The sequence below is a fragment of the Macaca mulatta genome, chromosome 19, assembly GCF_049350105.2.
Source record: "Macaca mulatta isolate MMU2019108-1 chromosome 19, T2T-MMU8v2.0, whole genome shotgun sequence".
Taxonomy (NCBI): domain Eukaryota; kingdom Metazoa; phylum Chordata; class Mammalia; order Primates; family Cercopithecidae; genus Macaca; species Macaca mulatta.
In genome coordinates, this window is record NC_133424.1 from 16,390,896 (window position 1) to 16,534,146 (window position 143,251).

The window sequence follows — 143,251 nt, forward strand, 5'->3', positions numbered from 1 at the left end:
ATTTGTCAAAATTTGGAATGATATAAATAGAATGAATAACTTTGAACTTAACCGTTTCTATCTTATTTGTTCCAGGAGCACATAAAATGACTAATCGGGATTATAAAACATGCTCACACTACGTAAGTAATATGTAAACATTTATGGAGCAACAACTGTGTGCCTGGCACCAAGGTACAAAGATAAATGAAGCTGGATACCTTCTCCTATGGAGTACACAGTGGCAGGAAAGAAACAAATATTAAAGTTAAAATTATGTCACAGTGGCCGGGCACAGTGGCTCATGCCTGTAATCCCAGCATTTTGGGAGGCCGAGGTGGGTGGATCATGGGGTCAGGAGTTCGAGACCAGCCTGGCCAAGATGGTGAAACCCCATTTCTACTAAAAATACAAAAGTTAGCTGGGCACAGTGGTGGGCGCCTGTAATCCCAGCTACCTGGGAGGCTAAGGCAGAAGAATCGCTTGAACCCAGGAGGCAGAGGTTGCAGTGAGCCAAGATCGTCCCACCGCACTCTATCCTGGGTAACAGAGTGAGACTTCATCTCAAAAAAAAAAAAAAAAATGTCACGGTGTGATCGATGCTGAGCTAGCACGGAGGGGTGGCAGGACCAGGAAAAGTCCATCAAAGTTGGTGATGGGAATCATAAGGATGATTAAACTTCAACCAGTCAGAAGATCAGAGTAAAGATGCTACAGGTAGACAGAACAAGAGCCTTGAAGATGGCTTCAGAGGGATGTGGTGGAATGAGCCTGAATGAAGTCTTGTAAGCCAGGGACATGAGGCAGGGAGAGGAAAAAGATGGAAGAGGGTCTGGAGAGGTGGCCAGGACAGCTTAAGAAGCCTTGGAGGGTGGTCAAAGGAGCTGTGGCTTCCTCTTGATGTCTGGCAAGTCACCAGAGGGTTTAAATCCTTGTAATCCCAGCATTTTGGGAGGCCGAGGCAGGAGGATTACTTGAGGCCAGGAGTTCGAGACCAGCCTGGGAAACATAATGAGATCCCCCCCCCATCTCTACCAACAATTATTTACAAATTAAAAATAAATAAATCAATCCTACGAGTGACATGTTCAGCCACCTGGGGGAGGATGCGACGGGGAGGAGTGATGACTTTACAGCTTCAACAAACTCAGAAGAGCCAGTTGTCAACGTCTGAAAAATTTTGCAACCTCGTTGTTAAACACAGCTCTGATTAAAAGTAAATTGTATGAAATTACAAGGAAATAAATTAAGGGAATCTAGGACTGAGCTCTGTCTTCTCACTTCTGTCATAATTGAAAAGGTTCATCTATGATCCTTAGCATTATTTTCAGCACCTATCAATAGATAACAGGTCTTCTGTAAATACAGATTATAAGGAGATTGATTCTTCTATCTGAAAGTCTCAGAAGTTGTTAGAGGCAATAAATTTCTTAAAGATTAAGCAGGTGAGAAAGTGATACACTCTAGAAGCTTGAAATGGTAATAACTGCTTAAAATGTATCACTTCTCAATTATTGCGTATATATTTTACCATTGTCTGTGCTTTTGAGTTTATGACTATTGCATGGGTACTGTGGAAATACTCCATATTCTGCACATCAGCAGGCTTCAGCCTTTTTGGCACCAGGGACCAGTTTCATGGAAGACAATTTTTCCATGGACTGGGGTTGGGGGTGGTTTCGGGATGATTCAGGTGCATCACATTTATTGTGCATTTTATTTCTATTATTATTACATTGTAATACATAATGAGGTAATGATACAACTCACCATGTAGAATCAGTGGGAGCCCTGAGCTTGTTTTCCTGCAACTAGACTGTCCCATCTGAGGGTAATGGGAGACAGTAATAGATCATCAGGCATGAGATTCTCATAAGGAGCACCCAACCCAGATCCCATGTAATGTTTGCATATTACTTACGTAGTGTGAGCATATTTTATAATCCCGATTAGTCCTTTAAATTACCTTAAATTTCTCCCAGTTCACAATAAGGTTCACACTCCTATAGGAATCTAATGCCAGCGTGCCACCATTGATCCATCTGACAGGAGGTGGAGCTCAAGTGGTAATGCTCACCCCGCCCCACCCCTTCCGCCACTCTCCTGCTGTGTGGCCCAGATCTAACAGGCCACACACCGGTACTAGCTGGGGGTTGGGGAATCCCTGTCTTATGGGACACAACAAAACCAGTGCTGAAGAAGAAATATAACCTTGGCGTCTTCTTCAGTTGTGAGACTATTGCGACCGTGTCTGTGGGTGGCTGAGCTGTTACGTAGCTGCAGGGACTGGAGTAACTGAGGTCACTCACACTCATGACCTGGGTTCCACCACTGGGTGACAGAATGAGACTTAGTCTCAAAAAACAAACAAACAAACAAAAAAACAGGTTCAAATAAAAGGCCAGGTGCAGTGGTTCACACCTGTAATCCCAGCACTTTGGGAGTTTGAGGCAGGAAGATCGCTTGAGCCCAGGAGTTTGAGATCAGCCTGGGCAATGTAGTGAGAACCTGACTCTATTATAAATAAGTAAGTAAGTAAAAAAAAAAAAAAACCTTTTCAAGGTGACAGACCCAGAGACGGGTCCCAAACCTGTGCTGCTCACTTATATACTCAGTGACCACCCTCCAAGAAGACACTGCATTGTGTGTGTTTCAGCTTTTTGCACCATCTCGGTAAGCGTGGTTTTCCTGTCCTTAGCCATCGTTTTCTCCCTTCACTAGGCTAAGAGGATTCAAAGGACAGGGATCATTCCAGTCTTCTCCCTTCAATAGCAGCATCTGAGTGGCTGACCAGACAGGTATTTCCAAGAAGTGAGAACTGGGCTTGGGGTGAGAAAAGCTAAATGTCCTAAGGGGTTTCCTTTTAGATGATGGTGGGAGATACCAAGAGACTCCTCCCTCCTGGGCGGTGGGGGGAGGGGGTGCACGCAGCAGCTCCCCTGAGAGGTCCCACAGGCACATCTCAGGCTGTCCTCTGGGAAGGGATGACCCAGGAGCTGATATTTATGACCCTCCAAGATACCCGGCAGCTTGTGGGCATCTTAGATCAGCCCCAGGCAGTTCTGAAACCCAGGACCAGGAAAAGATAAGAGGGTGAGGTCACATCACCCTGCAACGTTTCCAAAAGGGAACTGTAGGGCCTCTGAGCCAAAGCTCTGTCATTGTAACCCCTGTGACGGGCACATGTATGTCCAGATGGCCGGCAGGAGCCAAGAAGTCTGCAGCAGCCGAAAAACCACAAAGAAGTGAAACAGCCAGTTCCTGCCTTAACTAATTAACCCACCTTACCACATTCTACCATTATGACTTGGTCCTGCCCTGCCCCAACTGATCGATCGACGCTGTGAGATTCTTCTCCTGGACAATGAGTCCCATCATCTCTCCCCCATGCACCTTGTGACCCCCTCCTCTGCTGACAATAGATAACCACCTTTAACTAACTTTCCACGGCCTACCCCAGCCCTAGAAAGCTGCCCCTCTCCTATCTCCCTTCGCTGACTCTGTTCAGACTCAGCCCACTTGCACCCAAGTGAACAAACAGCCTTGTTGCTCACACAAAGCCTGTTTAGGTGGACTTCTATATGGACATGCGTGACACTTGGTGCTGAAACCGGGGACAGGGGGACTCCTTCCAGAGACCGGTCCCCTGTCCTCGCCCTCACTCCGTGAGGAGATCCACCTACAACTTCGAGTCCTCAGACCAGCCCAAGGAACATCTCACCAATTTCAAATCGGGTTAGCGGTCTCTTCACTCTTTTCTCCAGCCTCTCTCGCTACCCTCCAATCTCCCTGTCTAGTCTTTTTCCTGTCTAGTAGAGATAAAGGAAACACATTTAGGCTGGGCGCGGTGGCTCAAGCCTGTAATCCTAGCACTTTGGGAGGCCGAGACGGGCGGATCACGAGGTCAGGAGATCGAGACCATCCTGGCTAACACGGTGAAACCTCGTCTCTACTAAAAATACAAGAAAATTAGCCGGGCGAGGTGGCAGGCGCCTGTAGTCCCAGCTACTCGGGAGGCTGAGGCAGGAGAATGGCGTGAACCCGGGGGGGCGGAGCTTGCAGTGAGCCGAGATCGCGCCACTGCACTCCAGCCTGGGGCACAGAGCAAGACTCCGTCTCAAAAAAAAAAAAAAAAAAAAAAGGAAACACATTTTATCCATGGACCCAAAACTCCGGCGCTGGTCACAGACTCGGGAAGACAGTCTTCCCTTGGTGTCTAATCACTGCGGGGATGCCTGCCTGATTATCCACCCACATTCCATTGGTGTCTGATCACTGCGGGGATGCCTGCCTTGGTCATTCACCCACATTCCCATGGTGTCAAGTCAATTGCGGGGACGCCTGCTTTGACTGCTCACCTCCGCTCTTTTCTGTGTCTCTACTTTTCTCTTTAAACTTACCTCCTTTACTATGGGCAACCTTCCACCCTCCATTCCTCCCTCTTCTCCCTTAGCCTGTGTACTTAAAAACTTAAAACCTCTTAAACACCTGATCTAAAACCCAAACGTCTTATTTTCTTCTACAATACTGCTTGGCCCCAATATAAACTTGACAATGCTTCCAAATGGCCAGAAAACAGCACTTTCGATTTCTCCATCCTACAAGACCTAGATAATTTTTGTCAAAATATGGCAAATGGTCTGAGGTGTCTTACGTCCAGGCATTTTTTTATACTTCGCTCCCTCCCTAGCCTCTGGTCCCAGTGTGACTCACCCTAAATCTTTCTTTGTTCTTAATGCCTCACAAGCCCAGTCTATTCTCTCTTCCTTTCATGACCACTTCCATGTAGGATATAAGCCTCTGGCTGGCCTCCTACAGCCCCTCATTTCCTTCCCATCACGGAAACCCATCCTTAAAACCATCACCTCTCAATGCTCTGTCTGCCATGCCACCAATCCCCAAGATTTTCTCAGGCCTCCTCCTTTTCCTACGCATCAGGCTCATGGATTTACTCCAACACAAGATTGGCAAATTGACTTTATTCACATGCCCCTGTGTCTGTAAATTTCAGTATCTCCTGGTTTGGGTCAATACCTTCACCGGATGGGTCGAGGCCTTTCCCTCTAGCTCTGAAAAGGCTACTACAGTCATTTTTTCCTTCTGACAGACATAATTCCCCGATTTGGCCTCCCTACTTCCACAGTTTCTCAGGCTATTGGTATTCAGTGGAAACTTCATACCCCCTACTGCCCTCAATCTTCAGTAAAGGTAGAACAGATGAATGGTCTTTTAAAAACATACCTCACCAAACTCAGCCTCCAACTTAAAAAGGACTGGACAGTACTTTTACCACTTGCCGTCCTCAGAATTAGGGCCTGTCCTCGAGATGCCACAGGGTACAGTCCATTTGAACTTTTATATGGACACACCTTCTTACTCGCCCCAACCTTGTTCCAGACACCAGCCCCCTGGGTGACTATCTTCCAGTCCTCCAGCAGGCTAGACAGGAAATTCACCAGGCTGCTAATCTTCTCTTACCTACTCCAGATTCCCAGCCACATGAAGACACCCTAGCTGGATGATCAGTCCTTGTCAAAAGTGTGACCCCTCAAACTCTACAGCCCCAATGGACCAGACCCTACCTGGTCATCTATAGCACCCCAACTGCTGTCCATCTGCAGGACTCTCTCCATTGGGTTCACCACTCCAGAATAAAGCTGTGCCCGTCAGACAGCCAGCCTGATCTCTCCTCTTCCTCCTGGAAGTTGCAAGATTAGGCCAAGAGCCGACCAGACAAACAACCTACAACCCTTAAGCTCCTGGCAGCGCTCAGTCAAGGCCATGCTTCCATGCAACATTCCTTCCAAACGGCCATCCAAGCATGCTTCCAAGCAGGCTTCATCCATTCCTCTGGACCCTAATCTCTTAGGACCTGCCGCCTATAAAAAGGATATCTTGAAACCCTATCCTCTAACATTTTTTCCACACCCAGGACAAAAAATCTCTGGGTCAAAAGTCTAAAACGCTTAGGCTGGCAACCATCAGATCCTTGCCCATGGTGTCCTCAAGCCTACTCTTAAAGAAATGGACAATAGTACGCGTATACGGGGCCAGTTCCACATATTTGGCAACCAGACCAGCACCCAGGACAGCACAAAGTATGCCATTGTTAGAGGGCTTGGGACATTTCTCTCTTCACCAGCCTCAGCTTAATCCAGGAGACAAAGATTATTTTCCTTATGATCTCTCCTGCTTAGGATCTGCACTCAGAACTATTGAACTTCTCCATTCAGAACACCACTCACACCTATGGGAAAGGGTAATATAATAGATCATTGGCTTAACAACGGGAATCCTATTCATATGATGGAAAATGGGGACAAAAGGCTTTGATACATAAAACATTGTTCCTTCCTTGGCCTAAAAACGCATCGCCACCTACATTAACACTAATATGCCTGATTACTGTTTTTAGAGAACTTATTTTATTAGGGCAGTTCCAAGCTCAAAAATATGCTACCTGGCACCTTGTTAGCTACATAAAAATGCAATCTAGACCTGAAACTTATTGGACTAACTCATTATAAAATGTTATTTAAGGTGTCCACACAGTCCCTGGTCACGCTTGAAGCAGTCCTGAGAAACATCGCCCCTACCCCAACAATCCCTAGAAGGAATTGACATTTTATCTTTTAACTTTATATTTTATAAATAAAAAGACAAAAATGCCAGGCCTCTGAGCTGAAGCTCAGCCATTGTAACCCCTGTGACCTGCACATATATGTCCAGATGGCTTATAGGAGCCAAGAAGTCTGGAGCAGCCGAAAAACCACCAAGTGAAACAGCCAGTTCCTGCCTTAACTAATTAACCCACCTTATGTCATTCCACCATTATGACTTGGTCCTGCCCTGCCCCAACTAATCAATCGATGCTGTGACATTCTTCTCCTGTATGATCTCTCCCCCATGCACCTTGTGACCCCTCCTCTGCTGACAATAGATAACCACCTTTAACTGTAACTTTCCACGGCCTACCCCAGCACTATACAGCTGCCCCTCTCCTATCTCCCTTCGCTGACTCTGTTTTCGGACTCAGCCCACTCGCACCCAAGTGAATAAACAGCCTTGTTGTTCACACAAAGCCTGATTAGGTGGTCTTCTATACGGACACGCGGGACAGGAACCTCAACGCAAAGGCAGTCTGATGAGGTGTCTAAGAAAAAAGGAGCGGCACTAAGGCTTTTTTAAGCAGAGGCGTTTCATGTGGTTTTCCTCTCCTTTCCTTGTATGTGAAAAGGTCGCAGATAGAAAACAAATCTTCCTAAAAGAATCAGCCACTGCTCTGTGGAAAAAACGATCATTTAAATGCCAAGGTGGTTTGAAACGCACAACAAAGGGACTAACAGTTGAGAAGCATGTGGATTGCAGTGGAGGCGCTGGCGTTAGGGAATGTGGGGAGGGAAACGTTTCTTACAAGATTTACCGCCAGCCCAAGGGGGAGCGAGGCTGGGGGACCGGGTCGCGGAGACCCGGCTTTGCACACCTTTTGGAAGACTCGGGGAGAAGCGGGGGCCGCCTACGGGAGAAAGGCGGGACTGGGGAGCCCACAGGCCACGGCTCCTCCCACAAGGATCCCACGCCAGAGGCGGGATCCCCTCATGACCCTCCCGTGGTCTCCGCGCAATCTGGGGAGACACGGGGCTGCGGGCGCGGGGCTGCCCAGAGAGGGCTCCGGGGCGACAGTCACCGCGCAGGGACGGAACAGGACGCCCGGAGTCCCAGCTGCCCGCCCAGCCCTACCCTGCGGCCGAGGAGACCGAGGGCCGAGCTGCTCCAGGGGGACTCGGGTCCCAGACCCCGGAGTCACAGCGGACAGGTCCGGGTCCCGCCACAGCCAGATCCGGCGGGTTCCACCAGCCCCTCCTCAGGTCTCGGGACGTCCGGCCCCCGCACACTCAGCATTTCCGGCTTCCGGGTGTCCCGGCGTCCTCCCCCGGGGCTGCTCTCTTCACAGAGGGGCGGCGACGGGGATTGCCGGGGGGCCTGTGCGAGCAGCAAAGACGCCAAACCCAGCGTGGCGGGAGCGAAAAAACAAAGAAACCGCCAGAAGCTGAAGCACCCACCGCCCGCCACGTCCCCCGCCGGCTACGGCTAGGCTCCTGATTGTACAGTTAGCACGGCCCCCCCAGTGCCCCTGATTGGATACCGCATCGGGTCCCCCTCCCACGCCCCCGGGGTTAGAATGACAGGAGACAGGAGAAAACACTTGGCTGCGCGGAGCCCAAATGGGCGGTTCTTGGTCCCTGGGCCTGTGCCTTCCTCGTGTCCGGATGTAAAAAGAAAAGTAGAGGTTCTTCTTCAAAGACTTCCTTCTTCATCTAATTAAGAATAAATAGTGTTTGAAATGCTTGTTTTCTGGTGCCCTAAAGAAATAGCAACTTGAACATTAATTTATTTAGCAAGGCCATTTTTACTTCCTGCAGAAAGGGTACGCTCGCCAGCAGTTTTGCCACGAGAGTATACCGAACAAAGGAGATGGTCATTTATAACCTGAGGCGTCCACCCTACTACTGTGTCCAGTTTCCACAGGCAGGCAGATCACTTGAGGCCAGGAGCTCAAGATCAGCCTGGGCACCATGGCGAAACCCCATCTCTACTAAAAATACAAAACTTAGGCAGGCATGGTGGTGCACGCCTCCCAGCTACTTGGGAGGCTTAGGCACGAGAATCGCTTGCGTCCAGGAGGCTGAGGTTGCAATGAGCCAAGATCACGCCACTGCACTCCAGCCTGGGTGACAGAGCAAGACTCTGTCTCTAAATGAATGAATGAATGAATGAATGAATGAATAAATAAATAAATAAATAAATAAAATATCCACGTGGCTAGCCAGTTAACCCAGTGCCATTTATCGAATATGCCAACTTAAAAAAGAGTATCTGCCAGATTTCATGTGTTTGGGATCAGATACATGAAATAAGTGTATTTTATTGGAAATAAATATATATATTTATTTATTTGTACATATTTATGCTGCACATCACAGCATTTGGATATATGTATACATAGTGGAATGGCTCCATCAAGCCAGTTAATATATGCATACCTCACACATTTATCATTTCTTTTTGTGATGAGAATGCTTAAAATCTACTCTCAATAATTTTCAAATATACAATAGATTGTTATAACTATAGTCACCATGATGTACAGTAGATCTCTTGGTCCTCCTGCCTAACTGAATTTGTGTGTACTTGGCAACATCAAAAAGATGAAAGATAACAAGTGTTGGCAAAGTGAAGAGATCATGTTAAAACCCTCAACAAATAAGGCATTAAAGGAATATACCTGGAAATAATAAGAGCCATCTATGGTCAACCCACAGCCAACATCATACTGAATGAGCAAAAGCTGGAAGTATTCCCTTTGAGAACCAGAATAAGACAAGGAAACCCACTCTTATCACTCCTATTCAACATAGTACTAAAAGTCATAGCCAGAGGAATCAGGCAAGAAAAAGAAATGAAAGACATCCAAATAGGAAGAGAGGAAGTCAAACTATCGCTGTTTGCAGATGACATGATTTTATACTTAGAAAACTCCATAGTCTTTGCCCAAAAGCTCCTCAATCTGATAAACAACTTCAGCAGAGTTTCAGAATAAAAACCAATGTGCAAAAAATCAATAGGATTTCTACACATCAACAATGTCCGAGCTGAGTGCCGAATCAAGAACACCATCTCATTCACAATAGCCACACAAAAATAAAATACCGAGAAACACAGCTAACAAGGAAGGTGAAATATCTGCCTGTTGTCCCAGCTACTTGGGAGGCTGAGGCAGGAGGATCACTTGAGCTTGGGAAGTCAAGGCTGCAATAAGCTGTGATTGTGCCACCGCACTCCAGGCTGGGAACGGACTGAGAGCTTGTCTCTAATCTTTTCTTTTTTTGAGATGGAGTTTCTCTCTTGTTGCCCAGGCTGGAGTACAATGGCTCAATCTCGATTCACTGCAACCCCCACCTCCCGAGTTCAAGTGATTCTCCTGCCTCAGCCTCTCGAGTAGCTGGGATTACAGTCGCACATGACCATGCCCGGCTAATTTTTTGTATTTTTAGTAGAAACGGAGTCTCACCATGTTGGCCAGGCTGGTCTCGAACTCCTGACCTCAGGTGATACACCCACTTCAGCCTCCCAAAGTGCTAGGATTACAGGCATAAGGCATGAGCCATTGTGCCCGGCCTCTAAATTTTTTTTTTTAAGTTATAAAAAGTCCTGGCACGGCGGTTCACACCCATAATCCCAGCACTTTGAGAGGCCAAGATGGGAGGATTACTTAAGTTCAGGAGTTCGAGACCCACCTGGGCAACATGATGAGACCTCATCTTTACAAAAATTTTTTTTCAATTAAAAAAATGAAAACATCTTGCTCAAGAGGTCTACTCTTTCTGAGATAAACGGCTGCTTGACAGTAAATAGAGGCAGGAAACCTCATGTTTGATCTGCTGCTTGATAACAAGAAGACATCAAAACCACCACACTAGCTGCTTAAGATGATAAAAATGACCATCCTCAGTACATAAAGACTGTGTATGAGGTAACTTATCTCTAGGTCAGAGGAAGTTCAGCCCCAGCTACCACACATGTAACAGATCTGCCCAGAACATCTGAGCTCATCACCAAGCCAGGAGCTGGGGTGACTGCAGTGGCCAGGGCAGACATGATGCCTGCTCTTGTGAATTTTACAGTGGAGGGAGAAGGCAGAGGATGAATTATTGGCTGAGTTTTAGAAAAGAGCATGAGGAGTGTGAGGAAGAGATGGCAGTGGCTATGGGAGCTGAACAATCTCATCCTTAGAAACCAGGACAGGTGGTTGGGGCTTCACGGAGGAGGTGGCATTTCAGCCAAGACATTCTGCTCCAGGAGCAGAAGGAGAGGAAAGGGTGCACCAGGCAAAAGGAAGAGCATATTCCAAGGACCCGAGGTGGGAAGATGATTGCCCATCCAAGGAAAAGAAGAAAGACAATAAGGGCCGGGTGTGATGACTCATGCCTGTAGTCCCAGCACTTTGGGAGGCTGAAGTGGGTGGATCACTTGAGGTCAGGAGTTCGAGACCAGCCTGACCAACATGGTGAAACTCTGTCTCTACTAAAAATAGGAAAATTAGCTAGGCATGGTGATGCACGCATATAATCCCAGCTACTCAGGAGGCTGAGGCAGGATAATTGCTTAAACCCAGGAGGCAGAGGTTGCAGTGAGCTGAGATTGTGTCACTGCACTCCAGGCTGGGTGAGAGAGTGAGACTCCATCTCAAGAAGAAGAGGGAGAAGGAGAGGCAGAGGCAGAAGGAAAAGAAGAGGAAGAAGAAGAAGAAGGGAGAAAGAGGAGGGGGAAGAGAAGGAGAAGGAGAAAGAGAAGAAAGCCAATATGGGCCAGGTATGGTGGCTCACACCTGTAATCCCAGCACTTTGGGAGGCTGAGGCGGGTGGAACACTTGAGGCCAGGAGTTCGAGACCAGCCTAGCCAACATGGTGAAACTCTGTCTCCACTAAAAGTAGGAATATTAGCCAAGCATGGTGATGTGTGCCTATAATCCCAGCTACTCAGGAGGCTGAGGCAAGAGAATCACTTGAACCCAGGAGGTGGAGTTTGCAGTGAGCTGAGATCATGCCACTGCACTCCAGCCTGGGTAACAGAGCAAGACTCCATCTCAAAAAAAAACAAAAAAGAGAAGAAGAAGAAGAAGAAGAAGAAGAAGAAGAAGAAGAAGAAGAAGAAGAAGAAGAAGAAGAAGAAGAAGGAAAGAAAGAAAGAAGAAAGAAGGAGAAGAAGGAGAAGAAGAAGAAGAAGAAGAAGAAGAAGAAGAAGAAGAAGAAGAAGAAGAAGAAGAAGAAAGAAAGAAAGAAAGAAGAAAGAAGGAGAAGAAGGAGAAGAAGAAGAAGAAGAAGAAGAAGAAGAAGAAGAAGAAGAAGAAAGAAGAAAGAAGGAGAAGAAGGAGAAGAAGGAGAAGAAGGAGGAGAAGAAGAAGAAGAAGAAGAAGAACAACAACAACAACAACAACAACAACAACAACAACAACAACAATATGACAGGGACCTTGGGCAGCAAGGAGTGTGGAGTGGCTCACGGAGCCAAAAAGACAGTCAGGAGTCTGATTTCAAGGAGTCCCAACAGCCCCAAGATTATATTCATCTACATGGGCGATACTGTCTGTCTATGATAAACACAGAAGGAACAGTGGGTCCAAATGAGGTCAATCACACCTGGAAAATGAATTTCAGATAAACTCAGGAATAGCCATTCACATGTCAGAAGGATTTTGCAACTCACGCACTCTCCATAGCGCTGGAATGAGACAGTCATTTGCTTTTTTCTCAGCAAGTATTTGTTGAGCACCTATTAGGTGCTGGGTGGTGGGACACAATGATGAGTGAGTCCAAAGTGGTCCTACCTTCTCAGGCGGCCAGTCTAGTGGAAGGAACAAGGGATATGTCTATTAAGCAACTTATATGACATAGTGCAGTTAGCATTACAATAGAAGTAGAAGCCTCGGCCCCTCTCAGAGCTCTGGAGACCTTCCCCTCCATCTACTCCAGCAGCATGGAAAGTCCACAGGGCCACCCTTAGCACCAAGTGTTTTCTACGCTTTGCTTCTGAGGGCCAGGATGCCGTGGTGCTTTCTGTAGCATTTAACTGCGTGAAGCTCTGGGACTCTTGTGTCTTGGGGGAAGAAAGGGTCACCTTTTTTTTTTCTTTTTGAGGCAGAGTCTTGCCCTGTCTTGCCTAGGCTGGAGTGCAGTGGCACGATCTCGGCTCACTGCACCCTCCACCTCGCAGCCTCCACCTCCCAGGTGCAAGTGATTCTCCTGCCTCAGCCTCCTGAGTAGCTGGGATTACAGGCACCCACCACCACACCCAACTAATTTTTGTATTTTTAGTAGAGATGGGGTTTCACCATGTTGGCCAGGCTGGTCTCGAACTCCTGACTTCAGGTGATCCACCCGCCTCGGCCTCCCAGTGTGCTGGGATTTCAGGCGTGAGCCACCGGGCCCGGCCGAAGGACCACTTCTAATTCCTACCTATGTCTCTTGCTGCTAATTAAACATCTAAGTTTAGGGGATAATGGGGATACTATCTGGGGACCATTCCTCCGGACTGGAGTGAGCCTGTGTGTCTGCCTTCACCTTAGCCCCGAGCTATAGATCAAACCTCATCTGCCTGCAGCTCTGTGGTTGATAATGAGGGACTCCTTATTTGCCCAAGTGAAGTGCAGATAGGAATTGTGTGTCAACTTTTAATGAGCCCCCAAGGGTCATTGAAAAATCCCATGGCTTGTTCACTGATGAAACTTAGAACTGGCTTCCCGGGGATTGTTAAGACAGTAGAGTTTGGTGGATTCTGCCAGCAGGTGTTTCAGTGGGCTGTTTGATGCCAGTCAAGGCTCTAACGGAGCGCATCTCTGATGTATCCTCTAGAAGGGATGTCCCGGGGCTTTGACAGATGAGCATGGGGAGTTTTGGAGGAGGGCTGGAGGTGGCGGGTTCAGGTGAATTCTACTAATTGCTTGCTATGTGGACCCCATGACATCACTTCAACTGAATTCTCTGGGAGTTCGTTGTTTTCTTTTTTTGAGATGGAGTCTCGCTCTGTTGCCCAGGCTGGAATGCAGTAGCACAATCTCGGTTCACCACAACCACTGCCTCCAGGGTTCAAGCGATTCTCCTGCCTCAGCCTCCCAAATAGCTGGGATTACAGGTGCCTGACAACACACCCAGCTAATTTTTGTGTTTTTAGTAGAGATGGGGTTTCGCCATGTTGGCCAGGCTGGTCTTGAATTCCTGAACTCAAGTGATCCTCCCACCTCAGCCTCCCAAAGTGCTGGGATTTCAGGCATGAGCCACCACGCCCAGCTGTTGTTTTCTTTGTTTAAGCAGAGATCCAATGGCAGTGTGAATTGTTGATTTCTCTTTGGGTTCTTAAACACAGATTAACAGGCAGAAGGAGACTTGTATAATAGCCTAAGTGGCTTCATGCCTCAAGACTCTGGCTCACATCGGATAAACTTGACTCACGTCCTGGTCCACCCATTTCCTGGCTGTGTGACCTCAGTGAAGTGAATTGACCTCTCTGGACCTCTGTCTGCAAATGGGGAGGCCAATAATAATAGCACCTGACCCACAGCATGGTGCCTGTAAATGTATTGGTATTTCATACATGCTCAATACGTGCTAGATAGTATGATTGTGTCACTCAGTAGAGTCCTGTAGGGATCTGGGTACAATCAATGGAGCCAGCTCATGACTTTACTTACTTCACCCCCATGCCTTCAAAATTCATCTATTCAATGCCTGTATTAAGCATTTATTGAACACTTTTTGTGTTCCAGGCTCTAGGAACCAAACGTTGTCTGCCTGCAGCTCAAACAAGAGAGCAAGCAAGATTAGATCCTCTGACCTCCTGGTGTTTTTCACATTCTCGTGGGGAGAAAATGTATGAGAATGTGGGTTAATGCATCAGACATATAAAATAATAATTTCAAGAAAATGGATCTGTGATTGTAAATATTGGATCAAATTTAACACCAGAGTAAACGAATAAATGGATATTTTATCACAATCAGAGTGGACTATAATTAAATGACTTTCTAGGGTGTGGCCGCATCCTCATGAAGCTCAGACCCCATTGTTGTCTTTTTATTTTATTTATTTATTTGTTTGTTTATTTATTTATTTATTTATTTTTGAGACACAGCCTGTTGCCCAGGCTGGAGTGCAATGGCGTGATCTCGGCTCACTGCAGCCTCTGCCTCCTGGGTTCAAGTGATTCTCCTGCCTCAGCCTCCTAAGTAGCTGGGATTACAGGCGCCTGCCACCACGCCTGGCTAATTTTTTGTATGTTTAGTAGAGATGGGGTTTTGCCGTGTTGGCCAGGCTGGTCTCAAACTCTTGGCCTCAGCCTCCCAAAGAGATGGGATTACAGGTGTGAGCCGCCACGCCTAGCCTGGTCTTGATTTCTTTTCTTATAAGGACACTAGCCCCATTGGAGGACCCTACTTTCATGGCTTAATCTTCACCTAATTACATTCCGAAGGCCCCACTTCCAAGTATTATCATATGGAGGGTTAGGGCTTCAACATACGAATTTTCGGGGAGACATACATTCAGCTCATAACCCTGATCTGAAGCTAAGTTTCTGAACCAGGAGCAAGAAACTGCTCTTAGTTTGCTGATAGCTTGTCTCCATGACCCTGGAAGAAAAATCAAACATTATGCTTCTCTTCTCTGCAGCAAGGATGCAGGCATCTACCTCATTCCCATGCAGTTCCAGGTCCTAAAGTTCAGGGCAGTGAGAACAAGAAACAGACCAGGTTCCTATTTGACCTAATTCCTCTTTATTAATCATCAGAGAAATGCAAGTCAGAACCACAGTAACATACCTGTAATCCCACCCTCCAGGAACATTTATTGAACAGGGAAGCAGCCAACAAACAAATGAAAAAATGTTCCTGTAATCCCAGCACTTTGGGAGGCCAAGGTGGACAGATCACAAGGTCAGGAGATCGAGACCATACTGGCCAACATGGTGAAACCCCATCTCTACTAAAAATACAAAAATCAGCTGAGTGTGATGGTGCGCGCCTGGAATCCCAGCTACTCGGGAGGCTGGGGCAGGAGAATTGCTTGAACCTGGGAGGCAGAGATTGCAGTGAGCCGAGATCGCGCCACTGCATTCCAGCCTGGTGACAGAGCAAGACTCCACCCTCTCCCCTCAAAAAAAGAATCAGCAATGAAGAGTATGAGATAGGTACATAGGTATGAAGGTAGATAGATAGATAGATAGATAGATACCTCAATAATACAAATGTGGCAGAGTATTAGAAAACAGTGAATCTAGTTGAAGGACATATACCAGTTCATTGTACGATTTCATGGGTCTCAATTTTTTTTATAGTTTCAACCTTTATTTTAGATTCAGGAGGTACAAGTGCAGGTTTGGGGTATGGATGCCATCACTCAGGGAGTTAGCATAATACTCAATAGGTAGTTTTTCGACCTATGTCCCTCCTCTCCCTCCCTGCTTTAGTAGTCCCCAGGGTCTACTGTTCCCATCTTTATGTCCATGTGTACCCAATGTTTAGGTCCCACTTTTAGGTAAGAACATGTGGTATTTGGTTTTCTGTTCCTGCATTAATTTGCTTAGGATAATGGTTTCCAGCTCCATCTACATTGCTGCAAAGGACATAATTTCATTCCTTTTCATGGCTGCATAGTATTCCATGATGTATATGTACCACATTTAAACAAGTGGCATGCACCTGTAGTCCCAGCTACTCAGGAGGCTGAGACAGGAGAATCTTTTGAACCCGGGAGGCAGAGGTTGCAGTGAGCCAAAATCGCACCATTGTACTCTAGCCTGGGTGACAGAGCCAGACTCCATCTCGAAAAAAAAAAAAAAAAAATTCCAATCCACTGTTGGGCACCTAGACTGATTCCGTGTCTTTGCTATTGTGAATAGTGCTGCAATAAACATACAAGTGCATGTGTCTATCTAGTAGAGCAACATATTTTCTTTTGGGTAGATACCCAGTAATGGAATTGCTGGGTCAAATGGTAGCTCTGTTTTAAGTTCTTTGAGAAATCTCCAAACTGCTTTCCACGGTGGCTGGACCAATCTACATTCCCACCAGCAGTGTTCCCTTTTCTCTGCAGTTTTACCAGTATCTTTTTTTTTTTTTTTTTTACTTTTTAGTAACAGCCATTCTGACGGGTGTGAGATGGTATCTTACTGTGGTTCTGACTTGCATTTCTCTGATGATTAATAAAGAGGAACATTTTTTCATTTGTTTGTTGGCTGCTTCCCTGTTCAATAAATGTTCCTGGGAACAGAAAAAAGAAAGAGGAAAAAAGAGAAAGACAGAAAGATGAAAGAGAGAAAGAGAAAGAAAAAGAGAGAGGGAGGGAGGGAGGGAGGGAGGGAGGGAGGGAAGGAAGGAAGGAAGGAAGGAAGGAAGGAAGGAAGGAAGGAAGGAAGGGCAAAAACAAAAAGAGGGGAGGGGAGGGAGATCACGCCACTGCACTCCAACCTGAAGACAAAAAAAAAAAAAAATACTCTTTTATATTTTATTTTTTGAGACAGTCTCACTCTGTTGTCAGGCTGGAGTGTAGTGGTGCAATCTTGGCTCACTGCAACCTCCACTACCCAGGTTCAAGTGATTCTCCTGCCTCAGCCTCCCAAGTAGCTGAGACTACAGGTGCCTGTCACCACGCCTGGCTACATGTTTTTATTTTTATTAGCAACGGGGTTTCACCCATGTTGACCAGGCTGGCCTGGAACTCATGGCCTCAAGTGATCCACCCGCCTCGGCTTCCCAAAGTGCTGGGATTACAGGTGTGAGCTACTACGTGCAGCCTAAAAATGCTGTTTTAAACACTGGGAAGCACAGGAAAAGATGCTCAATATTATTGGTCATTAGAGGCGGGGGGAAGGGAAGGGGAAATGTTTACTGAATTATGTCTAGGCTGTGTTCGAGCAGGCGTCTTAGACGGGTCACCAGAAGCAGATTAAGATAAAGAGCCTGGTGTTGGGCCTATTGTAAGTGTGAACCTTAAACAGAGATTAAAGTGTGAGCAGTGCACTGGGGTCCTCTAGAGGACAATGTAGGAAATGCACTGAGTTATTCCAGGAAAAGGGCTGGGGGTTGGGGGGTTGAAGGATTCATCTGCCAGTTCCCATCAGTCCTTGGTTAAGAACCAATCTATGAGAGGTTAATTTCCCAACACTTTCGGGCTTATCTGAAAGGCAGAGTGAGATCCAGCTACAGGAAGCCCTGCAGCAAAGAGACTTTGGCAGTTGGAAGGATAGTAAATATTGCAACAGCAATATGCAAAGAGTTACAGGCAGAGCTCTAATATAATCTACTGTAATTGAATAAACAGCACAAGAACAGACAGGAAAAAACAGATCTCTGCCTTATGGAGCTTGCAGCTCAATGAAGAGGACAAACCAAAAAGGATTGCAAACCTTATCTGCTTTCAATAAACTAGGAAACAAACACGATCTCAGAGCAATAAAATGCTACGACAAAAAGGGATCATGGGATAAAAATTATCTGGGATGGGGGGCTGTTTAGACAGAGGAGGAAGAGCCTGGATGAGAAGGTGCCATTTCAGCCAATCCTGGAATCAGATGAGACTCAGTCACGAAAGAGCTGGGAGAAAAGCATTCCAAGCACAGGGAACTGCAAATCCAAAGACTCTGGGACAAGAACAGACTGAGTCTATTAGGGAATCAGAATTGAGCCCAGGGTGGCCAAGTGCAGCGAGGGAGGGAGAGTAGCTGGGAAGGAGGTTTGAGGGATCTGCAGGGATCAGTGGTGCCGAGTCCCTTACGCTATGAAAAGAGATAAATGTTTGTGGCAGGATCTTATTGGGAGACATTAACTGAGGTTTCCTTCATTTCCCACCCCCTTGAATGTCCAGGTGCCCCCATCGCTCTCAGAAAAAAAAAGTGCCTGCTATATGCATGGCAGAGAGGGCAGGCAGAGCTCATTCAAAGAGCACACATGTTAGAATCCTTGGCCAGGCGCAGTGGCTCTCTGCTGTAATCCCAGGACTTCCGGAGCCCAAGGCAGGCAGATCATGAGGTCAGAAGTTCGAAACCAGCCTGACCAATATGGTGAAACCCCGTCTCTACTAAAAATACAAAAATCATTCAGGCGTGGTGGTGCGTGCCCGTAATCCCAGCTACTCTGGAGGCTAAGGCAGGAGAATCGCTTGAACCCGGGAGGTGGAGGTTGCAGTGAGCCAAGATTGCACCACTGCACTCTAGCCTGGATGACAAAGTGAGACTCCGTCTCAAAAAATAAAAAAAAATTTAAAAAAGTAGAATTCTTGCCGGACTGGTGCAGTGTCTCATGCCTGTAATCCCAACACTTTGGGATGCTAAGGCAGGCAGATCACTTGAGGCCAGGAGGTCAAGACCAGCCTGGCCAACACAGTGAAACCCCACCTCTACTGAAAATACACAAATCAGCCATGCGTGGTGGTGTGCACCTGTAATCTCAGCTACTCGGGAGGCTGAGGCAGGAGACTCGTTTGAACCTGGGAGGCGGAGGTCGCAGGGAACCGAGGTCACACCACTGCTCTCTAGCCTGGCAGACAGAGTGGCGGGTGCCTGTAGTCCCAGCTACTCGGGAGGCTGAGGCGGGAGAATGGTGTGAACCCGGGAGGCGGAGCTTGCAGTGAGCTGAGATCCGGCCACCGCACTCCAGCCTGGGTGACAGAGCGAGACTCCATCTCAAAAAAAAAAATAAATAAATAAAATAAAATAAAATAAAATAAAATAAAATAAAATACTTGCCATTGAATTCCAGGTTACACAAATAACAGTCTCAAAAGACCTGCTTTTGCTCTGCAAGAGCCAGGCTTTCTGAGGCAGGAAGTAATAATGGCCACATTTATAGTGCATTTTCTATAAAGTGGCACAGCTCTGAGCCCCTTATATTTAGTCCCTGGGATGAGTCTGATGTAGGTGTTGTCTCCGTTATACGGTTGGGAAACTGAAGCACAGAGAAGGGAATTAACTTTCCCAAGTCACAGAGCAGAGCTGAGGCTTGTGTCCTGGCAGTCCGGCTCCAGATCCCGTGCCTTTGGTTGGTGTTTGCATCCAGTGATCTGGCTTTGACTCTCGAGAGCCAAAAGGGATGACCCTGACCCTGATCCCACCCCAAAATGGGCCAGGGAGGCCTGTGCTGGGAATGGAGGAGGAACTTAGAGGTGAAGGGATAGGGATGCACCTTCCCCCCGGACACTCTTATGAGAGCACCTGGCACACAGTTGGGAGGGAGAGGGGCTCAGGTAGCATCTGTTGGCCAGGCTGCCTGGGCAGCATCAGGGACCCAGAAGACAAAGGGAGGGGGCTCCCTGAAGGTAAGAGAAGGGGTTCACAGAGGGAACCAACTGGCAGGGTGTTCCACTGCTATTTAGTGGAACATTGGCAAGGAAGGGAATGAAGAATTCCACAGAACCAGCCAGGATCCACGCTGCACCCCTCTTTCCCTATGTTCTGGGCTGGCCAAGGGCCTTGGTCCTACAGGCCAAGAGGAAGGGATCTGCCTCTATGGATTCATCTCTCTGACTCAGAGCCTCAGTATTGCCCCTTAAATCCATCCTAAAGCCCGGTCCCTCTCCTGCTCAAACACCTCCCATAGCTCCCTATTGCCCACACGATAAAGTCCATAGTTGGGCTCTGAACCTGTGATCCACGTGGTCAGCCAGAGAGGCAGTCAGGGTCTTGGCCTCAGAGACACTGCCCCGCTTCCACCCACCCACACCCTGGATCCTTGCAGTCCCCAAGCAGCCCCTGCTGGCTTTAGATGAGACTCAGGCAGAGGTGACAAACATTTTATTCCTGGGAATCTGCAAGGTTGGGTGGGTGGGGTTAGGGTGGATCCCTGCAGGCCTCAGCTCAATGGCTCCACCAGCAGCTAAAGTCGGCCCTCCGCGCCCATGATCAGCTGTCACTTTCTGCTGGGCTCCATGTGGTCCTGCAGGAAGCGGAAGAAGCCCAGCAGCGTGAGCACCAGGACCACCTTCATCTCGGCCATGGTGAACACCTGCCCAATACAGATCCTGCGGGCAGATGAGAGGACTCTGACTGTGCCCAACACCCGCATCCTGGCCCCATCCTGGCACCATCCTCCGAACCGGGCACAGCTCTGAGAGGATTACTGGCTGCAAAATAGAAAAGCAGTGTTACAAAATGAAATAAATATACATTAGATATATAGCCTAAGTTATGTCACATTTGTTTCTCTTTGCCTTTAGAGTTCATATTTAAATCTTTTATTCCAAAACGATGAATATTCCCATAAAAAATAAAAGCAAAAGTAAGAAATGGAAGTTATCCACAATCCTATGTCAAAATAATCACTGGAAATATTCTCTCACATGTCCAGGTTTTTTTATTTATATGTAATCTTTTTATCTGGGAAAATGTTTATTAATATCTAAATGTATTACATTTACATGCAATATTTTTGTTTAAAAGTGCTATTTTAGTCCTGGTGTGGTGACTCATGCCTGTAATCCCAGCACTTTGGGAGGCCAAGGCAGGTGGATCACGAGGTCAAGAGATGGAGACCATCCTGGTCAACATGGTGAAACCCTGACTCTACTAAAAATACAAAAATTAGCTGGGTGGGGTGGCGCACACCTGTAGTCCCAGCTACTCGGAAGGCTGAGGCAGGAGAATCGCTTGCACCCAGGAGGCAGAGGTTGCAGTGAGCTGAGATCACGCCAGTGTACTCCAGCCTGGTGACACAGCAAGACTCCATCTAAAACAAAAGTTGTTATTTTATATTTTATTTTATTGTTTGAGACAGTCTCACTCTGTTGTCCAGGCTAGAGTGCAGTGACACAATCTTGGCTCACTGCAACCTCCACCACCCAGGTTCAAGTGATTCTCCTGCCTCAGCCTCCCATGTAGCTGAGACTACAGGCATGCACCACCACGCCAGGCTACATGTTTTGTATTTTTAGTAGAGACGGGGGTTTCGCCATGTTGGCCAGGCTGGTCTCGAACTCGTGGCCTCAAGTGATCCACCTGCCTCAGCTTCCCAAAGTGCTGGGATTACAGGTGTGAGCCACTGCATTCAGCCTAAAAATGCTGTTTTAAACACTGGGAAGCACAGGAAAAGATGCTCAACATTTTTGGTTATTAGAGAGAAGCAAATCAAAACCACAATGTGATGCCTCTTCACAGCCCCTAGGATGGCTGGAATCTAAACATGGGAAAATAGCAAACATCAGCTAGTATGAAAGTGAGGCTAAGAGAAGAACTGTTTTAAGACTGAGGAAATATAGCATTATATGTATTCCAACAGGAATGATCAAATGGAGTGCAGAATACACGGTCAACAAACAAAACTCAGTTATATTTCTACATCCCACGTATTTACACTGTTACATATAAGAACTCTTTGATCGGGCACAGTGGCTCATGCCTGTAATCCCAGCACTTTGGGAAGCCGAGGCTGGCAGATCACTTGAGCCCAGGAGTTCAAGACCAGCCTGGCCAACATGATGAAACCCTGTCTCTACTAAAAACACAAAAATTAGCTGGGCAAGGTGGCACACTCCTATAATCCCAGCTACTCTGGAGGCTGAGGCATGGGAATCGCTTGAACCTGGGAGGTAGAGGTTGCAGTGAGCTGAGATTGCACCACTGCACTCCACCCTGGGTGACAGAGTGAGAATCTGTCTAAAACAAAACAAACAAAACAAAACAAAACAAAACAAAACAAAACAAAACAAAACAAACAAACAAACAAAAAACCTCTTTGCCTAACCCCTATATCCCAGGGATATAGCAATATTTCAACCCTTGGGACATAGGGATTAGGCAAATAGTTCTTATATATAATGGTGTAAAAGTAATCATGAAAATCAAACTTGATAAAGGGTACTTCATAAACATTAAAACTTTTTGCTCTATAAAAGAAACTTCAGGGCTGGGCTTGGTGGCTCACACCTGTAATCCCAGCACTTTGGGAGACTGAGGCAAGTGTGTTAGATAGAAGTTCTAAATTTCTTTTCAAAGAATCAATATGCCAGGATGTTCAACTCTTTGCCTTCTACTTTTAAACTTAACTTCCTCATAAAGCAATCTTTTCAGATAACCTGCTCCACCCTTACTCATTCCGATTACCTGCTCCACCTTGACTCATTCCGATTACCTGCTCCACCGTGACTCATTCCGATTACCGGCTCTGTCATAACCATCTTTCCCGCCAAACCACTCATCCCGCCACTCTCTTTAAGTTAGCCAATTGGAATTAGTTTAGCCTGTGCAGTCTAACCCCAGCCAATAGGGGAACGACACAGCAGCAGGGGCCACGTGCATTAGCGATAAGAACCACTTCCCCTCCCTTGTTTGGGTGTATGCTCACCATTGCTCCATCTGTAAGAGTGCACCCTTTTATAGAAGTACCTTTCCTTGCTGAGAATTAATTTTCTATAAAAAGAAAATTTTATATTCAAGTGCTATTTCTTTTGTGGCACTGAAACTTTACTTATAACAGGTGGATCACCTGAGGTCAGGAGTTCGAGACCAACCTGGTCAATAAGGTGAAACCCTGTCTCTACTAAAAATACAAAAATTAGCCGGGTGTGGTGGCAGGTGCCTGTAGTCCTAAGGCTGAGACAGGAGGATTGCTTGAACCCAGGAGGCGGAGGTTGCAGTGAGCCAAGATGGTGCCGCTGCACTCCAACTGGGGTGACAGAGTGAGATTCGGTCTCAAAAAGAAAAAAAAAATGAAACTTCAGATAATGAAAAGGCCAGCTGCAGACTAGGGGAAGATACTTGCAAATCACACATCTGACAAAAGACTTGTCTGCAAAATATAATCTGTAAAGAACTCTCAAAATCCAACAATAAGAAAGCAAACCACCCAAGAAAAGTTAATGGACAAAAGATTAGAACAGACACTTTACCAAAGAAAATACAGGAGTGGGCCAGTAGGCAAATGAAAAGATGGAGAAATGCAGATTAAAAGCTCTGTGACCTGTAATTCCAGCACTTTGGGAGGCCGAGACGGGCAGATCATGAGGTCAGGAGATCGAGACCATCCTGGCTAACACGGTGAAACCCTATCTCTACTAAAAAAATACAGAAAAACTAGCCAGGTGAGATAGCGGGTGCCTGTAGTCCCAGCTACTCGGGAGGCTGAGGTAAGAGAATGGCGTGAACCCGGGAGGCAGAGCTTGCAGTGAGCCAAGATTTGGCCACTGCACTCCAGCCTGGGCAACAGAGCAAGACTCTGTCTCAAGAAAAAAAAAAAAAATACCCACAAGGAAGACTGAAAAAAAAAAAAAAAAAACTGACATCATCATGTTCTGGTGAATATTTGGAGGAACTAGAATTCTCATACTGATACAGGAACTAGAAAGAAATTATTTTGGCAGATAGTGAGGTTAAGAGAGTTATCAGGAAGGTTTCCTTTTCATAAAAAGCAGCCCCCAAGTCATTTCTTTTCTAACAAAAAGCAGCCTGAAAAATCAAGCTGCAAGCATAGATTAGCAAGCTGGAAGTTTGCATGGGTAAATGCTGGCAACTGTGCCAATAGAAAAGGGATACCTGGAAGCCAGGTGTATTCAACATGGAGGTCCCCTCTTCCCTTTTCTTTGTTGCCATGTGTGCAGTGAAAAAGCAGGCAACATGGCACCGGCCAGGTAGAGACCCTATCTGCATAATAAAAGATTAGGGTGGGATGGCCAACTTCTTCCCACACTATGCAAACAGCACAGCAGGTCTGACCGATCTTTCATGCCCTCTGTAAAGCAGGCCCTGCCTCCTCAAGCTTGTCTATAAAACCCTGTGCATTTCACCACAAAACCAGAAGACCCACCCAGGAGCTCCTCTTTCTCTGTAGGAGAGAGAGCTTTTCTCTTTTCTCTCGCCTATTAAACCTCTACTTTTTTTTTTTTTTTTTTTTGAGACAGAATTTTGCTCTTGTTGCCCAGGCTAGAGTGCAATGGCACGATCTCAGCTCACTGCAACATTTGCCTCCTGGGTTCAAGCGATTCTCCTGCCTCAGCCTCCCAAGTAGCTGGGACTACAGGTGTGCACCACCACACCTGGCTAATTTTTTGTATTTTTAATGGAGACAGTGTTTCACTATCTTGGTCAGGCTGGTCTCAAACTCCTGACCTCAGGTAATCCACCTGCCCCAGCCTCCCAAAGTGCTGGATTACAGGCGTGAGCCACTGTGCCCAGCCTAAACCTCAACTCTTTTTTTTTTTTTTTTTGAGGCGGAGTCTCGCTCTGTCGCCCAGGCTGGAGTGCAGTGGCGCGATCTCAGCTCACTGCAAGCTCCGCCTCCCGGGTTCCCGCCATTCTCCTGCCTCAGCCTCCCGAGTAGCTGGGACTACAGGCGCCGCCACCACGCCCGGCTAATTTTTTTTTTTTTTTGTATTTTTAGTGGAGACGGGGTTTCATTGTGTTAGCCAGGATGGTCTCGATCTCCTGACCTCGTGATCCGCCCGTCTCGGCCTCCCAAAGTGCTGGGATTACAGGCTTGAGCCACCGCGCCCGGCCTAAACCTCAACTCTTAAACTTACTTCTTGTGTGTCTGTGTCCTTGATTTCCTTGATGTGAGATGATGAACCTTGGGTATTTACCCCAGACAATGATGCCACTTCAATACATTCCTGATAGGAATTAAAAATGACACGGACCTTTTGGAAACAGTTTGATAGTTTCTCATCATGGTAAACATACACTGATACTATGACTCAGTCATCCCATTCTAACAGCAATGGGAACTTAGTTTCCCCCAAGAACATGTATGCAAATATCCATAGCAATTTTATTCATAATATCCAAAAACCAGAAACAATCCACTTGTCTTTTAGCCAACAAAAAAAGAGTGTCCCATCCATGTCCGGAAATTCTACCCGGCCATAAGAGGAAACAGGGTCTCGATACAGATAACATGGGAGACCCTCAGATCCTTTACACTAAGCGATAGCAGCGAGACTCCAAGGCTCCCTATGGTATAACCCCATTCACACAACAGGAAGAAAGCAATTCTATAGAAAGACAGAAGACAGCAGTGGTTTTCAGGGGTCAGGGTGGAAGGAGGTTTTTGACTACCAAGGGTGGCTATGGTAGTGGTAGTTACATGACTCTAGCCATTTGTCAAAACTCTGAACTATCTCATGCCTGTAATCCCAGCACTTTGGGAGGCTGAGACGGGCAGATCACATGAGGTGAGGAGTTTGAGACCAGCCTGGTCAACATGGTGAAACCCTGTCTCTGCTAAAGATACAAAAATTAGCCAGGTGTGGGGGCTGAGGCAGGAGAACTGCTTGAACCCAGGAGGTGGAGGTTGCAGTGAGCCGAGATCGCACCACTGCACTCCAGCCTGGGTGACAGAGTGAGACTCCATCTCAAAAACCAAACTGAACTATGCACCAAAGAGAACAAATTCTGAAAATTTAATGTGATTTTAAGATGAGCCATGAAAATATAGGAGTGGGCCAGGCGCGGTGGCTCAAGCCTGTAATCCCAGCACTTTGGGAGGCCGAGACGGGCGGATCACGAGGTCAGGAGATCGAGACCATCCTGGCTAACACGGTGAAACCCCGTCTCTACTAAAAACTACAAAAAACTAGCCGGGCGAGGTGGCGGGCGCCTGTAGTCCCAGCTACTTGGGAGGCTGAGGCAGGAGAATGGCGTGAACCCGGGAGGCGGAGCTTGCAGTGAGCTGAGATCCAGCCACTGCACTCCAGCCTGGGCGACAGAGCGAGACTCCGTCTCAAAAAAAAAAAAAAAGAAAATATAGGAGTAGCAAGTAAGCACACTCATTGTAGTGTAGGCATACTAATATGTAATTAGGGTGACTAATTATATATAGTTTGGCTAAATATACTATGAAAGGATGGACAAGGTATGAAAGTATTTATCTTTATACACGTGAAGAAACTGGGCAGAGGAAGAGCATAGGTAGCACCATCATTTCTCACTGGGCAACTGGGCATTTTATTTTTTACATGAATGAACGTATTTCTGGTCAACAACATTATATTTAAAAACTTGGGGCTGGGCGCAGTGGCTCACGCCTGTAACCCCAACACTTTGGGAGGCCGGGGCGGGTGGATCATCTGAGGTCAGGAGTTCAAGACCAGCCTGGCCAACGTGGCGAAACCCCGTCTCTACTAAAAACACAAAAAAATTAGCTGGGTGTGGTAGTGCATGCCTGTAATTTCAACTACTCAGGAGGCTGAGGCAGGAGAATCGTTGGAACCCGGCAGGCAGAGGTTTCAGTGAGCCAAGATGGCACCACTGCACTCCAGGCTTGGCGACATAGTGAGAATCCATCTCAAAAAAAAAAAAAAAAAAAGGGACCGGGAGGAGTGGCTCACACCTTTAATGCCAACACTTTGGCCAGGAGTTTGAGGTTGCAGTGAGCTATGGTTGTACCGCTGCACTCCAGCCTGAGAGACTGAGGGAGACTCTGTCTCAAAAAGACAAAATGAATTCACAACAACAACAAAAAGAAACAAAAAGCAAAACAAAGCAAATGTAGGCACCACCTGTGAAAGAGTCTCATCTACTCAGTCTGGAATCTGTAGGGGTTCCCAGGTGATCTGATGGGCCTAGGGCTGAGACCCACTTTGAAAATCATGTCCTTGATACGATAAGGCATGACCTCTGGTGCCAAACTGCTCAGATTCACCCCCAACTCCACCCTTCAGTGGTTGACCTTGAACAAGCGAGTTCATCTACAACCTGTAAGATCAGTGTGAGGATGAAATCAGCATTTACCTGAGGGAGCTGAAAAGTCACCTTCTCCCTTCTCAGTGATCTACTTCTGTTAATACGACCAAAACATTCAGTGTCTGTGTAATTTCCAAACCATACCAGTTCTATGAAAGGTGTCTAACCACACCTGTATCTTACATGAATATTTGTGCATCTATTGCTATGAAAATGAGATCTCTACCCTAAATGTTACTTGATGAAGAATAATTCAATTTGTTACTAACAGTCAATGTGTAGAAGATAATTCTTACAAAGTGAGACAAAACACTTTTATTTTCTAACATAATGTCTTTTTTTTTAATTAAGACTGATTTGAACACTTAACACACACATGTTGAAGACCACAAAATGTTTCATAAGATTATTTAATGTCATGGAAAGATACTCACAGCATATTATTATATGAACAATCGCACAGAAAAAAAATATTATGTGTGAGATAAAATAGCATTTTTTTTTTATTGAAGTAGAATTCACCTACCACAAAATTCACCCATTCAAAGTGTCCAATTCAATAGCGTTTAGTGCACTCACAATGTCGTGCTACCTTCGTCACTATCTAGGTCCAGAACATTTTCACCATCCCAGGAGGAAATCCCATCCGGATTAGCAGTCGCTCCTCAGTCCCACGTCCCCACAGCTGCTGAAAGCCACCAATCTGTTATACATCTCTTCAGATTGGCCTGTTCTGGAAATTTCAAATAAAAGGACTGTACACTGTGTGACCTTTTGCATCTGATGTCTTTCATTCAGTATCATGTATTCAAGGTTCATCCACAGTGTAGTAGGGATCACTGCTTCATTCCTTTTTGTGGCTGTGTAATATTCCATTGTATGGATGGACCACATTTTGTTTTATCCTTTCATCTGGTAATATACACCTTGGGGTTGTTTTCATCGTTTGGCCACTGTGAATAGGGCTGCCATGAACATTCATGCACAAGCGTCTTTTTGTTTGAACACCTGTCTCAATTATTTTGAGTAGGTATCTAGGATGCAATACAGGAGTGTGGAATAGGGTCATAGGGTAATTCTGTGCTTCACTTTTGATGAATCAGGGGTCATTTTAATGGGGTCAGAGTGGGTCTCTGCAGAACTCAGCTCAGGGGCTCCACCCGCAGCCAAAGTCCGCCCTCTGCGCGCAGGACCAGCTCCGGCTTCCTGCGGGGCTCGGTGTGGTCCGGCAGGACGCGGAAGCGCAGCAGCGTGAGCGCCAGGACCACCTTCATCTCAGCCATCGCGAACGCCTGCCCGATGCAGTTCCTGGGGGACGGGGGGTGGGAACTCTGACTGCAACCAAGAACCCCATCCTGGCCCCCTCAAGCCGGGAACCTGGCCTGGGACAGCCAACCCCACCTAGAGTAGCTTGAGGATAGAGAAGGGGGTATCTGTGCCTGGATCCCCATGTGGGCTTGCATATCCTGCAAGCCTAGCCCAGCTCCAGCCCCCAGCCTAGACCAAGGTGGGGTGGGAGGGGGCTCTGAGCACACCACAGACCCTTTTGGACCAACCCAACCCTACTCTATGGACCTTTTCCCATAAACTCCAGAGGAGGTGAGGGAAGGAGAGCTGGAACTTGGACCATCTACAATGTCCCCTTTTACCCCACTGTCATGCCCAGACCCCTGCACCCATCAACCCGTCCCCATCTCAGACACAGGCCCCCCTTACCTGGGCCCTGCGGAGAAGGGAATAAAAGCCAGAGGTGACCTCTCCTTGATGTTCTCTGGGTCAAAGCGAAAGGGGTCATAGACCTGGAGGTGAGACCAAGAAGCGTTACTGGGTAGGATCTCCCAGGTCTACCAGCCTTGGAGAAACAGACAGTTGTGTGTGTCTTGGAGGGAGGTGATGTTGGATTCTCCTGATCAAAACCCTGCCCCCTCCTCTAGGAGCCTTGGAATGGACAAAAGAAGAGGGAGGGAGGGGGGCCCCGCACCTCAGGGTCTGGCCACACAGTTGGGTTGTGATGGGTTCCAAAAACACTGAGGAGGCAGGTAATGCCTGTGGGAGAGAAGGGGGCAGTCAGGAGAAGACCTCCTTCCCTGAGGGGACCCTCTTCCTACCCAGGAGGCTCCTTCCCGTGAGACTGTGAGCACCTTTGGGGATGACCCGGCCGTCTGGGAGCACAATGTCCTGGGTGACACGGCGGGAGATGACCGGGACTGGGGGATGCAGCCGCAGGCTCTCCTTAATGCACATGGTCAGGAAGGGCAGCTGGGCCAAGTCGTCCCTAAGGAAACACCCAGCCCCAATCATTATCAAGGGAGCAAAGACATAACTATCAGCTTCTCTGTTTGCAAGTGAGACCTTTTCTTCCTATAAGGAAATAAACTTTTAAAAAGAATTGTTATAAAGTTGCAGTAATAAAAACAGTGTGGCACTGGGGCAAAAACAAGAAAACAGACCCATGGAGAAGAACAGAGAGCTCAGAAAAAGACATAAGTGAAAACTTCACATTTGATAAAGAGAGCCCCTGTCCAAAACAAAATCCGGGGAAACTGATGGATTTTACAGTTATGAAAGAAAAATGTGGACCAATTTAACTTCACAGAAGTTGAATATGCTCAAGGTAGTAGTTTTTGCAAGTAAAGGATATTAATCAAAAGTACCCTCCAAAAGTTAAAAGGCAATATTTTGCAACCCAAGACAGAAAAAAAAAAAAAATCAATTTTGACTGGGTGTGGTGGCTCATGGCTGTAATCCCAGCACTCTGGGAGGCTAAGGTGGGTGGATCACAAGGTCAGGAGATCAAGACCATTCTGGCTAACATGGTGAAACCCCGTCTCTAGTAAAAATACAAAAACTTAGCCGGGAGAGGTGGTGCACGCCTGTAATCCCAGCTACTCGGGAGGCTGAGGCAGGAGAATCGCTTGAACCCGGGAGGTGGAGGTTGCAGTGAGCTGAGATCGCACCACTGCACTCCAGCCTGGGCAACAGAGATTCCGTCTCAAAAAAAAAAAATCAATTTTAATACACATTCTTAAAAGTAAATATTTTTGAAGAATCCAAAGAAAAAGAGTAAAAAAGTAAAGGACCAACTTCCACAAAAAGAAAACGTCCAAGAGATGTTTAACCTCACTCTTATTTAAAACAACGTCCATCAAAAGAAGAAAGGTGAAGATTGGCATAGATTTTAACATTTAATAATACATTAGTAGTATTGGTAAAGTTATGGGAAAGCTTGTGCCATCAAACTCAGCTAATAGGAAAGGATTTGCAATAATTAAAATTGTACCATGCAAATGTTCTTTGATTCAGCAATTGCACTTGAGGAAATTTGTCCTGCAGACATGCTTATACGTGTAAGGAATGGTCAGTGTGCACACATGCTGACTGCCTCATGTCCACTTTTAGCAAAAGGTTAGGAACAAGCCACATATACATTGATGGGAAGATGTTTAGATAAATAGCCATACAAGAGAATACTATGCAGCTACCCAAAAGGAGGAAATAGGGATCACTAGTCTCATCACATACTATAGGCTAGAAGGTAAATCAGTACAGACAATCTGGAAGGCAAACTGGAAATATCTACTATCATTGAAAATGTTTATGTGTCTTCAACATAGGAATGAGATTAATAAATAAGGAATAAAATATTTACCACTCAGAAAAAAATAGCATTAAGACACACTGTCTAATGAAAAACAGTTACAAATATATACATATATGCATGTAAAAAGGGCAAAAAGTATATGAATATATATTTATGGAAATGAATGATTCAGAGGTAGGTGATAGATTGATAGATGATGATAGATAATAGATAGATGACAGATATAGAAAGATAGATAATAGATACATACATAGATGATAGAAAGAGACACATAGATGATAGATAATAGGTAGATAGATACATAGATGATAGATAATAGAGATAGATAGATGATAGATAGACAGATAATACAGATAGATAGATAGATGATAGATAATAGAGATAGATAGGTGATAGATAGATAGATAGATAATGGAGATAGATAGATAGATAGATAGATAGATAGATAGATAGATAGATAGATGAGATAGAGAGATGATAGATAGATGAGATAGATGATAGATAGCTAGATAGATAATAGAGATAGATAGGTGATAGATAGGTAATATAGATAGATGATAGATAGATAGATGATAGATAGATAGATAGATGAGATAGAGAGATGATAGATAGATGAGATAGAGAGATGATAGATAGCTAGATAGATAATAGAGATAGGTAGGTGATAGATAGATAGGTAATATAGATAGATGACAGATAGATAGATAGATGGTAGATAGATAGATAGATAGATAGATAGATAGATAGATAGATAACAAATCTACAGCTCTGGAGACACCTTTAGAGAATGAGAAAGGATTAGGTGGGGTGGCAGAATTGTCAAGGAAAACCCTAGCCTTATCTGTAATATCTCATTTGGTGCAAGAAGAACCTGTCCTTCTCATTGGTTTTGTAATTTAATGCTCATTTTCAATGTATATTTTCCATATACAACGGAACACCATTCAGCCTTAAAAAAAAAAAAAACTTATCTCATTTGCTACAACATGGAAGAACCTGGAGGAACTTATGCTAAGTGAAGTAAGCCAGGTGCAGAAACACAAACACACATGATCTTACTTATCCTGGGACCTGAAATAGTCAAGCTCATAGAAATAGGAGTGGAGGCCGGGCGTGGTGGTTCACGCCTGTAATCCCAGCACTTTGGGAGGCCAAGGGGAGCAGATCACAAGGTCAGGAGTTCAAGACCAGCCTGGCCAATATGGTGAAACCCCATCTGTAATAAAAATACAAAAAAAAATTAACTGGCCGTGGTGGCAGGAGCCTGTAATCCCAGTTACTCAGGAGGCTGAGGCAGGAGAATCGCTTGAACCTGGGAGGCAGAGGTCGCAGTGAGTTGAGATCGTGCCACTGCACTCCAGCCTGGGTGACAGAGCAAGACTCTGTCTCAAACAACAACAACAACAACAAAGAAATAGAAGTAGAATGATGGTTACCAGAGGCCAGGGCTGAGGGAGGGACAGAGAAGGATGAGATGTTGGTCAAAGGATAGAAGCTTCAGTTATGCAAGAGGAATAAGTTTTTGAGATCTACTGCACAGCATGGTGATTTAGTGAACAATGTATTAATTGAAATTGCTAAGAGAGTACATTTCAAATATTCTCAACACAAAAATGATAAATACATGAAGTGCTGGATTTGTTCATCACCTTGATTTAATAATTTCAGGTTGTACACCTACGTCATAACATCACATTGTACCTCTAATATGTATAATTAAAATTTATCAATGAAATAACAAATTTAAAAACAAACTCATTTTTGAAAACTCATATTTTGAGAAAAATATAAGATCTCAGAGATAAAGTGCAGAACTGTGTCTATTTTTATAGTTTTATTTACAAAGAAAAAAACAGTACATGTTCATGTAAATAAAAATCACAGCAGGAGTTCATATAAACGTGGGCATTGGGATAGCCATTTTCTGGAAAAATACACAGAAAACTGCTGACCGTAGTCACTGCTAAGGTGGAGCTTAATAAGGAAGCTCATCTTTATCATAAATTGTTTGGACCCTTTCTTTTAACCACATGCACAATTTTTGCTTGAATCTGGATTTTATACTCCAGGACGTGGGTCTGGGCAAAGATTCTCTGCGTAAGACCTCAAAAGCACAGGCAATAGACCAATGAGATTACAACAAGGTAAAAAGCTTCTGCACAGCAAAGGAAACAATCAACAAAGTGAAGAATCAATCCACAGAATGGCAGAACATATTTGCAAACTACCCACCTGACAAGTGATTAGTAACCAGAATATATCATATAAGGAGCTCAAACAACTCAATAGGAAAAAAAAAAAAAATCAAATCATCTTATTTAACACTGGTCAAAAGATCTGAATAGACATTTCTTAAAAGAAGACATACAGATGGCCAATAGGTAGATGGAAAAATGCTCAATGTCACTAATCGTCAGAGAAATGCAAATCAAAACCACAAAGAGATATCATTTCATCCCAGTTAAAATGGCTTTTATCAAAAAGACAGGTAACGATAGATGCTGGTGAGGACATGGAGAAAGGGGAGCTCTCACACACTGTGGGTGGGAATATAAATTAGTGTAGCCACTGCAGAGAACAGCACAGAGATTCCTCAAGAAACTAAAACTAGAACTACCGTATAACCCAGAAATTCCACTACTGAAAAGAAAGACAAATTTCTATCCCAAAGAAAGGAAATAAATCTGTTGAAGAGATACCTGTACTTCCGTGTTTATTGCAGCACTATTCACAACAGCCAAAATATGGATTCAACCTAAGTGCCCATCAACTGAATGGATAAAGAAAATGTGGCTGCCGGGTGTGGTGGCTCACGCCTGTAATCCCAGCACTTTGGGAGGCCGAGGCCGGCAGATCATGAGGTCAGGAGTTCGAGACTAGCCTGGCCAATATGGTGAAACCCCATCCCTATTAAAAATACAAATATTAGCCAGGCGTGGTTGGTGCACACCTGTAGTCCCAACTACTTGGGAGGCTGAGGCAGAAGAATAGCTTGAACCCGGGAGGCAGAGGTTGCAGTGAGCCAAGATCGTGCCACTGCACTCCAGCCTGGGCAACAGAGCTAGACTCTGTCTCAAAAAAAGAAAGAAGGAAAGAAAGAGAGACAGAGAGAGGGAGGGAGGAAGGAAAGGGAGAAAGAGAGAGAGGAAGGAAAGGAGGGAGGGAGGAAGGCAGGAAGAAAGGAAGGCAGGAAGGGAGGAAGGAAGGAAGGAAGGAAGGAAGGAAGGAAGGAAGGAAGGAAGGAAGGAAGAAGGAAGGAAGGAAGAAAGGAAATGTGGCGTGTATACACAATGGAATACTATGCCACCATTAAAAAGACTGGAATTTTGTCATTTGCGGCAACACGGATGGAACTGGAGGTCACTGTGGTAAGTAAATAAACCCAGCACAGAAAGACACATATTACATATTCTCACTCACATGTGGGAACTGAAAAAGCGGATCTCGTGAAAATAGAAGGTAGATTGGTAGAAGGGAGGGAGGGGTGAGGAGAAGTTGATTAACGGGCACAAATGAGAGGTTTGATAGGAGAAGTAAAACCTAGCACTCGATAGATCAGTGGGCTCACTGCAGTTTACGATGTGTACTGTATATACCAAAATAGTTAGCTTATGTTAGTTATGTTTCTAGCGTAAAGAAAAGACAAATATTTCAGGCGACAGATATCCCAGGTACACTGATTTGATCTTTGCCAATTATATGAATGTATCAGATTATCACGTGCATTTCAAATCTATGTGCATCTATTATGCAGCAATAAAAAATTGTTTGTTAAAAATGCAGAAAAGGTATTGGTTTTAAAAGCAGAAAAATGTTTCTCCTTCTCACAGGGCTGCTGTGCTGAGCAAAGGCATGGACAGGAGGACACTGAATCCAAGACACCCATCCACTCCAATGCTTCCTCTCCTCTCCTTCCTCCAGCCCCTGGCCTGGCTCAGGCCTCAGAATGTCCCCACTGTGCCCTCATTCTACAGCTAGTCCTCTCCAGAATGCCCTCCACACTAGCCCTAGAAAGATCTTCCTGGTACCCAGATGTGACCTGTCCCTCCCCTGCTCAAACACTTCCCATGGCTCCCTATTGCCCTTGGGCTTAAACTGAAGCCATTAACATTTTCGCCAAGGTTACCACAGCCAGCCCCAGTTTTATCATCTCACCATGACTGAGTTTCTCCCTCTCTCTCCCCTTCTCCTTCTCCTTTCTGCCCCCTACCCTGCTCTCTCTCTCTCTCTCTCTCTCTCTCTCTCTCTCTCTCTCTCTCTCTCTCTCTTTCCCCCCCCCTTTCTCCTGTGAAGATCCCAGGCAGTCTTCTTGACCTAGAGCACTGTTCCCCAGCTGTACCCAATTATCTACTAATCATTATTCAGATCATTATTCAGGCTCTCAACTGAGACACTTTCTATACTCCCCAGTCCTGCTTCTCTGACTGCAAACCCCACCCCTGCCCACGTGGGCTGGGAGTGTCCTGCCCAGGGACAGTTCCCCCACCAGGCTGGGAGCACCTGGAAAACAGATCTCTGGGCTGGGTCCTTCCCAGGTCTCCAGAGCACAGAAAGATGCTGTGCACAGATGTGGGGGTGGGAATGCAGTGTGGGAGCGTTTGCTGAATGAGGACGGGATGGATGAACGATGCAGGTGTTCTGGACTAGAATGGATGACTTTTACCCCCAGGTCTCCCTTATAAATCCCTGGACTGCACTGGAGAGTAGGAATTAGGGAACAGAAGAGCAAACATTCAACAAGTGAAGATGTTTGGAAAAAAATGATATTTCTGGGAGAAAAGGAAGAGAGTGGAGGGGAAGTTCATTTGCTGAACATGTGCTAAGTGGCGTGATCCGTCCTCACATATCATCACCAATTCTCTCAGAAGCCCAGGTCTTTCTGTAACCTAACGGCCTGTAACCTTTCCCCAGACAGTCAGGCTGGGTATTAAGTCCTGCCTGTGGTCCTCTGCTCCTATTCCCACTAAGCAACAGTGGAAGCATCAACAAAAACAACCCCTCTCCCCTTCCCACCTGGGGAACAGAGTCAACGAGAGAGGCTCAGGAACAGCCACCAGCGCCTGCACTCACCATTCAATCTCTTTAGGCTCACGGTCCTTCAGAAGCTCTTGCACCTCCTGTCGGCAGCGCTCCTGGTATTCCGGGTGCTTTGCAAGGTGGTAGAGGACCCAGGAGAGACCACTGGCCGTGGTGTCATGGCCTGGGAGGCAGCAAGGCAGGCTTGGGTTTCTGGGCTGTTTCAGCACTCGAGGGTAGACAGCACCCATACATTGAGGACTTCAGGGAGGGTGGGGGAAGGGGGACAGGAAGGCTGGGGGGTTTGGACCAACAGGTCCAACCACCCTGTTTGTGGAATGGAGAGATCCCAGTACCCACTGTAGCCCCACACTGGGGCTCTCACCCTCAAACATAAAGGTGTCAGCTTCTGCTCTTATGTCCTCATCGGACAACTCCTTCCCGTCTTCATCCTGGAGAGAAGGCAATAACCCCAAACCCCGCCCCCAACAAAAAGTCACACTAGCTCTGAGGGCTCTTGAGTCTAATCTGAGACAATCTCTGAAGATTCATCCTTTTTCCAGAAATCCAAGTCCATCTTGCACTCCTAGACCCCTCTTGGTCACCACGGCCAGAGCCCCCACCTCATGACCTTCCTCTCTGGCTTCCTTGCCTCCTCTTGGTCCCTATTGGGAAGACTCAATGACCCATGAACATTTTAATGAAAAATTTCTGAGAAAAAGTTGCTGGCAACCTGAGTTACAGGAGAATTAAATGGCAATTTCCTTTGGAAATTAGAGATTAAGTATTGCTCCAAAGATACTGGCCCACATTCTAGAGTGATACATCTAGAGAATCTTATCTCCCTGGAGACATTTGGGTTGTAAGCCTACAGATGATGGCATCTCACTGAAGAGGATTTGTTTATGCTACAGAGCAAAAAACACACACCGTCTCACAAAGCTAGCAAACATTCTCACTCGATCTCTCTCTCTCTGCCTCCGTGTGTGTGTGTGTGTGCGTGTGTGTGTGTGTGTGTGTATCTCTCATTCTCTTTCTTGGGAAGAAATAGAAAATGTGCCAAGACTCATAATGTAGGGCCCCTCTCCTAGGGTGCAAACTCTTCTGGACATACAGGTGAAAACATTGCCCTTGGAGAAATTTGACTTGAGGCTGAAGAGCCAGTGCCACAATCCTGCTCTGGCTGGTAGTATTGCTGTGAACGAGACATGGGCTGCTCTGATTCAGAGGTTTAATGCATCCGTCACAACAGACATACACATAGACAAAGACATAGGCACGGATGCAGACACAAACACACATAGACAAAGTCATACACTTAGACACAAACACAGACACACACACACACATAAACATAGACATACACACAGATATAGACACAGACACACACACACAGACGAAATCATAGACTTAGAAACGCAGACACACAAATACACATAGACATACACACAGATATAGACACACACACACACATAGACGAAGTCACACTTAGAAACACAGACACACAAATACAAATACAAATACACATAAACATAAACATAGACACACACACAAACACACACAGATGAAGTCACAGACTTAGAAACACAGACACACAAATATATATAAACATAGACATAGACACAGATATAGACACAAACACAAACACACACACACATAGATGAAGTCACAGGCTTAGACACACAGACACACAAATACACATACACATAAACATAGACATAGACACAGATATAGACACAAACACACACAAATGAAGTCACAGACTTAGAAACACAGACACACAAATACACATAAACATAAACATAGACAAAAATATAGACACACACACACAGAGATGAAGTCACAGACTTAGAAACACAGACACACAAATACAAATACACATAAACGTAGACATAGACACAGATATAGACACACACACACACATATAGATGAAGTCTTAGACTTACAAACACAGACACACAAATACACATAAACATAGACAAAGATATAGACACAGACACACACACATAGACGAAGTCACAGACTTAGAAACACAAACACACAAATACAAATACACATAAACGTAGACATAGACACAGATACAGACACAGATGCACACATAGATGAAGTCACGGACTTAGAAACACAGACACACAAATACACATAAACATAGACACACTCAGACACAAATACTCATAGACATAAACATAGACATAGACAAAAACAGACACAAGCACAGGCACAGACAAAGATATAGACACAGCATTGACATAGACACAGCCATAGACGAAGACACAGTCACAGGCACAGACAAAAAACACGGACATAGACAGACACTGAGACAACGACACAAACACGGAGAAAAGACAAAGACATAAACACAGACACAGATACACACAAAGACATAGACATGGATGAAAATATAGACAGAGACAAAGACATACACATAGACATAGAAAAGACAGGACAAAGGCGTAGACATGGACAAAGATGAGGACACAGATACAAAGACGAACGGATATGGCCAATGACAAAGACAAAGACTCACAGTCATAGTCATAGACAGAGACACAAACTCAAACAGAGACAAAGATCTAGAAAGACATAGGCAAAAACATAAACATAGATCCAGACATAGATGTAGATGTAAATGTACCTATTTAAATGTGGCCAATTAACTCATTAGCTTGTAAATAGAGCAAACTCTCAGACTTGTCAGTTTCAAACCTAGCAGCTCCCTGCTACGTGCACTCCACAGAGTCATCTCTAAAACCTATCTCTGCCTGTCCCTCCCTTCCTCAATCACCTTCCATGGCTCCCTAGTGCCCTCTGGATCAAGTTCAACTTCTTTCATCTGACATTTCACATGAAACTCCCTTCTACTTCTTGAATTCAGATCCCAGAGAAGCCCACCTTGCTCAGCAGGAGCACATCAATGAAGTCCAAAGTCTTGGATTTGGCCTTGGCTTGGAGGAAGTCCTCAACACCCTGGCTAGGGAGGGTGCGGCGCCGCTCCTGGATGACGGCATCTGTGAAGTCGTGCACCAGGCGGCAGGCCCTGCGGAAACGCTGCCCATCAGGGGTGAGATAATACAGGAAATCTATGTGCAGGAGGAACTGCTGGTGTCTTTTTGATACAAGGGCACTGAGCTCCAAGATGGCGGCAATATATTCACTGGGCTTCCTGCAGGATAAGGGCAGAAAGGGAGGCAACAATTTAATACACCTGAAGCCCCAGGAGCACCTCCCACCAGCAGCCAGGAGCTACCTCCTATCAGTAAACGGAGTATCCAGGAACAGATGACCCCACAGATACAGGGTGGGGATCAGCATGAGATTGATTCTCCAAGCTCTCTTCTCCCCCTGCATCCAATCTCTATGAGATGTGTCCATGCCACTAGGCATCCAGAGTATAACTTGCACATTTTTCTCCTATTCTCTCTTTCCCTCCCCTTATACAGTCCTGACCCTTCTCCTTGAAACTGTCCACAAAGTTCAGACTTCATCCTCCTCCAACCGGTCCATGGTCCAGCTTCCACCCTAGCCTCTTTGCATCAGTGTTAACTCCATTTAGTGCTACATTACAGTCAATCCCCTATAGAGCTCAGCTCTGACCACACCCACCAGTTCAAACCTCTTCGATGGCTCCCTGGAAGCCTCAAGATAGAGTTCACACCAGTCCTTCAATGATCAGGTATAACGAAACTCCTCCAGGAAGGTTTGTCTGATTTCCCCGCTCAGTCCTCCCTCCCCCACCTACCCACTTTGGGTCCACGGCCCAAGATCCCAGACCCTGGGCAAGAACTTACTCCTGACAATGGCTGTCAAAGCTGAAGACACATTTCTGCAGACTGTCCAAGGTCATGAGGCTGATGTGCTCAAACATGTCCAGACGGGCACTGCTCCCCAAGGCCAGGAGCTGCCACTTGGCCTAGCCAGAGAAGGGGACAGAGCTGGGGCAGGCTCCTTGCTCCCTTGAGCACCTCTCCAAACCCAACCGTCAAGACGCACTCCCCAGAATAAGCCTCTTCATCTTCTCCCCTGGGACCCCTCCCCAAGGAGGACCAGGTTATGGTTCAAGCAAAAGCTGTTACTACTAAGAGATGAAGACCCAAGATTGGGAGTTAGGAGACCTAGGTTCAAGTTCCAGCTCTGGCTCCTGTGCTCTGTGTGCCATTAGTCAATTCACTACCCTCCCCTATATCGCACCTGTCAAATCTTCAGGAACAGTTAAGATCATGTGCTTTGGAGCCATATAATCCACGTTAGAAACTGCTCCACCACGCCAAGCTCACTCATTAGCTGGGTGAACTTGGGTTAGCTCCCTAATCTCTCAGACCTGCAGTTTCATCATCTGCCATAGGGCGGAAATACATCATCTCTCCTTCACAGAGTTCTTAAAATTAAATTAGACAATATGTACTCGTGTCATGGAATGGGCACATGGCATTGGTTCATGCTCAATAAATGATGGATTTCCCCATCTGCATTGTAATAAATTGATTTCAACAATCTCCCTGTTTTGGGGAGGTAGTCCTTCGCGAGTCCTGAGCATCCTTTCTGGGAATGTCATGAATGCAAGACACTGATGTTCTTGACATGGAAAATTTATCAGAGTTGTGTTTGCAAAGAATAACTTTGAGGGATAAGGTAAAGACTCCCCCTAGACATGTTGCTTTTGCTTGCTATAAAAGCAGATTCCCTAAGCTTAATTCTCCTTTTCTGTAATGCAATATACTATGTCAGCAGGCATTTATAGAAGCCCACCTGTGTCAGCCCATGGGATTTGGGAAGCTTGGAGAAAAAAAAAAAATGCAATCTAACAAGAAACACATGCTGCTCTCTGTGTCATGAGTAGTAAACTATCCTTTGTCTCTGACCTAGGAGTCTCTTGTCCTTCTGGAAGAATTTATGAAACAGTAACAAACTAACTTATCAATTTGTAAGTTAAAATAAATCCTAGACACTTCACAAAACCTTGCCACAATTCTTCCCTTCCTCCCATATCCACACCCTTTACAATGTGATTTTTCAGCAACTCCCATTAACAGACAGAGCCTATTTTACCCCCTGCCTTTGATTCTGTTGGACTTCTGGCTTTCAAAGTCAAAATACAATGTGGTGAAAATGATGAGGTAATAACGAATGAAGTTAAACCTCGTCTCACTCCACTCCCTGGAGCCCTGCCTGCATTGTGAACCACGGGTGCCTTCTGGAAGGAGACAATCATAGGGAGGAACATCCAGGGGTCCCAGCTGAGGCCAAACCCAGACATGTGGGAGAACCCAAACATGTCCCAGCCAAAACGCAAACATGTAACAGAATTCAACCAACACCTGCAAGGCTGCTGACCTGACCCCCAGCTGCTCATGTACCACGAATGATCCCTTCCACATCCAGAAGAACCCGCCAACTGTCCCACAGACTTATTAGCAATCATAAGTCCTTATTGTTTTAAACCAATCAGTTTTCAAGTTTCTTACCAGCAACAGCTACTATGCAATTGTCGTCGTGACCCTCTTGAGTTTACAGGGCTTGGGTGATGGAAACATAGAAACAGACACCTTCTGGGCACCTACTATGCACCAGGGACATGACTCCATTACATCACCTTGACCATCTTTTAAGTAGGGATTATTAGCCCCATTTTACAGATAAGGAAACCAAGGCTCAGAGAAGAAGAGCAATGGCCCAATGGCACAAGCAGAGCCAAAATTCCAGACCAGATCTGTCTGTGGTCCCTCCACCCCAAGGCTGCAGTTGGGACCTTGGCTTCAAATAACTCACATGCATGATGTTCACACTCTCATTGAAAATCTTCATATAGGGCTTCAGGATGTTGAAATGGAAGGCAGGTGTCAGCATCCGACGGTGGCGGCTCCACTTGTCACCAGCACTCAGCAGGAGCCCATCCCCTAACAGGGCAGCCAAGGGCCATGGGCAAGGGCATCTCCCTTCCCTGGCCCTCCAGGTTGTTCCCAACCCTGTTCACCTGCAGATACTCACCCAGCCAGGGCTCCAGGAATCTGTAGAAGACCTTATCCTTTGGTACAATGGCGGCTGACATAAATGAGGACAATCAGGGGCCATGGAGGCAGGTGAAGGAGGAACTTTGGGGGTGGGGGGGAGGCTCCCAGCAAGAGGTTTGCATTTCTCCCCTCCAAGCCCCACATAGCAGGAAGGGGGCCAAGGGCAGAGGAAGAAGGGAGGATGGGGGAGGGGAGGGAAGACCAGACCAGGCTACAGCAGCACAGTACAACAATGACACTGCCTAACCTGGCACGGAGAAGCTATGTCGCGGCTCGAGTATGCCTTGACACGCCTCCTACATGACCCAACATTTTCCTCAACCCCTGAGCACAGCTCGGCACTCTACAGAATGCCTTCACGAGGACCTAGGACACCCTGTCTGCCCCAGCACTCTCTGACATCTCCTGGCATGGCATCTTCTGACATGGACCTGGACATGAGACATGACCCTGACATGTGTTCACATGTCCTGACATGGCCACAAAATACATGACAATTCCTAACACGAGACAGTATGCTCTAACATGCACATGAGATGGTCTAACATGACCTTAAAAGCGTGTTCCACATACAAGCTCTGGGTTGAATATAAATATGGTATCTTTAACGTCCCAGACATAGCCCACATGTGATCCAGACTGTTCCTTAGGCATGACCCAAACATACCATAACACAGCCTCAGACAAGACTCAAATAATGTCTCAGACAGCTCACGCAGGGACTCTGGGTCCCAGAACTCACACAAGCCCCAAACATGGCCCAGATGTGACCAGCAGGAGAAAACGACAATGTCAAACAGCACCTGAGACAAGAACCAAACAGGCCCTCACATGCCCCACATGTCCTTGGCCACAGATAAACCCCACACATGACCAGCTCTACATGACCGCAGTTGGAATGACATACCAGATGTAACCAGGTATAACACATTTCAGGTGTAACCAGGACCCATGTGTAAATATACATGTGACAAGACATAGCCGTACAGCAGACCTGGCCTTATAACAGCCATCATAGAGACACGTCCCAGACATGAGCAAGCAGGAACAGAGGTCAGACAGGTGGAAGTCCAGGGGCGATGGAGGCAATGGCGTCTCCACCACAGCCCCACCTGGCTATACATGGGTCACGTGATCAGCTGGAGCCAGCTGTGGGCAAGGCGTGGCCAGTGCAATGTCTACCTGGAGCAAAGAGCACAGGCTTGATGCAGGTGGGGAGGAAGATGTGGATGACTGCCTGCCAGGGCCCCACCCACCAGCAGCACACATCACCAAAGGTGCACACCAGGCTTTGTGTGTATAGGAGACCTTCCTCCGAGCTGTGAATATGGAGAAAAACAAACAGGACCCAATTCATGCTCTCCTAGGCTGTGAGAGAGAAGGATCTGCAGAGAAGAGGTCGAAGCCCTCGCCCTGAGGATTTCAAGCAGCATCTCATCCTCCTCTCAGTGCTGAGCCCCACCCGGGCTTCCTCCTCACATCCTCCACACAGGACTCTCCAGTCCTTCAGTTACACAGACAGAAAAGGTCTTTCCCCATGTGGATCCACACACCGTGTTTCCTGAGCTCTCATTCATCCCATTTTCCAGATGAAGAGCCTGAGACTCTGAACAATAAAGTCACTTGCCCGCAGTCCCAGACCATGGCAAGCCTGAGGCCTAAGACTGGGTCTGGCTGCACCCATGGCCTGAATCCTGAACCAACAAACTTCTTTGCGCCCCCAAAACAGTAGCTCCGGAAGACCCAGGCCTGCCAAGACTGGCCAATCAGTCACAGGGATTTGGGGAAAAATTGGTCCTATGACTCAGGCAAGGAGAAGTAAATCATGGGCCATTTCTGGGAACTCTGAGGGAAAGGTGGGGTTTCCAATGGGAACTGAGCTTCTGGGACTCATCTTCGACATCATGAGGAAAAGACCGCCTTGAAAGGAAAAGCAGCCTGGAGAAAGCTAAAGCAAAGAGAGAAAGATTCCCAGTGACATTGTGTGAGACCCAGATCCAGCCATGCCTGAAGGCCATCCTCCCTGGACTTTAAAGTCAATAGATTATCTTTCTTTGCTTAGACCACACCAGGTTGGGTTTCCACCACTCACAATGGAAAGAGACCTCAATAACCAGAGACAGCTGGGAACCAGCCCAGAGTCACTCAGCATTTTAATGTCAGAGCCATGGTCTCTGTAGGATGCTGCCCATTTCCCCTGCTCAGCCTGGCCTGTCCAACGATGGGAAGCACAGGGGTCAAGGAAAGGGTCCCAAGCTGGGGTGGAGTCTCCTTTTGGAGATCTCCAGGGCCTGCACCAGGAGAGCAATGAACTTAGGTTAGACAAGCTATAGGATGGGGTAAAAGGAATTGACCCACTAGAGGTGGACATCATGGAAATAGCAGCCCAGACCTCCCACCAGCCACAAGTCCTCCTTATTGTTCTAGGCTTTGGGACAGGCAAGGTGATGCTAGGCCTGGCAAGGGGCCTTGAATACTAACGATGTCCAATTGCATCACCCTGCACTCTCCTTTCAAACATTCCTACTCATTGTTCCAGACATAACTCCAGCAACTCCTCCTCCAGGAAGTCTTCCAGCCTGCCCCAGCAGAGACCTTGTTCTTCCCTGGACTGTCATCCATCTCCCTCTGGCCCTTTCCTGATCCCATGAAGTTGGGGATATCTCTATCCAGGTCCATCTCCTTAAGGTTGGGGTTTCCTCCAAGACAGAGCCTTGAGTTGAGGTCTCTCGGGGTGTTCCAGGGCAGCCCAGACACCAGAACAGGGGTTCAGATGGCAGTGGAGAGAGGAGACACTGAGATGGGAATTGATGAATACATGAAAGAAAGACGAAGATGGCTGAGAGAGAAGGAAAGGAGAGGCCAGAGTACTGCAGGGGCCAAACGGGAGCTTGGGGACAGAGGAAGTGCAGGCCTCAAATGCACCACAGCACCCACCACCAGGTGTTCCAGATGGTACCTGAGGCGTTGATGACAGACCGGATGATGTCGGGGTGGCACAAACTGAGGAGGGGGAAGACGGGGCCCATCCAGACCCTAAAGCCCTGGGGATAGGTGGCCACCAGCTGAGTCAGAACTCTCATGCCCTCCTCTGTGGATTTGACCTGCAAGCAAGGCAGGGGTCGTTACCTTCTGTGACGGTTAATTCTAGGTGTCCACTTGACTAGGCTAAGGGATGCCCAGGTAGTTGGTCAAACATTTCTGGGTGTGTCTAATCTATTCGTCCTATCTATCTAATTTTTCTATCTATATATCTATCTGCCTACCCATCTATCCATCAATCCATCTTATCTGTACTTTCATCCATCCATATATTCATCCTATTATCTGTCTACTTATCATCTATTAATAACTACCTATCCATCTGTCTAATGTATCCATCATATATACCTACTCTATCTGTATACCTAATCTATCCATCCTATCTACTCTATCTACCCATCCATCCATCATCCACCTATCCATCCTATCTGTGCAACCATGTGTCCATGCATCCATCTATCCTTTTATCTATCTATCTACGTACCTGTCCACCCATCCATCCACCCATCTATCCATCCTATCTATGCATCTATGCATCTATCTATCTATCTATCTATCTATCTATCTATCTATCTATCCACATTCCTCCTGCTCTCTCTGTTGGGACCATCTCCAAGTCCCAAGGGCACGTCCCAGGGCAGAGGGAGAAGACACACTGTCCGCTCACAGAGGTCCGCTTAGCTTGAGAGGAAAGATTTTCTTGTTCTGGGAGTCATTTCAGCCCAGAGGCGGCCACATGGGGAGGTCCTCACAGGGGAGATTCGTAGGGACCAGTATGGCCTCAGGACATGTCCCTAAGGCTGGTCCCCACACCCCTTCATGTCCTGACTGGTTCACAGAGGTTCCGGTTCCTCCCATGGAGAAGGTTCTGCACACAGGAGACCCTCCCTTCTCAGCAGCCACTAGGGGAGCAGAGGTGACTCTGACCGTCCACCAGGACAGTGTCTCCCACCTGGGAGCAGCTTCTGCACCAGGCTCTGTGCTAGTGCGTCCTGTGCACCCTCCCACTTCACCTGTGGACACACCCATCAATCCTGCCATTTGCAAATGAGCAGACTAAGACCACGTCCCCCAAAGAGGAGAGCAGGTCTAAGTCAGAGGGCAAGGTCTCGGGGAAGGGAAAGGCCAAGGAAAGCTTCTGAAAGGGGAAGTGAGTGACCAACTTTTATCTGGGTTTGGTAACAGGTCTCATTGGTAAGAGGGAGATAAGAGGAAGAGGAAGATAAGAGGAAGGTGCCTTCAGATATGGTGGAAGTGGGAGAGGGCCCACGCCTCTCCTCTAGCCCAGCTGTACCCTCACAACAGGAAATAGTCCAGGCAGGGAGAGGACCCTGGACAGTGGGTGCAGGAGGCCTCGAGTCCAGCCATGGAGAATGTGGGAATGCCAGGGACTCGCCTCTCGGTGCAGCCAACCCTCTGCCCAGAAGCCCCGCAGAGGTGCATTAATGTGGGAAGACAGACAGGAAAAGGACTCGATGCAGGCCAGGAGTGGGAGGATGAGGAGGTGAGAAGGGCTTGGGTTGGCACAGCACAGAAATGAGTGAATAAACAGAGCAATGAGTAAGATGCCTCCCCTGCTTTTCTGCCACCCCAGATCTGAGCTCACCCCTTCACCCCCACTCCGTCAGCCTCATACCCCTCAGGAAGTCCATCCACCCTGAGACCTAGACCTGTCCTGCTGCCACACTCACCATGCCCTGGTGTCCCCAAAACCAGTTCCGTTTTGGGGGTTGTGGGAAACCCCGGAGGCGGCGGCTGTTGTCATAGAAGGTGTAGGTCCAGGCCAGGACACGGGCCAGGAGCCAGGAGGTCCCGACTAGCAGCAGGAGCAGCCACGGGGATACTGCCACCGGCCGGAGGCCCAGCCAGGACAGGTTCAGCTGGGACATCCTGCAGGGCAGATGGGATGGAAGGTGAGATCCTGAGGCCCAGGGAAGGGCCCAGGGAGCTCCAGGGATAGTGAAGAGGCAGGGACGGGCAGTGCTGGAGGTAGAGCAGGGAGGGCTCAGCAATGGGTAAAAAGGGACTGAGAGGTAAAGTCCAGAAAGGCCCAGCTAAAACCAGCAGCCAAGTGGCCTCCAGTTCCCTAGTAAACACTCAGAATGGGAAAGAGAGAGAGAGACTGATTAAAGTCCAGAAAGACCCAGCCTGAATCATTGGGAGGTTGCCAGGGGCTTGGTTTCAGTTACCAGGAAATCTCCCATCCTCCAGGCCAGCACCCGGGAGCCGCATGGGCCTTGGGCAGTACCCCTCTCCATCCCAGGCCAGGACCCCCGCCCCGGGCCTGCCACTCCCAGCCTGGTACCTTCTGTCAGGAGCAGTTTGTCCCACACAACCTCCTCTCCCTGTCTGATGGGAGGCCTTTGACCCTGGCCCTTGATGTAGGAAAGGCTGTGGGAGGGCTGGCTGGGTTGGGCTGGGCCAACCAATCCCTGCAGCCTGGGTGCATCTCCTAAGCCTGGGCAGCCAACCAACACCTGGCCTCAGGCCAGCTGAGTGCAGAGGAATCAGCTCAAGGTCCGGATGGATGGGTAGATAGATAATAGAGTAGATAGGCTGGATAGTTTAGGTAGATAGACAAAGTAGATATAGATGATGGATGTATTAGACAGATGGATAGATAGCTATTAATAGATGATAGATAGATACATAGATAATAGGATAAATAGATGAATGGATGAACCTACAGCTAAGATGGATTGATGGATGGATGGGTAAGCAGAAATATATATAGATAGAGAAATTAGATAGATGGGATGAGTAGATTAGATAGACAAACCCAGAAACAATGTTCCATCGCTGCCCCGGATATGTGGGATCCTCATTTGTGACGTGGGAACTGGGGATCCTGGGTCACTCCAATCACTCCAGATGCTACACGGCCAGTGACTTACTCAGTACGATGCTGAGGAACAATCAGAAACAGGATCAGAGTCACTCTCAAGCAAACTAAAAATAAAAATCAAATCAAAAATAAAAACTTCCAAGGACTAAATGATTTTTCCCATTGTCCTGGGGAGAAATTAATCCAAGGGAGGTCACAGGGCAAAGAATTCCCCATCACCACCACCACCACCAGGGGCATTCCATCACCCCTGGAGTTTTCTGATTTACTCTTTGGCCCATTAAGCATGAAATTTCTTTTGCTAGGTTTCTTTCTGATAAGGGAGAAGAGCTTAATATCTCTACCTTTCCTCTCCTCCTCCTGCCTGGTCTCTGTATTCTGGGTTAAACTTTAATTTATGTTGGGGATTTGCAATGTCTGACACATCTAGCTGAGCCTTCTGCGCACAGATACATTGGAAGTGGAGGCTAATAATTGGGTCAAAGGAGAAAAGCCACAAGCCCACACTTCAGCCTATCAGGGCGGATTAAAGGTCTGACTTGTGGCCGGGCGCGGTGCCTCAAGCCTGTAATCCCAGCACTTTGGGAGGCCGAGACGGGCGGATCATGAGGTCAGGAGATCAAGACCACCCTGGCTAACACAGTGAAACCCCGTCTCTACTAAAAATACAAAAACTTAGCCGGGCGAGGTGGCGGGCGCCTGTAGTCCCAGCTACTCGTGAGGCTGAGGCAGGAGAATGGCGTAAACCCGGGAGGTGGGGCTTGCAGTGAGCTGAGATCCGGCCACTGCACTCCAGCCTGGGTGACAGAGCGAGACTCCGTCTCAAAAAAAAAAAAAAAAAAAAAAAAAAAAAAGGTCTGACTTGCCCGACTCTTGTCTCACCTGCTCCCATGGTCTGAGTAAAAGTTTGGGTCCCAGGACTATGAGGTTGTGTGAAGCCTTCCAGCCCCATACCTGCAGAACAGTTTGCAGCTCACTCTGCTCTGAACTGCCCCAAGTTTGCACAGATACTCTTCATTCCTCGAAAGAAACTGCACCCTTCAAAGCTCACACATTTCCCTTCTTGGCTCAGCACAGGGAGCAAGTTCTCTAGATAGCTTATTATCAAATAAAATGGTGGAAAAGGGAACTCAGGCAGCTGGGCACAAAAGGCAATGAGCAACAAGCTTCCTCTCCAAACGCGATTTTCTGTGTAAGATCCTGGACACTCCCTGGACTGCTCCCAGCCATCTGCCTCATGCTAGGTTTCTAGTTAACGTACAATAAAAAATCTCACATCTTCCTTCTAGATGTAGCTGTGGTCATTGCAACTTAGGCAGTTGTGCTTGAGACTCTTCTCCTTAATACCACACGACAAGGACATTCCCCACTGCTTTTATTTACCTTCACTTAAATTTTTGTACTTAACATTGGATTGAACAAGAACAGAGAAGAGAATCACAATTATTGTGTAGATGCTACATTGTAGTTACATTTTATCTTGTAATTATTACAGTGCTGGGACTATTCGAGCTTTAAAATCCTTTCTTGAGATCCCGAAGCTAGTCAGTGGTTCTGCTGGCATTAGGGGTTGATATGGTTTGGGTCTGTGTCCCTACCCAAATCTCATGTTGAATTGTAATCCCCAGTGCTGGATGTGGTGCCCGGTGGGAGGTGTTTGGATCGTGGGGGCAGATCCCTCATGGTTTGGTGCAGTCTTCTTGTTAGCGATTTCTTGCAAGATCTGGTTATTTAAAACTGTGTAGCACCTGCCCCGCTCTCTCTTGCTCCTGCTTTTGCCAAGTGATGTGCCTGCTCCTACTTTGCCTCCTAACATGAGTAAAATCTCCCTGAGGCCTCCGCAGAACCAGATGCCACTATGCTTCCTGTACAGCCTACAGAATCATGATCCGGTTAAACCTATTTTGTTTATAAATTATCCAGTCTCAAGTATTTCTTTTTTTTTGGCGGGGGGATCTTAAACTCTAGGCCTCAAGCGATTCTCCCACCTTGGCCTCCCAAAATGCTGGGATTACAGGCATGAGCCACCATACCCAGCCAGGTATTTCTTTATAGCAACACAAGAGTGGCCGAATACAGAAGGATATTGCCACTGATTTACTACTAGTCTTCTTTCCTGTATGTCACTCTGCTTGACTAACCTTAAACAGTCACTTTAAAGAACTTGTAAGATTCATCTAACTACACACTTTTCACATTGTCCTTCAATCCTTGTACTTACAGCATAAACATGTTTTATGTTTATTATATAGGTATTTAAATAATGCATATAGGCCCTATGTTTCTCTATCAATGTTATAATTTTTATCAGCCACATAATTTTAAATCACATTTATATACCATCATTCACCTTCCATCTATCCAAAGGATATAGGAAGGGGAAATAAAAGAATAAAAGGTAAGTGCTAATAGATAATCTGAATAGGCCTATGTCCATTAAAGCAATTGAAACAATAATTAATAACCTTCCAAAACAGACAGCCAAGACGCCAATTGGCTCACTGATGAATCCTACCAAACATTTAAGGAAGAAATTATACCAATTTTCTTCTACGTCTTTTGAAAGACAGAAGCAGGGGGACTATTCCGTAACTCATTTTATGAGGCCAGCATTACCCTAATGCCAAATACAGAGACATTACAAGAAATCAAATAAAAGAGAAAGAAGGAAAAAAAAGAAATAAAAAAATTATGCAGATTAATATTGCTCACAAACCTAGATGCAAAATTCTCAGGAAAATATCAAATCAAATCCAGCAAAGTAGAAAAATAATCACACACATTAACAGGGGTGAGATGACGTCTTATCATGGTCTTGACTTGCATTTCCCAGATGATTAGTGATGTTGACCATTTTTTAATGTATGTGTTTGCCATTTGTATCACCTCTTTTGAGAAATGTCTATTCAGATAGTTTGCCTATTTTTTAAAAGGATTATTTTGAGGTAATTTTTTTTTTTTTTTTTTTTGCTATTGAGTTAAGTTCCCTATGTATTCTAATTACTAATCCCTTGTCAGATGGATAATTTGCAAATATTTTTTCTCATTCTGTAGGTTATCTCTTCACTTTATTGATTTGTTTCTTTGCTGTGCACAAGCTTTTTGGTTTCGTGTGACCCCATTTGTCTATTTGCTTTTGTTGCCGGTGCTTTTGAAGTCTTACCCAAAAAATCCTTGCCCAGACCAATGTCCTGAAGTGTCTTCCAAATATTTTCTTCTACTAGTTCGAAGTGTCATGTCTTGCATTTAAGCTTTTAATCTATTGTGATGGTTAATTTTGAGTGTCAACTTGCTTGAATTGAAGGATGCAAAGTATTGTTCCTGGGTGTGTCTGTGAGGGTGTTGTCAAAGGAGATTCACATTTAAGTCAGTGGACTGGGAAAGGCAGACCCACCCTCAATCTGGGTGGGCACAATCTAATCAGCTGCCAGCACAGCCAGAATAAAGGCAGGCAGAAAAACATGAAGAGACTAGACTGGCTTAGCCTCCCAGCCTACATCTTTCTCCCTCACTAGATGCTTTTTGCCCTTGAACATCAAAATACAAGTTCTTCGGCTTTGGGACTCAGACTGGGTTTCCTTGCTCCTCAGCTGGCAGATGGCCTACTGTGGGACCTCATCTTGAGATCGTGTGAGTCAATATTCCTTAATAAACCCCCCTTTATAGATACATCTATCCTACTAGTTCTGTCCCTCTAAAGAGAAGTGACTAATACAGATTTTGGCACCAGGAGTGGGATTCATACATCTATTCTATTAGTTTGGTCCCTCTAGAGAACCCTGACTAATACAGATTTTGGAACCAGGAGTGGGGTTCCTACATCTATTCTATTAGCTCTGTCCCTCTAGAGAACCCTAACTAATATATCTATCTTGATTTTATTTTTGAATAGGGTGAGAGATAGGGGTCTAGTTTCATTCTTCTAAATATAAAGACCCAGTTTTTTTCAACACCATTTATTGAAGAGACTGTTTTTTTCTAACTGAATGGTCTTTGCACCTTTGTCAAAAATTAGTTGGCTCTAAATTCATGAATTTATTTCTGGGTTTTCTGTTCTGTTCCATTGGTCTATGCAACTCTTTTTATACCAGTACTATATGGTTTTGGCTGTAGCATTGTAGTATAATTTGAAGTTGGCAGTAAAATATTTCCATCTAAGTTCTTTTTTCTCAGGACAGCTTTGGCTATTTGGGGTCTTCTGTGATACCACATGAATTTTAGAATTTTTTGTATTTTTGTGAAGAATCTCATTGATATTTTCACAGGAATTGCATTCTATCTCTGTATGCTTTTAGTAGTGGGCTCGTTTTCGCAATATTATTCCTTCCAATCCATGAACATGGGATGATGTTCCATTTTTGAGTGACCTTTTCCATTTCTTTCATCACTGTTTTATAGTATTTCTTGCAGAGATCTTTCAATTGGTTAAATTTATTCCTAAATATTATATATATAATATATATAATTTATAATTATATAATATATATTATTATAATTTATAATATATTATATATTATATATAATTTATATTATTTATTATATATTGTATTATATATTATACATTATATATTATATTTTATATTACTTATTTATATATTATATTATATATTATATACATTATAGATTATATATTATATATACACCTATTTAATATATATTTAATATTATAAATATGTAATATTTATATATCATATATATTTATATAATATATTTATATTATATATTATATATAGTATATAATAAATAATATATTATATATATATGCACCTATTATAAATGGCATTACTTTCTTTTTCTGCTAGCTCATCTTTTGTGTATGGAAACACCAGTGATTTTTGTATGTTGATTTTGAATCCTGCTGCTTTATTGAATTTGTTTACCAGTTCTAAGAGAGTTTTGGTGAAGATTTTAGGGTTTTCCATGCACGTATTATGTCATCTTCCAACAGGGAAAATTTGACCTCCTTGTCCTTTATTTCTTTCTCTTGCCCGATTTCTCTGGCCAAGACTTCCAGCACTGTGTAGAATAAAAGTGGTGAAGGTGGGCATACTTGTCTTGTTCCAGTTCTTAGAGGAAAAGCTTTCCGTGTTTCCCCATGTTGTATGATGGTGGCTGTGGATTTGTCATGCCTGTCCTTTATTTTGTTATGTATAATTGTTCTATACCTACTTTGTTTAGTGTTTTTTATCGTGAAGAAATGTTGAATTTTATCAAATGCTTTTCCTGCATTTACTGAGACGATTATATGGCTTTTGCTATTCACTCTGTTGCTCTTTAATAAATATGATGTGATGTCATTTTTTAATTTGAATATGTCAAAACATCATTGCATCCCTGGGATAAATTTCACTTGATCACAGTAAATTATCTTTATAGTGTGCTGCTGGATTTGATTTGCTAGTATGTTATTGAGAATTTTTGCACTTGTATTCATCAGATATATTGTTCTGTTGCTTTCATTTCTTCTTGTGTCCCATTCTGGTTTTGGTATAAGGGTAATGCTGGCTTCATAGAATGAGTTAAGAAGAATTCCCTCTTCTTTGATTTTTGGAATAGTCTGAGAAGAATGGGTATTAAGTATTTTTTTTAAATGTTTGATAGGATTCAGTATGGAAGCCATCAGGTCCTGGGCTTTTGGGCTTTTATTTGATGAAGGAGTTTTTATTGCTGATTATATTTCATTACTTGTAATTAGTCTGTTTAGACTTTCTATTTCTTTTTGGTTCAATCTTAACAGGTTGTATGTGCCCGAGAAATTATACATTTTTGCTAGGTTTTCCAATTTGTTGGTTTATGGTTGATTGTAATAGGCTCTAATGATTCTTTATATTTCTGTGGTATCACTTGTCATGTCTCCTTTTTCACTTCTGATTTCATTTATTTTAGTCTTTCTTTTTTCTTACTTGGTTTAGCTAAACATTTGTTCATTTTATTTATTTATTTATTTATTTATTTATTTTTTTTTTTGAGACAGAGTCTCACGCTGTTGCCCAGACTGGAGTGCAGTGGCGCGATCTCGGCTCACTGCAAGCTCCGCCTCCTGGGTTCACGCCATTCTCCTGCCTCAGCCTCCTGAGTAGCTGGGACTACAGGCGCCCGCCACTGCGCCCGGCTAATTTTTTTTTTTTTGTATTTTTAGTAGAGACGGGGTTTCACTGTGGTCTCGATCTCCTGACCTTGTGATCCGCCCGCCTCGGCCTCCCAAAGTGCTGGGATTACAGGCTTGAGCCACCGCGCCCGGCCGTTCATTTTATTTTTTTGCAAACCAAACTCTTTGTGTTATTGATCTTTTTTTTATTTTTACTTTCAGTTTCGTTTATTTTTGCTCTAATCTTCATTAGTTCATTGTTTCTACAAATTTTGAGTTTGGTTTGCTTTTGCTTTTCTAGTGCCTTGAGGTGCATCGTTTGATTATTTGAAATATTTCTACTTTTTTTGATGCTTTAAACTTCCTTCTTAATACTGCTTTTGCTGTATCCCATAGCTTTTGATATATTGGGTTTATATTGTCATTTAATTCAATAAGTTTTAAATGTTCTTCCTAATTTTTTATTAATTCATTAGTTGTTCAAGAGCATGTTGTTAATTTTCATGTATTTGTACAGTTTTGAAAGTTATTTCCATTACTGATTTCTAGCTTTATTTCCTTGCCATCAGAAAGTATACTTGATGTGATAGTATTTTAAATTTGTTGAGACTTGCTTTGTAGCCCAGTGTGTGGTCTCTCCAGATTTTTCCATGTGCTAATAGAAAAAAACGTGTATTCCTCAGCTGTTGCACGAACTATTCTGTCAATGTCTGTTAAGTCTCTTTGGTCTAAAGTGAAATTTAAATACAATGTATCTTTGTTGACTTTCTGTCTAGATGACCTGTCCAGTGTTGAGAGTGGGTTACTGAAGTCCACAACTATTATTGTACGGGAGTTTATCTCTCCTTTTAGATCTAATAATAATTGTTTTGTCTATCTAGGTGCTCCAGTGTTGGATGCATATATATTTACTATTGTTATATGTTCTTGCTGAATTTATCCCTTGTTTTATTTTTGTCTGATATAAACATAGCTACTCCTGTTTGCTTTCGGTTTCCACTTAGGTGGAATGTCTTTTTCCATCACTTCACTTTCAGTCTATATGTTTCTTGATAGGTAAAGTGAGTTTCTTGTAGGAAGCACATAGTTGGGTCATTTAAAAAATCCATTCAGCCAGTCTATATATTTTAAGTGGGGGATTTAATCTATTTACATTCAAAGTTATTATAGGTAAGAACCTTCTTCTATCATTTTATTAATTGTTTGCTAGTTGTTTTGTATATCTTCTATTCCTCTCTTCCTTTCTTATTGTTTATGATTGTGGTTTTGGTAGTTTTCCATAGTAATAAGGTTTGATTCTTTTCTCTTAAGTGTATCTGCTTTGCCAGTGGATTTTATACTTTTGAATGTTGTCATGATGATAATCATCCTCTTTTCACTTCCAGATGCAGGACTCCCTTGAGCATTTCTTGTAAGACAAAAAACTCAATATTGTCAGGATGTCAGTTCTTCCCAACTAAATGTATAGATTCAATGAAATCACAATGAAAATATCAGAAAGTTTTTGGGCTTTTTTTATACAATTTAAATTTTTATTAGAGAAAGATATTATTCATATCCACGATCTCTTAAAGTCCTTTTTAAATGAGTGTATTCCATAAGAAATACACTAAAATCATTACTTATGTTTCACAGGGGGAAGAAACTATAAGAATCCTATTAACCCAAACTATATCCATATTATGCTTATTTCTTAAGCATTTACATATTCAAATATGCTTGGTGGATAGTGATCATTCATCCCCACAGTGGTAAATTTCATATAATATTAAGTGACTGAGAGAGACTAAAATAGTCACATGTAGATTAGATAAACAGATGTTTATTCTGTTATACCTAAGCTTACTTATAAAGCAACATAAAATGAGCATTGGATAACAATGATAACAAATGTAAACAAACAGAATTAAATGCTAATCCCTTCCATGAAAAACAACAGATAAAAGGGCTTCTTGCTTTGTTAAAAACAAATCATGATCTATTGTATCAAAAAGGTAAGACATTTATTTTATAAAATTATATTTCCAAATACAGATAAAAAAGTCTTGAACAGTTAATTCAGATTTTATTGATCTAAAATGTGCAAAAAATATGATAATACTTAAGTTTATTAAATTCATTGTACACAGGCCAATATCATCCCATACAAAAAAAGTCTCAGTATCTTGTTAAGATTCAAAATAGTGTTTAATTATCTGAGCTTAAGATTTATTGAACCACTATCCAAATAAAAACAAAAGTCCATATTGTAAAAGAAAAAAGTCCATATTGTAAAACTAAAAATATTCTGATTATTAATTATGATTTGAAATTCATTCCCATGAAAACATAAAACTATAGCCAATATCCATTTGAAAAGTGAAGAAAAATTGGAAGTCCCTATGATAAATACACCAATTATAAATAAAAATTAAAATCAAATGTTACTATTACAAAATGCACATGTTCTTTTAAGTTATTCAGGTTTAATAGATTTACTAAGGACAGAGTTCACGCAGCATGTATTTGGTACTTCTGTTTAGTACCCAGAGGGGGTAATTTGCAAAGTACCCCCAGAGAAGGTTGAGAAGGTAAAATAAACATAAAATTGTGATACTTTTCTCCACACCACAACAAAGGTGCTTGGATTTAAAAATTCAACATGCAACTCTAGAAGAAAAAGAGAAGAAACAATTTATAACCCCAAAATATTTTCCAGAAAAATGACAAAACTGGTAACTACCTAGAAATGTTATTAGTGAATCAAAGTGCAGGTAATGACAGCATTAACATCAAATGTATTTGAAGACTCAAAGTTTTACATGTTGTCGATGACAAATAACTAGTTGATTTTTTTAAGGTGGTAGGTGTGAAATAAAGATAATACAAATCTAATTTTTCCAGGAACTATAGCACTCCCCTGTCCCCATGAAATTAAATTATGATTTCACTGTTCAACATAATATAAAACTGTTTTGAGTAAGAGTGAAATAGAAACATGAATTTAGATATGCACCAAACCCTATATGATGGACTAATTCACAGGTAGTATTTTTTATAACAACCTAATTAGATATTGTCTTTCATTGCTTGCTATAATTCTGAGAAACTGCTTTTAACAACATACCTTTACACTACCACTTAACTAAATGGGGACATATAAATACATAAATTTTTGAAGAAAAAAATTCAAGTTATTTAGAGGAGAAATAAAACTTCAATTATTTCCTTTTTTTATTATTATACTTTACGTTCCAGGATATATGTGCACAACATGCAGGTTTGTAACACATTGAAGCTGCGTTTAGATAAAAAGGTATATGGCTTATGATACTTTTCACAATGTAATGAATTTATATTCCAATTTTCTCATAAATGAAAGATTGTAAAGCAAAATATTTTGTTCCTTGAAAATAGTCTCTCTTTTCTCCTAACCCTGGTAAGAACAATTAGTGAGCCCTTGATTTCAAGACTGTTGCTGTCATCCATGTCAATTGTCTTTTTCATGAAGTATAATATTTTAAGAGAGAGAGAGAGAGATGTAAAAATTAAAGAGAAAAACCTGCTTTTGGAATGCAACAATTCTAAATCATTTCACTAAGAAGCACCCTTTGATATGCTGGTCTGAACTTTTAATATAAAACCTAAACAGTACTTATTTCGGTAGAATTTTCTCCAGTTTTAATAACTTCATACATAGCAATACTAAGGACATCAACCCGTGCTTTCGAGATTTTGGTAGGTGTTCTAATAATGTATTATTTTAGATATGGCTCATTGTCAAGGTTGGGTGGACAGAGATTTCATGAACTGGCTACAGAAAGCTAACTAAACTCTTCATGACTGAATCATGGTTTGCATTTTGCTTGAGCCAAAAAAGATGTTTAAGCCATGTACCACCACATTCCCTGCTTCACATTCCTAAGTTTCTGTATTCTTCATAGTTTTCTAATGAACATATAGTTTTTCTGAGTAAGATTATTAAAAAGTTAACCTTTCTTCCAAAAGTATAAAGATAAAATACAATTTTTTTTTTTACATAGCATTAAAGGCACAGAGATATTGACCGCTCCTCTTCATTATGATTGGCCCACTCCTTTAAAAAGACTGCAAGAGGCCGGGCGCGGTGGCTCACGCCTGTAATCCCAGCACTTTGGGAGGCCGAGGCGGGCGAATCACAAAGTCAGGAGATCCAGACCATCCTGGCTAACACGGTGAAACCCCATCTCCACTAAAAATACAAAAAATTAGCCGGGCGCGGTGGCGGACGCCTGTAGTCCCAGCTACTCCGGAGGCTGAGGCAGGAGAATGGCGTGAACCCGGGAGGCGGAGCTTGCAGTGAGCACAGATTGTGCCACTGCACTCCAGCCTGGGCGAAAAAAAAAAAAAAAAGACTGCAACAGACGATTCAATTGTATAAAATACTTCGAAGTACAGAAATTAAATGCTTTAGTCCATAAGTATATCCCTTATCTACTGTGTTGCTAGGGAACATATGTGAGCAAAATCTATCATGCACACTTCAGCAATCTCTTGGCAACCAGTGGGAAGGTGGTAGAAAACTTTTTCCAGTTAGAAAAGTACATTTCCATTTAAATATTCTTGTGACTTGCTTTTCCACCCATTGTCTTGCTGCAGATTTTCAACTTTCAATAAAGTCTGACTGTGATGCTTTTTTGTATACATTTTCCTGTGACGAGCATACATCTCGAACAAGCTTTTGCCTACTGAAGCCTCTATTTTTCCATTCGCCGTGGAACTGAACACATGAAAGTTACTGTAGTACTCTAGAACTTCTGTGTCTGACAGTTGTCCTTTGGACAAAAACTTTTCTGCCAAATTTCTGTCGTTCAGTTTTGTGGTGGTTGGCTGAGACGAACCTTCACAAACAAAGTAATGAACTTGTGTAGAAGTTAAGCTGCTTCTGGTTTTCAAACCACTGCGGAGTTTTCTCAGTCTTCTGAATACTGGCAGCCAACAGCATCTTTTCTTAAGCAGTACCCATCATGGAAAAATCTGGAGACTCCATCTTTTACAGTTTCTTTTGTTAAGCTTCTTCCACAGTGTTGGTTTGTGTCTCATAGCTATCAGAATGAGCACGATAAACCCTCATGCCAAGCACCAAGAACCCAATCTCTTCCATGATTTTCCATTAATAAGTAACAGGTACTTACTGACCTGTTGCTGAATCTTCTTAGATAAAGCAAAAGGATCATAGCTTTTTGGCCCTATCTTTACATCCATTGTACAGGGCTTATTAAATTTACGGGTCATGTCTTCCATTTGTAGGTATAAATCGTTTGGTGCAGTGGGAGGTGGCCAGATGCCATAATATTTTGGCAAAGATTTTCGTAGCTCTAGAAGAACACCATCGGTACAGTTAGCGGAACAAACAATATCATAGAATTCCAGCTCTCTTGGCCTCTTGGAGGTGGTTGTAACTGTTTCAAAACTGTGCCATCTGGATATTGCAGTATACCCACTTTGCCCTTCCCGTACATGTGCCCGGCCACCTGATGCGAGAGGGGCACGCAGCCGTTGAGGAAGCGGAGTCAGCCGCCCGCCCGCCAGCTGCGGGGTACCCTCATGGGTGGCCTCGATCGCCGGTGGGGTCCGCATTTCTGGGGTGCTCGGCGCCTCGACCCGGATGGGGGATGGTGGCTCTGCTGCCATAACCGAGAACAGAAGCGGTAGGGGCAGCGAGAGCAGGAAAAAGAATAGGGCAAGGGAGGGGGCGCCAGAGAACCGGGGATCACTCAGGCTCGGGCGCGAGGAGGCCCGGGGGTTCCCGCGGCTGGTGCCCGCTAAGACCTGGGGACGGGGCCCATGACGCTCGGGGGCGCGGACGCTCCTCTGCCCGACTCTCGGTGGAGCGCGGCTCCGGGTTCCCGCCCCTCTGCCGCCGCAGCCGCCGGCCCCGGCGCTGCCCAGTAGACAGAATCGAGCCGAGGAGCGTCAGCAGCGGCGCTCCGCGCTCTCTGGGGCCCTCCAGAAAGTTTTTTTTATGGATATCAGCAATCTAATTCTAAAATTTATATGGAGACACAAAAGACACAGAATAACCAACACAATATTGAAGGAGTAGAACATAGTTCGAGGACTGACAATATCCAACTTCAAGATTTGCTATGAAGCTACATTAACCCAGGTGTTGTGGTATTGGTCAAAGAAAAGACAAATAGGTCAATGGAACAGAATATTAAAAGCCCCAAAAATAGATCAATATAAACATAGGCAACTTATCTTTGATAAAGGTGTAAAGGCAATACAATGACCCCAGATAAAAATATAATGTATTTAGAGATCAGAATCAAGGCCAGAGTAACTGACTGTAGCAAGGGAAGGAGGTCAGCTAGAGAAGAGATTAGAGAAGTCAACAGGAGTTAGTGATGCCATATCCCTTAGGCTATGAAAAGAGATCAATATTTGTAGCAGGATTTTATTTTGAGACACTGGCTGAGGTTTCTCTCATTCTCCTACCACCTCACACAGTCAGGTGCCTTCGCCACCCTCAGGAAAAAATATATATATACCTCTTATATGCACAGCCCTCTAGGAAGACGAGATTGTTCAAAGAGCACAGATGTTAGAATTTTTGCCTTTGAGTTCCAAAATACAGCCTTTAAAGTCATGGTAGAAATAACGATCTTGAAAGACAGCATTCTTTAACAGCCAGACTTTCTGAGAGCGGAAATAACAATGGCCCCACATATTTAGCATTCATTGTGTGCTAGGCACAGTTCTCAGTCCCTTATATTGAGAGCTCAGGAAAACCCTAATATAGGCAATGCTGTTGTCTCCATTACGTGGTTGAGGGAACCGAGGCACAGAGAGGAATTAACTTGCTTAAGTCACACAGCAGAGCCAGGACTTGAGCCCAAGCAGCCTGGCTCCAGATCCTATGCCTCTGAAGGTTTGGGAAGAGAGTCACAGAGGGAACCAACTGGGAGAGGGAGAAACAGAGGTGGGATGTTGGTGGGAAAAGGAACTAAAAAGTTCTGAGAGCTTGCCAGGGTGGAAGCTGCACCCCTTTCCCTTTGTTCTGAGCTGGGGACTCCAGTCTTGAGGGGACATTCCCAGGACAGATGAAATGATCTGCCTCTAAGGTTGCTTCTCGCTGAATCAGAGTCTCAGTCTTGCTCCTTAAATCTATTCTTAATCCTCTTCCCTCTCCTGCTCAAACACCTCCCAGGGCTCCCTACTTCCCACAGGATAAAGTTTTTACTTGGGCTCTGGGAAAACCCACTAAGGGCCTAGGTGCCCTGTGCTTAGAGAGGCAGTCAGAGTTTTGAGTTAGAGACATCACCCTGCTTCCACCCACTCACTCCTCTTTCTTAGATCCCACCAGTCCCCAAGAGCCCCTTGCTGGTTGTCAATGAGGCTAAAGCAGAGGTGTCAGCATAGTTTTATTCCTGGGAATCTACAAAGGTGGGTGGGTGGGTAGGACAGTCACTGTGAGTTCACACCCAGGGGCTCCACCCGCAGCCAAAGTCCACCCTCTGTACGCAATACCAGCTCCGGCTTCCTGCAGGGCTCAGGGTGGGTCGGCAGGATGCGGAAGCGCAGCAGCGTGAGTGCCAGGACCACCTTCATCTCAGCCATGGCGAACACCTGCCCAATGCAGTTTCTGGGGGCGAAAGTGAGGGAATCTGACTGTGCCCATGACCCCCATCCCGGCCCCATCATGCTTAGAACCTGGCCTGGGACCCCGAATCACACCCAGATCGGCTTGAGGGGCAGAAAGAGGGACTAAGTGTCCACAGGACTCCCATGTGTGCTTGCATATCCCCCAAACCTGGCCCAGGTTCCTACCTCCACTTCGGATCAGCAGATAAAGGAGGGGACTCTGAGCACACTGCAGACCCCTCTAGGACCTACCCAACCCCATTCTGTGAACTGTTGCCCATTAACTCCTGAGGAAGGGAGGGAAGGAGAGCTGGAACTGGGACCATCTGTAACTTCCCCCTTTTGTGACCCCTGCACCCATCTCCGCCTCATCAGGCCATCTCTGCCTCAGCCTCAGGCCATCCTTACCTGGGCCCTGCCGAGAAGGGAATAAAAGCCAGAGGTGACCTCTCCTTGATGTTCTCTTGGTAGAAGCGGAAGGGGTCGTAGACCTGCAGGTGAGACCAAGAAGGCTTGCTGGTTGGGGTCTCCCCGCTGGGTGGGGTCTCCCAGTTTTCTCCAAGACCACCAGCCTTGGAGAAACATTTTGGCAGATGTGTCTCCATTGAGTGGAAGTCACGTTGGATTTGCCTGGTCAAAACCCTGTCACCTCCTCTAGGAACCTTGGAACGGATCCCTAAAAGGGTGGGGTGAGGGAGGCAGTACCTCAGGGTCTGGCCACACAGTTGGGTTGTGATGGATCCCAAAAATACTGATGATGCAGATAACGCCTGTGTGAGAGAAGAGGGCAGTCAGGACAAGGCCCCCCTGCCTGAAGGCCTCTCTTCCTACCCAGAAGGCTCCTCTCCATGAGGCTGTGAGCACCTTTGGGGATGATCCGGCCATCCGGGAGCACAATGTCTTGGGTGCAGCATCGGGAGACGGCAGGAACTGGGGGATGCAGCCGCAGGCTCTCCTTAATGCACATGGTCAGGAAGGGCAGCTGGGCCAAGTCATCCCTAAGAAAACACCCCAGCCCCAACGGTTATCAAGTGAGCAAAGACACAATTCTCCAGCTTCTCTGTTTCTAAGCGAGACCTTTTTATCCCTATCACAAAATAAATTCCCCACGAATGAAATACTGGATAATTTAAAAAGCAGAGCAAAATTAGAAAAGCAGAGAATTAGAAAAGTACCGGAAAAAAATGGTGCCGATTTCTTGAAGATTATTCTGAGGAAAACGCAACACCCTGAAGCCAGCTATAAAAAAAAAAGTTTGGGCCGGGCGCAGTGGCTCACGCCTGTAATCCCAGCACTTTGGGAGGCCGAGGTGGGTGGATCATGAGGTCAGGAGATCGAGACCATCCTGGCTAACATGGTGAAATCCCATCTCTACTAAAAATACAAAAAATTAGCCGGGCATGGTGGCGGGCGCCTATAGTCCCAGCTACTCGGGAGGCTGAGGCAGGAGAACGGTGTGAACCCGGGAGGCAGAGCTTACAGTGAGCTGAGATCATACCACTGCACTCCAGCCTGGGTGACAGAGCGAGACTCCATCTCAAAAAAAAAAAAAAAGTTAACATATTTGCATAAAAGTAAATATCCTTTATGGCAAGAAAGCAAACACAAAATGCAAGTGAATAAGAAACAAAATACCCAGATCCAGTGTTTTGGTCTTATTCATCATTGTACTAGAGATAGTAGCAAATGCAATTAGACAAGGAAAAAAAAAAAGAGAAAGGATTGCAATTTGAAATGTGGCAGTAAATGTATCATTTTGGCAGATGGTGATTTTATACTTAGAAAAACAGAACACTTCACTGGAAAGCATTTACAAACATTTAAGATCCAGTAAGAGAGCTGAATTCTTTGCTTAATCTTTCTTCTTTTTCTGTGGCTGTTTAAAATTTTAATACATTGTACACTTAAGTGGTTCAAAATTTGAAAACTATAAATCATCATCTACCCCTATGGCCCAATGTCATCTGCTTCTTCTCCTCACAGGTTGCCTAAGTTATTATTATTTTTATGTATCTTTCTAGAGCTAATTTTTGGCATCCTAAAAACATGAGTACATCATATACTATACACATATTCCATATCTTTTCCCATTTAACAGTATGTCAGTTTTCTTGTCTAGCTCCTGGGACTTGTATCAAAATAGGGTTATCTCTACTCTGAAGCTATAAAATACTTTTCCAGTGGTTTCTTCTAGAGCATTTAACAGCCTTTAAAAAAACTATATACTTGAGTAATCTGAACATTTTCTTATTATAAGACATGGCAACCAGATTGAGTTGATTTTTTTCCAGGAAACTTCCCAGTTGTCCTAAGAGCTTTTACCTAATGATCTATATTTTTTTCTCTTGATACAAAATATCACATTTATCATGTACTATGTTCATTGGGAACTAAATTTAAATGTACAAATTATTAGTTTTCCCATGTAGAAATAACAAGCAGCTGGAAAAAGATAAAAGATAAGCTATTAATAATAATATAAAATATCTGAATAAAATTTAACAAGAGACATAAAGTCTCTGTATTTCAAATGAATTTATACATTTCCCTCAATCTGAATAAAAGGTACACTTCACGATAGCAACAAAATATGTAAGGATTGATCTAGCAAAACTTGCATATGATATCTAAGCAAGTATTTTAATATCTATTAAAAGCTTAAATATTATTTTAATACATTAATAACCATTTTACTATGACAAACCATGTGTCAATATTATGATGTTACCTGAAGTTACTTGATATGATATATCAAGTCAAACGAGAGAATATATTCAGTGCAAATGATAATCTAATTTTTAGGAACTTGATGAACTTACTCTAAACTTTTTTGGGAAGAAAAAATCATGAACAGCTAAGTCAATCTGAAAATAAAATATTAGAGAAGAGAAAGTTGGCTTAGGCAAAGAATGCATGACTAAGACCTCAAAAGCAAATGCCACAAAAACAAAAATAAAGAAATCAGTCCTAATTAAACTAAAAAGCTTCTGCACAACAAAAGAAACAATCAGCAGAGTAAACAGACAACCCACATAGTGGAAGAAAATATTTGCAAATTATGCATCTGACAAGGGACTAGTATCAACAATCTACAAGGAACTCAAACAAATCAGCAAGCAAAAAACCAAATAACCCCATCAAAAAGTAGGCAAAGACATGAATAGGCATTTCTCAAAAGAAAATGTACAGTGAACAAACATATTTAAAAATGCTCATCACTAATCATCAGGGAAATACAAATTAATACCACAATGAGATACCCCCTACTTCTGCAAGAATAACCATAATTAAAAAGTCAAAAAACAATAGATGTTGGTGTGGATGTGGTGAAAAGGGAACACTTTTACATTGCTGGTGCAAATGTAAATTAGTACGACATCTGTGGAAAGCAGTAAGGAGATTCCTTAGAGAACTAAATGTAGATCTACCATTCCATCCAACAATCTCACTACTAGGTATCTACCCAAAGGAAAAGAAGGCATTATATGAAAAAGACGCATACGCATGTATGCTTATAGTAGCACCATTCACAATTGCAAGGATATGGAGCCAATCTAAGTGCCCACTGACAAACGAGTGGATGAAGAAATTGTAGCATATATACACCATCACTCAACCATAAAGAGGAATGTAACCATGTCTTTTGCAGCAACTTGAATGGAACTGGAGACCATTATTCTAAGTGAAATAACTCAGGAATGAAAAAACAAATATCATACAGTCTCACTTACAAGTGGAAGCTATGCTATGAGGATGCAAAAAGATACAGAGTGACATGATGGACTTTGGGGACTCAGGGAGGCAGGTTGGGAGGGAGGCAAGGGATAAAAGGTTCCATATTGGGTACACTGTACACTGCTTAGGAGACAGGTGCACTAGAATCTCAGAGCTCACCACTAAAGAACTCATCCATGTAACCAAAAACCACCTGTACACCCCCCCCAAAATTATTGAAATAAAAACAGAAGAGAAAGTCATTCTACCAGATATTAAGACCTATTACTGAGGTACAGTAATAAATGTATCATGGCAAAGCTGCAAGAACAGGAAAACAGACCAAAGAACAGAATAGGGAGCTCAGAGACAGATATGTGAATAAGTGAAACTTCACATCTGGTAAAGGAAGCCCCACAAAACCCTGGGAAATGGCTGGATAGTACAGTTACAAAAGAAAATGTGGACAAAATTGGCTTCATATAAACTACCCAAAACTGTCCCCAAGAAGTCAAAAGGCAAAAAGTGACAGAAAAAAAGATTAACTTTAATACATATTCTCATAAGTAAATATGAGAAAATAACCCAAAAGAAAACAGCAAACAATGTAAGATGATTTCTTCCATAAAAAGAAAAAAGAAATGGCAAAAGACGTCCTATCCCACTCTTATTTAAGGAAATGTTCACTAAAAGAAGAAATAGGCAGACTGACAAAAATTTAGTGTGGTGAGTCCTCAAAGATCTAGGGGCAGAAATACCATTTGACCCAGAAATCCCATTACTGGGTATATATCCAAAGAAATATAAATCATTCTGTTATAAAGATACATGCATGCATATGTTCACTGCAGCACTATTCAGAATAGTGAAGACATGAATCAACCCAAATGCCCATCAATGATAATTGAGATAAAGAAAATGCAGTTCATATACACCATGGAATACTAGGCAACTGTAAAAATGAACAAGATCACGTCCTTTGCAGGAACATGGATGGAGCCGGAAGCCATTATTCTCAGCAAACTAATGTAGGAACAGAAAACCAAACACCACATGTCCTCACTTATAAGTGGGAGCTGAACAAGGAAAATGCATGGCCAGATGGTGGGGAACAACACACACTGGGGCCTGTCAGGGGGAGGGGCTGGGGAAGGGATAGCATCAGGAAGAAAAGCTAAAGGATGCTGGGCTTAATACCAAGGTGATGGGTTGATAGGTGCAGCAAATCACCATGGCACACATTTACCTATGTAACCAACCTGCGTAGCCAGAAACTTAAAAATTGAAAAAAAATTAATAATAATGTAATACTCTTGGTGAAGTTATGGGAAAGCTGGTGCCATCATACTCAGTTAGTAGGAATGGATTTTTTATCATTATTAAAATTGTAGAATGAAATGGTCTTTGATTCTGCAATTGCACTTTTGGGAATTTGTCCTGCAGAGATATTCACACAAATAAGCAATGGTCACTGTACACACATGCTGACTGCAACAGGTTTAATTTAGCAAAAGTCTGAAACAAGCTAAATATACATTGGTGGGAAGATGTTTAGATAAACATCCACACAGCAGAACACTAGTATACAATGCAACTACAAAAAAGGAGGAAATAGGTCACGAGCTGTGTCACACAATGCAAGCTGGAAGGTAAACCAGTACAGAGATTCTGGAAGGCAAATTGGCCATATCTACAATAATTGGAAAGATTCACACAAGCGCTTTCAACAAAGATGTGAAACAAATAAAATATGGAATGTTATGCCATACTAAAAAAAACAGCTGTAAGACACACTGTTGAGAGGCAAAAACAAGCCACAAAATGCATATAAATAAACAGCAAAGGGCAAAATACATAGTGTATATATATGGAAATATATATTTCTATGTATATGGAAATATATACATTTTATTGACTCCTAATTATTAAATTAAATAAATATATTAATAAATTTAATATATATTAAAATATATCAATATGTATATATTTAATTGACTCCTATTTATATCAATAAAATACATAACATATATATGGAAATACATGATAGAGATAGATCAATGGATGGATGGATAGATAGACAGGAAGGATGAATAGATAGGATAAATGGATGGATGGATGGATGGATGGATGGATGGATGGATGGATGAACATATAGACAGATGTATAGATAGATAGATAGATAGATAGATAGATAGATAGATAGATAGATAGATAGATAGATAAAGCAGACAGTTAGATGACAAATTGATGTCTCAAGAGACCCCTTTAGGGAAAGGAAGGATATTAGGTGGGGTGGCATGAACGTCAAGGATAAACCCTGTCTTATCTGTAATGTCTCATTGAGTCTAAGAAGAATCTGTTCTCATCATTGTTTTTGTAAGTCAACGCTCATTTTCCATGTATAAATGCAAAGTAGAATGGTATTCAGCCTTTAAAAAGAAAAGAATCCTTTCGTTGGTGACAACATGGATGATTCTGGAGGACATTATGCTAAGTGAAATAAGCCAGGCACAAGAAGACAAATAGCAAATGATCTCAATTATCTGTGAGAGCTAAAATAGGTAACATAGAAATCATATAAACAGAGAAGAAAATGGTGGTTGCCAGAGGAGAGAGGAAGAAAGAACAGGAAGATGTTGGTCAAAGGGTACAAGTTTCCATTAGACAGGACGAATAAGTTTTCAGATCTATTATATGCATGGTGACTACAGTTAATAATAATACAATATGTTTTTCAAAATGGCCAAAAGAGAAAATTTCTAATGTTCTCACTGCTAAAATAATAAGTATATGAGGTAATGGATATGACCATTAAGTTGATTTAATCATTCTGCATTGTGTACATCATAACATCACAGTGTGCCCCATAAATATATATAATCAAAATTTGTCAATTAAAAATAAAGACAAATTGAAAAACAAACTCATTTTCCAAAACTCATATTTTGAGAAAAACAGAAGATCTTAAAGATACATAGTGTGCAGACCTGTGTCTATTTTATGTACTCCTACACATATAGAAAAAGAGAATGTGTGTTCATATACAGTGGGCATCAGAATAGCCATTTTCTAGAAGGACACAGAGAAAACCATTGATGATGGAAACTGCCAGGGTAGGCTTAAGAAGGTAGTTCATTTTTCATCAAAATTTTTGGACACTTTTTTTTAACAATGTGTAATTTTGCTTGAAATCTTGGTTTTAAAAGCATAAAAATGTTTCTCCACCTCACAGGACTGCTGTGCTGAGTAAAGGCTTGGAGGTGAGGATGCTCCCTTCAAACGGCCTGTCCAGTTCAATGTCTCCTCTCCATCCCCAGCTCCTGGCCTGGTTCAGACCTCAGAATGTCCTCCCTGGGACTTCATTCTACAACTGGTCCTCTCCAGTATGCCCTCTACACTAGCCCTAAAAAGATTGTTCTACTACCTGTCTCTTCCCATGGACCTTGAGTTAAAATTGAAGTTCTTCACATTTTTCACATGTATTCCACACCCAGGCTCTGCTCCCATCTCCAGGTTCATCATCTCATCATGACTCAGTTTCTCCCTCTCTATCTATCTCTCTGTTTCTTTCTGTCTTCCCTCTCTTTCTCTCTCACTTTCCTTCTGTCTCCATTCTCTCTTTATGACCTTCTCCCTCCCCCTGCACACAAGCCACTTCTCTTTTTCCCTCTTTTCTTTCTCTTCTTTCCCTTCTCTCCCTCTTTCTCTTGGTCTCTCTCTCTCTCTCTCTCTTTCTCTTTTTCTCTCTCTCCTGCTCTCCTTCCCTCCCTCTCTCTTCCCTCGACCGTGGCCCAGGCTCTCTTCTTGACCTAGGGCACTACTGCCTCCCTCCCTCTCTCCTCCCTCGACCTTGGCCCAGGCTGCCTTCTTGACCTAGGGCACTGCTGCATCCAAATATCAACTGATCATTATTAAGGGTCTCAACCAAGACACCTCACTTTTATTTTCATGTCTTCATATTTTTTAGAGAAAGATTCTCGCTATATGGTCCAGGCTCATCTTGAAGTACTGACCTCAAGTGATCCTCCCACCTCAGCCTCCTGAGTGGCTGGGATTACAGGTTCAGCCACTGTGCCTGGTTGAGACACTTTCTGTACCGCCAGTCATGCTTCTCTTGCTCTCAACCTCATCCCTGCCCATCTGTGCTGGGAGTTTCCTGTCCTGGGGCTGTTCCCCCACCAGGCTGGGAGCACTGGGAAAACAGATCACAGGGTTGGATCCTTTCAAGGTCTCCAGAGTACTGAAAGGTGCTAGAAACAAAACTGGGAATGGGAATGCAGTGTGGGAGCGTTTGCTGAATGAAGACTGGATACATGAACGATGCAGGTGTTCTGGACAGGAATGAATGACTTCTACCCTCAGGTCTCCCTTAGAAATCCTTGGACGGCACAACAGGATTGAAATAGGGTACAGAAGAGCAAACATTCAGAAAGTGAAGATATTTGAAAAAATATGATAATTCAGTGAAAAGAGGAGGTGGCGGAGAAATTCATTTGTTGAATACATGCTAAGTGGCATCATCTGCCTTTACGTACTGTCACCAATTCTCCCAGCAGCCCGGGTCCCAAAAGCCTGCAAACCATCCCCTGCTGGCCTGGCTGGGTATTAAGCCCTGCCTCTGACATTTGCGCCGATTCCCACTAAGAGATAATGGAAGAAGTGACAGAAAGCAACTCCCTCTCCCCACCCACCTGAGGAGCAGAACCAATGAGAAAAGATCAAGAATAGGCCAGCACCTGCACTCACCATTCAATCTCAACAGGCTCACAGTCCTTCAGAAGCTCTCGCGCTTCTTGCCGGCAGCGTTCCTGGTATTCTGGGTGCTGTGCGAGGTGGTATAGGACCCAGGAGAGACCACTGGCTGTGGTGTCATGGCCTGAGGGGCAGCCAAGCAAAACGGGATTCTGGGCTGCTTCAGCACCAGAGGGTGGACAGCACCCACACACTGAGGCTCTCGGGAGAACGTAGGGAGCGGGAGGATGGGCAGAATGGAGTGATCCAGGGTCCACCCACCATGTCCCTGGGATGGAGAGGCCCCTGTCCCCACTGTAGTCCCACACTGAGACCCTCACCCCCAAACATGAAGGTGTCAGCTTCTGCTCTTATGTCCTCATCAGACAACTCCTTCCCATCTTCATCCTGGAAAGAAGGCAAGACAATACCCCTGCCCAAATCACACCAGCTCTGGGGGCTCTTGAGTAAAACCTAAAACAATTTCTGAAGATCCATCCTCCTTCCAGAAAACCAAGCCCATCGTGCACTCCTAGATGTCTCTTGGTAACCACCATCAGAGCCCACCAACCACGGGCTTTCCCGCTGCCTTCTTTGCCTCCTATTTGGCCCTGCTGGGAAGAGTCAATGACCTATGAATATTATCTTGTCTCTGAATAATGAGGACTTTTGGAGTAAAGTATTACTGGCAACCTGGGTTACAGCATATTTCAATGGCAATTTGGCTTGGAGGTTAGAAATTAAGTATTGTCCAGATGCAGTGGCTCACACCTGTAATCCCAACACTTTGGAAGGCCAAGGTAGGTGGATCACCTGAGGTCGGGAGTTCGCGATCAGCCTGACCAACATGGAGAAACCCTGTCTCTACCATAAAAAAAAAAAAAAAAAAGCTTGGCGTGGTGGTGCATGCCTGTAATCCCTGCTACTTGGGAGGCTGAGGCAGGAGAATCGCTTGAACCCAGGAGGCAGAGGTTGCAGTGAGCAGAGATCGCACCATTGCACTCCAGCCTGGGCAACAACAGCAAAACGCCATCTCAAAAAAAGAAAGAAAGGAAGAAAGACAGGAAAGAAAGGAAAAAAGAAAGAAAGAAAAAAGAAAGAAAGAAAGAAAGAAAGAGAGAGAGAGAGAGAGAGAGAAAGAAAGAAAGAAAGAAAGAAAGAAAGAAAGAAAGAAAGAAAGAAAGAAAGAAAGAAAGAAAGAAAGAAAGAAAGGAAGGAAGGAAGGAAGGAAGGAAGGAAGGAAGGAAGGAAGGAAGGAAGGAAGGAAGGAAGGAAGGAATTAAGTATTGCTGTATAGATATTTGCTCACATTCTAGAGTGATAAACTCAGAGAATCCTTCCTATCTTTCCAGAAGTCATCTGGGTTATAAACCTATAAACCTACAGGGATGGCAATCTCCCTGGAAAGTAGTAGTTTTTATTCCAGAACAAAAGAAACACTCTTCTCTTCTCTTCTCTTCTCTTCTCTTCTCTTCTCTTCTCTTCTCTTCTCTTCTCTTCCTCCCTCTCTCTCTCTCTCTCTCTCTCTCTCTCTCTCTCTCTCTCTCTCTCTGCCATTCTCACACTCACCCTGGAAGGAAGAAGGGGCAAATGTGCTAGCTATCCTATATAAGTTCCAAGATGTATAATGTATAATGTGGGGCCCCCTCTCTGCAGTGCATTCTGGTGTATTTACAGGTAAAAACATTGTGCTACCCTAGGAGGAATATGGGAATGGAGGGTCAGCTCTACAATCCTACTCTGGTGGCTGCTATTGCTGCGAATGATTAAAACAGGCTGCTGTGATGCAGGGGTTTGGTGCATCTGTCATCATAGGTATAGACATAGACATATAGATATGCATTAAAATGTGTCAGACTGACTTACTAACATGTAAGTAAAATCTCAGGCTCCTCACTATTTCAAACTTAGCGGTCCCCTGCCAGCTGAATTCCACAGAGTCATCTCTCAAACCTATCTCTGACCTGTCTTTTTCAAGCATGTTCCATGGCTCCCACTGCCCTCTGGATCAAGTCCAAGTTCTTTCATTTGACATTGGCATAAATCTCCACTCTGTGACTTGAATTCACATCCCAGAGAAGCCCACCTTGCTCAGCAGAAGCACATCAATGAAGTCCAAAGTCTTGGACTTTGCCTTGTTCTTGAGGAAATCATCAATACCCTGAGTGCGGAGGGTTCGGCGCCGCTCCTGGATGACGGCATCTGTGAAGTCGTGCACCAGGCGGCAGGCCCTGCGGAAGCGCTGCCCATCAGGAGTGAGATGATACAGGAAGTCTGGGTACACGAGAATATGCTGGTTTCTTTTTTCTATAAGTGCACTGAGCTCCAAGATGGCGGCAATATATTCACTGGGCTTCCTGCATGAGGGAGGTAACAACTTAACATATGCAAAGTCCCAGGAGCACCTCTCACCAGCAGCTAGAAGCTACTGTCCACCAGGAAATTGAGTATCCGGAAACAGCCAGGAGACTTGACTCTCCAAACTCCCTTCTCTCCAGGCATCCTATCTCTGAGAGCTGCTTCCATGCACCTAGGTACCCAGAGCATAGCTTGGACACCATGCTTCTCTTCTGTCTCTGCCACCCAGTATCCAGCCTAGACTCTTTTCCTTCCAAAAACTGTTCACAAAACTCAGACCTCACTGTCTTCCAGCTCTTTCTGGCCCAGCCCCCACCGTAACCGACTTGCATCCAATGTCAGCTCTGTGTAGTGTCCACATGACAGCAGACCTCCACAGAGCTCAGTTGTGACTGCACCGGTCATCGGTCCAACCCCCTTGAAAAGATTCCTGGGAACCACCTGATAAAGTTCATGCCATTTTTCCTGATTTTCAGTGTCCTGGTATCTAGCCCCTATCTACTTCCACAAACTCATCTCTACTGTCTGCTGCACACGCTTGCCTCATCCTAGTCTTCTTGCCTATACTCAAATATTTCTACCTACTTGAAAGGACCGTACTTTCTCTCTTCCCTTCCCCATCCTTCAAAGCCCAGCTATGACACACAGAAAGTGCCTTCAGAAAGACACTTCTGGTTACCCCAGTCAGTCATCCTTTTCCAACCTACTCCCTTGGGTTCGTGGCCCAAGTTCTCAGGCCATAGGAAAGGACTCACTCCTGACAATTGCTTTCAAAGTTGAAGACGCATTTCTGCAGACTGTCCAAGGTCATAAGGCTGAGGTGCTCAAACATGTCCAGTCTGGCGCTGCCCTCTGAGGCCAGGCGCTGCCACTTGTCCTAGCCAGAGAAAAAACAGAGTTGAAGCTGGGAACTGCCTCCTGTGAGCACCTTCCCAGACCCAAACACCAAGATGGACCCCCCGCAATTATCCTCCTGGTCCTCTGCCCCAGGCACCCATCCCTAGGAAGGACCAGCCTTGGATAGGACCAGAAACTATTACTACTAGGAGATAAAGACTCATGGCTGGAAGTCGAGAGACCTGGGTTCAAGTCCCAGCTCAGCCTCCTATGGTCTGTGTGCTCTTGGTCAACCTCCTGCACTCCTGTAGGTCCCATCTATCAAATCTTCGGTAACAGTTAGGACAACATGCTTTGGGGCCAGATAAACCAGGATAGAATCACTACCTCAGCACTCCTAGCTCACTTACTATCTGGTTGCTTTGGCAAGCTCCCTAATCTCTCTGGACCTCAGTTTCATAGTCCGAAATAGGGCAAAACCAACCAAAACCTCACAGGGTTATTAAAATTAGATTACAAAATATATATCATGGAGTTGGCAAATGGTACTGTTTCTAAGATATGGTGAGTGCTCGGTAAATGTTGGTTTTACTCATCTCCATTGCTATAAATTCATTTCAAAAATATCCCTGTTGTGGTAGGGGAATATTACACACTGGGGCCTATCAGGGGGTTGAGGACAAAGGGAGGGAGAGCATAAAGACAAATACCTAGTGCATGTGGGGCTTAAAACCTGGATTACGGTTTGGTGGGTGCATGTATACCTATGGCACATATATACCTATGTAACAAACCTGCACATTCTGCACATGTATCCCAGAACTTAAAGCAAGTGTGTGTGTGTGTGTGTGTGTGTGTGTGTGTGTGTGTGTGTGTGTGTGTGTGTATATATATATATACACCGTGTTGTTCTTGCTTGGGCCATTTCTCAGGCTTGTGTTTGCAGGGAACAACATTGAGAGATAAGGCAATGACTGCCCCTGGACCAATATCAGGCTTGCTTCTGCTTGCTAAAAAAGCAGATTCCCGGCCAGGCACGGTGGTTCACGCCTGAAATTCCAGCACTTTAGGAGGCTGAGCCAGGCGGATCACGAGGTCAGGAGATCGAGACCATCCTGACTAACATGGTGAAACCCCATCTGTACTAAAAACACAAAAAATTAGCTGGACATGGTGGCAGGTGCCTGGAGTTCCAACTACTCGGGAGGCTGAGGCAGGAGAACGGTGTGAACCCGGGAGGCAGAGTTTGCAGTGAGCAGAGATCACGCCACTGCACTCCAGCCTGGGCAAGAGAGTCCATCTCAAAAAAAAAAAAAAAAAAAGCAGATTCCCTAAGTCTAGTGCTTGTTTCCTTCCATGCAATGTACTGCATGAGCAGGCAACTATTGAAACCTCTCTGTGGCACCCCGTGGGATTTGGGTGGTTTGGAGAAATGATGCAAACCAAGAACATACTGCTTGCTATGCCATGAGTAATAAATAGTCATTTGTCTCTGACCCAGGACTCTTGTATCTCCTTGCAGAATCACTGAAGTATTAACAAAGCTAGCTTATCAGCTTGCAAGTAAGAAAACCATCCTAAGCACTTCGCAAAATCCCAACTGCCAATTCTTCACTTCTCCCTGAATTCATACACTTTGCACTATGATTTTCCAGCAACTTCTATTAAGAAATGGAGCCTCTTTTATGCCACTTTGAGTCTGTGCTGACCTAAGCCTGGTTGAACTTTGAAACATTGCAGAGAGAAAATCCAGAGACATTGCAGTCTCCTTGTAGTCTCTCAGAACCCAGTCTATGCCATGTGAACAGCAGGGTGCATACTGGAGGCAGAGAAACACATGGGGAAAAGTCCAGGTGTCACAGCTGAGGCCATCCTAGATCAACCTGAAGTTGGTGAAGCCCCAAACAAACATGTGAATAAACTGAGCCAGGATCAGCAAAACTGTTCATCTGACCCACGGCTGCACATGTACCAAGAGTGATCCCACCCACATGCAGAAGAAACAGCCAACTGTCTCACACATTTGTTAGGTATCATAAACCCTTATTGCTCTGAACCAGTGAGTTTTGAGGCAGTTTGTACTCAGCAATTGCTACTATGCAATCTTCATCTTTACTCTCTTGAGTTTGAAGGGTTTCTGTGAGAGAAACATGGAATCTCACACCTTCTGAGAGCTACTATGTGCCGGGGACATGAATCCACTACATCATGTGACCACCGTTTAAGTAGAGATTAATATTCCCATTTTACAGATAGGGAAACCAAGGCTCAGAGAGGAAGAGCATTGGCCCCAAAGCACAACTAAAATTGCAGACCAGATATGCCTGTGGTCCTTCCACCCCGAGGCTCCACTGGAACTCATAGTTCAAGGGACTCACATGCATGATGTTCACACTCTTGTTGAAAATCTTCATATAAGGCTTCAGGATGTTGAAATGGAAGGCAGGAGTCAGCATGCGACGGTGGCGGCTCCACTTGTCACCACCACTCAGCAGGAGCCCATCCCCTAGCAGGGCAATCAAGAACAGTGGTCAAGGGCAGCACCCTCCCTTATCCCTAAATGACATCCCCAACCCCATTCACCTCAATTACTCACCCAGCCAGGGCTTCAGGAAGCCATAGAAAATCATATCCTTGGGTGCAACAGCAGCTGACATCATTGAGGACCATCAGGGGCCATGGGATAAGAGAAGGACTTTGAGTATGGAGGAATGCTCGCAGTCAGGGGTGTGCACTTTTCACTTTTCCCACCCAGCATAGCAGGAAAAAGGTCAAGGATAGAGGAAGAAGGGAGGATGGTGGAGGAAGGAGAGACCAGACCAGGCTGCAGTAGCACAGCAATAAAACAGTATGCTCCAGTACACAATGACATATCTCCTACATGGTCCAACATGTTCTGCAACACCTGAGCATAGCTCAACACTCTACAGAATGCCTTTACAGGGGTCTAGGACACCTTGTATGTCCCCAGCACTCTCTGCTATCTTCTGACATGGATCTGGGACCTGGGATATTGCCCTGACATGTGTTAACATTTCCTGACATGGCCAAAACACACGTGACAAACCCTAAATCACACAACATGCTCTCCCATGAGCCTGAGATGGTGTAACATGACCTCTGTGTACTACAATGACGGGTTCAGATGACATTTAAATATGATGCCAATAATGTCTTAAACATGGCCCAGGCGTAACCAAGCCTATTCTTCAGGCATAATTCAAATCTACCCTAAGACCTAACTCGACTAAGACTCAAATAACACCTCACACAGTTCTCAAAGAGACCCTGGGTCCTACACCTTGGACAAGCACCAAACATGGCCAAGACATGTGAAGCAGGATAAAAAGACAACCTCACACTACATCTCAGACAAGAACCAAAAAGACTCTGACATGCCCCAAATGTCCTCAGCCACAGCTGAGCCCCACACATGATGACTTCTCTGTGTGATCCCAGGTGGAAGCATATACCCGATACAATCAAATATAATGTAGAAAACACAGGCTATCTATGGGACCCTTGGGAGAAAGGTGGGCTTTCTGGTTGGAACTGGGCTTCTGAGACTCATCGTTGACACCATATGAAAAGGCAAACTGACACAGAGAATGGTAAAACCGAGAGGAGACTGATTCCCAGTGATGTGGATTAATTGACACCTGGATCCAACTATGCCTGAAGACCACTCTTCCTGGACTTACAGCACATTGATTCTCTTTATTTGCTTAGACCACATGGGCTTGAGTTTCCATCACTCGCAACTAAAAGAGACTTCAGCAGTCAGAGAGAGTTGAGGACCTGCCCAGAGTCACTCACCATCTTCAGGTTACAGCCATAGTTTCTGTGGGATGCTGCCCCTGCCCCTGCTTGGCTTGGCCTGTTCAAGGATAGGATGAGCAGAGGGAAAGAAAGGGCCCCAGACTGGAATGGGATCTCCTACTGGAGATTCTTGGGGCCTGGAGCAGGAGAGTCATGAATAGGGTGGATGAGTGACAGGATTAGGTAGAAGGAATAAACTCACCAGAGGTGAACATCACATAAATAGCAGCCCAGATTCTCCACCAGCCTCAAATCCCCCTAGTGCTGTAGACTTAGGGACAGACAAGGTTGATGCCAGGCCTGGCAGGGGGACCTGGATACTAATGATGTCCACTGCATCACCCCCCCTTGCTTTAACATCTTTTTACTCATTTTTCCAGCAACCCCTCCTCCAGGAAGCCTTCCAACCTGCCCCCAGGAAAGATCTTATTCTCCCGGTTTCACACCCATCTCCTTCTTGCCAATTCCTGACTCCACGAAGTTTGAGCTGTCTCTGTCCAGATCCATTTCCTCAAGCATGGGGCTTCCTTGAGGATAGGGCCTTAAATTGAGGCTTCTTGGGGCCACAGTGGTGCCCAGAACACAAAAGCAGAGACAGATGGCAGTGGAGGGAGGAGGTGCTGAGATGGGGGTTGGTGAATACATGAAGGAAAGAGGAACATGGCTGAGAGAGAAGCAGGAGGAGGGCGCTGGGTCCTGCAGGGGCCACATAGAAGCTTGGGGAGGGGAGAGGCTAGAAGGCCTTTGATGTTTCCCAGCTCCCCCTGCCCCAACACAAGCTCTGCTTGGGTACCTGAGGCACTGGTGATAGGCCGGATGGTGTCAGGGTGGCATAAAGTGAGGAGGGGAAAGGTAGGACCCATCCAAAACTTAAAACCCTGGGGATAGGTGGCCACCAGCTGGGTGACCTTCTTCATGCCCTCTTCCGTGGGAGTGACCTGAAAGCAAGGCAGACGCCATCAGCCCTTGTGATGGTTAATTCTAGGTGTCCTGAATTAACCACGAATTCCATGTGACTGAGCCAAGAGATGCCCAGATAAAACATGCTGATAAAACATTATTTCTGGATGTGTCCATCGGTGTATTTCCAGAAGAGATTCGCATTTGAATAGGTAAACTGAGGAAGGATGATCCGCCTCCCCAGTGGGGGTGGGTTTCATCCAACCCTTTGATGGTGCGGATAGAACAAAGAGGCAGAGGAAAGGGTGGATGTGAGCTCTCTTCTGGAGCTGGCTCATCCATCCACTCTTGTCCTTGGACATGAGAACTCCAGGTTCTCAGGTCTTTTGGGACTCCCACTGAATTTACACCACCAGTGTCCCTGGATTCTGGCTTGCAGATGCTATATCATGGGACTTCTTGGCCTCCATCATCACATTTTCCAATTCCTATAATAAACTATCTCTCTCTCTCTCTCTCTCTCTCTCTCTCTCTCTCTCACTCTCTCTCTCTGTCTCATACATGCATAAGATATAAGAGGGAAGATATCCTGTCAATTCAGTTTCTAAAGAGAACCCTGAGTAATGCAACTCCCCACCGGGAGCCACAGCAAGTTCCCCCCGCAGCCTCCAGATGTGGTGCAGCCTCTGTCCTGAGCAGCGTGTCTGGATTCTGAACGGCTGCAGAGAATCTCTGCTGACCCCTGCTCCTTCTCTCTTGGGGCTGTCCCCAAGATCCAAAGATAATGGCCGGGCATGGTGGCTCACACCTGTAATCCCAGCCCTTTGGGAGGCCATGGTGGACGGATCACCTGAGATCAGGAATTTGAGACTAGCCTGGCCAACATGGTGAAACCCCGTCTCTACTAAAAATACAAAAATTAGCAGACCGTGGTGGTGGGCACCTGTCATCGTAGCTACTCAGGAGGCTGAGGCAGGAGAATCACTTGAACCTGGGAGGCGGAGGTTGCAGGCAGCTGAGGTTGCAGGGAGCTGAGATCGCACCACTGCACTCTAGCCTCGGCAACAGGGCGAGACTCTGCCTCAATAAATAAATAAATAAATAAATAAATAAATAAATAAATAAATAAATATAAAGATCCAAGAGTAAATACCAAGGCAGAGGGAGAAGGCAAGCTGTCTGCTCAAGAGGATGTGCTTTCTCATCTTAGAAATGATTTCAACCTGGGGACGGCCACATGGAAAAGTCCCCACGGAAGGAGGTTTGTAGACAGCAGTGTGGCCTCAGGACGTGTCCCTGTGGCTGGTTCCCATATCCCTCTCACATCCCAGCTGGTCTGCATGGGCTGCTGTTGCTTCCACACTGGGGACCTTCCGTTCTCAGCAGCCCCCAGGGGCACAGGAGTGCCTCTAACTGTCCACAATCAGCCCCTCCCGCAGGCCAGGCTCTGTGCTAGTGCGTCCTGTGCACCCTCCACTGCGCCCGTGGACATGCCCATCAATCATGCCATTTACAAGTGAGCAGACAAAGGCCATGTCCCCCAACTGGAAGAGCAGGTCTAAGTCAGAGGCCAAGGTCTGCAGAGTCAAGGGCAGCTTCTGAAAAGAGAAGGGAGTGACCAGCTTTTATTCAGGCAGGCAACAAGGCTGACTGGGACATGTTAGTGAGGAAGAGCAAGATAGGAGGAAGGCATCTCCAGGAAAGAGGCAGCGGGAGACTGCCCACACTTCTCTTCTGGCCCCGCTGCATAGGGAAAGGGGCTCAGAGCTAATTCCTGTGGGAAAGCAGCAGCCCAGAGATGGACAGACACAAGCAAATGGGCCAGGCAGGGAGCAGCCCCTGGACAGTGGGCTCAGGAGGCCTCAAGTCCAGCAGTACAGAAGGCGCAAATGCCAGATCTTTGCTCTGCGCACCCATACCACGCCCACAGGAGCCCCTGAGAGGTGCAGTAACACAGGGAAGACAGGCAGGAAAAAGATCCAAGCAGGCTGGAGTGGGAGGAAAGTGAGGAGAGAAAAGACTTGGGATGGCACAGCAGAGGAATGAGTGAGTGAGGAGAGGAGTGAGTGAGTGAAGAGAGGAGTGGGCGAGTGAGGACAGGAATGGGCGAGTGAGGAGGAATGAGCGAGTGAGGAGGAATGAGTGAGTGATGAGAGGAGTGAGCGAGTGATGAGAGGAATGATGAGTGAGCAGAGGAGTGAGCGGGTGAGGAGAGGAGTGAGCGAGTGAGGAGAGGAGTGATGAGTGAAGAGAGGAGTGATGAGTGAGGAGAGGAATGAGCGAGTGAGGACAGGAATGGGCAAGTGAGGAGGAATGAGCGAGTGATGAGAGAAATGATGAGTGAGCAGAGGAGTGAGTGAGCAGAGGAGTGAGTGAGGACAGGAGTGAGTGAGGAGAGGAGTGAGTGAATGAGGAGAGGAATGAGCGAGTGAGGAGAGGAATGAGCGAGTGAGGAGAGGAATGAGCGAGTGAGGACAGGAATGAGCGAGTGAGGAGAGGAATGAGCGAGTGAGGACAGGAATGAGCGAGTGAGGACAGGAATGAGCGAGTGAGGACAGGAATGAGCGAGTGAGGAGAGGAATGAGCGAGTGAGGACAGGAATGAGCGAGTGAGGACAGGAATGAGCGAGTGAGGACAGGAATGAGCGAGTGAGGAGAGGAATGAGCGAGTGAGGAGAGGAATGAGCGAGTGAGGAGAGGAATGAGCGAGTGAGGACAGGAATGAGCGAGTGAGGACAGGAATGAGCGAGTGAGGAGAGGAATGAGCGAGTGAGGACAGGAATGAGCGAGTGAGGACAGGAATGAGTGAGTGAGGAGAGGAATGAGTGAGTGAGCAGAGGAATGGGTGAGCCATCTCCCTCTCTTCTCTGTGTTCCCACACCCCAGCCACCCTCAAAACCCAGCTCCCTGAGCCGCATTCCTGCCCCTTGGGAACTCCATCCGTTCTGAGATCCCAGACCTGTCCTGCTACCAAACTCACCAGGCCCTGGTGTCCCCAAAACCAGTTCTGTTTCGGGGGTTGCGGAAAACACTGGAGGTGGCGGCAGTTGTCATAGAAGGTGTAGGTCCAGGCCAGGACACGGGCCAGGAGCCAGGAGCCCCCGACCAGCAGCAGAAGCAGCCACGGAGATGCTGCCACGGGCCCGAGGCCCAGCCAGGACAGGCTCAACTGTAGCATCCTGAAGGGCAGACGGGATGGAGGGTGAGACACTGAGGCCCAGGGAAGGGCCCAGGAAGCTCCAGGGACAGTGGAGAGGGGCAAGGAAGGGCAGTGCTGGAGGCAGATCAGGGAAGGCTCTGAAATGAGTAAACAAAAGCTGAGATCTAAAGTCCAGAAACACCCAACGAAAACCAGCAGCCAAGTGACCTCCAGTTACACAGAAAGGGAGAGATTGAGGCTGATTAGAATCCCGAAAGGCCCAGCCTGAATCACTGGGAGGCTGCCAGGGGTCTGGTTACCAGGAAATCACCAGTCTCCCGGGTCAGTAGCCTGGACCCACCCCAGCCTTAGGCAGTACCTCTCCCCATCCCAGACCAGGACCCGGCCACCCCCAGCCTGGCACTTCTGTCAGGAGCAGCTAGTCGCACACACCCTCCTCTCTCGCTCTGCAATTTAAGGAAGGTTGTGGGAGGCTGGGTTAGGCTGGGCTGGGCTCGACGAGCCAATCCCTACAGCCTGGGGGGTGTGTCTTCCGTGCCTGGGCAGCCAACCAAAACCTGGTGTTGGGCCAACTGGGTGTACAGGATCCAGCTGACAGTGACACAGCATGAACTCTGGAATATTTCTGGCTAGAGATATCTGTGGTTTATGGCCGTGCTGACCTTAGCCATTAGCCTGACACTCTTTGGATTTAGGTGGTGACACTCTTTGGATTGAGGTGAATTTTAGAATGAGGGGCTTGTCCAAGATAGTGATACTCCTGCTTGGTCAATATTAGCATGCAATAGGTTCATTATTGCTCTTTTAAGTGTACTAATAACTAATATGTTAAATGATTTTCAATTTTCATTTCCAATATGGTAAAAAATTATAGTTCCAAACCACATAAACAAAAGCCCTTTAGAGTACTCAGTAGTTTTGGGGTGTAAAGGAATCCTGAGACATGTTTCTTTGTATTTGTTGTTATATTGTGTGCATTTGAAATTGTGCTTAGGAAGTCTTTCCTCATGCCTAGATTATGAAGTTATTATCCTACCCTTTATTCTATTAAATGTAAAAATAATGGCAAAGACTGCAATTACTTTTGCACCGACCTAATAGTTTGTGTTGCTATTGGGAATGTTCTTTTTCTCTGTATTCAACTTCTGTTTCTTGCATGCTTGTTACTGTTGTGATACTAGGAGGATCATCAGGATTTTTGCCAACTGACCTTGCCTTCTGCATCACTGGGCTCTGTTATTGTTCTAATAGATGGTGTCATCATTCTTTTATCTTTTCTAGGTAGATGATCTCGTCTCTTCCCTTCCAGTCCTTAGATACCTTGTTTCTTTTTCTTGCCTTATACCATCACTCACGACTTTCAGCTCCATGTTAAAGAACAGCAGAGATAGTGAGTATCCTTGGCTTTTCCTTGATCCTGAAGTAATGCATCAAAAAGTTTCTTCATTTAGTGTAGTATTTGCTAATTTTGTGCTATATATTCTGTATCTAGCTAAGAAAGTCTCCTTGAATTTTGTATTGTGAAGTGTTCTTTAAAAATCATAAATAGGAGTCGAGTTTAAGAAAAATATATTTATATCTTGATTGAAATAATCATTATTTTTTAAATAAATTCCTATGATAAATCATATGATAGGTTTTCTGATATTAGCCATCCTTGTCATTTATGAAATAAACTTATACCACTTTGTTATGGTAAACCATTTTTAATACACCACTAAATTTGACTAGGTTATGGTTTTATTCTGGAATTTAAAATCTGCATGGATAGATGAAGCAGGCCTGTAATTGTCTCTTTTTCTTCTTTTCTTTTTTTTTTTTTTTTTTTTTTGGAGATGGAGTTTCGCTCTTGCTGCCCAGGCTGGAGTGCAATGGCACAATCTCAGCTCACCACAACCTCCGCCTCCCAGGTTGAAGTGATTCTCATGCTTCAGCCTGCTGAGTAGCTGGGATTACAGGCATGTGCCACCACGCCTGGCTAATTGTGTTTTTTAGTACAGATGGGATTTCTCCATGTTGTTCAGGCTGGTCACTAACTCCCGACCTCAGGTGATCCACCCACCTTGACCTTCCAAAGTGCTGGGATTACAGGCGTGAGCCACCACACCTGGCTAATTGTCTCTTTTTTCAGAAAATATTCTTACCTGATTTTAGGCCAAGATTGCATTAACCTGATGAGATGTGCTGGTGAGATTTCTTAACACTTTTCTGCTTTTGAAGTGCATGTATAAGATACTAATCATTTCTTAACAGTTTAATAATAATTACTACACTTTAATAAAACCCACTGAGGCAAAGATTTTAGAGAGAGACAATCTTTGACTACCATTTCAATTTCTTTAAAGCTTATTTGAGCATACGAGGTCCCCATTTTTCTTGAACCAGTTTTAGAATCTTATATTTTTCTAATATTTGATCATTTCATCTTCAATGCAAATGTGTTATTTTTTAAAACTTTTTATTAATTTAAACATATCCATTGTCTCTGTAATTATTTACCATTTTTAATTTTGGGTTTTGTTATTGGCACCTTCTCCTTGTTTCCCTATATTTTCTCAATCTTTTCTAATGCTTGATTTTGGTTTTATTAAGCATGAACTTTTCTTGAGGAACTTTCTTGATAAATCTATTTAGTGCTGTATATTTCCCTCAAAGTACTATTTTAGGTTAAAATGTTGACACTCAATATTTGAATAATTACTTAATTCTAAAGATTTCTTAATTTTCATAATTTACTGTTGAACCCAAAGATTATTTAATTATGTAGTTAGCTTCCAAACATGTGAAATTTGAAAAGCTAATTCTTCTCTATTAATTTTTAATGTTAATGCATTATAATCTATATAACATTTATACTTTGGAATTAAATACATTTTTATATGTTAATGAAATGTCAGTTTTTATAAAAGTATGTGCTTGAAAAAATATTTATTCTCTGTTTGGTGAAGGGTCTAATATATAATAGCTAATGTCTGAATATTATTAATTGTATTGTAATTAATAATTAATAAATTACATTTCTGAGCTCTGTTAAACTTTCTAACTACAATATCTATCTATTAGTCATTGATTTAGTTATTTATGTCTATCTCACTGAAGTTGTATTATTTATTACTTAATATTCCAGGATATATAGTAATGTAGACTTATTATATTAATGCTGGTGGCTACAAAGTTCTTTTTATTTTTATTTTTATTTTTTTTTTTTTTGAGACAGAGTCTCGCTCTGTCTCCCGGGCTGGAGTGCAGTGGCCGGATCTCAGCTCACTGCAAGCTCCGCCTCCCAGGTTCATGCCATTCTCCTGCCTCAGCCTCCCCAGTAGCTGGGACTACAGGCGCCTGCCACCTCGCCCGGCTAGTTTTTTGTATTTTTTAGTAAAGACGGGGTTTCACCCTGTTAGCCAGGATGGTCTCGATCTCCTGACCTCGTGATCCGCCCATCTCGGCCTCCCAAAGTGCTGGGATTACAGGCTTGAGCCACCGCGCCTGGCCTACAATGTTCTTTTAAATGCTATAAATATTATTCTCTGTCCTTTAGTGTGTGTGGTTTAAACATTTTAGCATGCATCAAGAAACTAAACAATTTTCTTCATAACTGAAATAACCAGATTGCACTCTTAAAAAACAATTAGTTGGGCATGGTGGCTCATGCCTATAATCCCAGCACTTTGGGAGGATGAGATAAGAAGATCACTTGAGGTCAGGAGTTCGAGACTAGTTTGGGCAAGAATGTGAGGCCCTGTTTCTATGGGAAAAGAAAATTTAATTAGACAGGTGAGGTGACACACACCTGTAGTCCCAGCTATTTAGGAGGCTGAGGCAGAGGATTGCTTGAGCCCAGGAGTTCCAGGATGCAGTGAATCATGATCCTACTCTAACCTGGCGGACAGAGTAAGACCTGTCTCTAAATAATTAGTAATTAGATCAATAATAATGCTTTGATATTACTCATACCTAATCATTCATTCATACTATAATCAAAATGTTCTCTATTGCCTTAAAAATACTTACAGCTGGTTATGTAAATCAATATTCAACTAGTCCCCTATTTTGCATCCAGTTTGTTATGTCCTCGAATCTCTCCTTTGAATGAGGCTTTATCCATGAGGGCAGACAAATTGTTCTATGGAATTATCCACCTTACGAATTTTTCTGAAAGCTTCCTCACAGTGTCATTTAGCTTATTCCTCCATCTTCTGTGCAATGATTATTCTTTTTGACTAGTGGGCATCTTTTCAATCTGGTACCTGCAGGCTTTTAATATTATCCCATTACTTAGTGAAGGTTTCATTTCACACTGGTACAAGATGTCCAATGCTTTCTTCCATGTCCAGACCACAGATCTGCCATGTCTCAAGGAACTCTGGCTCCCTGGAGTAGCATATGGTATTAGAGACATTATGATCACTGTTTCCTTAAATTCCACCTTTTATTATTATTAAGATTGCAACCTGAGCTTTCATTTGGTGCATATTTGTCTGATATGTATGTATCCAGCCTTTTCTTTTCAAATTTTCTGTTCAATTTTTTTAGAATAGCAAATGTACCATTTGAAACATGATGGCATAAACAAGTACCAATAAAACAGTATTAAAATAAATGTGGCCGCGCGGTGGCTCAAGCCTGTAATCCCAGCACTTTGGGAGGCCGAGATGGGTGGATCACGAGGTCAGGAGATCGAGACCATCCTGGATAACACGGTGAAACCCCGTCTCTACTAAGAAATACAAAAAACTAGCCGAGCGAGGTGGCGGGCGCCTGTAGTCCCAGCTACTCGGGAGGCTGAGGCCGGAGAATGGCATGAACCCGGGAGGCGGAGCTTGCAGTGAGCTGAGATCCGGCCACTGCACTCCAGCCTGGGCTACAGAGCGAGACTCCTTCTCAAAAATAAATAAATAAATAAATAAATAAATAAATAAATGTAAATAGGTTAAATAAACAATTAAAAGACAAATATTCCCAGGGAAAAAAATTTAAACCTCAAGATCAAAATACATGTCTTCTAGAACTGGCACATTATCAATAGAATCTGACCTTGATCATCTATGCCTGTCTCTAATGGCTCCAAGTATTGAACCTTTTCTTTATGTTAGTCGGTGTTAATAGAAACCCAATTAGTATCCAAAATCTGACTTGATCATCTAATATATTGATCTCATTTGATCTTTGTCATATTGCTGAATGTTAAGAACTATTATTATTTATTCCATTTTACAGATGAGGAAAGTGAGACGCAGAAAATTCTGCCAGTTGTTGAATAGCATAGAGCTGCTGAGTTGCCATTTGGTCTGTGCTAGAGTCTATGTTTTAACCACTGTCACTTAATTTTGTTTCTGATCTCACCAGATGCAGTATCCATGCCTGGTCAGAACTACAGCACCATGTCTGAATTTATCCTCTTTGGCTTCTCAGCCTTCCCCCAGCAGCTACTGCCTGTCTTGTTCCTGCTGTACCTCCTGATGTTCCTGTTCACGTTGCTGGGCAACCTTCTCATCATGGCCACAATCTGGATTGAACACAGACTCCACACACCCATGTACCTCTTCTTGTGTGCCCTCTCCAACTCTGAGATTCTGTTCACTGTCGCCATCACCCCTCGCATGCTGGCTGATCTGCTCTCCACCCATCGTTCCATCACCTTTGTGTCTTGTGCCGGTCAGATGTTCTTCTCCTTCATGTTTGGCTTCACTCACTCCTTCCTTCTCATGGTCATGGGCTATGATCGCTACGTGGCCAGCTGCCACCCACTGCGTTACAATGTGCTCATGAGCCCCCGTGACTGTGCCCGTCTTGTGGCCTGGACCTGGGCTGGTGGCTCAGTCATGGGGATGATGGTGACAATGATAGTTTTCCACCTCACTTTCTGTGGGTCTAACGTGATCCACCATTTTGTCTGTCATGTGCTTTCCCTCTTGAAGTTGGCCTGTGGGAACAAGACATCATCTGTCATCATGGGTGTGATGCTGGTGTGTGTCACAGCCCTGATAGGCTGTTTATTCCTCATCATCCTCTCCTATGTCTTCATTATGGCTGCCATCTTGAGGATTCCCTCTGCTGAGGGCCGGCACAAGACTTTCTCCACATGTGTATCCCACCTCACTGTGGTGGTCATGCACTATAGTTTTGCCTCCCTTATCTACCTCAAGCCCAAGGGCCTCCATTCTATGTACAGTGATGCCTTGATGGCCACCACCTATACTGTCTTCACCCCCTTCCTTAGCCCAATCATTTTTAGCCTAAGGAACAAGGAGCTGAAGAATGCCATAAATAAAAACTTTTACAGAAAATTCTGTACTCTAAGCTCCTGAGCGCCAGTTTGGTGGTGATAAAATATAACCGAAGGGTTGAGGATAATAATGTATATTTCCATAGGGCTGTTGTAAGGGTTCAGGTATGTGAAAATATGTGTTTGATACATACTAGCTATTGTTTTCCCTTCCCTTTTTGCGTAGGCTTGTGTGATCATAATCTCTTGTTTATGAGCCACTGTGATTATCTTTATCCCATTATCTGTGCCTAGTAATGTATATTCTGTCCATGGACAGGTGGATGTGTCTGGGCACTTGTGAACATAGTTCTTCTTGAATGGACAGGCAAAAAAGATTTTATTTTCCCCTAGTGTAAGAAAAAGCAAGAATAACATGATAGTCATAAATGCCAGCCAGCACTGAGCTTTTTCTATGCATTGGCACTCTGTCCAGTGTTTTATAAATATTATCCTTTTAATTGGAAGAAATGTACAAAGGAAAATAAACTATTTGCCTCAGATAAACTGATCTCTTATTTAAAGTTCCTCACTGTCTTTGGGAGAGATATACCCTAAGTTTGCGTGTGGATATTAGTATGTTGAGTTGAGTGAAGGATGTCAGAATGCAATAGTGTAGAGAGGGCAAGGAGAGAGAGAGAGAGAGAGAGAGAGAGAGAGAGAGAGAGAGAGAGAGAGAGATACAGAGATAGAGACAGAGACAGAAGAAAGAAAGAGAGATACACAGACAGAAGGAAGAGCAAAAGACAGAGAGAGAGAGGGAGAGAGAGAAAGCAGGTGTCAAGTAAAAAGGGAGTTCTTTAAATTTTTTTATCTGTCCAGAAAATGTAATAACTAAGAATATGGGGCAAAATAGAAAAAAGGAGGTTGGAAATAGGGCTTTAATATGTCCAAATAATAGGGCTGTAATATATCCTAATAAGATAGCCACGTGTATCTTCCAAGCATTTTTGACACAGTTGCTCCGCAATCTCAATGGGTCATTCTAGGATATGTACTCCCTTGCCTCCAATGGATGCATCAGTTTTCTGGTTTTCTGATTCTGGCCATTGGTTCCACCAGCTGAGGAATGAATATTATTTTTACAGTGTGACTGCTCTTCTAATGCTACTCATAGTGTCCTCACCTGTGCTTCCTGCTGGTGCTGGAATGTGAAGGTCAACACTGAAAGAGATTTCATTCTAGAAAAGCAGAGATTATGGCCTTAAAAAGTCAAAGGGTGACATGGTTGGGAGAATTTTTATCCTGTTTATGCTATAAAATTCCTAACAAAAACACACTACCCTTTGCCTTATCCTGCATACTCTGGACAACACTTGCATGTGTGGTTATCATCAATGAAGCACCATGGCAACCAGTGACAGACCCTCTGGGAATATGGTCACAGATGATGAAGTGACATAGTTGATGATGGAAATGGCATTAAATGCGTCCTATGAAACTGCTACAGAAGCAGAACTTTCTATACAAATAAATCAAAATTTTTTCCAAGAGCCAAGGTGTTGTGAGTGTTAACCAATTTGTTACCTTTTTCTTCTACTTTCTTTTGACTAGTGTTGCTATGGTATATCTTTCTCCATCCATTTACTTTTCACTTTATATATGCCTTTATATTTACAGTGATTTTCTTGTTCAAAAAAAAAAAACACTTACATCTGAGTCTTATTTTTTTACCCACTCTGACAATCTCTGTATTTTATTTGATGTATTTTAATTAATAATTAATTAAATCATTTCTTACTATTTCTTACTATAGTCACTCTGTTATGCTAGCAACTACTAGGTCTTATTCATTCATTCCTACTATTTTTTAGTACCCATTAACCATTCCCACTCCCCACCGGAAGCCCCAACTACCCTTAACAGCCTCTGGTAACGATTCTTCTACTTTCTATCTTTGTGAGTTCAATTGTTTTAATTCTTAGCTTCCACAAATAAGTGAAAACATGCAAAGTTTGTCTTTCTGTGTCTGGCTTATTTTATTTAATATATTGTCCTCAAGTTCCATCCATGTGGTTACAAATGACAGAATCTCATTCTTTTTATCACTGAATAGTACTCCATCATGTATACATACCACATCTTCTTTATCCATTCAACTGTTGATGGACACTTTGATTGCTTCCAAATCTTGGCTATTGTGAATAGTCCTGGAATAAACATAGGATGGCAGGTATCTCTTTGATATACTGATATCTTTTCTTTGGGGTAGATACCTAGCAGTGGGATTACCAGATGGTATGGTAGCTGTATTCTTCGTTTTTTGAGGAATCTCCAAACTGTTCTCCATGGTGATGGTACTAACTTACATCCCCAACAACAGTGTACAGGGGTTTCCTTTTCTCCTCATCCTCACCAGCATGTGTTATTTCCTATCTTTTGGATAGAAGCCATTTTTAATGGGGTGAGATGATTTCTAATTGTAGTTTTGATTTTCATTTATCTGCTAAATCAATGATGTTCAGGATATTTTAATATGTTTATTTGCTTTTTCTGTGTCATCTTCTGACTAAATGACTGTTTGTATCTTTCGCCACTTTAAAAAATGTATTTTGTGTGTGTGTGTGTGTGTATGGTATGTGTATATATTTATGGGGCACTTGAGAAATTTGATACAGGAATGCAATAAATAATAATCATACCATGCAAAATGGGGTACCCACCCCCTCAAGTTTGTATCCTTTGCATTAAAATCAATCCTGTTACACTCTTTTAGTTATTTTAAAATGTACAATTAAATTATTATTGAATATAGTCACCCTGTTGTGCTATCAAACACCAAATGTTATTCATTCTAACTACTTTTTGTACTCATTAACCATCCCTCTTGCTTCCCCCAATCACCCATCACTACCCTTCCCAACCTCTGGCAACCTCATGAGTTCAACTATTTTGATTTTTAGATCCCACAAATATTTGAGAACATGTGATGTTTGCCTTTCTGTGCCTGGCTTGCCAAAACCAACGGGATACAGTGAGAGCAGCAATAAGAGGAATGTTTATAGCTCTCACTGTATCCCATAGGTTTTGGTATATTGGGATTCCATTATCATTTGCTTAATAAAATTTTTCAATTTCCTTCTCAGTTTCTTTGTGGACCAACTGGTCATTCTGGAGCATTTTGTTTAATTCCCATGTGTTTGTAGAGTTTCCAAATTTTCTCTTATTATTGCTTAGGCCACTGTGATCGGAGAAGATACTTGATTTTATTTCAGGTTTTTGAATGTTTTCAGACATGTTTTGTGATCAAGCATCTGGTGTTTCCTTGAGAATGATCTATGTGCTAAGGAAAAGAATGTATATTCTGCAGCCATTGGAGGAAATGTCCTGTAAATATCAGTTAGGTCCAAAAGACAATAACCTTCTTGTCTCCTTTTTGTCTTGGCATCTATATTGTATGATATAAATACAGCCACTCCTGTGCTTTTTAAACTTCTATTGACATGAAGTGTCTTTTTCTATCCCATCATTTTTGGACTATGTATGTTTTTACAGGTGAAATGTGCTTCTTGAAGGTAACAAATCATTGGGTCTTTTTTTTTTTTTTTGTAATCCACGGAGCCACTCTACGTCTTTTGATTGAAGAGTCTAGTTTATTTACATTCCATGCTATGGTTGATAAGTAAGGACTATCTTGGAAAGGCTTTATTTCTCCTTCATCTTCGAAGAACATTTTCACTGAATTTACTATTCTACGGTAAAAGATTCAGCACTTTAAATATGTTGTGTCTCTCTCTTCTGGCCTGTAAAGTTTCCACTGAAAAGTCCACTGGCCAGATGTGTTGAAGCTCTATTTTATGTTGTTTCTTTTCCCTTGCAGCTTTCAGGATCCTTTCTTCATCCTTAACCTTTTAGAGTTTGCTTATTAAATGCCTTGTGGTAGTCTACTTTGGGTTAAATGTGCTGGGTGTTCTGTTACCTTGTTGTACTTGGATATTGATATCTTTCTTTAGGTCTGGGAAGTTCTGTGTTATTACCCCTTTGAGTAAACATTCGACCTCGCTCTCTCTACCTTCTCTCTCTCTCTCCCTCTACCTTCTCTTTAAGATCAATAACTCTTAGATTTGCCCTTTTGAGGCTGTTTTCTAGATCCTGTAGGCATGCTTCATTTTTTAATTTTTTTGTGTGTGTCCTCTGGCTGTGCATTTTCAAACAGTCTTTCTTCAAGCTCACTAATTCTTTCTTGTCCTTGATCAATTCTTCTACTAAAAGACTCGTGTGGCCGGGTGCGGTGGCTCAAGCCTGTAATCCCAGCACTTTGGGAGGCCGAGATGGGCGGATCACGAGGTCAGGAGATCGAGACCATCCTGGCTAACACCGTGAAACCCCGTCTCTACTAAAAATACAAAAAACTAGCCGGGCGAGGTGGCGGGCGCCTGTAGTCCCAGCTACTCCGGAGGCTGAGGCAGGAGAATGGCGTAAACCCGGGAGGCGGAGCTTGCAGTGAGCTGAGATCCGGCCACTGCACTCCAGCCCGGGCTACAGAGCAAGACTCCGTCTCAAAAAAAAAAAAAAAAAAAAAAAAAAAAAAAAAAAAAAGACTCGTGTATTCTTCAGTGTGTCAATTGCATTTTTCAATGCCAGAATTTCTGCTTGATTCTTTTCAATTATTTCAGTCTCTTTGTTAAATTTATCTAATAGAAATGTGAATTCTTTTTCTGTGTTATCTTGAATTTCTTTGAGTTTTCTGAAAACAGCTATTTTGAATTCTCTGCTGAAAGGTCACGTATCTCTGTATCTCCAGGATTGGTGCCTGGTGACTTATTTCGTTCCTTTGGTGAGGTCACGTTTTCCTGGATGGTCTTGATGCTTCTGGATATTCATCTGTGTCTGGTCATTGAAGAGTTAGGTGTTTGTTGTAATCTTCTCAGTCTGGGTTTGTTTGTACCCATCTTTCTTAGGAAGGCTTCCAGATATTCAGAGACTTAGGTGTTGTAAAATATGCTGTATCTGCATTGGGGGCACCCCAAGCTCAATAACACTGTGGTTCTTGCAGACTCATAAAGGTACCACCTTGATGGTCTCGGATAACATTTGAAGGAATCCTCTGGATTACCAGACAGAGGATTTTTTCCCCTTACTTTCTCAGAAACAAACATAGCTGCTCTCTCTCTGTTCTAAGCCTCCAGGAGTTGGGGATGCACTGACATAAGCACCTCTGTGCTTGACCTGGTCAATGGGGATGTGTTCTGTGGGGACTATGTCAGCAGAGGCCTGGTTGTCAGGGTGTGGTCAGCTAATGCGGGGCCACTGAAAGATTTCCCAATGGGGCCTACTCAGTGGGGCCCTGGTCACTGGAGGCCTGGTTGTAAGGGGCACTGTTGGCAGTGACCTTGTCATTGAGCTCCTGGCCAGTTGGGACCAGTCAGCAGGGTTTGGGTCAGTGGGGCCTGGTCAGTGGGCCTGTGGTACTGCAGGCCTGGTCTGTGGGGCCATGTCATTGTGGCCTGGTCAGTGGGGCCCTGGCAGTGTGGGCCTGGTCATCAGAAGCCTAGTCAGTGGGGGCCTACGCACGGGGGTGTTGGTCAATGAGGGCGTAGTCATTGTGGTCAGCTTAATGGGATCCATTCAATGAGGGTCAGGTCATGGAAGATCTGGTCAGTGGAGTTTGGTTAGCAGGGGACTGTTCAGTGGAGATCGGACCAGTGGGGCCTGGTCAGCAGGGGGCCGGCAGTTCCTGGCGCCTGGTCAGTGGGGTCCAGCAGTTGGGGCCTGGTCAATTGTAGGGTCCAGCCCTACGGGGCTTAGCGGGTGTTCTCCCCGTGTGCGGAGACGAAAGATTGTTAAGAAATAAAGACACAAGACAAAGGGATAAAGAGAAAACAGCTGGGCCCAGGGGACCACTATCACCAAGACGCAGAGACCAGTAGTGGCCCCGAACGGCTGGGCACGCTGATATTTGGTGCATACAAAACAAGGGGGACAGGGTAAGGAGGGTGAGTCTTCTAAGTGATTGACAAGGTGAAGCGAGTCACGTGATCACAGGACGGGGACCCTTCCCTCTTAGGTAGCCAGAGCAGAGAGAGAGAAGGCAGCATACATGAGCGTTTTCTTCTACACACTTGTAAGAAAGATCAAAGACTTTAAGACTTTCACTGTTCCTTCTACCGCTGTCTACTACAAACTTCAAAGAGGAACCAGGAGTACGGGAGGAACATGAAACTGGACAAGGAGCGTGACCGCTGAAGCACAGCGCCACGGGGAGGGGTTTAGGCCTCCGGATGACTGCGGGCGGGCCTGGATAATATCCAGCCTCCCACAAGAAGCTGGTGGAGCAGAGTGTTCCCTGACTCCTCCAAGGAAAGGAGACTCCCTTTCCCGGTCTGCTAAGTAACGGGTGTCTTCCCAGACACTGGCATTACCACTTGACCAAGGAGCCCTCAAGCAGCCCTTATGCGGGCGTGACAGACGGCTCACCTCTTGCCTTCTAGGTCACTTCTCACAATGTCCCTTCAGCACCTGACCCTCTACCCACCGGTTATTCGTAGGTTATATTATTAATGCAACAGAGTAATATTAAAAACTAATGATTAATAATATTTATAATAATAATTGATAGGCCGGGTGCGGTGGCTCACGCCTGTAATCCCAGCACTTTGGGAAGCCGAGGCAGGCGGATCACGAGGTCAGGAGATCGAGACCATCCTGGCTAACACAGTGAAACCCCGTCTCTACTAAAAAAAAAATACAAAAAATTAGCCGGGCGTGGTGGCGCGCGCCTGTAGTCCCAGCTACTCGGAGGCTGAGGCAGGAGAATGGTGTGAACCTGGGAGGCGGAGCTTGCAGTGAGCCCAGATTGTGCCACTGCACTCCAGCCTGGGCGACAGAGCGAGACTCCGTCTCAAAAAATAATACTAATAATAATGATTGATAATTGTCCATGATTATCTGTATATCTAATTTGTATTATGACTATTCGTATTCTAACTATTTTCTTTGTTATATTGAAACAGTTTGTGCCTTCAGTCTCTTGCCTCAGCACCTGGTAATCCTCCGCCCAGTCGACAGGGGTCTGCAGCTGGGGCAAGGTCAATGGGGATCTGATCAGTGAGACCCAGTGAGATTTCACTGACTGACTAGGTCCCAATAGTTGGGGCCTGTTTGGCGGGGGTCTGGCAGTTGGGGCCTCGTTGGTGGGGATCTCATAGTTGGGGTCTGGCCCACGGCTGGTCCCATAGTTGGGGCCTGGTGAGCAGAGATCTGGCAGTTGCAGCCTCATCCATGGGGGTCTGGCAGTTGGGGCCTGGTCAGTGGGGTCTCACAGCTGGGGCCTGGTTGGAGGGGGTCCAGCAGTTGGGGCCCAGGGATATGACAGCTGGGGGCTATTTAGCAGGGATGCAGCAGTTGGGGCCTGGTCGGTGGGGTCTGGCGGTTGGGGCCTGGTCAGTGAGGATCAGATCAGTGTGGTCTAGTCAGTGAGGTCTGGGCGCTGGGCCCTTATTAGCGTGGGTCTCACAGTTGGGGCCTGGTCAGCAGGAGTCTACTAGTTGGGGCCTGGTTGGTGGAATCCGGCAGTTGGGACGTGGTTGGCGGGGGTCCAACAGTTGGGGCCTGGTCAAAGGGGATCCAGCAGTTGGAACCTGGTCAGCAGGGCTCCGGCAGTTGGGGCCTGGTCATTGGGGTCTGGCATTTGGGGCCTGGTCAGCGGGGGTCCAGAAGCTGGGGCCTAGTCAGTGAGGTGTGGAAGTTGGGGTCTGGTAAGTGGGAACCCAGCAGTTGGGGCCTAGACAGAGGGGATCCAGCAGTGGGGGGCTGGTGAGCAGGGGTCTCATAAGAAAAGGCCCGGTTAGCAAGGGTCTGGCAGTTGGGGCTCAGTCAGGAGGGGTCCAGGAGTTGAGGCCCAGTCAGTGGGGTCTGGCAGTTTGGGCTTGATGAGTGCAGTCCAGCAGTTGTTAGGGCCTGGTCAGTGGGGGTCCAGTAGTTGGGACCTGGTCAGTGGGGTCCACCATTTGGGGCCTGGTTGGCAGGGGTCCCATAGTTGGGGACTGGTCAGTAGGGGTCCAGCCTTTGGGGCCCAGTCAGTGGGGTTCAGCTTTTGGGGCCTGGCCAGCAGGGGTCCAGCAGTTGGGACCCAGTCAGTGGGGTCTGGCAGTTGGCGCCCGGTCAATGTAGTCCAGCAGTTGTTAGGGCCTGGTCAGTGGGGGTCTGATAGCTGGGGCCTGTTCAGCTGGGATCTGATTAGTGAGATTTATTTGGTAGGGTTCATCAGTTGGGGCCTAGTCAGTGAGGGCCTTGTCATTTTGTGGCCTTGTCATTGTGGCCTTTGTCAGTGGTGTCTGGTGAGCCAGGGCCTGGTCTGTGGGGCCCAGTCAGCAGGACCTGGTCAGTCCACAGCTGGTCAGTGGGACCTGGTCATTGTAGGGGTGGTCAGCTAGGACCTGTTCAGTGGGAGCTTAACCATTGGAGGCCTGGTCAGTAGGCCCTGGCCAGTGGGATCCTGGGTGATCTCAGGCCAGGGGTTTGTCCTTGAAGCCTCCTTGATTGCCTCCATCTGTGGGGTGGGGAGTGAGTCACAGCACCCCAGTGGGCTTCTGGGAGGAGGAGGTGAGAAGGTGCATTGGATCTAGCCCTGCCACACAGACCTGGCACTTTACGCACTACCCAAGTCACCCCGAGGGGGGAGCCTGCCTTCTGCCCTCGGCCCTATGCCCCTGCCCCATCTGCATCCCGAGGACCACCCAGCATGGAAAGGGCAGAGGCTGGGGAGCACCTGTGGGTGCTCTGATGCTGGCCACAGGCCCAGGGGTGACAATGACAGGGATCCAGGAGCACATGTGACTGGAGCAGCCAGGCCGAGCTGAAGGAGAGACACACGTGCACCCTCACATACACAGACAAACAGCACGCATACATGCTAACCACTCAGGGGGCGGAGGACGCTGACTCTGGGCCCTGCTGAGCCAGGCAGGGCCCCGTCTGATAGGAGCTGTGAACCCATGATGCTGTCGCTGTGCCAAGGGCCGCCAACCTACCTCCGTGCCATGGAGCAGTTGGAGACACAGTGGTGCTGTAAGTGGTTGTGCACCTAGAACTCTTTTCTGGGTGAGAGGCACATCTCAGCACCGCTGCTTGATCAGACTCAGGAAAGTGTGACCTGCTCTCTTCTCCCCTGCTGACTTGGGGACAGTCACAACCAGGTGGGTGGCAGCTACCCGAGGAGGGTCGTCCCTGAGCACTCACCGGGTGCCCGTTCTATGCTGACCATGTAGACAGTTGTCCCCTTCATCCTCACGGCAACTCCACGGGGGGTGGAGAGGTGCTATCCCCAAATGTACCCGCTGAACAGGTGAGATGCCAGAGGTCAGAGGGGCAGTAACTGGCTCAGAGACCCAGAAGTGGCCCTGGGCCATGCTCTCAGCCCTGCCCTGTGCTATGCTAAACTCAAGCCTTGACCTCTGTGACCTCCCTGTTCTGGACTGCACGTCTGCCTGGGGTTTCTGACCCCAGTGGGGCTGAGCCTCGCCCTGGAAGAGCCCTCATGACGGAGCCCCTGTGGGTGGGGTGGAGGGTGGTCCTCTGTCCAAGTCTGCGCTCTAAGGTAGGTCTGAGATCGCCGGGTCTGGGGCTCTTCCCCACGTGGCCTTTTCTCTCTCTGGTCCCCTAGAGGCCTCACCCTTTCTTTGCCCTGACTGTTCATGGGAGGGGTCCCTCTGGGGTTCTCCAGAACCAAGTCCCCAGAGTTCTCTCATTCTTTCTTGGTGACCCGGAAACACAAGGCCCCTTCCTGTAATGACAGCTGAGAATTGTGGGATCCACGATCCCTCCAGCTGAGGCATCTCCGTGAGCACATAGGCTGCTTTGGCCCAAACCAAGCACCCTCCTGTTTGGCTGGTATTACTCTTGACGCAGCTTCACTGACCAGAGGGAGTGGAGATGGGGGTGACATGGAGCAGTCACAAGGTGTCTTGTTCCCTATAGGAAAGTGGGCCTCTTGGTGGTCCCTGAGCGATCCGGGAGGGGGAGCATATGGAGCTCTCTGGTCCCTGACCCGAGTCTGCCTCCAGGTGCCCAGGATAGCACATCAGGGGCCCCTCACCCTCAGCAGGTGGATGCAGTTCATCCTGTGTGTGCCTGTCTCGGGGCGATTGGCGACAGCAGGCCCTTGTGTCCAGGTCCCCCTGTTCTCAAGTCCTCAGGAAGGAGTCCACCTCTGTTCAGGGGCAGAGACTCCAGAGACCCCAGCAGGCGTGGGGCCACTGGGTCTGGCCCCTTTTCACCCAGGGCAGTGGTGGCATGGGGCTCAGCCGGCCGGCAGGGTCTCAGAGCCCCCAGGAGCGGTCCGGGTGTTCTCTGAAGCGGTCAGGTGCAGCGTAGCCTTTGGGCGATGTTGTCTCGCAGGATGGACATGGAGGAAGACGCAGCTACTCTACTTGCGCAGGAGCAGCGGCATCATCGCCCAGCGTGAGCAGGTACAGGTCGGGCTGCTCCCTTGAGGGAGGCGGGGCCTCGTCTCTCCCACTGTGCCCTGGTAGGAGGGTCCTGGGCTCCCCTGGGAAGCAGGGCGGGAGCGGGTTGCCCATGCGTTTGCACCTCCACAGCCCTTCACCTCAACCCCCTCACTCTGGACCCCTCTGGGTCCCAGGGACGCTGACAGGGCCCAAGGATGTGGAAAGCTTACAAAGTTACCGATTGCCTCAGGATTATGCAGTGAGTCCTCTGTCCCTGCTGCCCGACCACCACCAAACTCACCTCAGGGGAGAAATTTTGTTTTTAGAAAAGTCTCTCGAGGCAGGACACATCTTCCCGGCTTGGTCCAGCCTCCTTCCCGGTGTAGGAACTCCAGCTGGCTACCCTGCCGGTGGTGGGCGGCAGGCCAGAGCTGCGAGGCTCATCTAGGGATCTTGGGGGAGCAGGTGGGGATGGAAACATTCTCAGCAGAACGGTCTCAAAGACAGTATGAGAGTAGAGGGCAACCTGAGGGTCTGGTCCTGTCCCCTTGGGCTCTGCCCCAGGGAGACCCACAGGTGTGGCCACAGGGCATGGGGGTGCCTGGCCCAGCCTGTGGGCAGTTGTCCAGCAGGTCTCTGAGGACTCAGGGGGCCCAACTGAGCCACCCTATGGGGAGGGGCGTGGGGGGCAGTGAGGGCTGTGGCCCTGGGAGGGCGGAGGGGAAGACGGGCAGGGTGTCAGCCAGGGCATGTCAGGGTGAGGCTAGGAATGAGCTTGCAGCTGAAGGCAACCTGCCTTGGTGCTGAGAGGGGGCCTGGGTCCTGGGAAGGGGAGCCCAGCCTGGAGCCTGCCCCTCAGGGGTCACAGGATAGAGAGAGGGAGGAGCCTGGGGGAGGCTGGGTGGGGACGATCCCACGGGAAGTGCCACTTCTGGGACGCACCTGAATGGAGCCAGCCTAGGATGGAGCTGATGGCCTGGGGTGAACAACACATGGTGGGGCCGGGGGTAGCGGCTCACCTGGGACTCCTTAGCAGAGGGGGCTCGGTCAGTCCCCAGGGCTCTGCATGGCCCTCCGGAGACCCTGGCTCCCCGCTGGATCCATCAGCACAAAGGCAGAGGGAGGATCAGGAAGGCCGAGTCGGGGCAGGCAGGACGGCGGGGGAACAGCCAGGGGCCTAGTGTGTGGCTGCCACAGTGGCTCAGAGGAGGGCAAGGACCGATGGATGGATGATAGCCCCGAGAGCCAGCTGAGGCTGGAGACGGGGCTGTGGGGCCATCCCGGCCGCCTGTGGAGCCCTCACTCACCCTCGTCACCTCTGGCATCTCCCCCACGGCACTTAGCAGCCCAGTGAGAGAGCGGTCGAGGCGGGCGTGTGGATGGATCCAGGGCCCTCGCTCAAGGGTTCTGACAAATGAGGGTGGAAGAAGGGCCAGGCTGTCCACAAAGACAGTCTCTGGGCTGGACAGGACGGGCAAAGTCAAGGAACAGGCAGAGTCTGCAGCCGGGGTGCAGGGAGAGGCAGGTGTACACTGGAAAGTCAGGCCCCACAAGAGCCCTTGCGGGCGTCAAGTGGGACAGGGCCCAGGTGCACCCTCCGTGCCCTGAGCAGGCCTCGGACCAGTGATGTGGTCACTCCTTCGGGAACTGCTGTTGGGGCCTGACCACCCACCCTGGGTCACACCCATCCCGCCTCAGGCCTGGACTTTCTCAGCTCCTGCAGAGGATGCTGCCTAGCCCAGGAGGGGCAGCCCCGTCGTGCAACCCAAGCCTCGCCCTCCACAAGCCCCAAGCAGCTCCCATTGGGTGGGCCCTACGTTCCCTCTTCTCCCAGGCCCCAACCCCTCCCAGGCACCAGCTGGCAGGGAAGCACCCGTCCTCCCTTCCCTGTGCGTCCCCTGGACTGAGACCTGGGGCGGGGGTGGGGGACACGGCTGGTTCTTCCCTGGGGCCCACGAGGGGAGGAGGAGGACAGCTCCCGGCCCGGCAGAGGTCCTCAGCTCTGCCTGGGTTGCCTTACAGTGAGACGTAGCTGCTACCCATCAGTGCCCTGGAAGTAAAGGTAAGAGCCTGACCCTGCCGTGTGAGAGGCTGGTCCAGGGACAGGGAGACTCGGTGGGTGGTCAGCAGCCCGTGGACCCAGGTGGTGATGAGTGGGAGTGACAGGCTGTCCCTGGGAGGGGTGGCAGTTCCTGCGGGACCTGACTTCAAGACTCTGTCCCCGTGGTGGTTTGACCAAACCCCAAACTGAGAACCACAGTCGTGGCTGAGCAGTCACTGCCCACTTGTGCCAAGACCCCACCTGGATGTTGGAACCCCACCAACGCCCGGGGTGCCTGTGGCCTGAGGACGGCATGTCCCAAGTCATGAGGCCAGGACACCGGGGCCCATTCAGTCAGAGGGTCTCAGTTCCCCAGGGCGGGCCCTTTCCTGGCTCCTTCCAGTTTGATCCTGTCGGGGCCCTGGAGCCCAGGACCCAGCATCCAAGGGGCATCCCGGCAGCTCCGCTAACTTCATCTTGTTTGACAGAGAAGACGTCAGGAGATGAGAGACAGAGAAAAATGGCTCCAGGTGCTTCTCGACTGGCAGTGATATAGGAGTGGCAAGGAGGTGACATGGGGAGGGAAGGGCCCCGTGACCACTTTCTACAGAGTCAGGGGGACGGGCTCCCATGACTGTGTCCTGGCACTGCCAGCCTCTCAGAGGATGGACACCACACTGGGACACCAGCTTTCCTGTTCTTCCCTGCAAACCTCATCTTGCCAGGAGAGAGTCTGATGCCAGGGCCTGGGTCAGTCCTAGCTCAGGGGTAGGGACACCCCCTGGTGACCCGAAGGAAGGAATAGGTCAAGATCAGAGTTCATGACCAGGCGTAGTAGCTCACGCCTGTAATCCCAGCACTTTGGGAGGCCAAGACGGGCGGATCCCCCGAGGTCAGGAGTTCAAGACCAGCCTGGCCAACATGGTGAAACCCCGTCTATACTAAAAATACAAAACTAAGCCGGCTGTGGTAGCAGGCTCCTGTAATCCCAGCTACTCAAAAGGCTGAGGTAGGAGACCCACTTAAACTCAGGAGGCGGAGGTTGCAGTGAGCCGAGATCGTGCCACCGCACTCCAGCCTGGGTGAAAAGTGAGACTTGATCTCAAAAAAATAAATAAATAAAAATAAAAAGATCAGAGTTCATGACCCTGAGTGCTTCTTCATTCTTTGAATCATGGGAGGAGAGACCCAGTCCTAGGTAGACCCCACCTCTCCCAAGGAACTGAGGAGCCAAAGGCTGGAGATATCCGGAATCCTCAGGGTCCTGTCCTCCCCAGGGTCACCCCATGTCTCACTGGAGCGTTCCTCTGTCCATAGCTGTCTGTCGGGGTCTACAAGGGAATCCGTCTGCAGATGTGGGGCCAAGTGTGGTCACTCTTGCTGAATGTCGAGAAAGTGAAGGCTGAGAACCTGGGAAAATGCCAGGTACTACACTTCCACACTCAGCCAGAGCCGGACAAACAGGCCAGGCCATGTCGGGAGCCCAGGCCTCCAGATGGAGGATCAGATGCACGTCCTGGGCACAGACGGTGACGCCGGCACCACAGGTGAGCTGGGCTCCAGCGACCCTCCTGGTGACCCTTTGGCTTGTTGGAAAACAGGCCAAAGAAGGAGCTTTCTGCAGAAGGAAGCCTGCCTTCCCACCTGCCTGCCTGCCTTCCTTCCTTTCTTCCTTCTTTCCTTCCTTCCTTTCTTCCTTCCTTCCTTCCAGAAGCATGGACTGTGGATGACAGCCGTGTGGGGCAGCGCGTCTTCAGTCTGTCTGGAGGCTGCTTCCTCCTCTTGACCCTGCCCTGCAGGTCATGAAGAACAAGGGCAAGAGGTCCCCTGGGAACTTCCACCAGATGTGGAGGTTGGAGGGTCCCTGGGAAGATGGGGTGATCCAGAGGCATGGGGGCTTCCCCAGAGCAGAGGCAGGAGTCACCCTGGAAGAGTGACAGACTGGCCAAGCGCTCTCCTGGCCCAGGAGGCATGCAGCACCGTGGACTCAGTGCCTCTTGGGCTCCAAGCCCTGTGCCTGGCTGGGACACATGGGGCCAGAATCCAGGCGGCTGCCAAGGAGATGGACAGCAGCAAACAAAATCATGCGGAATGGTGGAAAGTGCTCTGTGTGCCTCTGGGGACCAGGGTAGGGACCCACAAGAGGACGGCAGGATGAGGGGGCTCAGGAGCCTTCCCAAGCAACACTGGCAACACCGAGCACCGGGAGGATGTGGAGCCCCAGGGACCCTCGTCCCTGCCAGGTGGGAATGGGACAGGGCACAGCCACTTTGGAAGCCCGTTGGGCGGCTGCTCATGAAGCTCAGTGGACTCGTACCACACATCCCAGAAGAGTCTCGGAGATTGACCCCAGTGATTTGAAAACTGGCGTCCACGTAAAACCCGCGTGCCACGTTCACAGCTTGATTCATCATCACTCATAGCCGGAGGCCACCAAGAAAACCTTCGACGTGGGATTAGGGGAGGAAGGGGGCATCCGCCCTTCGAACAAAACACCACTCAGTGAGAAAAGGGAGCAAAACCCTGACGCCCGTAGCAATGTGGGTGAATCTTAGACGCATTTCGCTGAGGGAAAGAAGCCAGGCCTAACAGTCGACCACTGTAGGATTCCAACTCACGGGCCATTCTGGAAAAGGCTAAACCATAGGGATGGATAACAGATCAGGATGGCCAAGGGCTGATGGAGTGGGAGAGATCGGCTGCAGAGGGGACACCCTGGGGACTTGGAGGACGAAGGAGCTGCTCTGGGAGGTGCTGGAGTGGTGGGTGGGAGACTCGGCACCCTGGTTCAGAAACGTGGGACTGCGTATCCCAAAGACTGAGCTTTCACTCTGTGCTAAAAAGGGGAGAAAAATAATCAAGCAGAGTGATTGCACACCTGAGATATTTGCATTTCACTGAAAGAGGATTTGACCCAGAAATTTCCCAAAATAATCAGATGCCCTGAAAAGGTCACTGCTTATTCGGTGGATCATCTCAACCTTGAGTTGGATTTGTCATCGGGGCTTGTAGACAAAATGAAACAGCATCTGCCTGAAGCAAAACAATCTTTTCTCTCTTTCCTAAGCAGCAGGATTTCTTTCAGGTCCCGGTGGCATATTCTGCATCTAACCCCGTGAGTATTCCCAGGCAACGAGATTCCCGGGCCACACTCCCATATTCACAGGCATAGGCATCTCGGGTGGGGCGTGTCATTGTTTCTTTAAAATTCAGCATTTGCGGCCAGGCGTGGTGGCTCATGCCTGTAATCCCAGCACTTTGAGAGGCCAAGGCACGCAGATCACCTGAGGTCAGAATTTCGAGGCCAGCCTGGCCACCATGGTGAAACCCCATCTCTACTAAAAATCCAAAAATTAGCTGGGCGTAGTGGTGCGCACCTGTATTCCCAGCTACTCGGGAGGCTGAGGCAGGAGAATTGCTTGAACCCGGGAGGCAGAGATTGCAGTGAGCTGAGATCACACCACTGCAATCCAGCCTGGGCGACAGAGCAAGACTCTGTCTCAAAAAAAAAAAAAAATCAGCATTTGTGACCCACCAAGACACAGTAGTTGGGACTCAAGCTCGCTACTGGCTTGGACATCCAAGCAGGAGGAGAAGGGTGTCAAAGGTGTCAAAGTAAGATGGAAAGAGGTCAAGGCCCAGACCCCTGGTCTGACCTGAGCCTGACCACCATTTCACAGAGCAAGTAATGACGCCCTCCTCCCAGACTTGCCCCAAAGCCCCCCAGAGCTTGGCGGTGTCCCCGGACGGTCGTCCCAGGAAACATTTTGAACAAGTTGCTGAAGTGCCTGATGGACGCGGCTTTTGTCATGAAATGAGTTTGGATCCGAGAAGCCCCCTTCTCATCAAAAAATGGGCCGGGGCCCAATTTCCCCTCCACCCGAACCCCGTCAGAGCCCTTCCAGGCGGCGGACGGCTCCGCGTGTTGGGAGGATCTCTGATTTCGAGATGGGTCGGGGGCTTCTCAGGATTCTGCAGCCCAAATTGTGCCAGCCCATGAGGAGCACGTGTTATGAACATCATTCCCAAAGATCCTCGGCACTTGGTGAACGGACAGTCCCCTCGGCTCCTTCCCAGAGGCCCTGGGTCCCATGGGCCAGGGGTAGAGAGGCGGCTCGAGCCCCTGGTGGGGCTGGCAAGAGGCTGAGTCCCAGCCAGGGACATGGAGCTCTCCATGGCTCCGGAGCTGAGTTTCCTTCTCCTGCCCTGGAGCAGGCAGAGGCACTCTACCCGGGCTGAGCTTCGGCTGAGCAAGGCTAAGGGAAGTGTGTCCTGGGGGTCCGTGCAGGGGGCAGGTGTCAGGGGTGCCCCAGCCACCACCTGGTATTCTGTCTCTCAGGGAAGGGTCTGCAGAGGGGCCTGGAATAGGGAGGTTTGGGGGCAGGCCCAGGGGCCCCAAGGACCTCTGTTGCTCCCATTAGGACAAGGATGAGCTGTGCACCCAGAATTCCACGTTTACGCTGACTCCTCCAGTGCCTCATCAATGAAGTAAGCAGGTACATTCATACATCAATGAAGTAAGCAGGGAGCCCCCAGCCCAGGGACCCTCCTGCCCCACACTGCCTGGATCCCCCAGCCCAGGGATCTGCCTCCCCAGGAGGAACGGGCTCACCCCGACCTGGCAGGAGGCACAGGCATGTCCCTGCGGGGCACACGAGCCAGGCAATGCCCCAGAGGGAGCATCCCACAGCAGAGGCCGGGGCTCAGCCCAGCCTCATGGGCAGACAGGGCCAGGACTCAACTTGGGAGAGCCCAGGGAAGCCCCAAGCCTGTGGGGAGCCTCTCCTTCCAGGAGCCACATCCCCACTGAAATGAGTCTCCCACATGAGGAGCTACAGGACCTCTTCTGATCCAGCCTCACAGGGGAGTGGGGTGGGGGATCTCATCCCATGGGGAGGGGTCCCTGGTGCTCCAGGGCACTGAAACCCCAATGGGCCCTGCCCAAGCCACCAGCCCCCAGCTAAGAAGGGCCAGGTCCTCCCACGCCTGTTGCCTCCAAAGACTCCCTTTGGGCTTGCCAGGCAGCTACGTTCTGGAGGGCTAGCGTGTCCTAACGGCACACAACTTCCAAAGTTGACAGAGTCAAGTCCTGGCGTGCCCAAGGCTATCCAGGGGAATACGCGGGACAGACAGAACCCTCAGACCGTCCCCATGACCCTCTGCTCCAGTCTGAGGGACAGGACACCATGAGACCTCTCAGACACAGGGCCCACCCTCGACATGACCCGGATGAAAGGCAGGAGTGTGGTGAGCCCCTCCCTGCCCGCGCCTCCCCCTGGCCGTGGCCTCCTATGCACAGCTGGACCCCAGGGGTGGCCTGAAAAGGACCCAGCACTGCCCAGTGGGAGGGGGCCATGGTGGAAACAGCGTGTGAACACCAACCTCTCCCAGGGACCCCTCCCGGCCTGATGCCCACCCTGCCCCTAAAGCATCTCATGAAGCTGTCCCAGTCCACCCTCAGGGAGCTCACCCAGGACCAGTTCTTCTGGGCCTGGGCCCTGGAGGATGCCATGGCGTTCAGGTGCCTTCACGTCTCCATGGGGTTACTGACGAGGAGGTGGTGGGTCCTGCTACCTCCAGGTGGGCCCCAGTAGCAGGTCCCCTCCCAAGTCACCCTCTGGGGCAGTCAATCGTGGAGAGGGCCTGGGCCCCTACAGCCTCACTACCTGGGCCTTCCTCCTGCACTTCTGAAGGCTTCTGGAGGCCAGGGAGGGTGGTTCACGCCTGTAATCCCAACACTTTGGGAGGCCGAGATGGGCGGATCACTTGAGGTCAGGAGTTCGAGACCAGCCTGGCCAACGTGGTAAAACCCCATCTCTACTAAAAATACAAAAAAAGGCCGGGCGCGGTGGCTCATGCCTGTAATCCCAGCACTTTGGGAGGCCGAGACGGGCGGATCACGAGGTCAGGAGATCGAGACCATCCTGGCTAACACGGTGAAACCCCGTCTCTACTAAAAAATACAAAAAACTAGCTGGGCGAGGTGGCGGGCGTCTGTAGTCCCAGCTACTCGGGAGGCTGAGGCAGGAGAATGGTGGGAACCCGGGAGGCAGAGCTTGCAGTGAGCTGAGATCCGGCCACTGCACTCCAGCCTGGGCGACAGAGCGAGACTCCGTCTCAAAAAAAAAAATAAAAAAAAAAAAAAATACAAAAAAAAAATTAGCTGGACGTGGTGGCGGGCACCTGCTATCCAAGCTACTTGGAAGGCTGAGGCAGGAGAATCTCTTGAACCCGGGAGGCGGAGGTTGCAGTGAGCCGAGATCACACCATTGCACCCCAGCCTGGGCAACAAGAGTGAAACTCCGTCCAAAAAAAAAAAAAAAGAAGCTTCCAGAAATGAGCCCGCAGGTCCTCAGGGCAGGTGCTGAGCGCGTGTGTGCTGGACGTGCTGCAGATCAGGCGGGGGGACCAGGCGAAAGACTCTTCCGAGCCCCACCATTGCCACCTTCCACAGTGTCCTGCTTTGCCCTCGAAGGTCCCTGCAGAGGACCCATCTGTGCGAGCCCACAGCCCTACCTGCAGCATCCACAGCCTCAGAGCAGCGGGGGCTGCTTACCCCTGAACCCCCGCCAAGAGCATCAGGACAACAAACCTTGAGCCTTGGAGACAAGAGAATCAGTATGCCTGGCCCAGGAAGGATTCGAGGAGAGGACACGCGCAAGAGCCCTGGCCCAGAGCCAGAACCAAGAGTCCAGCCAGGTGTGGAAATGGTCCAGTCCTGGCATGGAGTGGATGGCCCCGGAGGGCAGAGGGGACCCCATGCCTGGGGCCATCCATCTCACCCACTATAGAGACAGGCCCCCGAGTGAGGTGGCAAGGGGGCCAGGTGACAGCAAGGGCCCCTCCCATCTAAGTTCTGAATCAGGGCTGCATCCCAGCCAGCACAGCCCTGGGGTGAGAGAGAGAGTCAGGAAGACTTGAGCCAGCCCAAACCCTCGGGGGCCGGCCTAGGAGCAACCTGAGGTGCCCCGACGGCTCCCCCACCACAGCCCACACACAACTGTCACTCCAGGATCGGATACCTGCAGGAGTGTCCGCAGCATCAGACTCAAGGAGCCACACAGGGACCCCAGGGACTCCAAAGACCCAGGTCTGGGGGGGGCCCGGCCCTGTGAGGACCTAATGGGCTCGGTGGAGAAGCGGGCCACACATGTCTGCTTTCCTTTCGGCGAAACTGGAGCTAGAGTCCCTGACACCCAGGCCTCTGCAAGCATCTCCCAATGTCAAGTCCTTCTGCAAGGGAGATGAGCTGGCCTACCCCAGGCTGTCCAGCTCCAGCAGGCTTGCAGGCGGCCCCTCCAGAACAAAAGCCTGGTCCTCCGCCACCCTGCCCCCGTCCCCCAGGCTGTCCCTGAGCCCGAGGCCCAGAGCCAGAGACACAAGAGGACATCTGTAGAGCCCAAGGGAGCAGATTGTTCTCTTGGGACCCCGGGGGGATCAGGGTGTGGCCAGGCTGTCCCCAGCTCAGGACAGACCATGGGCTGCCCCAGGGTACCTCCTCTGGAACTTCCTGCCCAAGCTTCGCCATGGACCTGGACGTCAGGGGCCTGTGGTTCAACTTTGAATAGGGATTCTGGACCTTGCGCGGGTGCCCAAGACAACCCCAGAATCGTGGGTGGGACCCAGTGGGACACGCCCAGCAAGCCCATCAGGGCCCTGAAACCCGGCCTTGCCGGGCACTGTGATAATAACCAAGAGGCAAGTCCAGAGACATCCACTTTGCCCAATGGCACCTGCATCCGACTTCTCAGTAGGCAGTGACTGGCATGGTGTGGGGGCAGCTGGGGCAGCACCTGGCCAGCTGCCCCGTAGCCCCAGATGGTTCCAGTGCCTCTGGACCTCTTTTTCTACTTTCTACGGGGAAACCTGCTCCCTCAGAGGCTGCCAGAGGGAAGAGTGAGCAAGGCATTCCTGCAGCTCAGACCAGCCAGCGGCATGTCCTGTGGCCTCTGACTCAACCTATGAGACAGAGCTCTGATCCCAGGGCACACTTCCCAGGACATGGGGCCCAGCCTCAACCGGAGCCCTGTGAAGGGAGGGGCACCAGGATGACCATATAGGGGACCGTGGCACTGCACACCTGGGCACTGTACTTTTCATTGGAGAATCCAGGCAAGATCTTGAAGCAGGTGCATGAGGTCCTGAGCCTGTGCAGCAAACAGCACTCATCTGGGGCTGGCACGAAGGGGTCTACAGAGCCACGGCCACTGCTGCCTCCTCCCAGCCCCATCTGTGCAGTGCAAGTGATCCACATCCGCTCCTAAGCCCAGTCCAGCAAGCAGCAGCCCGGGCCCCCCAGCCCGCCAGGCCGATGTGCTGCCCAGAGGCTTCGAGGCCCTGCCCGCTGTGCCTCCCACCACCTGGAAGCTGCCTCCTGACACCTGCCAGCCACTGCCACAGCCGCAACAGGTGCCACGGCCAGTGCAGGCTTTCCAGACAGTGGGGGCGCCCAGCAGCGGTCGCCTCAGCAGCTCTTTGGTGGCAGCCAGGCCAACCAGGGCAGCAACTATGACTAGGATGATGCGTGAGCAAACAGCTCCACACTGGTGGACAGGCTGGGTGCGCGCCCGGCCCTCAAAGGCTCGCTGGGCCTGTACCATCATTGTAAATTTGAGATCATGAGATTATACCATTTGCCTTCTTGCTTTTTGAAGTACGAATATTTTTATGCACACTTGGTAGACCTAAAAATCCATGAAGGGTCTCAAAGAAGCTGGCTGGATGGAGCCTGCTGTGGATGCCTTTTTACTTTCATAGACCAGGGTGATTTACATTCCACCTGTAGCCTGTTTGCAAACTCTCACAGAGCAGCCTTGCAGCTTTGTGCCTTTAGACTCTTGGTTTTGCGTTTCTCCCCGCTCCCTTCTTCCAGTAAGCCGCAACTTTTCTGATTGAAAGGGTGCAAGGCTAACATACGGAATAACTAACTCAGGATCACATACTGGCAGTGAGAGGGGCGGGAGGAGCAGCTGCCATCAATTGGCACGGCCAAGTGGATGATAGGATGGATGCTGGCGCATGCGGAAGAGGCAGACGCAATGCTCATCTCTGATACGATGTCTATTCCCTTAGAGGCAGCTGTAGCATCGCCTCGTCAAGCAAGTGTCTTGAAACTCAGTTTGAAGATTTCAGCAAACGTATCTTACAGCGAGGAGAAGAGGGAGTCAGTCCATCAGGATTTAAAATATTGAGGCAGTGACAACACACACCCGGCTTCAGTTCTTAGGAGAGTTTTGGTTTTGTTTTTTTTTTTTTTTTTTTGGAGACGATTTTTTAATGGATCTACACTGCTAACTGAGACTCGGATGAGATTCACTGGTTTACTTAAAAACTTCTCAGGGACATCTATAAATTTCAGTGTCATATGTCATTAAAACAGGTGTGGGTGGATCTGTTGGTTGCAATAATTTCTACTATTTCAAATACTGAAGGCAAGCATAATTGGTTTATACTGTATTTCAAATAAAAGTATGACTGATAAGTCCCCCAGGACATTAAACCTTAAAAGTCATTTTTAAGCTCTTATTATTGTAAGAGAAATACAAATGACTGGAAAATGCCACAGAGATTCGAAAGCTGCTTAATTGAAAGAGCAGGAAGGGATTCTGGCTTGTAATGCCAAATTTTCCACGTTTTTATAGTTACTGAGCTAAACCATATGGTTATTGACACTTTCTAAATCTGTCACTGAAAGGTTAAAGTATCTGCTGTTTTTGTGAAGTGGAACTTAACGCTGCCTCAGAAATCCCTGGGTACCGAAATGGTCACACAGAGCTAAGGAAGTCAGTTTGAAATGCCAGTGAGTCAAAATGATTAAAGAGGCCAGGCGCGGTGGCTCATGCTTGTAATCCCAGGACTTTGGGAGGCTGAGATAGCGGACTGCTTGAGTCCAGGAGTTTGAGACCAACCAGTGCGACATGGCAAAACTCTGTCGCTACAAAAAAAAATACAAAACAAATTTATCCAGACCTAGTGGCACGCGCCTGTATAGTTCCAGCTAGGGGGCTGAGGTTGGGGGATGGCCTGAGCCTGGGAAGTCAGGGCTGCAGTGAGCCGAGATGGCACCACTGCACTCCAGCCTGGGCACCTGGGCGCCTGGGCGACACAGCCAGACCCTGCCTCAAAAAAAAAAAAAAAAAAAAAAAGATTTAAAAAATGGGTCTGTTTATTTAAAAAGAAAAGTGAAATAATGCCCAACAGCACATTTACTCTCTTAAAAGTAATTTCAGGCTGGGTGCGCTGGCTCACACCTGTAATCCCAACACTTTGGGAGGCCGAGGGGTGGGTGGGGTGGATCACCTGAGGTCAGGAGTTCGAGACCAGCCTGGCCAACATGGCAAAACCCCGTCTCTACTAAAAATACAAAAATTAGCCAGGCATGGTGGCGCAAGCCTATAATCCCAGCTACTTTGGACGCTGAACCAAGAGATCACTTGAACCCAGGAGGTGGAGGTTGCAGTGAGCCGAGATTGCGCCACTGCACTCCACCTGGGCAACAGAGTGAGACTGTGTCTCAAAAAAAAAAAAAAAAAAAAAAAACATTCATATGGGCTGAATTTTTAAGGTCAGATGATCACAATTTTGATATTTTGTCTGTATTTTATACCTAGGTGACTTAGAGCCTGATTTTTAACGTGGCTTTGTCTTGACTACAGATACGTGGAACTGTAGCCAAATATATTGTTCTGTTTTTAAAAAAAAAAAAAAAAAAAAAAAAACCTGATTCAGTTACTAGGACTGAAGAAAATTGGGCAAAGGAGGGCCCAGGAGCCTAGGTCCCTACAGCTGCCATCCTTGGCAGCTGCATTTCATGGTTAGAAAAACTCAGGAAACAGTACAGCTCATGCCTGTAATCCCAGCACTTTGGGAGGCCAAGGCGGGTGGATCACCTGAGGTCTGGAGTTTGAGACCAGCCTGGCCAACATGGGGAAACCCTGTCTCTACTAAAAATGCAAAAATTAGCTGGGCGTGGTGATGCATGCCTGTAATCCCAGCTACTCGGGAGGCTGAGGCAGGAGAATCGTTTGAACCCAGTAGGCGGAGGTTGCAGTGAGCCGAGATCATGCTACTGCACTCCAGCCTGGGCGACAGAGCAAGACTCCATCAAAAAAAAAAAAAAGAAGAAGAAAAGAAAAACTCAGGAAAGGAGGTCTCACACACTGCAGGGAGGCTCCAAGCTCCAAAGTAGGGGGTGGTGGGGGGACCAGGGCTGCCAGTACCAATGCCTTCACCCCTTTGAAGGCCTCCCTCTCAGAAGCAAGGATCCCCTCCTTGGCCTCAAGTCCCCACCCTCATTGGTTAAAACACAGTCACTTCTCCGTCGCTATGACCTGCCTGTTTTTGACTGAAATGGTCATACAGAAGGAAGTCAGTCTGAAATATTGGTGAGTCAAAACGATTAAAGAGGCCGAGCGCAGTGGCTCACGCTTGTAATCCCAGCATTTTGGGAGGCTAAGGTGGGTGGATCACTTAAACCCAGAGCTCTCTGCAGGAAGCCCCGGACACCCTGGGGCAGGCAGGGGGAGAGGGCAGCACAACCCAGGCTCCACCCGACCTCTCTCAGCTTCCACCTCCCACAGGCCACAGGGGAGCCTGGGACAGGAGCAGAGGGTCGGGGTTCCGGTGACATCTGGAACATTCACGATAGTCCGTGCAACGCATTCCTGGGAGGGTCCATGGTCACCTCTGTCCCAGGGTGGCTTGACTCCAGCAGCCCTTCATTCCTTCTGTCCGTCCTTCCTTCGGCCTGCACCTCCTCTCAGCATGTGGCACTCCCACGTCCTAAGCCTGTGTCACTTTCTTTCCATGGATTCTTTGACCGTCTTCCTTTTCTCACTGACTTGGCATCTAGGAGGTTCTTGGTGGAGGAAGGTAACTGGTAAGAAATGACATACTGAGGCGAGGCATGGTGGCGCACCCCTGTAATCCCAGCACTTTGGGAGACCAAGGCGGGTGGATCGCTTGAGTCCAGAAGTGCAAGACCAGCAACATAGTGAGGAAAAAAAAAGGAAGGAAGGAGGGAAGGAAGGAGGGAAGGAAGTAAAGAAGGAAGGAAGTAAAGAAGGAAGGAAGGAAGGAAGGAAGGAAGGAAGGAGGGAAGGAAGGAAGGAAGGATTGACTGAGAAACTAGCAGTCTTCTGGCTGTCTGGATGTAGGGTCCAGCCCTACCGGGCTTAGCGGGTGTTCTCCCCATGTGCGGAGACAAGAGATCATAAGAAATAAAGACACAAGACAAAGAGATAAAGAGAAAACAGCTGGGCCCGGGGAACCACTACCACCAAGATGCGGAGACCAGTAGTGGCCCCGAATGGCTGGGCACACTCATGTTTATTGCATACAAGACAAAGAGGGGCAGGGTAAAGAGGGTAAATCTGGGCCGGGCGCGGTGGCTCAAGCTTGTAATCCCAGCACTTTGGGAGGCCGAGGCGGGTGGATCACGAGGTCAGGAGATCGAGACTATTCTGGCTAACACGGTGAAACCCCGTCTCTACTAAAAATACAAAAAAATTAGCCGGGAGTGGTAGCAGGCGCCTGTAGTCCCAGCTACTTGGGAGGCTGAGTCGGGAGAATGGCGTGAACCCAGGGGGCGGAGCTTGCAGTGAGCCGAGATCGCGCCACTGCACTCCAGCCTGGGAGACACAGCGAGACTCCGTCTCAAAAAAAAAAAAAAAAAAAGAGGGTAAATCTGCTAAGTGATTGACAAGGTGAACGAGTCACGTGATCACAGGACAGGTGGCTCTTCCCTCTTAGGTAGCCGAAGCAGAGACAGAAGGCAGCATACGTTTTCTTCTATGCACTTGTAGGAAAGATCAAAGACTTTAAGACTTTCACTATTCCTTCTACCGCTGTCTACTACAAACTTCAAAGAGGAACCAGGAGTACGGGAGGAACATGAAACTGGACAAGGAGCGTGACCGCTGAAGCACAGCGCCACGGGGAGGGGTTTAGGCCTCCGGATGACTGCGGGCGGGCCTGGATAATATCCAGCCTCCCACAAGAAGCTGGTGGAGCAGAGTGTTCCCTGACTCCTCCAAGGAAAGGAGACTCCCTTTCGTGGTCTGCTAAGTAACGGGTGTCTTCCCGGACACTGGCATTACCGCTTGACCAAGGAGCCCTCAAATGGCCCTTATGCGGGCATGACAGACGGCTCACCTCTTGCCTTCTAGGTCACTTCTCACAATGTCCCTTCAGCACCTGACCCTCTACCCACCGGTTATTCCTAGGTTATATTTTTAATGCAACAAAGAGTAATATTAAAAGCTAATGATTAATAATCTTTATAATAACGATTGATAATGGTCCATGATCATCTCTATATCTAATTTGTATTTTGACTCTTCTATTTTCTTTATTATGCTGAAACAGTTTGTGCCTTCAGTCTCTTGCCTCGGCACCTAGGTAATCCTTCGTCCACATCTGGGGACAGTCCTCATGTGTTCCTCAGCTCAGCCTCGAGGGTCCTGGGCTGGTCACCTCATCACCTCCGCACTGTGTCTCTAGATCCAGACTCCACAGGCAGGGCTTGGGAGGCCTGGCACAAAAGGTTCCTGGTGTGACAAACATCCCTCTGTTCCCTGGACTGCAGCTCAGCAAAAGGTCCAGGTGGTGCTTTGCCTATTCACTGTCCCCTTTGAGATGAGCCCAGAGGGCCTTGTAGGGGGCGAGTGTGAAGCTGGGCGCCTGGAGCCTGAGGCCAACTGTCCCTCCCTGTGTCCTGGAGGAGGGGCCCCATCCCAAAAAGACCCCCAGGGGCCTGGCCTGTGGCTGCAGATGTGGGGAGGGGAGAGTCTGTGGGCTGAGTGAGAGCCATAGGTAGGGGACATTGAGCACCACGGCTGAGGGGCCTAGTCAGTGGGAACCTGGACATTGTGCCTTAGTCAGCGGAGGCCTGGTCAGTGGGACCTGGACATTGTGGCCTGGTCAGCGGGGGTCTGGTCAGTGGGACCTGGACACTGTGGCCTGGTCATTGGGGGCCTGGTCAGTGGGACCTAAACACTGTGTCCTAGTCAGTGGGGGACCCGGTCAATGGAGGCCTTGTGAACGGGGACACATTGGGGACATAGTCAGAAAACACCTAGTGAATGGGGATGTTGTCAGTGGGGGTCTGCTCAGTGAGAATCTGGTCTGTGGGAGGCCTGGTCAGCTGTGGCCTGGTCAGAGGGGACTGGTCACGGGTCCTCGAGTTCAGGACCTAGTCACTTGGCACCAGTGGGGACCTGGTCAGTGGGATCCTGGTCAGCGGGAGCTGGGTCAGTGGGAGCTGATTATTGGGGCTCTGGTCTGTGGGGACCTAGTCAGGGGAAACCTGGTCACTGGGGCCTGTTCAATAGAAACACGGTCAGTGGAAGCCTAGCAGTGGGGGCCTGGTCACTGGGCTCTTGGCTAGTGGGGCCTAGTCAGTAAAGGTCTGTTCAGTAAGGACTTGGTCAGTTGGAATTTTGTCAGTTGGGGCCCAGTCAGTGGGGACCTGGGCAGCCAGGGCCTGGTCAGTGGGACTTGGTCTGCAGGGACCTGGTCACTGGAGTCCTGGGTAGTGGGGTCTAGTCAGTAAAGGTCTGGTCATTAAGGACCTGGTCAGTTGAAACCTTGTCACTTTGGGCCCAGTCAGTGGGACCTGATCTGAGAGGGTCTTGTCAGTTGGACCCAGTCAGAGGGAGTCTCATCAGTGGGGCCTGGCTAGTGAGGCCTGGTCAGTGGAGGTTTGGTCAGTGGGGTCCTGGTAAGTTGGGGCCTCATCAGTGGGGACCTGGTCAGTGGGGACTTGTCAATGGGACCTGGTCGGGGGCCCTTGTTAGAAGGAGCCTGGTCAGTGGGGCCTAGGTAGTGAAACCTGGCCACTGGGGGCCTGGAGACCTGGGGCCTGGCCAGTGGGACCTGGTTAATGGGATCTTGGTCACTGAGGTCCTGGTTTGTGGGGTCTAGTCAGTAAGGGTCTATTCAGAGAGACCTGGTCAGTAGGGGCCTGGTCATTGAGGCCCTGGAGAGTGGGGCCTATTCAGTAAAGGCCTGGGTCACTGGGGTCCTGGTTAGTGAGACCTATTCATTAAAAGTCTGGGTCATTGGGGTCCTAGGTAGTGGGGCCTGGTCAGTAAAGGTCTGGTCACTGAGGACCTGGCCAGTCAGAACTTTGTCAGTTAAGGACCTGGCCAGTCAGAATCTTGTCAGTTAAGGACCTGGCCAGTCAGAACCTTGTCAGTTAGGACCCAGTCAGTGGGCACCTCATCAGTGGGGGCCTCATCAATTGGGCCCAGTCAGTGGGGGCCTGGACAGTGGAGACCTCACCAGTGGGTCCTGGATAGTGAGGCCTGGCCGCTGGAAGTCTGGTCAGTGGGGGCCTGGTCACTGGGATCCTGGTTAGTGGGGTCCGGTCATTAAAGGTCTGTTCAGTAAGGACCTGGTCAGTCGGAACCTCGTCAGCTGGGGCCTGGTCAGTGGGGGACTGCTGAGTGGGGGCCTTGTCAGTTGAGCCTGATCAGTGGAGGTCTGGTCAGTGGTGTCCTAGTAAGCTGGGGCCTTGTCAGCTGGGGGCTAGTCAGTGGGGACCTGGTCAAGATGTGCTTGTCAGTGGAAGCCTGGTCAGTGGGGCCTACTTTGTGAAACCTGGCCACTGGGGTCCTGGAGAGATGGGGCCTGTCAGTGGGGAACTGGTCAGTGGGAGGTCTGGTCACTGGATTCCTGGGTAGCGGGGCCTGGTCAGTAAACGTCTACTCATTGAGGACCTGGTCAGTCAGAACCTTGTCAGTTAAGGACCTAGTCAGTTGGAACCTTGTCAGTTGGGCCCAGTCAGTGGGGGCCTGGTCAGTAGGGACATGGTCTGTAGGGACATGGTTAGTAGGGACCAGGTCAGTGGGGGCCTGGTCTGTGGGGGCCTTGTCAGTTGGGTCCGGTCAAAGGGGGCCTGGTCAGTAGGGACATGGTTAGTGGGGACCTGGTCTGTGGGGGCCTTTTGAGTTGGACCTAGTCAGTGGGATTCCTGGGTAGTGGGGCTTAATAAAGTTCTGATCATTAAGGACCTGGCCAGTCAGAACCTTGTCAGTTAAGGACCTGGCCAGTCAGAATCTTGTCAGTTAAGGACCTGGCCAGTCAGAACCTTGTCAGTTAAGGACCTGGTCAGTTGGGCCCAGTCAGTGAGAGTTTGGTCAGTGGAGGCCTAGGCCATCAGTGGGTCCTGGATAGTGAGGCCTGGTCACTGGGGTCCTGGGTAGTGGGGTCTGGTCTGTGAAAGTCTCATTGATGAGGCCTAGTTAGTGGGGTCCAGACGGTGAAGGCCTCATCGGGGGACTTAGTCAGCGAGTCAGTGAGGGCTTGGTGAGTGGGGGCCTAGTCAGTGGGGCCTTGTACCTGGTGAGTGTGAACCTGGTCTTCAGGGGCCTGGTCAGCAGGTGATTGATCAGTAGGAACCTGGTCAGTGCAACCCTGGCCAGTGGCTGCCTGATCATTGGACCTAATCCATGGGGGCTTGGCAGAGGTGGGGGAGGGATGGGGGGCGGCTGTCAGTGGGGTCTGGGCAATGATATCCTGGTCAGCAGGCTCCTAGTCAGGAGGAGCCCAATCAGTAAGGCCTGGTCATCGGGGGCCTGGTCAATGAAAACTTAGTTAGCAGTGTTGGTCAGTGTGGCCTGGATACTGGGGATTGGTCAGTGGGAGACCGGGCCGGTGGAGACCTGGTCATTGGGGCCCATTCAGTGAAGGCCAGGTCGTGGAAGGCCCAGTGGATGGGGCCCTGGTCAGGAGGGGCCTGGTCAGTTAGACCCGGTCATCCCAGGACTGGTCCTCAGGGGCCACTCTGACTTCACCAGGCTCCCCTGATCGTGCCAGTCCCTGGACCGCAGCCAACTGTGTCCTTTGTGTCTCTCCCAGCACAGGCCCAGGACGTGGGGATGCCCGAAGCTGGGAGGAGGCTCAGACAGCAGGAAGGAGAGAAGGAAGGAAGGAACTTCCACAGCACCGACGCCTACGAAATTACAACACATGGTGCTGTTTCTACTCCATCGCCGCGTTCGCTCTTTGTTTCCTACGTAGTTCTCTATTCGACTGGCCTCAGTTGAGCACAAAACCATCCTTGTACCACCACGAATAGCTGGCCATGGCTCTTTGATAGGCATTTTTATTCTGCCGTAGAAATTATCCTTGAATCGGAAAAAAAATCCCCAACCCAGCGTCCAGTCACTCAACACTCTCATCTTTGTGAAGAGCTGGTTCCGAATTCTGGGTCGCTTTTTGGAAAAAATATCTGTTGTGGTAAAACGTGCTGCATCTGTGGTCTCAAGTCTCTACTGGAATTGGATAGAGATGGTGAATTTCAGTCAGAGCGCTCTCCTAAAAGCCATCAGCCCCGCACCTCCATCTTCCCTCCTCCCATGAGTCGCCTGCTCCCCGTGACACTGGTAAGAGCTCCTCTGTGAACGTGGAGGATGTCTGGGAAGTTGGCCCCGTGCCCCTGGGACTGGCACTAACAGGTGCAAGATGGGGTCCAGGTCCTGCCTGGGCCAATCCGGAAGAGCTTACCAGTGGCATCACAGGCACCTCAGGGAAGGGATGGCTTGGTTCAGGACCACCCAGAGGCCCACTGGGCCCACTCCAAGGCCTAGCTGAGGTCACAGAAGGGCTGGCCACCTGCTGATGCTCCTTCTTGAAGCCCCTCACCTCCTGGCCATGGGCTCCATGCCCTGTGGCTGAGCAGCAGCGCTGTGGTCCACCTTCTTGGGGAAGCGTCTCCAGCCATCCATCTTGCGCTCCACCTCCTGCAGGTCGAGGGCAGTGGTGGGGGTAGTGCTCAGGGTCAGGAAGGAGCTGACACCCACCACGCCACCCTTCTCAGCCTTCCTCTTGCCCTGTTTACAGGCCTCCTCGCAGTGCTGCTGGGGCACGTCAGGAAGTGCTGGAGGACATGGCACTGCGCCAGCACCAGGCAGCCGGCCGTGTGGCTCATCCCGCAGATCAGGCTCTTCCTGTGCATGGAGATGGAGTCCTCCTGGAGGCAGCCCATGGCCCGATTCTCAGGCAGGTGGAGCATGGAGATGACTGGGAATTTCACTAGACATGCATCCAGCCAGTCCAAGGACTTGTCGAGCCATGCACCAGCTTGGAGGAGAGGTAGCTCTTTATGCCCTTGAACTTGTTCTACTGAGTGGTGTCGCCAATGGTGCATGGGCAGGGGTAGGGCTACTCCTGCCACTTGGGGCCATGGAGCCACAGCAGCCACAGCACCATGCACACAGCATGTCCCTGTCCTTCACAGAGCCCAATGCCTCGCCAAGCACAAAGGCCTCCCTTCCCGACTTGAAAAGGCAGAGTAGTGGTTGAGGTTGTGGCTCACAGTGACCGAGCTCCTGCCCACGTGGGGACACAGGCAGCTGTCGAGTTCCAGGAATGCACCTCTGCCCAATGCACCTGGCTCGTCCACCATCATGGAGCTGCCATCCCACTTGTCGTTCCCGTCATCATCACTGCCCTGGCTGGCCTAGTTGCCACCGAGGAGCTGCTGAGGCCACGGCTGCAGGGCACCCCTACCGCCTGGAAAGCCTGCATCGGCTGCTGGAAGGCACTCTGTGGTGGCATCTGTTGCAGCTGCAGTAGCAGCTGGAAAGCGCTAAGAGGCAACTTCAAGGAGGCGGGCAGTGCACCTGGCAGGGCCTCAAAGCCTCTGAGTGGTACGATGGCCATGGCACAGTGGGTCAAGGCACAGGGGCAGCCATGGTGCGCTGGGCCAGTCCAGGGGTGCAGACCACTTGCACCGCAGATATAAGGCCAGAGTTGCTGCGGCCATGAGCCCCTGCGAGTCAGCCCTTGATGTCCTGCTCGCTATACGGGCTCAGTACTTCATGTTCTCATAGATCACTCTCAAATTCTGCGCCATCAAGTGGTACAGCAACTGAATCCACAGTGCCATGGGTCCCCTGCGTGGTCATCCTGGCCACTGTGGAGGCACGTGACACCTCTAGCTCCCCTCCCCTCCCAGGGCTCAGGTTGAGGCCAGGCCCCTCTGGTCCTGGGAACTGTGCCTTGAGGGCGGGGCTCTGTCCTGCAGGTTGAGTCAGAGGCTGCAAGGCACGCTACTGACGGCTGGGGCTGCAGGGGTGCCACACTCACCCCTCTGGGGAAGTCTTAGAGTGAACAGCGTTCTTATTGAAGATGACTTCCCAAGGCCCAAGAGCCATCTAGGGCTGTGGAGCAGCTAGCCGGGTGCTGCCTTAACTCCTTCCACACCGGGCTGCTCACTGCCCGCCCAGAGGAGTCAGATGCAGGTGCCATTGTGTAGAGAAATGTCTCTGGACCTGCCTCTTGGTTATCACGGGGCACAGTAGTTTCTGGTGTCAGGGCCCTGATGAAGCTGTTGAGCCTATCCGGGGCAGATGTGGAAGTGACAGGAGCTCAGCATCCCTGTTCAAGGTCATACCACAGGAACCACAAGCCCCCAACGCCATCCGGCTCCATTGGAAGCTTTGGCATGGAATTCCACCAGAGGTACGGCCAGTTAACCCAAGGTCTGCCCTGAGCTGGGGACGGCATGGCCACACCCTGAGCCCTGGAGATTCCCAGAGAGCAACCTTCTGCCTTGGGCGCTGCAGAATCCCCCTTTACATGTCACTGGGCCTCGGCCTCGGGGACAGCCTGGCCAGGCCAGGGTAGGGGAGGATCAGGCTCCCATTCCAGAGGAGTCGCCTACATGGGCTGCTGGAGCTGGGCTGGTGGGCCAGGGAGGGTCAGCCCATCCCCGTTGTAGAGAGGTTCAATGCCAGGAAATACCCGAAGAGTTCGGGGTGCTGGGGTCCCTCCCTCAGGTTTGGCTGAAGAGAATGCAGACGAACCCAGCTTCTCCACCAAGCCCATCAGATGTCCTCGCAGGGCCGGGTTCTGCACATTTGGGTCTCTGGAGTCCTTGGGGTCCCTCTGTCCTCCACCCTAGCCTGACACTGAGGACACCCCTGCAGGTCGCAGATCCCAGAGCAAGGGGTGTGTGCAGCCGCCTGGGTATCCCCCATGGGACAGGTAACACAGGGTTCGGGCTGGCTTGGGGCTTCCTGCCTCACGTCCTCATCCCAGGGCTGGGCGGCCTGGGATGCAGCCCTGATTCGGAGCTCGGGTGGGAAGAAGCTCTCACTGTCACCTGGCCGTCTTGCTACCTCACACGGGGGCCTGTCTCCACAGTGGGTGAGACGGCCCCGGACATCCGCTCTCTGGAGTCGTCCACTCCATGCCAGGACTGGACCATTCCCACGCCTGGCTGGACTCTTGGTTCTGGCCCTGGGCCAGGGCTCCTGCCCGTGTCCTCTCCCCAGATCCTCTGGGCCAGAAACACTGATTCTCCTGTTCACCTGGCATCCCTGAAGGGGCACTCTGGAGTGAGGGGACCCTGATCCTCCTGGCGTCTGTTGATGCTCACAGGCAGGGCAGGGAGCTGGCACAGACCGGAGACAGTGTAAAAGGTGCAGGGGGCACCCCCGCCTGTCTTGAGCAGCATGTCCAGTACATGTGCACTCAGCACATCCCCTTAAAACCGGCAGGTCTGTCTGTGGGAGTTTCTCTGTAGAGGAGGAAGAGGTCTGGGAGGAAGGTCCAGGTAGTGGGGTTGCAGGGACCCAGGCCCCCTCCACTATCGACTGCCCCAGAGGGTGACTCAGACAGAGACCTGATGCTGGAGCCTCCCTAGGGGTGGCAGGTCCCAGTGTCTCCTCATAGTTCCCTCATGCAGACCCGAAAGTGCATGAGAACTGCATTGTCCTCCAGGGCCCAGGCCTGGGAGAACGGCTCCTGAACCAATCCTTATAGGCCAGACTGGGACAGGTTCATGAGGCACTCTAGGGACAGGGGGGCAGCATGGAAGGGGTCGGTGCCCACACCCAGTTTCCCCCACGGCTACCTCCCACTGGGAGGTGCTGAGTCCTTTTGCAGCCACCCCTGGCTTCCAGCTGTCCACAGGAGGCCATGGCCGGGGGGAGGCCTGGGTGGGGAGGTGCCCACCACACTCCTGCCTTTGATCTGGGTCTTGTCAAGGTGGGCTCCATGTCTGGGAGGACTCAGTGTCCTGCTCAGCACAACAGGCCCAGCCTGGCCCTCCAGACTGAAGCAGAGGGTCGTGGGAACAGTGTGAGGGTGCTGTCCTTGGGCCAGTCCGGGTCTGTCCCGGGGAGCGGGACTGGAGATCTTCCTGGCATGTTCCTGGAACGGAGTCACCGTGAGGATGAACAGGATGACCGTCTGCCCGGTCAGCACAGAACGGGCACCCAGTGAGCACTCGAGGATGACCCTCCTCGGGCAGCTGCCACCCACCCAGTAGCAATGTGCCCGAGTCAGCAGGGAGGGAAGAGAGCATGTCACGCTCTCCTAAGTCTGATCAAGCAGCGGCGCAGAGATGTGCCTCTCACCTAGAAAGCGTCCTGTGGGCAGAACCACTCACGCTGTGTCTCCAACTGCTCTACGACACAGAGTCGGGCGGGTACCTGGGCACTGGGTAATGGTGCATTGTGGGCTCATGGCACCCATCACCATGGGGCCCTGCACGGGTCAGCAGGGCCCAGAGACGGCATCCTCTGCCCCCTGAACTGTCGACATGTGTGCGTGCAATGCGTCTGTGCACTTGAGTGCAGGTGGATATGGGCGGGCACGTGTGTGCGTGTGTCTCTCCTCCGGCCGGCCCTGGCTTCCCCAATCACGTGTGCCCCCATGTCCTCATCTCTGTCACCCCAGGGCCTGTGGTCAGCATCAGAGCATCCGCGGGTGCACCCCAGCCTCTGCCTTCAGGCAGGGTGGTCCTGGGGATGCAGGCAGGGCAGGGCAGTGGGTGAAACCTCCTCCCTTGCGGGGAACTCAGTATGTACAGTGCTAAATCTGCATAGCAGGGCCATATTCAATGCACTTCTCCTCCTCCCAGTAGCTCTCTGGGGTGCAGTTGATTTCATCTTCCCTGCAAATGGAAGAAAGGAGGCTTCTAGGACAAGCCCCCTGCCTGAGGTCACCCAGCAGCCAACTGACCTGGTCCTTACTGACTAGGTCCCCACTAACCAGGCCCCCACTGCCAGGCCCCCACTCACCAGGTCCCCACTCACCAGGTCCTGTTGACTAAACCAGATCGTGTTCTGCTGACCAAGCCCTGTAGACTGGGTCCCACTGATCAGGCCCCGCAGTGACCAAGCCACCACTGACCTGGTCCCCCGTGACCATCGACCCACAGACCAGGGCTCATCTTAAGTTAACCCATCTAAGAAAATGGGTTTGGCCCCAGACCAAACCTATTTTCTTAAGTTCCATGGAGCTCACTAGGGTATAAAGCCAAGTAGGGATAGGCTAAGCTTCAGAATCTGGACGTTTGCAACATTTCCAGGTATTTCCACATTCTTCACAGTGATTTTACCAATGTGTCTCCCACCACTGAGGGCTTCTACCTACCTCCAAAACTGTTGGTGTTGCCAGACTTTTTTCACTTACCTTGGGTGTTGGGTTTGAAATCCCTCCCTGTGGCTTCTTGTTCCTCATGACTGGTGACGTTGGGTGCCCTTGTATTTTAATTCTGTGCCACCTGGGTCCCCCCCAACTCTCACCCCCCCACCACTTGCTCTCTCTGCTTCGTAAGGAGATATTGTTGCCCGGTCAACTCCGAGTGATCACAGGTTCAGGGGTGTCCCCAAAATGAGATGCTTAGTGTTTGATGAATGATGACACTGAGGCCAGGAGTGAGAGGAGGCAGACAGGGCCCATGTGGACAGAAAGGGTTTATTCCAAGTCCAGACATGACCAACAGAGATAAAAAGGGGGGAAAATTGGGACTAATCTGTGGGAGAAAGAGTGAGCCTGAATTTGAAAAATGGAGAGAATTAGACATGGAGGAGGAGAGGGAGGAAGGGAGAACAAAGGAAATAAGCAGTTGATGACCAAAACACGTAGTGATTCTATGCACATGATCAAAACGTGATCGTGTAATCATGTACATTTCTTAAATTCAAATGGACAAAGAACACGTAATTTTCCCCATTCCTCCCATGAAGCACAACTAAAACCCTGGACTAGACATCATACATAAAAACATGAGACTCTGAATATGATTCAGACTTTAAAAACAAGAAAGCTTGTGTTTACAACGTGGATGAACTTGGAAGACATGTTCAGTGAAATAGGTCAGGCACAGAAAGACAAATACTTCCTATCTCACTTGTGGAATCTAAAAAGCTGAACTCCCATGTAGAATGGTGGCTCTAGGGGCTGAGGGAGGGAGGAGGAACTGAACAGATGTTGGTCAAAGGGCGCAAGAGGAATTGTTCAACATGGTGACTCAACATGGTCAATGTATTTTATTCTTGAAAAATGCTGAGTAGGCTGGGCACAGTGGCTCACACCTGTAATCCTAGCATGCTGGGAGACCGAGGGGGATCACCTGAGGCCAGGAGTTTGAGACCAGCCTGGGCGACATGACAGTTCATCTCTTTTTTTTTAATATAAAAAACTTAATTGCTGAGCAGATTTTAAGTGTTCTTATCACAGAAAAAGAGATAAGCATGGATGTATGGTCACGGGTATGTCAAAGATATGTTAAATTAGATATGTCAAAGATATGTTAAATTATATCTAAATTGATTTAGATATTTTACACTGTATACCTATGTCAAAACATGTTCTATGCATCATATTTACAATTTTGTCAATTAAAATTAATAAAAAGTGATTGGGAAATTGCATCATAACAGAAAAATACAAGACTCTGAATGGTGGAGAGAAGGCAGACAAGCTGGGGATTTCAGGACTCAAGGAATGACACAAAAGTGAATTCTTTGGTGGTTTGTTTTGTTTTTAGCTGTACAGCCCAGACTTGGACCTGAAGAAGCTGGCAACCTGCAAACGCCAACGGGCACAGTCAAAAAAAGCAAAAGAAAAAGCCCAAACAAAATCCTGTTCTCCCTAGCCAAACGACCAGGAGAGGGGGCAGCCCAGCAAGACAAAACACACTTAAACAATTACTGCTAACTAAGCCAGTCCTTGGCCATGGGTTCGTTTTTCTGCCACCTCACTTTGGGGCTGGGCTGGTTCTCCATCTTCACAGGGTGCGTTTCTCAATCCAGACGCTAGGGGGCGCGAGTACCTCGCGAGCCCCGCGAGGGTCATTCCCCGGACACCGCGGAATGACCCCAGGAGGGGAGCTCCTAGGGACCCAGAGCCTCCCAGGGCCGTGCCTGTAGGTTTTCCAGAGGCCGCTGAAAACATTCAAGACCTGGAAGGAAAAAAAAAACTGTAAAATCACACACTTTGATATTTGACAATGTAAAAGCAAGGCTACAAAATCAAAAACGCTTGAAGGAAATGTCTACTTAGCTAGACATAGTGTCACGTGGATTCACGGTTGGTTCCAGAATTTCCCCCACGGTGTCATCACGTTGGAAAGTTACTTGTGGGTTAGCTGTTCTCTGTTGGCAAAACTGCCTGTACATGCACAAGAAGCATATGAGTTTAATGGGACCCCAATAATTTGAAAAGCAAAAAGATAACGATCCTTTCTACTTTTTTAACTTTTTTTATGTGTGTAACAGCGTCTTGCTCTGTTGCCCAGGCTGGAGCGCAGTGGCGCAATCACAGCTCACTGCAGCCTCAAACTCCTGGACTCAAGCAATCCTCCCACTTCAGCCTCCAAAGTAGCTAGGAGGGTGCACACCACCAGGCCTGGCTAATTTTTTTATTTTTTTTAGAGTTGGAGTCTCACTATGTTGCTAGGGCTGGTCTCGAACTCCTGGGCTCAAGTGATCCTCCTGCCTCAACCTTCCAAAGTGCTGGGATTATAGGTGTTAGCCACCGCACCCAGCTTCTTCTTGTTTTAAACACAAAGAAATACATTCAATGTGAGTGCCTTTTAATGTTTGATATTAAACAAGTCCCCCACGAGTGCAGGTACCCAGGGATGTGCCACACAGCCCTCTGCCCTCACCTACGCTGTTCCCTTTGGCCTCCATCACCCTTCCCTTCCCACATCAGCCAATTCACTTCCCATTCATCCTTCATATTTTAGCTCAGTGTTACCACCTCAGGGAACCCTTCCCTGGTCCCAAGGGACAAGATAGTTTGTCTTCACCTGGAATATCCTAAGTGCTCAATAACGAATGAATGAATGAATGAATGAATGAATGAATGAATGAACACAGGTGCGTAAGCATGAAAGGTTTGTCCTTGTAAGGCCTTCCCATGCAACTCAAAATACATATGACCTCACTGCAAAAATATGAATACTGGCTCAAAAAGTCATCCTGCAAACTCAGGCACATTCAACAAGCGCTCCTCTCTTCCTGCTGGCCCTCTGTGCCAGGGCTGTGCTGAGCCATGTCGGGGCAGCAGAGAAAGCTCAACCCAAAACCCTGCTCTTGAGAAGCTCCTCTCTGGGGGTTGGAGCACAGAGCCAGACACAGACGTCCCTCTCCTGTGTGTTCAATGAAGGGAGGAAGGGAAGGAGTGTGGTGGGGATAAATGGGTGGATGGGTGGATGGATGAAGGGATGGAGGGATGGATGGATGAATGGGTAGATGGATGAATGGATGGAGGGAGGGATGGAGGGATGGATGGGTGGATGTATGGAGGGATGGATGAGTGGATATATGAAGGGATGGATGGGTGGATGTATGGAGGGATGGATAAGTGGATATATGAAGGGATGGAGGGATGAATGGATGGAGGATGGATGAATAAACAAATGAATGGAGGGATGAAGGGATGATGGGTAGATGGATGAATGGAGGGAGGGAGGAATGGAGGGGTGGATGGGCGGATGGATGGATGGATGGATGAATGGGTGGAGGATGGATGAATAAACAAATGGATGGAGGGATGGAAGGATGAATAGGTCGATGGATGAATGGAGGGAAGGAGGACTGGAGGGGTGGATGGGTGGACGGATGGATGGAGGAATGGAGAGATGGAGAGATGGATGGACGGATGAATGAGTAGATGGATGAATGGATGGAGGGAGGGATGGATGGGTGGATGGATGAAGGGATGGATGGAGGGATGAATGGGTGGAGGATAGATGAATAAACGAATGGATGGAGGGATGGATGATGAATGGGTAGGTGGATGAATGGATGAAGAGATGAAGGGAGGGATAGAGGGATAAATGAGTGGCTGCAGGGGTGGATGGTTGGATGGATGAATGAAGGGATGGAGGCATGGGTGGATGAATGAGTAGATGGATGAAGAGATGAAAGGAGGGATGAAGGGATGAATGGGTGAATAGATGTTTAGGAATGGGCCAGAGCAAGGGCCCGGATATGGGGAGTAGTGACAGGAATATGTCCCATAGAAGGCGCTTGGACTTGGTGTGGAGAGCAGGGTATGAGAAATCGTCTGTAGGAACAGGGACATTCCAAGCAGAGTAAACTGCAGAGGCAAAGGCCCTGCAGCTTGAGAAAACCTGGTTTCAGGATAAAGTAGGGAGTGGGAAATGGCTACAGAGGAGACTGGCAAGGACAACTGGAGCCAGGTTGTGAGGGACCCATCTACAACCCTTAACCACGAACTTTGCTCCAAGAGATACCTCGAAGTATTGGCTATTCTTAGTAGCAGTATTAGGGTGGTTTGACACACTCAAGAGTTTATTGCATGCAAATAGCTTCCCCTTTTAATTTCAGTTTGGAAAACATGTTTTATAGTGTTCACAACACTACTACAGTGGTGCAATATTTAGTTTTTAAATCAAGATGCCTGTTCAAAACTGTTACGCAATGGCCCACACCTGTAACCCCAGTGCTTTAGGAGGCCAAGGCAGGAGGATCCATTGAGACCAGGAGTTTGAGACCAGCCTGAGCAACATACATAGTGAGACCCCATCTCTACAAAAAAAAGAAGAAAACATTTTTTTAAATGTTGGAACATGAAAAGATGTTCAACATGATTAGCCATCAGATAAATGCAAATCAAAACCAAAATGAGGCCAGGCATGGTGGCTCACACCTGTAATCCCAGCACTTTGGGAGGCCAAGGCAGGAGGATCACTTGAGGCCAGGAGTTTGAGACCAGCCTGACCAACATGGCAAAACCCCGTCTCTACTAAAAATACAAAAATTAGTGGGGAGTGGTGGCTCATGCCTATAATCCCAGCTACCCAGAAGGCTGAGGCAGGAGAATCCCTCGAACCCAGGAGGCAGAGGTTGCAGTGGACTGAGATCGCGCCACTGCACTCCAGCCTGAACAACAAAGCGAGACTCTATCTCAAAAAAAAAAAAGAGAGAGAGAGAGAGAGAGAAGAAAGAGAGACTTCTCACTTCACACTCACTGAGGTGGCTATAAGCAAAAATATAACTACAGATGTCAGCAAGTATGTGGAGAAACTGGAATCCTTGTACATTGCTGGTGGGAATGCAAAACGGTGCAGCCACTATGGAAAATAATCTGGCAGTTTCTCAAAAATCTAAATATAGAAATCCCTCATACCTCCTCAATTCCGCTCCTAGAGATGTACCCAAAAGAACTGAAGGACTGCAAATAGATATTTGTACACCAGCATCATAGCAGCTCTATTCACAATAGTCAAAAGGTAGTAACAACCAAATGTCCGTCTGGGACAATGGAATATTACTCAGCAATATACAGAAATAAAGTTCTGGCCAGACACAGTAGCTCATGCCTGTCATCCCAGCACTTTGAGAGGCCAAGGTGGGCAGATCGCTTGAGCCCAGGAGTTCGACACCAGCCTGGGCAACACGGCGAAACCTTATCTCTACAAAAAATACAAAAATTAGCCAGGCATGGAGGTGCACATCTGTAATCCCAGCTACTCAGGAGGGTGAGGTGGGAGGATTGCTTGAGCCCAAAAGGCAGAGGTTGCAGTGAGCCAAGATCAAGCCACTGCACTCCAGCCTGAGGGACAGAGCGAGAGACTCTGTCTAAAGCAAACAAACAAATAAAACCTCAGACAGTATTATGAGAACCAAGACTTTGCTTTTAATTATAATTCTCTTAGTTCAATAGAAGTTGAGAGAAGACTCAACACTTATAGAAATACTTAAATAGAAAAATATAAGTCTCGGCCAGACGTGGTGGTTCATGCATGTAATCCCAACTCTTTGGGAGGCCAAGGTGGGCAGATTACGAGGTCAGGAGATTAAGGCCATCCTGGCTATCACGGTGAAACCCCATCTCTACTAAAAATACAAAAAATGGCTGGGCGCGGTGGCTCACGCCTGTAATCCCAGCACTTTGGGAGGCCGAGGCGGGCGGATCACAAGGTCAGGAGATCGAGACCACGATGAAACCCCGTCTCTACTAAAAATACAAAAAATTAGCCGGGCGCGGTTGTGGGCGCCTGTAGTCCCAGCTACTCGGGAGGCTGAGGCAGGAGAATGGCGTGAACCCGGGAGGCGGAGCTTGCAGTGAGCCGAGATCGCGCCACTGCACTCCAGCCTGGGCTGGGCGACAGAGCGAGACTCCGTCTCAAAAAAAAAATAAAAATAAAAATAAAAAATAAAAATAAAAATACAAAAAATTAGCCGGGCGTGGTGGTGGGCTAGTCCCAGCTACTCGGGAGGCTGAGGCAGGAGAATGGTGTGAACCCGGGAGGCGGAGCTTGCAGTGAGCTGAGATTGCACCACTGCATTCCAGCCTGGGTGACAGAGCAAGACTCCTTTTCAAAAAGAAAAGAAAAATATAAGTCTCAACAGGATTTGATGAAGGCTCAGGTGTGAGAGAAAAGCAGTCAAGGGTGACTTCAAGGTTTCGGATGAGAATGACCAGAAGAATGAAGCTGCTATTTACTGAGATCATTACCAGGTCTCTTGCAGCCTCAAAAAAAAAAAAAGATATTTTCTTTTTCCTTTTTTTTTTTCCTTTTTTTTTTTTTTTTTGGAGACGGGGTCTTATTCTGTCACCCAGGCTGGAGTTCAGTGGCCTGATCATAGCTCACTGCAGGAGCCAATGGTTTCAGCGACCTCGCAGCACTTACGATGTTCTAGGTGAAGACAAACGTATCGTGTTCTTTCAAAAACAAAGAAAGTTCTAATCCATGCTGCAACGTGAAAGAACCTCAAAAACAAGCTGAGTGCTTTGGGAGGCCGAGGTGGGCAGATCTCGAGGTCAGGAGATCCAGACCATCCTGGCTAACACGGTGAAAGCCCGCCTCTACTAAAAATAAAAAAAATAAAATAAATAAAAAAATTAGCTGGGTGTGTTGGCGGACGCCTATAGTCCCAGCTACTTGGGAGGCTGAGGCAGGAGAATGGCGTGAACCTGGGAAGCGGAGCTTGCAGTGAGCAGAGATCGCGCCACTGCACTCCAGCCTGGGCGACAGAGCGAGACTCCGTCTCAAAAAAAAGAAAAAAGAAAAAAAAAAAAAAAAAAAAAGGTAAGTGAAAGAAGCCAGACACAAAAGGTCACATAGTGTATGATCTTCATTTTCTTTCTTTCATTGCTACAAAAGCTCCAGAACAGACAAATCCAGAGAGACAGGAAGTAGATTGGTGGCTGTCAGGAGCTAGGGAAGGGGAACCAAAAGTGATGACAGTGGCTGCTGACGAGGACAGGGTTTCCTTTAGGCATGATGGGATGTTCTGGAATTGGAGAGAGGCGACAGCTGCGCAACAATAGAAATGTACTAAACACCACTGAACTGTTGACTTAAAAATGGACAAATTGCCCTGGCACGGTGGCTCACACCTGTAATCCCAGTACTTTGGGAGGCCGAGGAGGGCGAATCACTTGAGGTCAGGAGTTCGAGACCGGCCTGGTCAACATGGCAAAACCCTGTCTCTACTGAAAATACAAAAATTAGCCGGGTGTGGTGTCGCATGCCTATAATCCCAGCTACTAGTGAGCCGAGATCACGTCACTGCACTCCAGCCTGGGCAACAGAGCAAGGCTCCCATCTCCAAAAAATAAATAAAAATAAAAAATAAAACAAAATGGTTAACTTTACGTTATGTGAATATTACCTCACTTAGAAAATAAATGTCGGCCGGGCACGGTGGCTCACGCCTGTAATCCCAGCTCTTTGGGAGGCCAAGGCTGGTGGATCACCTGAGATCAGGAGTTCGAGACCAGCCTGGCCAACATGGTGAATCCCCATCTCTGCTAAAAATACAAAAAATTAGCTGAGCGGGCCGGGCGTGGTGGCTCAAGCCTGTAATCCCAGCACTTTGGGGGGCCATGGCAGGCGGATCACGAGGTCAGGAGATTGAGACCATCCTGGCTAACACGGTGAAACTCCGTCTCTACTAAAAAATACAAAAAACTAGCTGGGCGAGGTGGCAGGCGCCTGTAGTCCCAGCTACTGGGGAGGCTGAGGCAAGAGAATGGCGTAAACCTGGGAGGCGGAGCTTGCAGTGAGCTGAGATCCGGCCACTGCATTGCAGCCCGGGTGACAGAGTGAGACTCCATCTCAAAAAAAAAAAAAAAAAAAATTAGCTGGGCATAGTGGCGGGTGCCTGTCATCCCAGCTACTCGGGAGGCTGAGGCAGAAGAATCGCTCGAACCTGGGAAGCAGAAGTTGCAATAAGCAGAGATCATGCCTCTGTGCTCCAGCCTGGAGGATACAGCAAGACTCCATCTCACAAAAAAAAAAAGAACTGGGGATGGGGATAGATGCTGAACTGCTTTTGATTTGACATAGAGTCTGTGGGCTCAAAAGCAAGACCAGCCAGGAAACAAGGGCACCCAGGAGGTGTCCGAACTCTCAGGACGGGAGCTCGAAGGACACAGTGACCTTGACATGAGAATGGTGATGGAATCTGCAGTTTACTTACCCACCCATACAGTCCTCTCCTAGTAGTTCCTTGAGGGTGGGAGCCACATTGTGTGTGTGTGTGTGTGTGTGTGTGTGTGTGCCTTTGTACATGTGTGCACATGCATGTAATATTTCAGGCAAAAAAAAAAAAGCATAGACAGACTGGGCATGGTAGCACACACCTGTAATCCCAGCACTTTGGGAGGCCAAGGTGGGAGGATCACTTGAGCCTAGGAGTTTGAGAACTGCCTGGACAAGATGGTGAGACCTTGTCTCTATATATTAAAAAATAAAAGTAGGCCAGGCTCAGTGGCCCATGTCTGTAATCCCAGCGCTTTGGGAGGCTGAGGAGGACGGATCGCCTGAGGCCAGGAGTTCCAGACCAGCCTGGCCAACATGGTGAAACCCCATCTCTACTAAAACTACAAAAATTAGCCAGGTGTGGTGTGCATACCTGTAATCCTAGCTACTTGGGAGGCTGAGGCAGGAGAATTGCTTGAACCCAGGAGATGGAGGTTGCAGTGAGCCAATTGCACCATTGCACATCAGCCTGGGCAACAGAGCAAGACACTGTATCATAAATAAATAAATAAATAGCATAGATAGGGGCCAGGTATTGTGGCTCATGCCTGTAACCCCAGCACTTTGGGAGGCCAAGGCAGGAGGATCACTTGAGCCCAGGAGTTGGAGACCAGTCTGGGCAACATAGAGAGACCTCAACTCTACAAAAATAAATAAATAAATAAAAATTAAATTAAAAATTAAAAAGCATAGATAATAAATCAAGCTGGAACACAGCTTGTATTCATTACCAAATTTAAGAAGAAAAAAAAAAATCACATGGCCGGGCGCGGTGGCTCAAGCCTGTAATCCCAGCACTTTGGGAGGCCGAGACGGGCGGATCACAAGGTCAGGAGATGGAGACCATCCTAGCTAACACGGCGAAACCCCATCTCTACTAAAAAAAATACAAAAAACTAGCCGGGCGAGGTGGCGGGCGCCTGTAGTCCCAGCTTCTAGGGAGGCTGAGGCAGGAGAATGGCAGGAACTCGGGAGGCGGAGCTTGCAGTGAGCTGAGATCTGGCCACTGCACTCCAGCCTGGGCGACAGAGCGAGACTCTGTCTCAAAAAAAAAAAAAAAAGAAAAGAAAAAAAAATCACAGATAAAACTGATAAAACTGATGCTGCGAGGGACTCAGTGGGAGGTAGTTGAAGTGCCCCACTCAAGAGTGAGGAAGCCAGGGACTCACCCAACAAGCCCTGTCACTCAACAGCCGAGAGTCACCCCTAGGAGTGGGAACTCCCAGTACATCCACGTTACCCCCATGTGCAGGCTGAGCCTGCTCCTGTGGTCAGATGAAGCCCTCAGGCATAGAGACACCTGGTGGTAGAGGTGAAGGGTCAGTGTGTCTGGGTGCCATCCACCCAGATGACACCCTGCACATGGGCTGGGGGAACAGTGTTGCTTCAGCATGTTTGCTGATAAAAATGAAGGAGCAAGCCAGGTGTGGTGATTCACACCTGTAATCCCAGCATTTTGGGAGGCCAAGGCGAGAGGATTGCTCAAGCCCAGGAGTTCGAGACCAGCTTGGGCAACACAGCAAGACCCCGTCTCTAAAAAATTTTCAAAATTAGCTGGGTGTGCTGACCTGCATCTGTTGTCCCAGCTCCTCCTGAGGCAGGAGGATCACCCAAGCCCAGGAGGTCAAGGCTGCTGCAGTGAGCTATGATCTCACCACTGCACTCCAGCCTGGGGGACACAGCAAGATCCTGTCTCTACAAATAAAAATTTTAAGGCCGAGCGCGGTGGCTCACGCCTGTAATCCCAGCACTTTGGGAGGCCGAGGCGGGCGGATCACAAGATCAGGAGATCGAGACCATCCTGGCTAACACGGTGAAACCCCGTCTCTACTAAAAATACAAAAAAAAATTAGCCAGGCGTGGTGGCGGCGCCTGTAGTCCCAGCTACTCGGGAGGCTGAGGCAGGAGAATCGCGTGAACCCGGAAGGCAGAGGTTGCAGTGAGCCGAGATCGTGCCACTGCACTCCAGCCTGGGCGACAGAGTGAGACTCCGTCTGAAAAAAAAAAACAAAAACAAAAACAAAAAAAATTTTAAAAAGGAATAAGTGAGCCAATAGGAAGGAGGTAATCCTATTGCAGGAAAGAGTTGGGAGAATTGCTGAATGTCTGAACCCAAAAGAGGGGATGAGATGGGGATGCAGTGGGGTCGGGGGCTGGCCTCAGCCAGAACCGTGGACAGCTCCTCCGTTTCGTTTCTAATTGACCCAGGTTAGCTGCGGAAGGGATGAACGTCTGAGGCAGAATAGGGAATTAGGATAACCAAGAGTTAAGGCACAAGCATAAGAACAGCAGGTGCGGCCGGGCACGGTGGCTCATGCCTATAATCCCAGCACTTTGGGAGGCCGAGGCGGGCGGATCACGAGGTCAGGAAATCGAGACCATCCTTAACACGGTGAAACCCCGTCTCTACTAAAAACACACACACACCAAAAAAAAAAAAAATTAGCCGGGCGCGGTGGCGGGAGCCTGTAGCCCCAGCTACTCAGGAGGCTGAGGCAGGAGAATGGCGTAAACCCGGGAGGCAGAGCTTGCAGGGAGCCAAGATCGCTCCACTGCACTCCAGCCTGGGCAACAGAGCGAGACTCTGTCTCCAAAAAAAAAAAAAAAAAAAGCAGCAGGTGCAGCCACTTCTACAAAACATTAGGCAGCATCCAGGCCACATCCTCCCTCCTATAATAACAAGACAGAGGTTTCCACTTCAGCCTCTGATTGGTCGTGGGCTGTCTCCACTTCAGCCTCTGATTGGTCACAGGGCCACCCTTCATAGGATGTAACCAATTAGAAGCCTCTAAAGGGCACCTGGGGTGTTGCCAAATTCTTCTAGCTTAATAAAAACCTCAGTTGGGGGTGCTCTTGAGCCACTTGCTCGAGCCCACTTCCACTCTATGGAATGTACTTTTGCTTCGATAAATCTGTGCTTTCATGACTGTTCTTCTGTTGCTTGTCTGTCTTTCGTTGCTTCTTTCTTTTGTTGCTTTGCTTTGTTCAACATGCCAAGAACTTGGACAACTCACAGTCAAGACCTTCCACCTGGTAACACCTTGCCTGGGTCTTTGAGTTTCTGCTCTTTGGCCTCTTGGAGGAACTCACACTCATCCTCTTCCTGAGCATGTTCCTTGTCACGGGGCTGAAGAACCTGCTCATCAACGAATTGCTTGAGCCCAGGAGGCGGAGGTTGCAGTGAGCCAAGATCACACCACTGCACTCCAGCCTGGGTGACAGAGCGAGACTCTGGCTCAAAAATAGAAAGAAACTGCTCATCATCCCGGCCATTGCCACTGACACCCAGCTCTCCATGCTCATGCACTTTTTCCTTGCCAACCTGGCCTTCGTGGTCACTTGCTTCACTTCCACCACCATCGCCACGATGCTGGGCATGCAGAGAGATCCCTTATGTCATGCCAGGATGCAAAGGGATTCCTTATGCTGGTTGCCTGACCCAGCATAGCACTTTGTAATAACAATCACTTTTCCTCCCATTTTTTGTGGTGGTTGTTGTTATTGTTCAGGCAAGGTCTCACTCTGTCACCCTGGCTGGACTGCAGTGGCGTGATCATAGTTCACTGCAGCCTCAACCCCCCAGGCTCAAACAATTCTCCCACCTCAGCCTCCCGCATAGCTGGGACCACAGGCATGTGCCACCATGCCCAGCTAATTTTTTGGTATTTTTTGTAGAGATGAGGTTTCTCCATATTGCCCAGGCTGGTCTCAAACTCTGGGGCTCAAGTGTGCCTGCCTAAGACTTCCAAAATGCTGGGATTACAGGTGTGAGCCATCACATCTGGCCTCCTCCAGTTTTCAACAACATGATCCTCATTTCCATCTGGGACCTCCTCAGAATGACCTTTGCCATTCATATTGCTACAATATTCTCATCACTGCCACTTAGGTAAACTTCAAAAAGATTGAGGCTTTCGCTCCTTTTCTTTTGAGCCTTTCTCTCCTTTTCTTTTGAGCCTTTCTCTCCTTTTGAGCCTTCGCCAGAATCACTTTTAAGGCTTTGTTCACAATAACGTAGTCTTTCTTTAGCATGCACCTGCACCCTCTTCCAGCCTCTACCCATTACCCAGTGCCAAAGCTGCTTCCACATTTCTGAGTATTTCTTACAATTTAACACTCCACTTCTGGGTACCAATGTCTTAGTTTGTTTTAGCTGCTAGAACAACATACTTTAGACTGAATAATTTATAAACAGCAGAGGTTTATTACTCACAGTTCTGGAGGCTGGGAAGTCCAAGATCAAGGTGCCAGCAGATTCAGTGTCTGATGAGAGCCCATAGATGATGCCTTTGAATGGTGGAAGGGGCAAACAAGCTCCTCCAGGGCTTTTTGAGGGGGGCGGGGGTGGGGGAAGGTGAAGTCTCACTCTTTCACCCAGGCTGGAGTGCAGTGGGGTGATCTCGGCTCACTACAAGCTTCACCTCCTGTGTTCAAGAGATTCTCCTGCCTCAGTCTCCCAAGTAGCTGGGACTACAGGCACACACCACTATGCCCAGCTAAATTTTTTTGTATTTTTAGTAGAGATGGGGTTTCACCAGGTTGTCCAGGCTGGTCTTGGACTCCTGACTTCAAATGATCAGCCCACTTTTGCCTCCCAAAGTGCTGGGATTACAGGCATGAGCCACCATGCCCGGCCTGTTGGAAAAATTACTTGAACTTCACAATTTATTACTGGTAATATAAAAATAAATGTTCAGGATGACTGTCTAATTGGGGGAAAATTCTATCAAGTTTATATAATTTTGAGCTGTAAGGTTTGGAAAACAAGTTTCTGTATATGACGTACATTAGAGCTGTGCACCATTGGACACTATAGTGTCCAGTTCAATGGAAGGAACCTGTTGCATTGCACCCTGACCCCTGACTTTACACCTCTGTGTCACAATGTCTTTGCTATTGTGAATAGTGCTGCAATGAACACATGCATGCATGTGTCTTTTTGATAGACTGATTTTTGTTTTCTTTGAAGTATATACCCAGTAACAGGACTGCTGGGTCAAATGGTAGCTCTGCTTTTTTGCATTGTTTTTTTTTGTTGTTGTTGTTGTTTCTTTGTTTTTGAGATGGAATTTCACTCTTGTCACCCAGGCTGGAGTGCAGGCGGAATCTTGGCTCACTGCAACCTCCGCCTCCTGGGTTCAAGTGATTCTCCTGCCTCAGCCTCCCAAGTAGCTGGGATTATAGGCATCCACCACCATGCCTGGCTGATTTTTGCATTTTTAGTAGAGACAGGGTTTCACCATGTTGGCCCATCTGTTCTCAAACTCCTGACCTCAGGCAATCCACCCACGTCGGCCTCCCAAAGTACTGGGATTACAGGTGTGAGCCCCCACGCCCAGCCAGGTAGCTGTAAGTTCTTTGAGTAGTCTCCAAATTGCTTTCCACAGGGGCTGAACTAATTTACATTTTCATCAGTACAGGATAAATATTCCATTTTTTCTGCAGTCTCTTTTTTTTTTTTTTTTTTTTCACTTTTTCAGAATAGCCATTCCGATTGGTGTGAGATGGTATCTCATTGTGGTTGTGATTTGCATTTCTCTGATGACTAGTGATGGTGATCATTCTTTTATATGTTTGCTAGTCACTTGTATGTCTTCTTTTAAGAAGCGTCTGTTAATGTCCTTTACCCACTTTTTAATGGGGTTATTTGTTTTTTGCTTGTTCAATTGTTTAAGTTCCTTGTAGATTCTGGATATTAGACATTTGTCAGATGCACAGTTTGCAAATATTTTCTCCCATTCTTAGGTTGTCTGTTTACTCTGTTGGTAGTTTCTTTTGCTGTGCAGAAACTCTTTAATTTGATTAGATCTCATTTGTCAATTTTTGTTTTCATAGCAATTGCTTTTGAGGACTTAGTCATAAATTCATGTTTCCTAGGTTTTCTTCTAGGATTATGATTTGAGGTCTTACATTTAAAATTTTAATCTATCTTGAGTTAATGTTTGTATATGGTGAAAGGGAGGGGTCCAGTTTCATTCTTCTGCATATGACTTGCCAGCTAACCCAGCACCATTTATTGAATAGGAAGTCTTTTCTACATTGCTTGTTATTGTCAACTTTGTTGAAGATCAGATGGTTGTAGGTGTGTGACTTTATTTCTGGGCTCTCTATTCTATTCTATTGGTCTGTGTGTCTGTTTTTGTATCTGTACCATGCTGTTTTGGTTACTGTAGCCCTATAGTATAGTTGGAAGTCGGATAATGTGATGCCTCCAGTTTTTTTCTTCTTTCTTAGGATTGCTTTGACTATTCAAGCTGTTTTGGGTTCCATATGAATTTTAATATAGTTTTTTCAATTTTGTGAAAAATGGTTTTGGTAATTTGATAGGAATAGCATTGAATCTGCAGGTTGCTTTGGGCAGTATGGCCATTTGAATGCTATTGATTCTTCTTCTTCTTTTTTTTTTTTTTTTTTTTGAGACGGAGTCTGGCTCTGCTGCCCAGGCTGGAGTGCAGTGGCCGGATCTCAGCTCACTGCAAGCTCCACCTCCCGGGTTTACGCTATTCTCCTGCCTCAGCCTCCCAAGTAGCTGGGACTACAGGCGCCCGCCACCTCGCCCGGCTAGTTTTTTGTATTTTTTAGTAGAGACGGTGTTTCACTGTGTTAGCCAGGATGGTCTCGATCTCCTGATCTCGTGATCCGCCCGTCTCGGCCTCCCAAAGTGCTGGGATTACAGGCTTGAGCCACCACGCCCGGCCTATTGATTCTTCTAATCCATAAGCATGGAATGTTTTTCCATTTGTTTGTGTCATTTATTATTTCTTTGCAGTGTTTTGCAGTTCTCCTTGTAAAGCTCTTTCACCTCCTTCGTTAGATGTATTCCTAGGTACTTTTTTGTGTGGTTACTGTAAATGGGATTGTGTTTTTGGTTTGGCTCTCAGCTTGGATGTGTTGGTGTAAAGACATGCTATGGAATTTTGTACACGGATTTTGTACCCTGAAGCTTGCTAAAATTGTTTATTAGTTCCAGTAGCTTGTTTGATGGAGTCCTTAGGGTTTTCTAAGTATGGAATTGTATTGTCAGTAAAAAAAGATCGTTTGACTTCTTCTTTTCCTATTTAGATTACTTTTATTTGTTTCTCTTGCCTAATTGCTCTGACTAGCACTTCCAGTATTATGTTGAACAGTTGTAGTGAGAGTGGTCATCCTTGTCTTGGTCCAGTTCTCAAGGGGAATGCTTCAAGTTTTTTCATATTCAGTATGATGTTCTTCCCTAGCTTCTTGTGGTTTGCTGCCAATCTTCGATGTCCCTTGGCTTGTAGACCTCTGCATTCATCTTCACATGGCATTCTCCCTGTGTGCATATCTGTCTTTAAAGGTCACCTTTTTATAAGGACACTAGTTATACTGTATTAGGAGTCCACCATTCTCCAGTATGACTTCATCTTAGTTATTATATTTAATCCTATTTCTAAATAGGGTCGCATTCTGAGATACTGGGGATTAGGACTTCAACATATGAATTGGGAGAAGAGACATAATCCAACTCATAAGATCTGCTAAAAATAAAAAGAAGAAAAAGCCAGGTGCAGTGGCTCACACCTGTAATCCCAGCACTTTGGGAGGCCAAGGCAGGCGGATCTCCTGAGCTCAGGAGTTCAAGACCAGCCTGACCAACATAGTGAAACCCCATCTCTATTTTAAAAAAAAGAATACAAAATTAGCCAAGCTTGGTGGCACATGCCTGTAATCCCAGCTACTTGGGAGGCTGAGGCAGGAGAATCGCTTGAACCCAGGAGGTGGAGGATGCAGCAAGCCGAGATTGTGCCATTGTACTCCAGCCTGAGCAACAAGAGCAAAACTCCGTTTAAAAAAAAAAATACTCTAGTGAGTAGATTCATGGCTGAAGCAACATAGTAGCTTATTTCTCACATAACAGAATCCTAGGTTAGTGCATGGCTCTACTCCTCTCAGTCACTCAGAGACCCAAGATTCCTGTGTCTTATTTCTCACCCATTTCCTAAACATGGTTCTTGTCTATAAGAGCAAAGCTTTGAACTCCGAATTACAAAAAATAATAATAATCAGAGTGCATGGAGGAGACAAGCCTATTGTCTGGAAATGCCACCTACTTTTCACATTCCACACTGGGTTACACCTAGCTGCAAGAGAGGCCAAGAAATATGATATTGGAACTTTGGCCCCTAAATAATTGCATGAAGCAGAATTGCATGCTGAACTGAAACTGGAGAGAAAAGTAAACTTTAAAATATTGAATTTTGGACCTCTCACTTCTTTTTACTGGAGCTTAGACTTTTGTCCTAACAAACGCAGTAATTGGTTCCAGAAGTGGGGTACACCATAAAAATAGATGGCATTTGCTTAATGATAGGGTTGTGAGGACGCAGATATTTCAGGCTGGAAAGCTGAGTATCCTCCTTAGGCCAAGGCAAAATATTTGGTAAAACATGGTCAACTAAGTTGCTAGGCTGTGATTTTGTTATTATAGTAGGGGAGAATGGATTTTTGTGGAGTGCTAGCAGTCCACATTCCATCCTCTAGCAACCAAATATATAAAAACATGCTTCTTCCCACCATAGAATACCTTTATACCCTTCCTGGAAGAAGGCAATCTAATATCCCATGTCATTGATGCATCCAGCTCAGAGTCCAAAATCTCTGGCTAAAACACAGCACAGTCTTCTTCATCAGGCAGGTCTTACTGTTTCTCTCATGATCCAATAATTTGTAAACTAAAAGTCCATTTATCTGGCCCTCTCCTCATTGAATACACAATATTATACCAGTTGCTAGCACAGAGTAATGATCAAATCTTGCTGGGCAGGATTTTTTTTAACTCTCTGCTTGTAAAGTAGAATAAATCAGTTGGTGAGACTCTGGTGGATCTCTCCAGGAAACTCCATTGTCTGTTGTTCACTGGTTTTTCTATCTGGGTTTTTCTTCCTTGTCCACTTATCTTCCATGACCACATCTAGAGTGAGTTTTGAGGGGGGTGCCCTGCTTGGGAACTCTGCAGTTCCTGATTCCTGTGGTGCAAATTAGGGATTTCCTTAAGGCTGACACACAGGCTGGGCTCATGGTTTCAAGACAATTCTCTGAAACACTTAGTGAGGTATTTGCTCCCAGTCAGTAACCACACCAAAAGTTCTTCTGAAGACATCGGATTTTTATATTCCTTAGTTTACCCAAGTCTCTCTGCCATGATAATGGTGGCTGCCTGAGGACATTTGAAACAAGTACCTCAAGTGAAAAACCTTATTTACCACTCACTGTTGGAGCGATCAGGGTCAGATGACTTCTCCAGCTCTTTGTGGACTTTTATCTGTGGATTCTTCCATCTCTGTTTGCATATTGGCCAAGTTCTTGACCACTAAGTCCACATCTTTCTTATAACACTTTGCTAAAAGCAGCAGGAAGCAACCAACTCACAACCATGTTCTGCCACTTTTTAATCACTTCATCTAGAAATTCAGGTTCAATTACCATTTTAACTATCTTCCTAGTTCTGTAAGATTATACATTTTGCCTTGGCCTAAGGAGGATACCCAGCTTTCCAGCCTGAAATATCCGTGTCCTCCCAACCCAGCCATTAATCAAATGCCATCTAGTCTAATGGCTACACCCCACTTCTGGAACCAATTACTGTGTTTATTATGACAAAAGTCTAAGCTTTAGTAAAAAGAAGTGAGAAGTCCAAAATGCAATATTTTAAACAGACAGAAGTTTATTTCTCTCTCTAGTTTTGGTTCAACATGCAACTCTGCTTCATGCAACCATCTACAGACCCAAATTTCTTTCATTTTATTTCTCCATTAATCCCTAAGGCATTTGCCCTGTCTGTAGATTGGGTCTTAGGTAAGTCCATATACCAGCTCGCAAACAAGGAAAAAAGAGAGCATGTAGGAGGTAAGTCTACTGTCTTCGAAGCTTCACTCAGATGGTGCACACGTAACTTACATTCATATTCCATCAGTGAGAACTTAGCCACCCACATGGCCTCACTGCAAGGGAGGCTGGAGAATATGATGTCCCTGCAAGGTCACAATTCTGTCTGCTACAAAAGATGGGAGAATAGAATGGGTACACAGTTAGTATTCTCCAAAGCATGATTCTGCTATTTCCTTCCCATGTACCCGTGAGCCAGTCATTTCACCCCTTTGAATCTCAGTGTTCTCATATGTAAAACAAAGATACTATTACCTACAGCCTAGGGATGTTAAGAGGATTAAATGAGATAATGTGGTGCCTGTATACTGGCAAGAAAGATGATTGGAGATGTTAAATGGATAATCATGTTTTATTTAAACGTGTATGAAGAAAAACACAACTAGTATCTGAAGCCTACACTTAGGATGAGGCTAAAGAAGCTACTTGAGATTTGCTTAATGATTCAAAAATTATCCATCAAGGAAATAATAGTACTATTGGTACACAGATGTAGCCTTAGCAGATGCTGTTGCTGACCCCTTCCATATTCTTTCAGCCCACCCCATAGCTCACCTGCAGACAGTTCTCATACACACCAAAGACTTCCAACACAGAATGTTCTTCACCCTGCACAAGGAAGATCGAAACTGCCAGTGGAATTCCCAAAAGGTAACTGTATTAGTCTGTTCTCACACTGCTATAAAGAACTACCTGGGCAGCGTACGGTGGCTCACACCTGTAATCCCAGCACTTTGAGAGGCTAAGGCAGGTGGATCACTTGAAGTCAGGAGTTCAAGACCAGCCTGGGCAATATGATGAAATCCCGTCTCTACTAAAAATACAAAAATTAGACAGGCTGGCCAGGTGTGGTGGCTCACGCCTGTAATCCCAGCACTTTGGGAGGCCAAGGCAGGTGGATTGCGAGGTCAGTAGTTCGAGATCAGCCTAACCAACACGGTGAAATCCCATCTCTGCCAAAAATACAAAAATTAGCTGGGTATGCCACAGGCATGGTGGTATGCCCCTGTAATCCCAGTTACTGGGGAGGCTGAGGCAGGAGAATCACTTGAACCCAGGAGGTGGAGGTTGTGATGAGCCAAGATCGCGTCACTGCACTCCAGCCTGGGCGACAGTGCAATACTTGGTCTCAAAAAACAAATAAATAAATAGCCAGGCCATGGTGGCAAACACCTGTGATCCCAGCTACTCAGGAGGCTGAGGCACAAGAATCGCTTGAACCTGGGAGGCAGAGGTTGCAGTGAGCTGAGATCACACCGCTGCAGCATTCTAGCCTGGGCAACAGAGCAAGACCGTGTCTCAAAAATATAATAATAAATTTTAAAAAGAACTACCTGAGACTGGGTGACTGAATAATTTAGTAATTTATAAAGAAAACAGGTTCGATTGGCTCATGGTTCCACAGGCTGTAGAGGAAGCATGGCTGGGGAGGCCTCAGGAAACTTTCAATCATGGTAGAAGGGGAAGTAGGCACGTCTTATATGACTGGAGCAGGAGGAACAGAGGGGAAGGGAGCTGCTAGACACTTTTAAACAACCAGATCTCATGAGAACTCACTCACTCACCCTGCCCATGGCATACCCAGCTAATTTTTGTATTTTTAGTAGAGACGGGGTTTCACTTGATGAGAACAGCAAGGGTCAGGGAAATTCACCCCCATGATCCAATCACGCCTCACCAAGGCCCTTCTCCAACACTGGGGATTACAATTCAACATGAGATTTGAGTGGAGATACAAATCCAAACCATATCAGTAACCATCAACCAATGAGGGTCAAGAATTGGTGGGTACCGGGGACAGAGGTTCACGCCTGTAATCCCAGCACTTTGGGAGGCCAAGGTAGGTGGATCACCTGAGGTCAGGAGTTCGAGGTCATCCTGGCCAACATGATGAAACCCCATTTCTACTAATAATACAAAAAATTAGCTGGGCATGGTGGTGAGCACCTGTAATCTCAGCTACTCAGGAGGCTGAGGCAGGAGAATTGCTTGAACCCCGGAGGCCGAGATTGCAGTGAGCCGAGATCACACCACTGCACTCTAGCCTGGGTGACAGAGCGAGACTCCTTCTCAAAAAATAAAATAAAATAAATGAATTGGTGGGCAACTTACTTGCAGCATCCTAACCCTTCCATAGGATGACTCTGCAGTCCTCTTACTCAGCTACTCAGAAGATCCTGAGGGGAACCAAGCACAGGTTACCCACTCATGAATGCATCTCCCCTCGCCATCACCTTTCCCCACTCCTCATGCTTCCTGGGACCACCTCCCACAAATCCTTGTTTTGAGGTCTACTTTTTGGGGGAACCCAAATTGAGACATGGACAAAAATTGGAGGTGATGTGGGAATGACGGAAGTTTGTCAACCCTGAGACAAAGCATCTAAAACTCAGTGCCCGGCACATAGTAAGTGCTCAACAAACATTGTTCATTGTTACCATTGTTGTTGTTACTTTTTTTAATTTTGGGAAACCACACATAACATAAAATTTACCATTTAACTATTTTTAAGTTTACAATTCAGTCAGTGGCATTAAGTACACTTACTTTCCTGTGCAACCATCACTATCGCCTGAACCCGGGAGGCGGAAGTTGCAGTGAGCCGAGATCGTGCCACTGCACTCCAGCCTGGGTAACAGAGCGAGACTCCATCTCAAAAAACAAAAGAAAAGAAAAAGAAACTTGACCATCCTGGGATTTTTGTATTTTCAGGGGGTCATGGACTCAATCCCCCGTGGATACCGAGGGTTGACTGTGATTTGGGAGTGTAGAGGGATTTCTTATTTTAAAAAAGACCCCCCTAAGCTGAAGGAGGCAGCTTTGAAGGATGTCTTAAGATCCTGGTCTTTCCTTAAAGGAGTGATTATCAACAACGGGGATGATTTCACTCGCTCCCAGCCCCAGGGACATTTGGCCATGTCCAGAAAGTTTTGACTGCGGTGACTGGGGATGGGATACTACTGGCAT

General features: G+C 47.2%; 4 protein-coding genes and 2 pseudogenes across 10 annotated transcripts; 3 read left to right on the forward strand and 3 right to left on the reverse strand.

Annotated features, from left to right (window-relative positions):
* Positions 1–27,508: 27,508 nt before the first annotated feature.
* On the reverse strand, positions 27,509–47,283 carry LOC719317 (cytochrome P450 4F2). 3 transcript variants are annotated; one of them, XM_077978208.1, is made up of 13 exons: positions 47,168–47,283; positions 46,554–46,752; positions 44,780–44,924; positions 41,798–41,851; positions 41,579–41,706; positions 39,601–39,722; positions 38,705–38,975; positions 36,198–36,264; positions 35,867–35,996; positions 29,337–29,470; positions 29,146–29,241; positions 28,912–29,019; positions 27,509–28,503 (listed from the first exon to the last, which is right to left on the reverse strand). In XM_077978208.1, the coding sequence occupies exons 2-13, from the start codon at positions 46,749–46,751 to the stop codon at positions 28,466–28,468; spliced, it is 1,491 nt and encodes a 496-aa protein (XP_077834334.1). In that variant the 5' UTR covers position 46,752; positions 47,168–47,283; the 3' UTR covers positions 27,509–28,465. The 3 variants fall into 3 exon arrangements, 2 of the variants coding, with proteins under 2 accessions (XP_077834334.1, XP_014978685.3); XM_015123199.3 differs by having other exon boundaries at positions 28,912–28,994; positions 29,177–29,241; positions 47,168–47,240; XR_013409169.1 differs by having other exon boundaries at positions 27,590–28,503; positions 28,912–29,030.
* Positions 47,284–58,041: 10,758 nt separating this feature from the next.
* On the reverse strand, positions 58,042–59,714 carry LOC100428792 (inositol polyphosphate multikinase pseudogene; annotated as a pseudogene).
* Positions 59,715–61,167: 1,453 nt separating this feature from the next.
* Positions 61,168–81,383, reverse strand: CYP4F11 (cytochrome P450 family 4 subfamily F member 11). 5 transcript variants are annotated; one of them, XM_077978201.1, is made up of 13 exons: positions 81,321–81,383; positions 80,739–80,937; positions 77,653–77,797; positions 75,637–75,690; positions 75,419–75,546; positions 72,959–73,080; positions 71,932–72,202; positions 70,187–70,253; positions 69,861–69,990; positions 62,265–62,398; positions 62,106–62,170; positions 61,809–61,891; positions 61,168–61,401 (listed from the first exon to the last, which is right to left on the reverse strand). In XM_077978201.1, the coding sequence occupies exons 2-13, from the start codon at positions 80,934–80,936 to the stop codon at positions 61,224–61,226; spliced, it is 1,575 nt and encodes a 524-aa protein (XP_077834327.1). In that variant the 5' UTR covers position 80,937; positions 81,321–81,383; the 3' UTR covers positions 61,168–61,223. The 5 variants fall into 5 exon arrangements, with proteins under 5 accessions (XP_077834327.1, XP_014978688.3, XP_077834330.1 ...); XM_015123202.3 differs by having other exon boundaries at positions 81,277–81,383; XM_077978204.1 differs by lacking the exon at positions 77,653–77,797 and having other exon boundaries at positions 81,277–81,383.
* Positions 81,384–81,504: 121 nt separating this feature from the next.
* LOC106994656 (olfactory receptor 10H3) lies at positions 81,505–87,364 on the forward strand. Its single transcript, XM_015123194.3, has 3 exons — positions 81,505–81,636; positions 82,200–82,308; positions 86,265–87,364. Exons 2-3 carry the CDS (start codon positions 82,287–82,289, stop codon positions 87,224–87,226), a joined length of 984 nt encoding a protein of 327 aa, XP_014978680.3. The 5' UTR covers positions 81,505–81,636; positions 82,200–82,286; the 3' UTR covers positions 87,227–87,364.
* An 11,413-nt stretch (positions 87,365–98,777) lies between these two features.
* Positions 98,778–101,549, forward strand: LOC100430798 (uncharacterized; annotated as a pseudogene).
* Positions 101,550–110,937: 9,388 nt separating this feature from the next.
* LOC106994660 (uncharacterized) lies at positions 110,938–117,898 on the forward strand. The gene is given in 9 exon segments (XM_077979897.1): positions 110,938–110,996; positions 111,464–111,483; positions 113,198–113,384; positions 113,490–113,589; positions 113,801–113,949; positions 115,899–115,994; positions 116,693–116,999; positions 117,457–117,708; positions 117,854–117,898. Coding segments are annotated over 9 exon segments (1,215 nt in total).
* Positions 117,899–143,251: the final 25,353 nt, after the last annotated feature.

Bases quoted from the DNA above. Each gene is read 5' to 3' on its own strand.
- LOC106994656 (XM_015123194.3), top strand. From the start codon at position 82,287: ATGTTAAAGAACAGCAGAGATA. The intron at 82,309-86,264 runs GTGAGTATCCTT...TGATCTCACCAG, and splicing joins GTTAAAGAACAGCAGAGATA to ATGCAGTATCCATGCCTGGT.
- LOC719317 (XM_015123199.3), bottom strand. From the start codon at position 46,751: ATGTCCCAGCTGAACCTGTCCTGGCTGGGCCTCCGGCCGGTGGCAGTA. The intron at 41,852-44,779 runs GTACCATCTGGA...CATTTATGTCAG, and splicing joins GTCTGTCATCAACGCCTCAG to CCGCCATTGTACCAAAGGAT. The intron at 28,995-29,176 runs GTGCGGGGCCCC...TCTCACCTCCAG, and splicing joins CTGTGTGGCCAGACCCTGAG to GTCTATGACCCCTTTCGCTT.
- CYP4F11 (XM_077978201.1), bottom strand. From the start codon at position 80,936: ATGCTACAGTTGAGCCTGTCCTGGCTGGGCCTCGGGCCCGTGGCAGCA. The intron at 62,399-69,860 runs GTGAGTGCAGGT...GTGTTTTCTTAG, and splicing joins GAGCCTGTTGAGATTGAATG to GGATGACTTGGCCCAGCTGC. The intron at 61,402-61,808 runs GTAAGGATGGCC...TTTCGCCCCCAG, and splicing joins CCCTTCTCGGCAGGGCCCAG to AAACTGCATTGGGCAGGTGT.